This window comes from Rattus rattus, chromosome 9, assembly GCF_011064425.1.
Source record: "Rattus rattus isolate New Zealand chromosome 9, Rrattus_CSIRO_v1, whole genome shotgun sequence".
Lineage (NCBI taxonomy): Eukaryota > Metazoa > Chordata > Mammalia > Rodentia > Muridae > Rattus > Rattus rattus.
In genome coordinates, this window is record NC_046162.1 from 51,556,263 (window position 1) to 51,699,711 (window position 143,449).

Here is a 143,449-nt window from a genome sequence, read left to right on the forward strand (position 1 = left end):
GTTCTACATTTTGACCCTCACCCGGACCTGGGCTCATCAGTGTAAATGTATATTCTGAAACCAAGTATACCTTGCTCTTCAGTCAGCACTGCTTGCAAACCATCTTGGTTTGTCACGTGGACTACTATTTTAGTCTCAACTAATTTTTTTTTCTGCCACTGACAGAGTGTGATGGGACATCACAGGCTGGGCAGCCTCCTGAGGCACTCTCCTCAGGGACCTCTACTCAGATTTGGCTAGGATACTGCTTATGTTACTGGAAAGGTTTTCAAGCTGAAACACTGTGAAGAAAAGTTAGAGCCATTTGTTGTCCTGGTGACTAAACCCAGAGGCTTGCACATGCCAGAGTGCTCTGCTACAGAGCTTGCTTACATCCTGAGCTGTCTATGTGCTTTATATTTTGAAACAGTGTCTCACAGAATTCCTCCTGGCTGGCGTAAAGTCACTCTGTAACACTGGCGCCCTTGGATTTGTGATCCTTTTGTCTCAGCCTGCCAAGTTCCTGGGATTGAAGGGCTGTTGATTGAAGGGCTGTTCTGTCAGACCCACCTTTCTGTTTTGTTGCTGCTGTTTTGTGGTTGTTTTTGGGACAAAGCGGTGGTATAAGTGAGATCAGCCCTTCCCAGGTTATATATATACAGGTTTATATATTTGAATGCTTGGTTCCCAGTTGGAACTATTTGGGAAGGGTTAGGAGGTTAGGAGATGTAGTCTTCTTGGAGGAGTTGTGCTATTGGGTTTTGAGGTTTCACAAGCACATGCCATTCCCAGTTATCTCCCTCTCTCTTCCTTTTTCTTGCAGATCAGGATGTGAGCTCTCAGTGGCTGCTCCAGGTGCTCCAGGGTGCTGCTGCTCCCACCCTAACCTTCTGCAACAGTGATCCCCAAATTAAATATTTTCTTTTATAAGGCAACTAAGACAGACCGGGTATATTAATTTTAGCTACTGTTACTGTGATCAAATAGCCTTAAAAAGGCAACTTAAAGTCAGGCAGTGGTGGCACATGCCTATAATTCCAGAATTCAGGAGGCAGAAGCAGGTAGATCTCTGAGTTCAAGACCAGCCTGGTGCACATAGTGAGTTCCAGGCTAGCCAGGGATAAGGAGGAAATGCTGTAAATTGGAGGCCAGCTTGGACTACATAGTGAATGAAGTACTACATAGAACAAATACTTCCACACAACAACAAGGAAAACAAAAGTCCCGAGCTAAGTAAAACAAACACAAATCAGAAAATCATCATCCTTGTTACTCACATGAATTCAGCTCTTGTCAGTGTCCCCCCCCAACCCTGTGCTCATTTCAGTCATACATTTATGACTTCTCAGAGCTTTGTTACATGTGTACGTTTGAGCAATTGCCATCACACTCAAGATACAGAACTAGACCAGTAACATAGTACATTTGAGGCCAGCCTGATCTACAGGGAGGCCATTTCCGAACAAACCACAAGTAAACAAAGCCAACAATGAATTAGATAACTAGCTAATCAAACAAAAAGCAACAACTAATGTTTTCTGAAATGGGCTAGGCATGGTGACTCATACCGGAAGTTTTAGCCCCCAAGAGACTGAGTTAGCCTGGGCGCCATAGTCTCAATCCCCCAACCCAGAATCATTTATTCCAGGATTTCCTTATAGTACCTCTTTATGGAGACATATTTGTATCCTGTATCTACCCCTAACTCCTGATAACCACTCATTCACTCCCAATTTCTTGTTATTTAACGATGTTTTACACAGGCTGAAGATATATGCAGCTTAGTGGTAGCATAGATACTTAGTATTTGTGACACCCTAAATCTGATCCACCACACCAAAAGAATGTTATGTAAATGAATTTTTGCTACAATATAGGTCTTTTATTTTTCTCATTGTGTTTCCAAGGCTGGCCCTGAGCTAAAGTGATTCTTTTGTGTCAGCATCCAGAGGACCTGGGACTATGGGCATGTCCCATGTACAGATCAATTTTTTCCTTTTCAGTTTAAGATTGAGCTCGGGGTTCTTTCTGTATATGCTCTACTAATGTTCTGCATCCTCAACCAGCAAGCGAATTTTTTTTTTCAGTCAGAAAATTTAAATTCCAATTAAGAATCTAGATCCTGGGGGTTGGGGATTTAGCTCAGTGGTAGAGTGCTTGCCTAGCAAGCACAAGGCCCTGGGTTCGGTCCCCAGCTCTGAAAAAAAGAAAAAAAAAAAAGAATCTAGATCCTGGGCTGGAGAGATGGCTCAGTGGTTAAGAGCACTGACTGTTTTTCCAGAGGTCCTGAGTTCAAATCCCAGCAACCACATGGTGGCTCACAACCATTTGTAATGAAATCTGATGCCTTCTTCTGGTGTGTCTGAAGACAGCTACAGTGTACTTATATAGAATAAATAAATAAATCTTAAAAAAAAGAATCTGGATCCTATTTCACCTTGTCAATAATATTTAGTGTTCTCATGACTGACCCCTCCTTTTTGAGTGGGGAATTTACTTTTAAAGATAGGGTGTTATGTAACCCAAGCTGACTTCAAATTTGTTAAGTAGCCTAGGATGACTTCAAGCTCTTCCTGCCCTCATCACAGCCAGCTTTAAACCAAGTTTTTGCTGTTGTAGTTCAGGCTGCCCTTAAATTTTTAACCCTCTTGATTTAGCTTCCCAAATGCTGAAAATGTTTCCTATGTTCTACTTTACCTTCTTTATAATTGTACTGATATCTCATCATGGATTTAATTCATATTTCTCTAATGGCTAATGAAATTAAAAGTGTGTGTGTGTGTGTGTGTGTGTGTGTGTGTGTGTGTGTGTGTGTGTGTGTGTGCAGCGCCTGTGTTGGTCTGGAAACTCATTTATATAAGCAATACTGGCCTTGAATTCAAGGTGACCCTTTCTTCAGCCCTGAAGGTTCTGGGATTACAAGTATGAGCTACATGTCTGGTATTTTTTTTTCTTTTTTCTTCTTGAATCAGTCTCAAATAGTCTAGGCTGACCTCAAACTCACTGTGTGGCTAAGGATGATCTTGAACTTTTGATTTTGGATGTGTTGGATTACAGACCTGGTTAATATAGTAAATCTGTATCCAATCTAGGTAATGTTGGGGGTTGAACCCAAGGCTTTGTGCAAGCTAAGCAAGCATTCTACCCACTGAGCTATGATAATAGACTTCCTTTCCTCCTTTCCCCATTATCTGTACATATATTCTGCCTATGAAATGTCTATTCTTGTGTTTTGCCCATTTTGTGATTAGACTGTGTGTGTTTGACTGTTTGTTTTGTTTTTTTGTGATAAGCTTTTACTATGTTGTGCTGGCTAGCCTGGAATTCACTATGGAGACCAGGCTTGCCTTGAAATCACAGAGCCCTTCCGCTCTTGTGCTCACACAGGCTTGTTTTTTGAGAGACATACTCTCTCTATGTCATCCAGGTGGCCTCTAAATCTTGATGTTCTTGCTTCAGGCTTCCCAATGCTGAGAATCCATCCAGGCGAGGCCCTTCTCATTGACCAACACCCCAGTCCCTCCATTAAAACAAAAGCAAACAAACAAACAAAAAAATCATGTGGGCTGGAGAGGTAGCTCAGCAGTGATAGAGCACACACTGTTCTTGCAGAAGACCCAAGTTCCGTTCCTAGCACTCACATTAGGTCACTCGCAACTGTTTGTAACTCCCGCTCCAGGGAACCTGACCGCTTCATACATAGACATACACGTGTACGCCTAAATAAATAATAAGGGGTTGGAGAGATGGCTCAGTGGTTAAGAGCACTGACTGCTCTTCCAGAGGTCCTGAGTTCAATCCCCAGCAACCATCTGTAAACAGATCTGACATTTTCTTCTGGCGTGCAAGTGTACATGCAGATAGAGCACGCATACATAAAATAAACAAATCTTAACAAATAAACAAATACATAAATAATGCCGGATGTGGCTGCCCACTCTTTTAATCCTAGAGGGAATCTCTGCGAGGCCATGGCCAGCCTGGTCTACATAGTGAGTTCCAGGACAGTCAGGACTACATAATGAGACCCTACAATACAACAACAATAATAATAATGATAGAAAACCCTTCTTCTGCGTTTCCAAGCATCAGGTATTCACTATAATTCTTGGCTCTCAGGTAATAATAGGCTTCCTGCCTTCATGTAGGTCTATTTGATTATCACTTCTGCAGAGATTTCCCAACCTTATTTATTTTTCTCTGTTCTTCTTTCTTCACAGCACTTGCACTGTATATTCGCTCCCAATTTTCTTTTTATTGTTTGCCTCAATTCTCAACCCTTACCAGTAAGCCCCAAGTAAGCTCACTGCTTCCAACCTAGGTTCTAGAACAGTGCCTGTCAGGCACATAGTATTCAGTACATTTGTTGTTTGACAGGAGGAAGGAAGGTGGAATGACGCGGCTACTGAAGCTCTGGTTGTGACTTCATGCAGTGTGAGCGCCACCTCTCGGGAAACCAAATTTTCTCGGGAACGAAGGAAGTGAGTCACACGGCGGGAGGGGAGAAACAAAAGATGGCCGCCAGCCAGGGGGTGGGTGGGGGTGGGGACCCAAAACACCACACCCAGTGTCGGAAGTTAGACACCGGGAGAGTGCTCCCTAGAATGACATCCTACTCCCCAGAGGAAGCAGGGATCGGCGGTGTACCGCTAAAAGGGCTCCCCTGAATCAGAACTGTATGAAAGGTTCCGAGCTTGCAGCTGTAGGGAACCACGTGAGGCCAGGGCGCGTTTCCGGTGCGGGCAGTCGCCGCCAGAGTTAAAGACCCGGCGTCAGAAGGGGTGAGAGGGGCTCGGGTGCTGAGGGGGAAAGGAGACAGGTTGAGGGTCTAGGTGAGTGGAGAGGGCGGTGGGCGTTAAATAAAGGGTGCATTCTCTTAGAGGTGTTGCGGGAGATGGCAGGCTGTGGACAGGTACAGACCTGTCAGCTTGTCACGCCACGTGGGCTCGCCTTTGTCCGTGGCTGCAGTTCCTGTCAAGCTGCACCACAGGGCTGTGCCTTATTCTCTTTCCAGACCGGTGTTGGGCATAGAGCTGGTACTTCGGTGGTGCTTGCTGAATGAATGAATAAGTGTGTGTGTGTGTGTGTGTGTGTGTGTGTGTGTGTGTGTGTGTGTGTGTGTGTAGACAGAGGGGGGGGGATAAAGATAGATAAGTTGTTTCTGGCATGGCAGGCCATTTCTGAGTAATCAGTGCTTGCTTCACGTTCCTTCAGACATTCTCCAGTTAGCCTGTGGGTTCTGTCTTTTCTCTTTTTGGAAGTCGTGATCGCCACTTAAGGCATGCTCTTTGCTCCTATTGACTGCGAGGCCCTGTGACTTGGTATCAAAGCTGGGTGTATTGGCTTAGATCAACCATGCAGGTTACAGGTTACAGACTGGGGAGGCGGGAGGGGGAGGAAGACACCAACAAAATGATCATTAAAAGGTTATTTATTATTGTTTGTGTGCGCTTGTTCATGCATGCCTTGGCTCACATGTGAACACCAGAAGATAACTTTGTGGAGTGGGTTCGTGGGATCAAACTCATGCTTGTGGTACAACTCATGATCCCCTGAGCCATCTAGCTGGCTCAGGCCTCATTCTTAAGGTATACAATTAGAGGTTAACCCAAGTTTAGAAAGACAGAGCCAGGATCTGGGGTTGCTATCCTCTGAGGTATTGTCTTTCAGGGTGGAGTCTCCTTTCATCTTGTGAGACAGTGTTCCCTGGAAATGGAACATTCTAGAATGGATGTTCTCCAAGAGTCTTCCTTCCTGGATAATGTCCCATGTTAGGTATTGTGCTGTGGTTCTCTTACAATCCACAGTTCACCGGTTAGTCACAGTAATCATTGCCCTTTTCCCATAATACATAGTTTAATAAATGTTAATTGCTATTCTTAATGGACTTTCAAATTTTTATCTTTTTATTCTCTGACAATTATATGTATGTGATATATTTAGTCATTTTACCTCCCCTCATCTTGCCTGAATTCCTTCTAAGAAGTTTCATGTCTGCTATTTTTGTCGTGTGTGTGTGTGTGTGTGTGTGTGTGTGTGTGTGTGTGTGTGTGGTGTATGATTGAGTTTAATTGGAGTTGCTTGTTTGATGGATAGAGGAGTTATTTACTGTGGCATGAACAGTTTACCCATGGCTACACCAATGAAGAAAATGACCTCCCAACCATTCATTGCCAATAGCTCCCAAGGCCTTGGGTCTTCTGAGTCCCCCTCCCCAATCTATAATAGAACATAGTCATTGTTTGTTTGTTTTTTGAGTCAGGGTCTTACATTGCCCAGGCTGGCCTGGAATTTTTTACCTTTTTGCCTTAGCCTTCCTAGGGATGGAATTACTGCCATGATTCCTCAGGCTTGGTTTTTCTCATTACATCCTAAGATGTGTCCCAAATTGCATAGGGCTGGGAAATCCCATTCTTTGTAAAAAAACAAAGATGGTTGTCATGACCTATTCTCTAAAACGCTTGAACGTCGTAGGCCAGACTGTCTTGTTCCAGATGTAACTTTGACTGGGAAAGCCACACCAGTGCCGGTTCCCCTGATGGGTGTCACTGGAAAAAGGGCTATCTTTTTGGTGTGCTGGCCTTAGTTTTACATCTCCTTCCTAAGTTCCACCACACTGTTAAGAGCACAGTAGAAGGGCAATGGGACCTTACTAAACCAAATGGAATAGACATTACATTTTCTGTTTTTGAGCCCTTCCTCATTTCAGGATATTAATCCATGGCTGAATGAACTGGGCAGGGATTGGGGTTTTACTAGAGAGACTTAGGGTAAGCGTAAGAGACGAAAGCCAGTTTTATGGGGGTAATCCGCTCGAAAAGGATCACACTGAGCATCTTTTCAGCCCTGTTTCACTTCCCTGACTGCCTGTCCCCAGGACCATGGCCAACAGCGAGCGTACCTTCATCGCCATCAAGCCTGATGGGGTCCAGCGGGGGCTTGTGGGAGAGATCATCAAGCGATTCGAGCAGAAGGGATTCCGCCTGGTTGGTTTGAAATTTATTCAGGTGAGTGGACCTCGCTCTTCCTGTTTTGAATCTTTGGGGGGGGGGCATAGTGGAACACTGCAGAGTAACTTCCGTGGTTGCCTTGTCTCCTGTCTAGACGTCTCCATGGTAGGGCGTCTTGGAGCCTGGAAACCTCTCAGTGACTAAGCATGCAGGCTGAGTCTTGGAACAAACCAAGTCATTTAGGGCTTTCAAAAATAGTCTCTCTTCCTCCGTAACAGCATGAAGTCCCTCATATTACTGCAGAGCTGTAATTTCTGACTCAGCTCTGGGTGTTTTAGAGCTCTTGGTCTTTAGCCTTCTAAACAGATAATTTTAGAGACTATCCTTCTAACTCCTACACCTTACCCTTGAAGTAGGTTGTCGGGAAGAAGGTCTTTGCTTTACTAATTACTGACTGATAGTGCCTCGTGTAAATTAGGTAAGGTAAGTCGGGCTTTGGGGGAAAAATCTGCAGTTTTGCTTGTGGAGTGCTTCTGACAGAACAGAGGGGAGAGAAACAATTCTGATATACCTATGAAATCTATACATATGTGTTTGGCACAACTGGTCCTAATCATCCTACTTTCTGTGATTATGTGCATGCCACCCACTCAGATGACAGTATTCCAGTAAATGCCGAAGACTGAGCCCTTGTCAGACAAATCCATGAAGTGTGAATTCTAATTCTCAGTGCAAGTGTATTAGGGGGGATGATTTTTTTTTCCCCCATTAAAATACTATAATTTTGGTTCCTTGTACATTTTAAATGTGATTTGTTGTTGTTGTTATTATTTTGCTGTTGTTTTTATGTATAGCCCTGGCTAGCTTGGAACCTGCTTTGTAGACCAGGCTGGCCACAAACTCACAGAGTGTTGCTTCTGCCTCTTCCTCTGCCTCCAGAGTGCCGGGATTAAAGGGGTATACCACCATGCCCAGATGCACTCTTTGTTTTTTAAAAAATTATATTTAGGGGCAGCAGAGATGAGTCAGCGGTTAAGAGTATTAGGTGCTCTTCCAGAGGTCCTGAGTTCAATTCCCAGCACCCACATAGTGGTTTATGACCATCTATAAAGGGATCTGATGCCCTCTTCTGGCATGCAGCAGAACACTCATACATAAAACTTTAAAAAAAAATTAAAATTTATATTAATGTATATGTAGGTGCGCCTGTCTGTTGTAATGTGCACCATGTATGTATAGGTGCACGTGATCAGAAAATGGTATCAGAGCCCTAGGAACTGGGGTTGCAAGCTGTGAGACACCTGATGTGGGTGCTGGGACCCAAACTCGGGACCTCTGCAAGAGCAGCCCCCTGAGCCGTCTCTGCAGCCCCCGTTTTGCTGCATGAGTTTTAGTGTAAGGAGCAGACTATTGTTAATGCTAAGGGAGAACGTGATAGAATAGTGAGAGCCAGATGTGGGCTTGCGTGGGTCCTGGGGTGCAGCGAAGTGATCCAGTCGTTCATCAAGCACAGTAGGCTATGGCGGGTATGTGCCTTCTTCTCCATCTCTCACGACAGCTCTGAGAGGCACTTACTCCTGTCCTCACGGTTGCTAGGAGGAACCCGAGGCTTAAGGAGGTCAGATGGTGTGTCTGGTAACACAGACAGCGAAACGGCCGGCATCGTAACTTGAGTTTCTCTGGCCTAAGAACATTTTTCTCGCTTACCCTCATGTTTCTGGTGAGGATATAGGTTTGGTGAGGAAGGGGAGAAGAGGTGTCTGCCATGTTTGATGGGCTCTTCCATCAGCAGTGGGCTGGAGAAACAAAGGGAAGCCCGAGCTTTCCCCACCCCAACAAAGTGTGCTCAGTCTTGAAGGCTAAAGGTTGTTGGAGTCCATTAACAGAATTGGGTGTCATGGGAAGGGAAAGTCAAGTCTGTGTGTGTTACTGGTGCTTCTTCCTGCCCTGCAGTAGAATAGGCAGGGTCAGACTGCATCTGTTTTGTGTGTGTTTGCTTTGGCAAGTGATGACCAACCAGCGGCTGAAGGATAGGATAGCATGTGCTTTTGTTTGATTTTTTTTCTTTCAGGCAGGGTTTCTCTGTGTCTGTATCCCTGGCTGTTCTGGGATTCACTCTGTAGACCAAGCTAGCCTCAAACTCACAAGAGATCTACCTGTCTCTGCCTTCCAAGTATTGGGATTAAAGGCATACGCCACCACTGTCTGGCTAAATATGCTTTTTGGCAGCCAGTGTGTAATCCTAAAGTGGCAACATGCTTTGTCTGACGTAGTTGTGCAGGTGTGTAAGATCCAGGGGGAATTGCTACGCAGGCCCTTGCAAGACTGTGCAGATGTGACGGCAAAGAGAATGCCCAGCCAGCCAGGTTCAAACTATGACAATGTTTGCTCTGGATATGGGAGCTGACATACCACACCCCACATACCAGCCTTGCGATGTGAGGATCTAATGTCTCCTTCTCTTCTCTCTCCTGTTCCTCCTCCGTCTCCCCCAAACCTCCTCACTGAGATAGGGTCTTATGTCGCCAAGGCGAGCCTCAAATTCACCGTGTGGCTGAGATGGCTTTGAATCTCATGCTCTTCTTGCTCCTGACTCCAGAGTGCTGCAGTCACAGGCACCAAGTACCACATCCTGCTCTGATTCATTCTCTTTCAAGTAGTTTTAAAAAACATCTTATGTATATGAACATTTTAGACATTTTATGCATTTGCCTGCATGCATGTCTGTGCACCACTTTGTGCCTGGTGCCTGTGGAGGTCATTGGGCCCCTCAGAACCGGTTGCAGATGGTTGTAAGCTGCCGTGTGGATGCTAGGAATTGGACCTGGTTCCTCTTGATGGGCAGCTGATCTAATTCATTCTTTAGAAAACTATATGTTGCTAGATGTCATGTACTTTTAGGTAGTTCATAGGTAGGGACCTCTGGAAATTACACGGTCACTGTATTGGACCTTTAACCTTTGAATAAATGTCCTTGGAGATGGCCAGGTTCTGCTTGTCTAATACAGAGACTGTCTTCCTGTTTCCATCTAATGTTTTGATTGAGCTGCTTTCTGGGAACAAAAATTCACCCTACTATTTTCCTTTCCTTCCTTACAGTGGGTTGTTTTTAGAGACAGAGTATGGCTCTGTAGCCTAGGCTGGCCTCAACACTTGTGGACATCCGGTGTTTGCCTTCCAGTGCTGGGATCGCAGGTTCAGTGCTACGCTCAGCAGGCTGGGTTCAGCTCTAAGTTATTTTATCCTGCTGCATTAGAGATTCAGAATCGCTTTGTGGCTGTCACTGTTCCCCATGTGGAAGATGAATCTGGTTATATCTGATCAACTAGCTTCGAGCTCATGTTCCGAACAGCGGGAGGGATATGGGGAAGAAACCAGCCTTCTGGTTCTTAGGGGCCTGGGGCCAGCTCTCACTGTCTGTTCTGTAACAGGCTTCAGAGGATCTTCTCAAGGAGCACTACATTGACCTGAAGGACCGCCCCTTCTTTTCTGGCCTGGTGAAGTACATGCACTCAGGACCGGTGGTTGCTATGGTGAGTGAGACTGTGCAATGTCCATGGAGTGACTCATTCGGGAGTAGAGCAGAGTGAGTGTTGCATTTCCTGCTTGGGTGCCAGGTCCTCTTTATTGTAGAGGAAACAGGCTGATGGGATATCCAGTTAGGATGAGAATTGTCTGTCTGATCCACCAAAGAAAATGTGCGTTTGCCTGCCAAGCTGAGACCCAGGACTGGGAGAAATCAGGAGAGACTGGCTTGGCTGAATTCCCATGGAACACAGGGGATTTGGTTTATTTCAATATCATTTAATTGATTGATTCTTAACCTGTGGGTTAAGACCCCTTTGGGGTCGAATGACCCTTTTACAGGGGTCGCCTAAGATGATTAGAAAACATAGATATTTACATTATGATTCATAATAGTAGCAAAGTTATAGTTATGAAATAGCAACAAAAATAATCTTATTGTTGGGGTCACCATATGCAAACTATATTTTAAAGGGTTGCAGCATCAGGAAGGTTGAGAACCACTGACTTAAGCAAGAATGAGCTTGGTATATCTATGTCAAGCCCCTTCCTACATACTTTAGATACAGTTTTGAGACAAAATGGGTATCTGTTTTCATTCTTTCTTTCTAAAAATGATTTATTGAGACAGGGTCTTAATATGTAGGCTACCCTTGTGTCCTGAAATTTAGCATGTAGTTTAGGCTAGCCTCAGGTAGTCCACACTGGCCTGGAGCTTTTGATTCTTCCACTGAGAGTGTATTGGATCATCGCACCAGACACAACTTTGCTTTTTAAAGTACAGAAAGAAGGTTGGGTTGGATGGTAAGAGGAGGATGGGGTGAGAAGTGCTCAGGGACCACATGATGTCAGGGTTTGCTGTTATGTTACCAGGGTTGGGAAGGTATGGGAGGTACTAGACTTAGCTTTTTATTTATTTGTTCTGGTCTTTTGAGACAGGGTCAGTCTTAGTCACTGTCCTCTTGCTGTGAAAAGACACCATGGCCAAGGCAGCTCTTATAAAGGAAAGCATTTCATTAGAGCTGTCTACAGTTCCAGTGGGTTAGTCCATTATCATCATGGCAGGCAGGCCTGTCTGTGTGCAGGCAGACATGGTGCTGGAGAAATTGAGAGTTCTACATCCAGATCTGAAGGCCCCAGGAAAAGGGAGCCATTGGGTCTGGCTTGGGCTTTTAAAACTCAAAGCGCACCCCAAGTGACACACTTCTTCCAACAAGGCCATATCTACTAATCTTTCTCAAGAAGTGCCACTCCCTGGTGCTTAAGCATTCAAATCTGTATAAGCCTTTAGGGCCATTTTTATTTGAACTACCACATTTCACTTTCTGGCCTCATAGACCTGTAGCCCGATCTTAACGCAAAAATGCATTCAGTTCAACTTCAAAAGTCCCCACAGTCCATCAGTATCAGCAGTGTTTCAAAGTCCTAAGTTCAGAGTCTCTTCTGAGACTCAAGGCGGCCTCCTGTCACCCGTCAAATAAAAATGAAAAGGCAGGTCACATCCTTTCCACATACAATGACATAGAACATACATTGCCATTCCAAAAAGGAGGAAAGTGAGGCAATCCTGAACCAAAGCAAGACCTAAACGCAGCAGGACAAACTCCACACTCTGCATTGCCATGTCTGATGGCAATGTGTGCTTTGATCTCCTGCTCCTTTCCGTATTGACTGGGGCACACTTCTGTTTTGAGCTGGTTCTACACCCCATGTGCAGCGTTCCTTGGCAGGTATCCCACGACACTGGCATCTCTGATATCTTGGGGTTTCCAACATAGGGTCTTTCTACGAAGCCCTGGCTGTGTCTTGGAATACTCTATGTAGATCAGGCTGGCCTTACTGAGATCCACCTGCCTCTACCTCTGGGGTGGTGGGATAACCTCAGTGGCATTAAAAAGGTTGCTGGCTGCCACCTGGATAGATCTGAATTGATCTTGGGAGTAGGGACAGGTGACCAGCATCCTTAGTACTGGCATAAGTAGGCATTCTGTTTGTCTAGTTGAATGAGGGAGTCCTGGAGCCTTTTGTTTTGAATTACCAGCTACCAGGTTTTCTACTGAGAGAGTTTTTCTTCCTTGACTGTGTCTTCTGTTGTCCTTCGAGGTCTGGGAGGGACTGAATGTTGTGAAGACAGGCCGGGTGATGCTTGGAGAGACCAACCCTGCAGACTCTAAGCCTGGGACCATACGAGGAGACTTTTGCATTCAAGTTGGCAGGTAAGAATCGATGCCTTTCACCCCTTTCCCAAATCTAAGCTAGTTGCCACAAGAATTTGGGCTTCTGAGTCTAGAGATGAACATATCATCTGCGGGTCAATTCATTTTATTTTAGCCTTTAAAGTTTATGTTTATTTTTCACTTTTCTGTATGTGTATGGATAGTTTGCCTGCATGATGTGTACTTTCATGACTGGTGCCCAAGGAGAAGAGGGCACTGGGGTCCCCTGAACTGGAGTTACAGATAGTTGTGAGCCCCATGTGAATCCTGGGAACTAAACCCAGGTTCTCTAGAGGACCAGCCAGTGCTCTTAAAACTGAGCCGTCTCTTTAGCCTCTAGTTTAGTTGTTTCCTCGAGACAATGTCCCAAGTAGGCTAGCTGGCCTCCAAATTGCTATGTAGCTGAGGCTATCCTTGAATTCCCGATACCCCCAACTCCCACCCCTCTCTCAAATGCTGGGATTACAGGCACTGGCCACTGTACCAGGTTTCAGTCACTTTTAAACATGAATTTTGGGGCTGGAGAGATGGTTCAGTGGTTAAGAGCACTGACTGCTCTTCCAAAGGTCCTGAGTTCAAATCCCAGCAACCACATGGTGGCTCACAACCATCTGTAATGAGATCTGGGGTCATCTTCTGGCCTGCAGGCACACATGCAGACAAAAAGCTGTATGATGTATACATAATAAATAAATATTTAAAAAAAAAACATTAATTTTGTCTTCTTGCCTCTGAAGGTGGAAGCTGACTTGGAGGGAGGTCCCCCATATTTGCTTGGTCCCAGTGGCTATGCCTTTCTTGAACAGAGAGCCTGGCCAGCATCTTCCCTCAGGCGTCAGTCAGTGTCTGGCAGGGCTGCTCACAGGAAGTCCTTTCCATGTTGTTCTTGGGACGCTGGCCTTTCTGCTGCCATGGTCTTCGGCTATCAAAAGCCGAGTGCAAGGGGCTGTGGGCAAGTTCATTCTTCTGGTTTGGTAACACCATCCCCTCTCTCCACCCAGGAACATCATTCATGGCAGCGATTCTGTGGAGAGCGCAGAGAAGGAGATCAGTTTGTGGTTTCAGCCTGAGGAGCTGGTGGACTACAAGAGCTGTGCGCAGAACTGGATCTATGAGTGACAGCAGGGCCCCTGCTTTTTTTCTGTCTACTGACCCTTGATCTCACAGGCAGGGGAGCAGCAGCTCTAGATCTTTCTGGAACTTCTCTGAACTGGAAGAAGCCTCTGGGTGCTGTGACTCCCTGTGCAGTGTTAAGTGCCACTGGTAGATTAAAGTGTTTCGTCTGTACTTTTGTATTGCTGAATTGCTCTGCCCTGCTTACCTCCTCTTCAGGCTTCTGGATAACCCGAGCGGACAGAATGTAAATGCTATGCAAATTACTTATATTAGCCTCACATGCACACAGAGATCCCTTTCATTGTCCTGTGGTTTGAGCCAGCGCCCTGGGACACAGAGGCGTTTCTTTGCCTATTTCCCTTCCCATCCCCTGCATCCTGTTCTCTCCTGGCATCCAGTCAGACAGCAGTTTCTGTGAGGATGTGTGAGGATGTTAAAACTGTTCTAGGAACAGAGATTCATCAGAAATAAAGATGCCAACCGAAGCCTGTTGGCCCAGGTCTGTAATTCCAACACTCCGGAGACAGAGGCAGGAGGATTATGAGTTCCAGGCCAGCCTGGACTACGTAGTGAAACCTTGTCAAACGAAACAAATCAAAATAGCTGGGTGTAGTGCAGCATGCCTTTTAAACCCAGCACTCAGGAGGCAGAGGCACTCAAGTCTGTGAGTTCAAGGTCAACCTAGTCTAGTGAGACCCTGGCTCAAAAAAACAGGCAACAATCCCCCCACCCTCGCCCCCCACCCGGGTTGGGGATATAACTTAGTTGGAAGGGAGAGTCTTTCCCAACATACATGAAGCCTTGGGTTCTGTCCCCAGCACCACATAACAGTAGGGTACTACTGCAATCCAGCACACAGGAGGTAGGATCAGAAGTTCAAAGTTGTCCTCAGCTTTATAGTTTGAGGCCAGCCTGGGCTATACAAGAACATGTCCTAAAAAACCAAAAAGCTGGGTAGTGGCTCATGTCTTTAATCCCAGCACTCAGGAGGCAGGGGTAGGTAGTTCTCTGAGTTTGAGGCCAGCCTGGTCTACAGAGTGAGTTCCAGGACAACCAGGGAAAGACAGAGAAACCTTGTCTTAAAAAAACAAAACAACCAAAAAAAGGGATCATGAGAAGTTGTAGCTACCGTCAGATCAGAAAACCTGTGTCTTCTGTAGGCCTGGGACCCTCAGCTGCCATCCATGAAGGGTCCTACTATAGGGTAGGCAGGCATGTGACCTAACGAAGGGCTGAATGACTTCACTGGACAGGTAAGTTCGGTGAAATTTGCAGACTCTCAGGACATTTGACATTTGGTAACTCCAAAACAAAATGGAGAGTGTGGTGGCACATGCATGTATTCCTAGCATTTAGGAGGAAGACTCAGGATTGCAGCAAGCTTGAGGTCAGACTGGTACAGTGCAGCCAGGGCTATGCAGCGAGATCCTCTCGAAAGGCAACCAACCAGCTAGCTGGGCATATGAGAGCCAGTGCTTCAGACGGAGAATGAGGAAATGGCCCCAGAGTGAGGGCAAATGCCAGTCATTGCCAGGCTGATGCTGTTAGTTGAGGTTTAGGACAATGGTGAGGTATGATGGGCTGTTATCCACCCGAGGAGTTAGGTGACCAGTTGGGCTGGAGCCACAATGGTGATACCCTGAGTTTTGAGGTCAGTAGACCTCATCCCATCTCTGGTCATGAGTGGGAACTTAAAAAAGGAAAGAAAGAAATTCTAGGCCCAAGTGCCCACTGTAAAACCTGTAACCTGTATGAAGGAACTGGGCACTTGGGCCTAGAATTTCTTTCTTTTTTTTAAAATTCCCAACAAACACTGTGATTTCAAGTGACTCTAACCCTGGTTTCAAGAGGCTATACTCTGCTTTGACAGTTCCCTGTGTCTCTGTATGGACTGGCAAGCTCTCTCTGTGTTCTCTATGACACCAATCAAGAATCACTCGAACCGAGATGGGATGAGGTCTGTTGACCTCAAAACATAGATCAGAGAGCAGTGAGCTGTTCAGTCTGAGCAGGTCTTTAGCCGGGGCTGATGGAATGGAGCTGGAGGAGGTTTTAGGCATTCTGACCCACCTGGGCTAATTCTCAGTGCTTTGGGCAATGCTCTAAACCTCTTTACTGGGATGTTCGGGTCTCAAGCTCTAAGCCAGTCGGGAGCAGCAGCAGCAGCTGGTTCAGAGTGCTCAAGGCACTGTAAGATTTTTTGGGGGGGTCGGAGAGGGGACTGGACACGGAAATGAAGCAGATGTGGGTACTGGGGGGACCTCTAGGGTGCTGGTGGCTTGCCAAGAAGACAGGAGGTAAAGAATGTTTGCAAGTTGACAGGCTTAGCTCCTGAGAATATACAATCTGGAGTACTGGAGGTTGGACCAAGGCTACACAAGTGGACCTTACCGCAGAGCTCAATTTTCAATCCTCCCTACTCTCGTGTAGTTCAGGCTGGTCTTTAATTGTAGTGTAGCCAAGGATGTACCACCATACCCAGTTTATGGTCAAACTCACTCCAGCTCCTCTCTTTGTATATATTTCTTAAAGATTTGTTTTTATCATATGTGTAGGGGTGTGTGTGTGTGTGTGTGTGTGTGTGTGTGTGTGTGTGTGTTAGTGTTGCATGTGGGTATGGCACATAAGGGCTTGTCCTTGCAGATGAGAGGCATCAATCAGATCGGCTGGAACTGGAGTTACAGTTGTGAGCCACCTGAAGTGTGTGGGTGGGACTTGAACTCTGGTCTCTGGAAGAGCAGCAAGTGCTCTTAACTGCAAAGCTGGCTCTCAACACTTCGTTTTGTGTATTTTGAGATAGACCAGGCTGTCTTTCAACTGTGTAGTAGTGGTTGTCCTTTCCAGATCCTTCTGCCTCCACCACCCAAAGTACAGCATTACAGAGGTGTCATCTCTCACACCTGGCTTTACTTAGTTTGAGATAGTCTTGGGTACTAAATTGACCAGGCTGGCCTTGAATTTCCTCTGAAGCCTGGGCAGGCCGTCAACTTCTACAAAATTTAGACTCTCGCCAGTGGAGTCTCAGGTTGAAGTGTGTATAGCCTGACATCTGGTAGTGCTCTGTGGGCAAGAATCCGGTCTCTGGGTGGCAACCGAGAGCTTCTAGAGGCTGGAAAGGTAGGCGAGGGGACAGATAGAAGGGAGCGGCCCTAGTGTCAGAAGGCATGGGTTATCTTAGGAATTTGAAAGTCATTCCGAGACAGGAACAGACGGCCTTCTGAGTAGTGCGGCTGAAGACAGACTTGGCGCCTAGGGAAGTTGTCATTTGGATGAGGAAGACATAAGAGCTCAAGCTGAGAGGAAGGAACAGAGGGCTGCATTTCAGAGATAGGAAAGACTCGGGGTACCCCAGAGCAGAGAGTCCAGCTGGGCGCGGAAGTCCCAGGGAAAGGTGAATGCAGATGACTTCTGGAATAAAGAATTCAGGACCAGGTCTCCCACGTTGAAGCATGGAGCAGCAAAGAGCTGGCCGACTTGGGTGGGGGAGAAATCACTTCCTGCCTCACAGCCCTCCGTACAAAGCCCTGCAAGGCGAGGGCGTGCACCTCGGGCTTTTGGGCGGGGACAGAGACGACTGGCAAGATCAGGCAGGCTGAGCGTCCCGGGTTGGGCAGCGGGGTCCTCCGGGGTGTGGCGTCTCGCGTCCCGCCCCGCGCCCCTCCTCTCCGCGCGCCGGCTGGTGGTCGTTCTAGTCTCTGCTCTCTTCGCTCTCCGCTGGCACCAGGCGACCCACCAGCTTTCGGTAAGGCTTGGATGCACTCCCCGCCCCAACATCACCCCACCTCAGGCTCCCGCGGTCTCCTTTCTGGGCCTCCCGGGTGGGGCAGAAATATCTGGAAAGCCACGTGTCCTCCGCAGCGGCGGCGGTGGCAGGAACCCACGTGGCTTCCTGGGCCCGCTAGGGTCGTCCGGGCCTCATCGACTACACTTCTTGCTTCCGCAGGACCATGGCCAACCTCGAGCGTACATTCATTGCCATCAAGCCAGATGGCGTGCAGCGCGGCCTGGTGGGCGAGATCATCAAGCGATTCGAGCAGAAGGGGTTCCGCCTGGTGGCCATGAAGTTCCTTCGGGTAATAACGCCCTTCGCCCCCTACCCCTCTGCTGCTGGGTTGCGGGAGTTTCGTTTTCCCGCCAGTAGTTTGTCCACGTCGTCTTTTGGAGTCCTTGTCAGGCCTCCTAGCTGATTTCACTCCCACGAGAATCCTTTTGACCTCCGCCCCTCACCAGACGTTGGTGGCCCTCTGGCCCTTTCCCCGGCCAGGGAGGACTGACGCCCTTGGGAAGGTTAAGTGGAGGTAACGTGACTGGTGTCCGGTGCCCAGGTCTGGCTTTCCTCCCGCTGTGCCTCTTGGTCCTGCCCAGGTCCTGTCGGTCTTGAAAAGGGCCCCAGTCTCCATGTGTGTCTTGTGGGCCAGCAAGGATTGGAGAGAGCCTGGAACCCACCCTGTACAATTGTAATTCTTTTGTGCTTTAGCCTAAACTTCAGATCAGCGAGGCGGCATCTCTCCTTGGCATAGGATAGTAACTATTTTCCGAGTTATGTGGCCACCAGCTGTAGTTCACGGGGTCTAGAGTTGGATTCCCAGCCCCTCATAAACAGCAGGGTGTGGTGACACATGCTCAAATCTCAGTGTGAGGAAGGTGGAGATAAGAGAATCTGGGTCATCCTTGGCTACATCTGGAGTTTAAGGCCAAGCCTGGACCTAGTCTTAAAAAAAAAAAATCTACTGAAATAAAACAAAGGCCATCAGTTTTGTTTTTGGGGCTGGAGAGAAGGCTCCGTGGTGAAATGCACTTTGCTCTTCTAGAGGGTGGCCATGTTCAATTCCCATTACTCACAGGACTGCTCAGAACGGAAACTCGAGCCTTAGGGGATCCGTCACCCTCTTTGGCCTCAGAACACGAGAGATGCACAGGATGCCCAGATACGCATGCCAGGCAAACACGCAGACACAATTACTGTAAAATCAAACAAGGCCAAGAAAAAGCAGGGCGTAGTGGCGCACACCTTCGATCCCAGCGGAGGCAGAGGCAGGTGGATCTCTGAGTTTGAGGCCAGCCTGGTGTACGGAGTGAGTTCCAGGATAGCCAGGGCTGTATAGACTGTCACAAAAACGAAACAGAAAAAGATGTTCTGTTTCTGGGGCTGGAGAGGGGACTCAGCCGTTGAACACTGACTGCTGAAGTCAGGTGTTTGGTTCCCAGCACTGTACAGTGGCTCACCGACATCTCTAATTTCAGTTCTAGGCCTCTGGGCCAGGCACAGATGCAGGCAAAAATCACTCATACTCGTCTTAAAAGTTCGTTGTCTTGAAACGTTTAAATGATTCAGTTGACCAGGGGGACCTGAGGTCACTGGCACACTCAGCCAACATTTCGTTTTCCAGCTCTTGCCTCAAACCACTTCTTTTTTTTCCCGGAGCTGGGGACCGAACCCAGGGCCTTGCGCTTCCTAGGCAAGCGCTCTACCACTGAGCTAAATCCCCAACCCCGCCTCAAACCACTTCTATAGTGTTAAATCCTTAACATCACTGTGTAAGAGAGTCTTTATTTTGGATTTTCTAGACTGGGTTTCTCTATAGCCCTGGCTGTCTTGGAATTTGCTCTATAGACCAGGCTAGCCTTGAAATCAGATCCATCTGCCTCTGCCTCCCAAGTGCTGGGACCAAAGGCATGTGCCACCGTCCTATATTTTTAAGACAAGGTCTCTGTCCCAGGCTGGCCTTGAACTTCGGGCTCCCCCTGCCTGTGTCTCCCAAGTGTTGGGAATGTAGGCATGAGCTGTCACGCTCAGCTCATTTTGTAAATGCTGTGTTTATGTGTGAGCGTTGGTCTGACCATCTCGAGATAGTCTCTTGCTCACTACAGCATACACACTCCAGGGCAGCTGGCCAGTGAGTTTCCAGGGTCTTGTCTGTCTGTCTTACCGTTCACCTCTGGGTGGGACGCTCTGGGGATTCAGGTCTGCACGCTTGTACTCGGTCCTCATAGGCTTCCTGCACGGAGTCCTCCTTTTCAAAACTGGCGCTGGAGACCGAGCCCAAGGCTTTTTGCACGTTAGGCAAGCACTGAGCTATGGTCCCGGCTCATATTGCCTTTATGATCGCTATAGTTTGTTTTTCTGCCACAGTAGTGTCAGTTTCATGGTATGGATTCTTGTGAATTTACCGAAATACCAGACCTGGAATTGAGAACCCGCTTTGTTGGCAAGCCCACCCCTCCACCCCCAGGGTGGGCTACAGCCTTATCTAAGTCTGTTTGCTAATGGGATCCTGTCTGCCAGGCTTCTGAGGAACACCTGAAGCAGCACTATATTGACCTGAAAGACCGTCCTTTCTTCCCGGGGCTGGTGAAGTACATGAACTCAGGGCCTGTGGTGGCCATGGTGAGTGCTTGTGAAGGACTGAGGTGGGGGTGGGGTGGGATTACTCTTTCTCTTTTGGGACTGGCTTTTGTCTTGTGGCCCAGACTGGCTTGGGACTTGTCTGTTTACCTCTTTAGTACTGGGGTTGTACATCGGCTGGAGTTAGCTGTGTTTGGAAGGTGAAAGAAAAGGAAATCAGATTTCAGAACTTTGGGCTGGGAGTTAAGGTTCTTGGCACCCACCCAAGCTGACCCCCACCACTCCTGCTTCAGGAACCTGACACCTCTGGCCTCTGTAGGCACCAGTACTCCCATGTGCATACACACACAGAGTTAAGAAAAGAGCTTAAGGCTAATCTTGGTAGGGCTAGTCTGCTTTTGTGACTAGCTGTTTCCCACTGACTGTTTCCCACGAGAACTTTCTGACCATATTTGTTTCCTAGATTTTATGAGATGCCAGAGTTCTCTGGCCTTGCACTACCAGTGCAGTGCCTTCTGGGTGGCTTTGATGTCCCCATGGGAATGATGGCAGACTGCAAGGAGTCACTGAAATTGTCTTAGAGCACTTCCTGTTCCCAGACTGGTCCTTTAGTTTCTCTCTTTTTTTTTTTTTTTTTTTTTTTTTTGGTTCTTTTTTTTTCCGGAGTTGGGGACCGAACCCAGGGCCTTGCGCTTCCTAGGCAAGCGCTCTACCACTGAGCTAAATCCCCAACCCCCTTTAGTTTCTCTCTTATATTAACCCTTGCTATCTCTTGCCTTCCCAGGTAGGTCCTTAGGTCCTTGGCACTGATCCTAGATCTGTCCCCAGACTTTGTCCTCTCTTCCTTGTTTTTGTCAAGTAGTCTTCCTGTGTCCTCCTTATGAATTTAAAACATAGGCTCTTGCTCTCAGCAGGGGTCATCTGACCACAATGCCATACACTGCTATTACCATGGATGAGTAGGAGTGTGTGTTCCTAATGGTTCTGTCTCAGTAATTGTCTTTTGTCCGTTAAAGGTCTGGGAGGGGCTCAATGTGGTGAAAACAGGCCGAGTGATGCTGGGGGAGACCAATCCAGCTGATTCGAAGCCAGGCACCATTCGTGGGGATTTCTGCATTCAAGTTGGCAGGTAAGGTGTCTGTGTGTGTGTGTGTGTGTGTGTGTGTGTGTGTGTGTGTGTGCGCGCGCGCACGCAATGATCCTTTAACTCTAAGTGGAGTATATGATGCTTTGGACATATCCCAAGGTTTGGAAAACCTGAACTTAATATAAGAATGATTGCTTAAAAACCGCAATTGAGACACTGCAGAGCTGCATATGAGGGTTCCTGTGTGGGAAACAGGGTTTCAACCTCATCCGATTTGTTACTGTGTGTATGGATAGGACACCTAACCCTCTGATTCCCTTAGCTGTAGTTTCTACTCAAACTTTGTAGAATCAAATGGAATAAAGGCATTGTTCCTAATAAGCATGGATGGTATGCTTTGATTTGTAAATCACTTCTAAGAAAATGAAAGCCAGGCCTAGTGGCCTAAAACTTGATTCCCAGCTTTGGAGAGGCAGAGGGAGGTATATAGTGAGTTCTGGAACAGCCAGAGCTACATAGTAAGACTGACCTGACTTGAAAAACTATACAAAACTTCCTAAAAACTCTTAGTGTGGTTGTTGTACACCTGAATCCCATTACATTCCAGGCACCTCTGAATTGGCAGCAGGACTGGCTCCAAACTGGCATTGCCCACTTCTGGTTTTTGCTTTTTGTTTTTTTGGACCTTTTTGAGCAGTAGCAATCTTGGGTTATAAATACTAAGCTCTTTTTATTTGAGCACCTTTATAACTTTGTCCTTTTTTGGAATTTTTTTTTTTTTTTTCTTTTTTTCGGAGCTGGGGACCGAACCCAGGGCCTTGCGCTTCCTAGGCAAGTGCTCTACCACTGAGCTAAATCCCCAACCCCCTTTTTTGGAATTCTTAAAAGTTTTTTTTTTCCCTAGTGTTTTTCTTGCATGTATGATGTGTGCCCAGTCTGCAGAGGTCAGAAGAGGTTATCAGGTGTTCTGCCACTGAAGTTACACACACGGTTGTGAGCTACCAGGTGGACCCAAACCTGGGTCCTCTGCAAGAGCAACAAGTGCTCCTAACTGCTGAGCAGGCTCTAGACCCATCCTAATGGACTTTAGTTCAATGTTTTATTATTTGCCTTACTGAAGATTGAGCGTAAGGCCTTATGTAGTCCAGGCAAGCATTCTAGGATTGAGTTCTGCGACAGTCCTACAGTCGGTTTTGGGACACTTGGGGGAATGTAACTATTGTCAGTTGCAAAGGTCTGCAGTGTCTGCCCCATGCTGTCATCAAGTGAACACTCTGGCTTTCTTTCTTAGGAACATCATCCACGGCAGTGATTCAGTGGAGAGTGCCGAGAAAGAGATCGGTCTATGGTTCAAGCCCGAAGAACTGATTGACTATAAGTCTTGTGCCCATGACTGGGTGTATGAGTAGACGCGGAGAAACCAGAGTCCTTTTCAGCACTACTGATGGGGTTCCTGGACACAGCTCTTCATCCCACTGACTGGATGGACCATCTTTTCTAAAACAATAAAGACTTTGGAACTGGGTGTGCAGTGTTAGTGGTTTTGTTTCGAGGCTATGATGGCATTAAATGAAGTAGTTCTATTTATTGTCAAGAGTCGATCTGGATCTCCTCAGAAGTGACCTATGGAGGGGAGGTAGCAGGGGAGAGTTCAGAGTGTGGTACTGTTTGCTTAGAGAAATAAACCTCTCTACTAGCATAGCTAATAGAGAAATGTATATTTCTGCAAGATGTGTGTGTGTGAAAACTTAGTGAAGTAGGCCAGATTATGTCCTCGTTGATTCGGAGAAAGTCTAAAGACAGATGTAAAAGGACACTGTTGGAACGAAGGATTAAAGGAGCAGCTGACGTACTCCTGGCCTGAAACTTGTACTCATGTATCCCTGCAGCCTTGTTCCCTCCCTCAGGTTGCCTGTACTTGTTCTGCTTGCATGCACGAGTGGGCCTAGTATTCAGTAGTAACCAGTGCCTGATTACCTGGAACTGCATTAATGATGTCAGCTGCCACGAGTGCTGGGTACCAAACCTGGGTCTGTTGCAAAAGCAGCAAGCGTGCTCAGTCACCGACTGAGGTAGAATGTGCGCTAACAACACACTGGTGTGCTGGTCTCAAGCTGGAGACGCTGGAGACACTGGTGGTTGAGAGCAGCCCACTTTGGGTGCTGGGAGCCAAACTTTGGGGTCTTCTGGAAGAACAGTATGTGCTCTTAATGGATAGTCCACCTTTCTAGCCTGGGGTGAGATTGTTTTTCTAGGCTCATCACCAGTGTGGGCTATTTAGTAGACTATCCCTGTCCCCCTGTCTCCAACCTTTTGAGACAGGGTTTCTCTGAGTTTAGTTAGTCCTGGCTGTCCTGGAACTTGCTTTGTAGGCCAGGCTATCCTTAAACTCAGAAGAATCCACCTTCCTCTACCTCCCAAGCATCCCTGGAAAAGTAGCTTGCTTAGCCTCATCACTCACCAGCATGGATTATTTGGTATGCTTTCTTGGAAGGCTAAAAGCAGTCTGTAGTTCCACTTTTAGGGCTAATCTTCCTAGACTGACATAGCTGTGTCAGGTTTGTGTGGACTATTTAGAAATTGACGGAACCTAGGCTTGGTGGCTCACATCTGCAGTCTTGAACTCAGGAGGCTGTGCCAGGAGGGTTTTATGAGACCTACCTGAGACCTTAAAAGCTGATGAAAACGGTCATCCCAGCTAAGAAAATATTTAATGTATATAGGTGCTTTGTCTAAAGTCCAATTGCTTACTAGAGGGTTATCATCCTGGATCCTTTTACATTGTGAGCTGCACGTGGTGCTGGGATCTGAACCCTGGCCCTTAGCTGAACCATCTCTCCTGCCCTCCAATATTCTATACTGAAACACTGATGTAACCAACACAGGATCTTGTCACTTGCCTGTCAGTGCACAGTTCCTAAACACTACCAACTCCTTTGATGAAAAAAGTCTTTGTATGCTGAAAGGATGGGGAGGGGAGCCCCTGGACATCCTAAAAGGGGGAGAGGAACACGAACTAAAGGATGAATTGTCACCAGTGGCCAAAGATGTGACCAATCATATCTAGGTAATATTCTGAGAAAGCCCAAAGGACAGGCTTTGGTGGCCATCCATTTTTCTGCCTATGCTTTACCTTTATCTTCAATTCATTGACTCTTTATCTATAAGGCACACACACACCCCATCTTGAAGGTGGAGGAGCCATAGGGCAGCTTTCAGAACTGGTTCTCTCCTTTCACCATGTGGGTGGGTCCCAGGGACCAAAGTCAATTGTTAGGTTAGGTGGCAAGTGCCTTTACCTGCTAAGCCATCTCCCTGTGACCCCTCACCCTGACCCCGACCCGCTTTTCTATTTTAAGAGGCAGAGTCTTACTATGCCCATTCTAGAGTTCTTAGGTTTTGTTTGAGGTCTAATGCTGCTTTCCAGGTATCTAATTTTGAAGACACCTAGCTGATGTCTACTGAGTTCTACTTGGTGTGGGGAGAAAGTCCACACATCTGGTATTTAGTGTTCAAGTTGCCTCCTGTGTCGGAAGCCCTGGGTTGGATGCCCAGCACTTGACACAGTCACTCACTGAGCATGAACCCCAAAGCACAGTGTTCTAGACAAAGTGACTTTCTCCACAAATGGCACATACCTTGCTTCTGCTTTGTGTTGTGGTCCTATTCCTGCCTAGCCATAAACTCTAGGCTCAAATGCTGCTGCTTCTCATTCACCTGTACCCTCTTGTTCCCGGCCAGACAGTGCCAAGTCCCCCACACGTGCTCACTCTTGCTTTACTTTCTATTGTCTTTGAGCAGAGTAACTGTCAGCGTGGGGAGTTCAGTTGTGCCCCCTTGCAAAAGAATTTCTTCAGATCTAGTGTTGATTATTTATACTCCACCCCCAGGGGTGAGAAGGGTCCCCTGAGTACCCAGTCCTTTCTACCACCTGTGGCATAACTGCCTTCATTGCATGTGGCCTCTGGGAGAGGCCAGAGTACATAGGATAAGCTTGACTAGTTCAATCCTGATCCCACAGTGAAAGAAAAGTTGTACTTTGAACTACACACAGACACACAAACTCATACAATGACAACCTGAGTTCTACTCCAGGACCTGCCCATGGAATAAGAAAATTGACATCTGCCAGTCACCTCCACATGTATGCCATGGCATATCCACCCATGCTACCCAGTAAACAAAATAAATGTTGAAAATTGATAAAATAAAGCTTAACTTTAACATTTTATTTTGTGTAAAAAAAGGGCAAATTTAGTGAATTATTTTCATCTTGTACACAAAGTTATAATTTTAATGCTTTTCACATCCATGCTGAAAATTTGCATTTTGGTAAAAATGAAAGGAACATAAATTTCTCTGAATTTTTCACGACATTATATACATTCCATGAGAAAGCTTCAAACACTTCCTCAATGATCACAAGTTACCAGAAAATAAAAGATTAAATTTGTCCAGATATTGTTCTATATATCAAACGAACACAGAAACAATGTAAAAACCTTATGTACTTTACTTTGGCCTCTGTCCTTGAAAGGTTTGCCCAGGGACAGATGCTTTTTTTGTTTGTTTTTGTATAAATGACTGTGGCTTTATTTAAAATATGAAAATCAAAGGAAGATACCCAGTTTAATCACAGTATTTTTAAAATCCCTCCCCAATATTAAAGGATCATTACCAAATATATAGCACCATAATACAAATATTGACGGGCGAGGGTATTCACATCACACAAAATTAATTAATAATAAAAACAAACAAACACTGAAAACCCGTGTTAGTATCCGCAGAATAAGAAGCTGATAACGGCTTAGCTTTCCTCATACACAGCAAGGAAAAAGGTTAAAAAGGTTAGACTACTCAGAGTTCCCAGGCTTCTAACAGGAAAACAAACAAACCCAAGGTCAGCAGCACATGTTCAACTGTGAAAGAGAACGGGCTACTGAGTTGTAGGACGACAGGAAGTATGGCTACGATGGAAGCCTCCTCTGGTTAACGCTCTGTGTTAGCAGCAGGAGTGAGGGTCTTAACAAAGAAGAGGGCTTCGGATTCTGTTTGGACTCTAGCAAGTCCTTACCGATCTATTAGTGAACATAGACGCTTTATGAATGTAGGCGGGGAATTCTAAACATGCCAAGCCTGGTTTTGGTGTAGAATTGGAAGCTTGTAAAACCTGGCTACAAATGAGCATTTCACAGAACTAATTACCAGGACCGGCTGGCTTGAATCACATCCTTCCTGGCGTAGAGTGAGTTAGTTCCCTGGAGAGCTCCTACAGCAAGGCATGAGAGCACCCCATACATACTACAGGCTTCTTGCACTGGTGCCTCGGAAGCACAGTCCTGGGCGTAATCCGCTGAGCCTGAGAATAAAGACTGCTATGACCTTTGCTTTGGACCTCGTCTAGGCTTTAAGCTTCTGGGAAGATCCTTCAAAGTCAAAGACTGGGGAAGTGTGAGATGTCACATTTACAGTAGGTCCCTCTCAGCACTGTTGTTTAAGATAAATATCCAGTAATTTTACAGCTGAATTCACATATATTTGACACAAGAATCAACTTGCATTGATGTGATGATCTGCATTTAGCCCCCAGAGTCAGTATTAAAAAATGGTGACATGCGATTCCATACATTTTTACACTAAAAAGTAACACATTTTACTTCCAGTAGCTACTACAAAACCTTATGTTATTAACCCCTCTTGCATAGAATGAGGTAAACCTGTGCATATTACCAATGCTATTATTCCCAAAAGTAGAGCAATATTTTAGAAAATAAATTGCTGGTTTTTAATGTTCTATGCATTTAAAAGTCAAACAAAAATCTTACCTAAAATGTCTCCTGGGGTTTCCATTACCATTTTTTCCTTTTTTTTTTTTTTTTTTAAAGCATTCCATAGGCTAACGGGCGGCAGAGGTTAATCATTTTGATTAATTTCTCATTAGCCCTGCCTATTTTCCAGAGGAAATGGGCAGTATTACCACTCTGAAGAGGCCAGGCTCAGACCCAGAAGCACTTCTAGAACAGATGCAATGAATTCCTGAGAGTTTAGTTTATGAACCTCACTGGTAAATGCTAGAGCTCTCTGATTCAGTCACAATTCTGTAGGTTAGGAAGCGCAGAGAGCAAACTGTCACAAATTTACCCTTTCGTCCTACTTCTTAAAGGAAGCCGCATGAACTTTAGAACAGGGAATGTTTAAAATGGTCCAAATCAGTAATTGTTAGAAAAAATTCTGACTATAATTAAAGACAATTCATAGTGTGCGTGTGTGTGTGCGTGCGTGCGTGCGTGCGTGCGTGCGTGCGTGCGTGTATATGGAATTTTAAGAAAAATTTTCTTTCAGATCAGTTTCTAACAAATTCAGGACGTTAAGAGTGGAGCTGGAATGATTCTGAAATCCGTACTTAATTTTGGTTACCGACATTCCCGTCTGAGTCTTTCGTGACTTCAGAACAGTGTCTGCTTTAGGGTGGCTGCTCTCACAGATGGAGGACGTGGCAGAGGTCTGGTAAGAACATCCCTTCAGTGGGATGTTTTCTAGCAAGGAAAAGAGAATAAACTTAGGAAAATATTAATTTCCCCCAACCCTTTATGTAGACTGAGATCCTGTGTATTTTGTCAACCATTCCAGTTTAACACTTTAGTGTTAGAAAATTTTAATCATTTTTATGTGAAGGAGAGCATAAAAAAGTATCCAGAGTTCTCCTAGTTTCATATACAACTCCAAATAAATTTTTACCAGAATGAAAAAATTTCTGTACAAACAGTTAAACGGGCTGCAATAAAATGTCAGCGAGCACAATTAATGACCCCTTCCGTGATCTACATGGTGATGAGCCCTCTGTGAGGGGTTCAGTTGCATATTTTCGCAGCAAAGGAAGCTGGAGATGTGACTGGCCTAACTCTAAAATCCAAAAATCTCCCAACAGGTACCAAGAAGGTTCATTTGTAATGACAGTTCATTTGCATTTACAACTATATCCTTCTTAATCATTTCCTTCAATCCTGCTACCTAAACTTTTATCTTACCAAAAAAGTTATAATTTCAGTTCTTGTTAACAATGCACATAAATCCAAACTTGGAAAATATTACAAAATTCTTTCAAAAGCTTCAAATACAACACAAAAATTGTCCGTCTTTATAAATTGAAAAATTGCCCCCCCCACCAAAATAGTTTCCCCCCACCTGAAAAATCTGGAACTGAACTTTTCTGTGTTTAGCAAAATGTCCCAGTAGAATGGCCTGCCTTGCGGCGGGCCGACTACAGAGCAGTCCTGTAAACAGCCCCTCCACCCACAGCTGCTGAGTCGCCTATGGCTCCTGTTTGATGTAGACGGTGGCAGAGCCATTGCTCTCTTGGTCAGATGCTCCGTGAAGGAAGCTATACTCCTCTCCATCTAGCAGCTCCTCCTTCAGCTGTGACGCGGTCACTGTGAGACAGACAGAAATGCACGGGCGTTACCAAGTCTTCTGGAGTGCACCGGCTGTTCATCTTCATGCTCTATCAACTTTACAGCTAAGACACCGTCATCTCTTCAATACCTATGAAGACGAAACCATGGAAGGCTAGGTGGACCGCAAGGGTAGAGTGCTGGCCTAGCACATGAGGTGATGGACCCCAGCACTGTAAGACACACGACAATGGTAACAGAGTCCTGAAAAAGATTAACTTTTTTGGTGCGTATGGTTTTAGGGTCTTGCATATGTTAGGCACATACTCTACCACTGGCTACACCCCTCAATCCTAATTTCAATTTTTAAAGTATACTGTTCATTGAGGCATGCTTAGAAAAGGAACAAAGCTGCATATTGCACAGTGGATGATCTCCAATGAAATGTTCAAGTAACAGTGTTCACTAACGTAATTAGAATTTTTCTTGGGATTAAATATTCACTTTTGTGTCAATGTCTATAGAAATGAACTTATTTCTTGTATATTTTGAGATATAATACTCAACATGACAGAGTCTGCCTATTTATATTTAGCCCAATATGGTCTTGAATTTGTGATTTTCCTACTCCTATATCCAGAGGGCTGGGATCATAGCGTGTGTATACAGCTCCTCCACAGTGTATATGTATCTACATAAAGTGTAGTTTAGTACTTTCTGTGGTTTGAGGCATCCAAGGTAGGGCTTTGAAACATACATTTGGATGAATGTTTTGGGATATATATTTGCATGAAGGAGGACTGCATGTGAAATATAAAACTAACTGTACTCCGAAATTCTGAAATAATTACTTATTTCCCTCTTTTTCTCTGCCCCTTACTCCTTGCACTAAAATTGGGGCCTAGGCCTGGGCATACTAGGCAAGTGTCCCCCATGGCTATCAGCTCTCACTCCCAGTACCACGTTTAAAGTCTAAGTCAGGGTTCTTTGCTAGGCTCCCCAAACTGGCAAATTTTTGATCTTCCCATTTAGCCTCACAAGTGCTAGGATTATACGGTGTGAAGCCATCATGGCCATCATCATCATCATTATTATTTTAAAGGTGTTGGGGACTGAATTTAGTTTTGAATATATAGCACTCCGCTGCTGGGTTACACTTCCAGCCTCTGAACACTGATTTTTAGTTATGAAGGTTTCTTTAAAAATTAATGACTCCTCTCCCAGTCCAAGCCTGTTAGCTCACTCATGCCTATAGTCCCAGCATTCTAGAGGCTGAAGTAAGAGGATCTTGAGTTTGAGGCCAGCATAGACTGTATTCTATATAACAAGATTAACAAATACGCAGCAAACCCAGCCATAGGATATCTTTTTTAAATTTTTAACAATTTTTTGTATTTTTGAGACAGGGTATCACTGGAACTTGTTCTTTAGATAGACTACACTGGCCTTGACCTCACTAAGATCTGACGCCTGAATATTCAACTAGCACTTCTGATACCTTACTTACAAATTTTAATGAATAATCTTTTGAGAGATGGCAATTCATCTTACTTTGTTTCCTCTTGAGAATAACTCAATAGCCCAGAGACAGAAAAGTGAATATACTATGTATAGTAGCAGCAGAAGAAACAACATACTGTTGAAAGGCAAAGCACATGCAACTGTATACTTCTTCCTTTGCTTTAACAAACAGTGCAAATATGCATATAGCTATCATTTAGATCTAACCAATACGCAGTGAGTATTAGGGACATTTTAGCAAGGATAAACATGGAAACAAAACCCACATTTCATTAAAGGTGCAGTACCCACAATAAAAGGTTGAACGTTATCTTGTTCTGTGATGATTAGATGGCTAAATGAATGGAAGTACCATGCTTCAAGATAAAAGATGTTTCACTCAAACGCATGTGTTTTTATGTAAGAAAGATAACCCAAGGTTCTAAAGCACATCCTAAAGCTGTATCCATTTGTACTCAAAACAAGTATCTTGAGAAGAGTCATGTTAAAGTATGGAAATGATATACTTACAAATCACTCCAGACAAAGGTGAAGCATTCACTCAGGTATGGAATGTTTTAATGTAAACTTTCAGTTTTCATGGACGCTAAAATAAAGCCTGTCTGCTATCATCCCTCTTTTCTACCCTTTATTCTCAAATGATGGATGGATGCAATAGATCAAGTGGCTCAATGTCTACACCAATATACTTTCTAAGCGTTGCTTTTAAAATGAATCACGTAAGTGACACTAATCATGAAAATTTCACAAGAGAAGCAAAAGGAAGTAATATCTTTGCAGGTATAAAATCAACAATAATAAATTTACCCAACAACCAGTCTTAACAGTGGCTCTCAGGCATGAAGGCAACAGTGTAGTTCCCGCAGCGTTTCTCTAAGCAGATCATACCACAGCCCACAAGAACCACCCCAGAGCTCAGAAGACATGACAGGCACTAGAGGAATGAGGAAGTCAGAAGCCATGAGGTTTCCCACCTAGCATCTAACAAGTCTAGTTCAGTTTTACATGAATCAGAACCTCTAACAAAAATTCAAAAGGTAAGGATATTCATATTTAATCAGGCAAAATACTATTTCATAAACAGTATGTATGAAAAGAGAAAACTAAAGGATGACCTGGAATGCTCTTAGTCCTTAGAGGGTGATACATTAAAAGAGTAGCTAACATTGTTGGCTTCGTTGAGACAGTCTCTCTCTTAGGAGGATGCTTGAATTCCTTATCTTCCTGCTGGGGTGTACCGGTCTCACCACCATGCCTGACCACAGCAGATGAAATCTGGGATTTGTAATCCTACTCTGCCTTTCATAGAAAATGAAACATGGATGTTCTCCTTGATGTACAGCTATCAGAATGATCGTCGGAAGCAGGGTTGGAAAGCTCAAGACGACCGCACACATTACCAGAGCTCTGAGAAGTATGAAGCACATCTTAAATGAAAGTGGAAAAAAAAAAAAAAAAAAAAAGGGTTGACAATATTGGCACAAACATCCCGGTAAACAGAACAGAGAACAACAAAGTCCTAAATTCCACTTAAGTTTGTAAACTACAAAGCCACTGAGGAAATGCTGATCAGCTAGAGCAAGTCACTGGAAAAGCAATCCTTAAACCATGGCCTACCATACATGCTGATCAAACAGGCACTCTGGATTTGAAGCTACAAGAACAGGACTCTCATCTAAAATAAGCTTTGTTCGTAGCAATTACAGCGGACACACTCACCTAGCCAATTAAACACCAAGAAATGCCACTTAATCACCATGCACACTGAAACATGGAATTATGGAACTAAATTCAATCTAATTCAATACCATGATATATAAGTAATGTATTTTCAAATCTGTGATGAAGTTCAGCTTAGTTTATGGTAAATGTTGCTACTAAAATAAAAATTACTTAACTCGCACACGTTTTCCATGAATGGCCCACTATGGAATGTTATGAACCAATTCTTACGTTTAGGTCTGATGATCACGTGAGTTCTTCAGCATCTCTCTCTCCCTCAAGTCAAGTCCATAGACATCTACAATGTAGTATGTGCAACCATTCTAACCAAAGCATGAAATATTGGAAGTTGCCTCATAATTCCAAAACCTAAAGACTATAAAATGATGGCTTTCGCAGACGCTCCGTAACAACCAGTTCTTTCCTGATGACTCACTCATCTTAGTGAAATGGTGCCAAGAACCAGTGAAAATGGATATTTTTAGTTTAAAAAAAAAAAAAAGAAAAAGAATAAAAAGGGTTTGGATGAGTGGGCACCTGTCCCGCCAGCCCATGCTTTGTCTCCCGCCACCCTGCCCAGCACCTGACCCTCTATAGTACCTGTGGTGCTGCTGTGACTAGTTACCTGTTTTGAGGCTGGGCCTGAACTCTCGGCTAGTGCTGGGAGGTGGGAAGGCCTCCAGGGCTGTCTGTGCTGGCAGGGTTCGATATGGAGGAGGAGTCAACTCTTCGTCCCCAGAGAAGCTCCTCCGCACCCCGCCTGTCATGGGCAGGCTCGACAAACTGACAGGCTTCTTCCCAACTGGCATCTTCCTCTCTAAACATCAAGTCAGACTGAAGTAAGCTTTGACTTAAGTGTGTGGTAAGAAAGTGCATTGTATTCTAGGGAGGCTAGGTTGTATAGGAGACTGCAAAGAGCTGACTGTGCAAGCACAGCAATGAGCATGCTGGGCGCACGTGGAGGGGAGGCTGCTCTAGTCTCTCAGGCCTGATAATCTTGGTCTTGACTCTCAAGTTTAAAATGAATGAGGCAAAATAAACTAGAGAGTAATTAGGGCAGAGAGCTGCTGGATTGATGTCCTTTGAGAAAACTTAGCTTAAATATTGGGGGGGAAAACTATTTTTATTTTTATTTTTGTAGTAGTGGCAGGGACCAGCAGGCTCTCCTGCACACTACGCAAGAGCAACAGTGATCGGCACACCGATCCCGAGAGAGTATTTCTGAACATGACTTTAAGGCAGCATTTCCCTGGCTATAGAAACCTAACTATGGCCCTATAGCGTCAGTGTACTAACAGGCAGCACAGGTCACGGTCTTACGGTGAACTCCCAAGCTGTTGTCAGCAGTGCACTCAGACAGCATTTGTAATTCTGACCCAGAAATGCACTTCTAAAACTCAAACTTTGTATTGTTTACAAAGTTCTTCAGCTCACATATCAGAATAGGGTCTCAGGTAGCCCAGGCTGATTAATTTTTAAAAGACTAATTTATATATATATGAATACACTGTAGCTGTCTTCAGCCACACCAGAAGAGGGCATCAGATCCCATTACAGATGGTTGTGAGCCACCATGTGGTTGCTGGGAACTGAACTCAGGACCTCTGGAAGAGCAGTTGGGGCTCTTAACTGCTGAGCCGTCTCTCCAGCCCCTTGCCCAGGCTGGTTTTAATCTCACTACTTAGACAAGGTTGGACTCATCTCCCTAGTGCTGGAATCACACATGTGTGCCACTACACTCAGCTTTCTTAATGTGTTTTCTTTTTTTTTTTTTTGGTTCTTTTTTTCGGAGCTGGGGACCGAACCCAGGGCCTTGCGCTTCCTAGGCAAGCGCTCTACCACTGAGCTAAATCCCAACCCCTTAATGTGTTTTCAAGACGAGGCCTCACAGAGATTAGGCTGCTGCTGTCAAACTCACTAGGTAGCTGAGAATGATCTTGAGGCTCAGATTTTCCTGTGCCTACCTCCTATGTGCTAGAATTAAAGGTATATACCACTTTGTATAGTTTTATAAGCAAACATACTCTAGAACTTATAAAATGCTTTTTACTCAACTAAAATATGCCTGGAACTTTGTAACACTAAACCACCAAGCATAGTGCAAAAGTTAAGTGTGCAAAGTAAAATATATTCTTATCTCTTTATAGATGTGTACTTTGTTTTCCTCCTAACCCAATAACCAGATAAACGTCAGATAATCAGAATGAAATATGTAGATCTAAGCCAACAATATTCCCATTTAAGGAATCTGAAAGCTAAGTGGGTCCACACTCAGCTCGCAATTGCCAGGCCAATGTCATGTGCTGGGATTACTTGACTTAACACATTTACGAGTAAAATACCAGGCAAAACCACCAAGTCCTATATATAAGTAGTAGCTCCTCAAAGTGGTGAGATCTGAAACTGCTCCAGAATTCCCATGGTTTGAGAGACGCTCCTGGTCAAACAGTACTCTTATTTTCCAAGTGCGAGTTAACAACTCTCCTAGACAGCACAACTATGGCACAACTGGCTCACTGCTCACCATGCTCGATAGCACAGCCAATCACCTTCCATCCGGGGGAATAAGGACTACCTTAGCCACGTTAGTACAGAAGAAACAGCAGAGCTAGAACACAACAATCTATTGGCAAACTTAAAGACAAACACCAGGGTTTGAAACTCATCTGATATGGACAAAGCCTGCTGTAATGGAGAATTTAAGATTTTACTTTTCATTTATGTGTGTGCCTGTGTGTCAATATGCATGTAGGTGGCTTCAGAGGAAGAGGCTGTCGGATCTACTGGAGATGGAGTTATAGGCAGTTATGAACCACCCCATGTGATCTACTGGAGATGGAGTTATAGGCAGTTATGAACCATCCCATGTGCGTGTTGGGTTCCAACTTGGGTCTCTCTATCTCCCAGACAACTTAGTTTTTTTTCCCTTTAAATCCCAAGTTCTTTCAGGTTTTAGTAACGGGTTTTGTGGGAAGGATTTGTATCTTTGTCTGTGTATATGTGTTTATGAAGATGTATGTGTATGTGTGGCCAGAGGTCCATTTCAGGAGTCATATACTTCTGGAACTTGCTAATTAGGCTAGGCTAGTTAGCTGGAGAGCCATGGGATCCTATTTCTGCCTTCTAGCACTGAGATCATGAGAATGTATCACATTGGTTTTTTTTTTTTTTTTTTTTTTTTTTAAATTTAGGTTCTGGGAACCAATTTCAAGACTGTGACAAGTACTTTACTGAGGCTTTCCAGCACTACTCTGCAGCCCGCCCCCCTCCCCGCCCCCAGGGCTTTCACTCTGTAATTTAGGCTGGCCTAGAATTCACTATGCAGCTCAGGCCGGCCTTGAATTTGCAGTAATCTTTCTGTTCCCCAAAGACTGGAATTAAAAGCCTGATCCATCACATTTAGCCTTGTGGGAAAGATTTTCAATAAATGTTTAACAGGAAAAAACCAAGTCCTAAGCAGGAGGAAGTGGACAGTCCCTCAATAATGTAGAACTACCTACCGCTGGTTACATTTCTGCTCAATTCCAACATTCAAAGATCACTTTCCTAAAATGTTGGCAATAAAATCATACTCACTTGGTGACACATTTATTATCTTTACTTGGTCCACTTACTGTAAACATCTATATTTTGCTTCAGAAAAATATCCCAGAGTTTGCAGTCTACTACATAGTATATGCCATAACATGTCTCTTTCCTGAGTCGAAAAAAATTTTTCAATTCCAAAACAAAAACATATCTGGTCCCAGAAATTTTTAGTAAGAACTTATGGATTATGTTTTTCTTTTCTTTTTTTTCTTTCGTAGATTTATTTATTATATGTAAGTACATTGTAGCTGTCTTCAGACGCACCAGAAAAGGGCATCAGATCTTATTGTAATAAGATGGTTGTGAGCCACCCTGTGGGTACTGGGAATTGAACTCAGGACCTCTGGAAGAACAGTCAGTGCTCTTAACCTCTGAGCCATTTCTCCAGCCCTATGTTTTCTTTTCCATATCAAGTGATTTTAAGGTGCTAGAGACGATGGCACAGTATTAAGATCAAATGTCAAAGTTAAGGTACATGCTTTATCTACAGCAGAGTTTCTATCTGCTAATCCAGGCTTCTGGCAATGTTAACTAGCAGTGAAATTGGTTAACTATTATTATTATTTCATCAATTCATCTACTCATTCCCACATTCCTAGACCAGGAACAAACCCTGCAAGTGCTACAATGGAGGAGGCAAGCGAATTGTACACATAATGCTCATTAATCAGTCTAAAATTAAAACACGAAGATTCTCTGTGTACACACGTGCACCTGAGTGTATGTGCAGGTGACCCCTGAGCCAATAAAGGAACTTGGATCCCCTGGAAGCAGAGTTACAGGTCATGTGCACATTACGTGAGGTGGGTCTGGGGTCTGAGCCTGGTCATCTGCTAGGGCAGCAAAAGACCTTAATGGCTGAGACACCCCTCTAGCCCCTGCACTGCACCCCTCCTTCTGCTTTTGAACACAGCCTTATACCCCAGGTTGGCCTGAAACTTGTGGCCATCCTTCTGCTTTAAGCTTCCGAAGGTCTAGGATTACAAGTGAGCCACTATGACCAACCTAGTAAAAAAGATTCTTCATAAACTACTGGGAGGGACTATATATTACACACACACACACACACACACACATGCATATATGTGTGTCCATATTAATATCAATATTACGTTAATAGGCAGACAAACCCTACACACTTATGCGTGTGGAACCCCTCACTCTCCTTCCCAACCTTAAGGTTCTCATGTAGCCCAGGTGAGCCTTGAACTTGCTTTGGAATTGAGAATAACATTGAATTCCTAATCTTTCTCCTCTGCTTGTTGAACGCTGGGATTACAGCCATGTTGTCTCCATGCTTGGCTAAAACCACTGTTTGACTTCAATGTCTTAGACACTTATGAAACCTTACTCAAGCTCTTGTCCAACACAAAGTAAGACAGTTTAAGTAAGCCTGTTAAATTCTCTTTACAGAAAGTTGAGTAGGCACACCTGCCTTAGTTAATTTAGGGACATGAAATTCACATGTGAATTCTCCGGAATCATGTTTGAATCCGCAGACCACACTCTGATTGTGAATGGTCTAGCAGTACTCCCCAAGCACGTGTAGGTGAACAACTGTATTATCAAGCTCCTGATGGGCAAAGTAATCCTGGGTCTGTGGGAGGTTTTGCCCACAGAGGAAAGTGCTATGCATGCTTATGCAGGTCACCATGAGTTGAAGCTGATAGGCTTAAAAAAAAAAAAGATCTATATCTATATCTCTCTCTCTATATATCTGCCTGCACGTCAGAAGAGGCTATCAGACCCCATTTTAGACGGTTGTAAGCTACCATGTGGTTGCTGGGTCCTGAACTCAGGACCTCTGGAAAAGCAAGACAGTGCTATTAACTGCTGAGCCACCTCTCCAGCCACAGATCTTTTTCTCACTCTGCTGTGTCTGTGATATACCGTTGTATGTGGGAATGTGTTCATTTGGAGACTTATCATTCTTCACTTTACTGGGTTTATTTTTGAGACAGGTTTATTCTCTGTGTAGTTCTGGCTGTTCTGTAACTTGTTCTGTAGACCAGGCTGGTTTCTATAATCTGAATGCTGGGACCAAAGGAGTGTGCCACCACATTAAGCCTCCACTTTTTCATTTTACCTGAGCTATCTCAGCAGTCCTTCTTAATAAACGTGAATTTCTCAGGATTATCATTCCAGATAAGAGTTGATATGATAGCTACTGTAAGCAAACACTGTGTTTTTTTTGCTTCATTAAATAAAGTTTTAAAAAAGGAATTAACTTTAAGTAGGCTTATAATTATTTCAAGAATCACTATAAGGCTCTATTCTTTAGCTGTGCTTGAAACACAGCTAAAGAATACCTGATTGTTTCTCCTGTTAATTAAAACTGTTTCTTACATCAAGAAGGTTTGCCTTTTATGTCATACTGCACCTTTAAGCATAATACATAATGAACAAACATCAGCTCTCACAGGGATGTAATTTTCTGTGCAAGAGTACTGTGACCTTAATTGCTCAACAGTTAGACAATGTATGCAGACGCATGGTGACCCACTTTTCTTATGTCCTTTGTACTGCTGGGACTTAGCCTTTTTCTTCTGTTTTGAAGAAGCTGACTGGCTTTCTCTTGATGCTGAAAAACAAAAGGGAAAATTGGTAACAGAGAATGGCTAGACAATTCTTTACGAAGATCGTCATCCCTTAAGAAGTACACACTGCTTTTAAAGGGTGTATTTGGTCTTACAAAACCATGAATGAGCCTTGTCTGGTGGAGGCAGAGCATGCTTTTAATCCCAGCACTCCCAAGGCAGAGGCAGGCGGATCTCTGAGTTTGTGATCAGCCTGGTCTACAGAATGAGTTCCAGGACAGCCAGGGCTACACAGAGAAACCCTGACTCAAAAAACCAAAACCAAAACAACAACAACAACAACAAAAAAAACCAAAAAACAAAAAAACCTCATGTGCCTCACTATTTACGCAACAGCACTTATGAACAATGCATTTCCAGCCTACAGTATACAGTTCAACCACAGTGTAGTTTAATTTGGTGACTTGTGGTTTTCTCAATTTACTGCTATGTAACTGATACGGAGTTCACACTGCCGTGGCACACACAGTCTAATTCTGTGATAGTATTGGGTCTTAGTATTTTACCTGGCAACTCATCAGACATTGATATATTCTGTGCTGTGAGCTTACGAGGTGATTTACAAGGGACAGCCCTCTGGGGGATTAGCTGGTTTTTAGAAAAGAACATGTTCTCTGTACAGTAACTTACACTGTGATGCTGGAGGCTGTAGCTGATATCCAGTTAACTGGCACCACCCTACAGGATAGAGGTCAGGGGACTCACAGTCTACCCACTGGTCATATTCTTCTTCCCATCCATCAAAATGTATCCTCAAGAGACGATGAATAATTCGTGTAACTGTGGCCACACATATTAAACGTGGCTCCATGAGATCTACAGCTTCTAATTTCATTCCCACGCGGAATCCGTGATTTGGAACATCCTAACACAGAGAAATCCAGTATCAGCGCGGTGCTCAGAAGGACACAAACCAGACATCTCAAGTAATTTCCCAAAGCTCACAACAGTTCCGCAGCTGTGCCACCATACGGCACAAGCACCCTCCTTTACACTTAAAAAAGAAAGAAAGACTTGCTTCTCTAAAGAAAACACTTAGTTTCCTTTGTTGATTTTCATTAGGAAATTCTAATATAAGCCGGAGAAGTTCAACCCAAGAGTAACTGCACTCGTACGTCACAGTCAGGCCCCACTCAACCTTACCTTATTAAACAGTTTTACTGGCGCTGCAATGGAGCCGGTTTCCCTGAGGTAGTCAAACCATTTAAAAGGAAGTTTTGTGTAACCTAAAAAATACAACCGGTCTAGGTAACAGTACATTTAAAATTAGCATAACCTTAAAATGTCAGTAACTCAGTACACGAAATTTCAGATTTTAGGTGGTAATGGTAATTTCTTCTCATTCAATTTTTTTTTTTAAAATATATTATTTTTGAGATTGGGGTCTCAAATAGCACAGGCCAGTCTCAAACACGCTATGCAGTAGAAGGTAAACGGCTTCTCCCAAGTCCTTTTGTCTCCACCTCCAAGTATGGGATTGAGGACGTCCTACGTTACTTGGTGGTGTTCAGAGCTTCCGGTACCATATTACAAAGAAGCCCCTGTGCAGACACACGTATATGTCTCCTTATCTTAATGCAAAAGCAACTCTGTTTACTCCAAGAACAGACTTCAGCGCGAGCGTGTGCATGCGTGCGTGCGTGTGTGCACGTGTGAGACTGGGGATCTATCGATGGCCTCATGCTAGGCAAGCGCCCCTACCACCGAGAGCTACGACTTCTTGCAGCACTAGGTTTAGAACAGTCTAACACTTAATACTCTTTCTTTGTTCAGGAAACTAAAGTAGCTGAATTATACTTTCAACAAATCTTTGCTTTAATCCCATCTTAGAGAAAAACCCAAGGTAAAGGCACTGAAATTAAAGGTCACTGGTCAATCCATGAGAGTTGCAAGGACAAAGGATGGTTAGCTGGGTGTAGTTGTCACACCTTTAGTGGAACACTCTGGAGGCAGAGGCAGGAAGATAGCTACGGTCTATATAGTAAGTTCCAGACCAGCTAAAAATACAGAGATCATGTCTTAACAAAACATTTTAAAAGGTATATATGATAGTCTAAAAAGAGAGAGCCTTTTTTCCCTTGAAGACTAAGTATCCACTGAGTGGATACTCAGAATACTATTAAACACTTAATACTTAAAGTTTAAAAACGTTCCTGTGGGAGCTAGAGGGCTCAGTAGGGAAGATCAGTGGCTGCTCTTCCAGAAGATCAGGGCTCATTTCCCAGCTCCTCAGCTATTAACAGTCTATAACTACAGTTCCAAGTGATCTGAGGCCCTCTTCTTGGCTCCTCAGGTACCAGGCACACCAGTGGTACAGACATATGCACAGGCAAAACACCCATACTTAAAATAAATAAATATATAAAAAGCTTATGTGTACAGGAATGTACTGAGATCACTATATTAGAGGGTCTGTAAATATTGACCCTGTGACACAAACAGATTCAGGACAGACTTCCATTGTAACTTATTAAAATAAACTAGAATACAAAGGTTGTGGATTTTAAATTGTTTTTATTTTATGTGCATTGTGTTTTGCCTGTATTTGTTTTTGTGTGATAATGTCAGATCCTGGAGTTACTGACATATGTGATATGTTTTGCCTGTATTTGTTTTTGTGTGATAATGTCAGATCCTGGAGTTACTGACATATGTAAGCTGCCATGTGGGTGCTGGGATCTGAACCCAGGTCCTCTGGAAGAACAGTCAGTGCTCTTAACCCCTGAGCTATCTCTCTAGCTCCCAAAGATTGTATTTTTACTTTACTTGATGTATTAACATTGAGACAGGTTCTTGTTGTATAGTCCTGGCTGGCATGTACTCACTATATAGAACAGGCAGGTTTCCAACTTATGGGTGATCCTCCTGCCTTTGCTCCCAAGTGCTGGATTTCAGGCATGTACTACTAGGTTTGGCTTCAGAATATCTCATAGCTCTTATATGTTTTAGTCTATCTATACATACTCACCCATCATGTGTAAATATATACATACAACAATTAAGATTAGGGCTGTGTTAAATGTAAGCAGACAACATACAAAGCAAGGCTAACAACTGAGTGTTTGTACCTCTGGGTGGAGTCAGTTCTATCATGTTAATTTCACAGAAACCCACAGGGAAAATAGAAGGAGAGGTTGCATGATAACAGAACCAGTCAGATCCGTCTGCTGCTTCTGAGCCATCGATCCCAATCATCAGGAATCCATCAGCCAGCACCTTTGAAATCAAGAGAATCCCAAGTACTTGAACATGTATACCACTATTACAAAAAAGTGATATTTTAAACAACATTCTAAAAGGAAAATCTATTACATAAAGATGCTTTACAAGTAAAAAACAGTAATACAATGATGAGAAACCGATTAGATTATTAATGAATACCAGAAAGAAACAAACAAAATCATACAGAACTGATGTCAGAAAAACAAAGTTTACAAAGAGAGGACTTCAGATGCTTGGAAAAACAAATGTCCTTGGCCATTACTGACTGAAATACTTTTCTGATCAAGTCATCGAGTGCTCAGCGTGTGGAATGCTGGCCTCCAAGGTCTGGTGACCAGAGTTCAATCCACAGGCTCACACAGGGGAGAAATCCATCTACGTTAAGTTGCCCTCTGCTTTGTACACAAACACAAAAAATAAATGGGATAAAAATAACTTATTGACCCTGTTAGGTTAGGTTCTTAATCCTAACATGATAATGCTTTCCTTCTCTTCTGACTTTTTACATAGACAGAAACCTTTTGCTAAACTTCTACCTTCAAGCTTCAACTTGCTATCTTTTACCATATTCTTCTATGACAGGAAGACTGCTTGGACCCAACAGAGCCCTCTTAACTCTCTTACCATGCCTTAGACTCCAGTTAATAAGTAGCATTCCTGACCCCTATTACTAGACCTTGAACTTGAGATCCTCTTGCTCCAAATTCTCAAGCCTGGAATTGTAGTACCATGTCTAGTTTCCCCCACATATATTTTAAACACAATAGACTTCTATATCTTGCTCAATTATCACAAGACCTTGTCCAAACACATGTTTTACAGTCTTAGTATTTCCTAATTTCCATTACACTGAATTACACTGAAAGTATTTTATACCCATCCAACAACCAAGAAAGAAAAAAAAAAGGGGGGGGGCGAGGAGGAAGGGAAGAGAGGGGGAAGGGCTCAAAACACAAAAGGCTAAGGATATTATTGCAGTGAAGTCTATAGACTGCATTGAGACCTAGTTCAAGGTACATACTATACAATTTGTTGCTGTCCCTTTTCTATCCGTATTTAGCCTGCAAAATTCACTAACAACCTCGATTTCTCAATTCAGTGGTCTGTTTTCCATAACACTAACCTCCTCACATATAACCCTAATAGTGAGACAAGATCTCATTAGCCCTGGCTGGCAAGGAGAACACTATGAAGACCAGGCTGGCCTTAAACTCATAGATTTGCAGCCTCTGCCTCCTGAATGCCAAGATTAAAGCACTCACTACTATGCCTGCTCTTAAATCTTATTTTATATGACACTTGATTAATGACTTTTTGTCCTTCCACACCCCCTGTCACAGTCTAGTCTGCTGATTAATAGTCACTTTTCCATTATTCCTTCTACGATTCTTTTGGTAGTTAGCTTTTCACCTCTAGCCCTTAGATTTCTGATTTCAGCTCTTTGCTTTGTTTCAATGACCTCAGACACTATCAACTTCAGGACTAAGGGGCGTTCATCTCCCTTGCAGGGTCTCAGTACCCATTTGACCTCCAAGTGGAACATGCTCTCTGAAAGCTAGTCACTGTCAAGCCAACAGCTCCTCTTTAGTCCTTTAGAAAACACCATTTCGTTCACAACTCTTAGCCCATTTTGGATCTTGTTTTTGTAAAAAAAGGTACTCTAAATTTTTAAAGAAATTATGTATACGGGTATTTTGCCTGTATGTATGTCTGTGTAGCATGTGTTCCTGGTGCTCACGAATGCTTGAAAACGGCATCAGATTGCCTGGAACTAGAGCTACAGATGGTTGTGAGTCGCTATGTGGGTGGCAGGAACCAAACCAGATCCTCTTGCAAGAGTAGCAAGTGTTTTAACTGTGGAGCCAACTGTGAAGCCTGACTTTTGGGGGGGGGTGTTGCTCCCAGAACCTTGCACCTGCCCTGTCAGGCAAGCACTCTATCTCTGAGCTACAACCACAGCTCCAATGTTTTGAATGCATACTGTATGCATGTCAACCACTTGCCATTTCGTTAATGTGCTGATTAGTCTGTTAACTTGATTCAAACTAGAGTCACCAGGAGAAAGGAAAACCCAACTGAGGAACTGTCTCTGTCAAACTGGCCTGTGGGCATGTCAGTGGAGTATTTTCTTCATTGTTAATTGGTGTAGTAAGGCCCAGCCCCTTGTGAGTACGTAGGTCCCCTAGGCAGGTAGGTCCCAGATGGCTAGGCAGCATACACCTTTAATGCAGGCACTCATGAAGTAGAGGCAGTTGAATATGAGTTCTGGGCCAGCCAAGGTTAAATCCGAAGACCTTGGCTCAAAGGAAAAGAAGGTGGCTGAGGAAGTCAGTGACAGCACTGCTCTTACATTAATAAGTTCTTCACTGATGGGCTAGAGAGGTTAAGCTAAAACAGACTCTTCCCCACATTGTATTGTGGATGCTGTTATAATGGAAGCTTCCTGCAATCCTCAACATCTGTAAATACCTTTAGTTTCAATATCTGAACTTGAGACTATTTCTTCTTACCTTATTCTTGTGTAAGTACCAAACCAACCTGTATTTGGATTGCCTTCTTAGGCAACAAACTATCAATTTCGTTAGTATTAAATTTGATTTTTATCTTTAATAAAGGGTAAAATTACATGCCCCCCCCCTTTTTTTTAAAGACAGGGTTTCTCTGTGTAACAGAGCCCTGGCTGTCCTGGAACTTGCTTTGTAGACAATGCTGACCTTGAACTCACAGAGATCTGCCTCCCAAGTGCTGTGATTAAAGCCATGTACTAACCATGCCTGGCTCCAAACAATAGTTTTAAGTAAGTTTGTGATGTATCTGTGTTTGATTTGTACAAGTATTTCATAAAACTGTACGTCATAGGTTGCATTCAAGTTCTAAGTGAAAAGGGGTTGTGAAGTCTTTGACTATAACATATTAAAAAATAAAACAGATCTGACAACACAAAGTTTTAATACTATTCTTCCCAATGAAGATGCTTGAAGCCCCCCTCTGATCTTAATCCTAGTTCCTCTGGTAGAATTTCTCTACTTTAGAATACATTCTCTTACCTTTCTAATGGTTGCAACACATATTGTAGAAAGATTTAATGGGTCTATAGCTTCCAATTTCATTCCTTCTTTGAACCATTCTCCACTCTGGTCTACTTCTTTTACCTACAGAAAGTATATACATGATCACACACGTCCTTTAGAATTATTTATTTAATGTGTGTATGTATATATATGTATACATGCCACAAGCACGTGCTAGGTCAGAGGGTAACTTGAGAGTCACTTCTTCCTTCCCACCTTGCTGAGGTGTCCCCTGCGCTGTAGGCCGTTGAGCCCCGTGCCTTCAGGTGATCCAACCTCAGGCCCCCCCCGCTCTGCAGGAGTGCTGGGATCGCACATGCACTCCGGCACCTCAACCAGGCTTTGCACAGATGTGTAGAGTACTAGGACATGCAATAGTGCTCGAACCTGCTAAACTATCCACAGGCTGGGTTTGTGGTAATCCTCCTGCCTCAGTTTCCTACATGTTTTCACTTTCATGATGAAAATATCCCCAACTTGCAAACATCTACTAGATGCCTTTTCCTACCTAATGTTATAGCTCACAGTTTCCTTAGAACAGAAAGAATATACAAATACATACTTTAGGAATGAGTCTAAAAAATTTGTGATACCTGAAGACTATACAGATTTTAATTTTTAAGTGAGAATATGTGACATCCCTAATTTTAGAAAATGTCACAAGACCCTTTCAACCTGACTCACAAATGAGGGCCTGCAGAGACTTCTTACCTTAGCAAATAAGTGTGGCGGTGTATCGAAATGTCCGTCCTGTTTCTTTGTAATATCTACAAGGACAAGTTACAGAATAGTCGGTCAGCATTCTTGAGAAGCTCAAACACCACACTTCCTTGAAGGGTTCAAACTCACAAGGTATGTAATACTCTAAAACATGGCAAGAAATCCCATGTTTTCTGCATTTATGGTGGTGAAAATAACAATGGCCTTTTCTGTCTTCAGAGCACATGCACATATGCTATTACATATACGTTAATCACAATGTTGGTAATTTCCACAATAAGGGATTTACAGTATCAGAAGCCTTTTTCCATTTTGGTGTGGTACTGGAGATTGAAGAGAGGGCCCCACAAATGTCAAATACTCCAATACTGAACTATCTCCACAGCTCTCTTCACTGTTGTTATGAGAGAGGGGGCTCACTAAGATGCTGCGGCTGTCCTTGAACTTATGATGAATGATCACGGCTGACCTTCCTGTATAGCTGAGCCTACTAGGCCTCTCTAGAACAATGTTTCTGTGTGTTTCATACCATATCTAGTTAAATTCAATCTTGCCAGTTAGATTAAAATTAGGTGGAAAGGAGATCTTACAGTTTCAAATGGTCTGGATAAAAAAAAAAAAAAGAGTAAGAATACAATTGTATTGAGAATTGAAGAATACAATTGTTTGAGAAAAGGGGATTAAATTTTTTATTTTTTTGTGCTAGACATAAAATCCATGGTCTCATGCATGAATGTATATTATTTTAAATGGATAGGAAGTGGAAGGAACACACAGAATTAGTTCTCTATCGTAGAATAATCAGATTAGAATGCTATTTTGGATCTACAGTTTGCAGGAGAAATAACCAAGTGGTTATTCAACCTCATTAATACTATCCGAAGTTTGTATGACAGTTGCTTACCAGATCTCTTGAACCGATGGCCTATGCTTCGCGACCACCCGATATGGTGGATTAAGGGGCTGTGCATGTGGCACCAGAAGTCGTCCGTTCTGTCTTCACTCTCTTCATATACCAGTCTTAATCTTCCTCCAATCACACTTTCCACCACTGCCACTCTTGTTCGACATAAATGCCTCTTGTCAACTACTTCTACTCTCATGCAAGGTTTGAAAGGATATTGCATACTCTCTGAAACCTTAAAACAAAAAAGCAGAAAAACAGATCCCATTGGAGTCTCATGATAAAGGTCTAGATGCAGTTTTAATATTGCCCTGTCAGAATTTCTGTCTCTAAGACAGGGTAGGCCTGGCTGTTTTGGAACCTGCCATGTAGACAAGGCTGACCTTGAATTTACAGATATCTACCAGCCTCTGCCTCCCAAGTGCAGGCATTAAATGTATGAACCACCATATATACCTGGCTCTGGTTTTGTTTTGGGGAAACAGGTTTTCACTCTTTAGCCTAGAGGTTAACTTTAAACTTCTAGCTACACTTCTGCCTCAGTCTCCTCAGTACTGAGATTATGGGTATGAGTCGGCATCTCTGAAAATTTATTTGGTATTTAACAGTTCAGAAGTTACAGTTCTTTAAAAGCCCTTCTAAATCATTCTTTTAAAGAGCTCGTCAGCTCTCTTTCTTTTTTTCGGAGCTGGGGACCAAACCCAGGGCCTTGCACTTGACCGCTGAGCTAAATCCCCAACCCCAAGAGCTTGTCAGCTCTTTAAGGATCCTATTGTTACCTTTTGTGGGAAATCAGGAGGAAGTGTTTTGGCGCCAGTCAGTCTTTTCACTAGAAAAGCTTTCCAGTTTGTATATTTATGCTGGACAGCTAAAATAAAAGACATAGCTAGTTATCCTGTAGCACACAGAACTGTTTCATACATTGATAACAAACCCCCCAAAAACAAAGAAACAAGGTTAACAACAAGAAATTATGAGTATTAAGGTGCTAAAAGGAAGCAAGAATGGAGAAAATAAGATGTCTTGATAGCATAAGAATTATTTGACATAAAAATATCCATCTTAATTTCTGTATTACTTTAGAATATTAGGTATAAAAAACACTTAGATATGTCTTAAACAACTACCTAGAACTATAGCTTTGAGGGGCTCCAATGCCCTCCGTGGGGTCAGGCATGCATTTATTTATGTATACATTGATATACAGGCAAAATATTCATACCTATAAGATAAATGAATCTGAAGTTTAAAATAGAATTAAATGACCATGAGGTCACTCACTTCTAGGAGGAACGAGAGGTTTTCCACTGGCTGCACACCAACCAACTGGATGAATATCAGACCCACATATATTGCACCAGAAGTCCAGAGAAGAATCATTTTCAAATCCTTCATATCTCAAAAGGGCATTATAACCTAAAACCGACAAATTGATCATTACATGGTAAGAAACAAAATCAAAATGATACAGCTCTTAAAGTAATGGCTATCAAGTTTTCTGTCTTCCCCTTGTAGCAGAACCACCTGCCATTTATTAACAGAGGTCAGCCCCTTCCAAGGACTTTGCCCCATGCTAGGGAATGGGATGGTGTGGAAAATCTAAGTCAGTCCCTGGCCAATAAATACTGATCCTGTTGGACTATTGTTCAACTTTGAGAATCCCTAATTAATACATGGACAGTTCTTCAGAGCATGGCTTTTCCTTTGTATTTCAATTTTACCTATAATTTCTCAAATGCTTAGGATGGGAAAACCACGGTGGAAAAGTGGGAGGACAATTTCCTGAGAATGGGTAGGGATCCTTTCTTTAAGATAGGATCTCACGTAGATGAAGCAAACTGCCTACAGGGCTTAAGACTCTTCCTCCTCCTTCCAAGTGGTTCACACTTCTGAAATAGTTCTTAACAGTTTTGTGCGTGTGCATGTGCATGTGTGTGTGTACACTCGTGCACTTGCACGCAGGTCAGAGGGCAATCTCAGATACTGGTCCTTCCCTTTCACCCTACTTGAGACTTTGTTGCATGCCAGGGTATGAGGTTTTGGGGGATTTTCTTGTCTTTGTCTCTCAACTTGCTGTAGGAGTAGTAGGCTCTTCCTCTCTGAGGCTTACTACCAAAATAGTAGAATATACTTGGAAGACATAGGAGGCAAAAAGAAAAACCAGAAACATAAAATCAGAACCAGTAATTAGGAATAATTTTTGGATAGTAAATGATCTTTTGAACTACTTACAAGCAAGTGACTCAAACATCTGGGACATAAATGCTGTTTTTAATAGTACAACAAGTAAGAGAAGCATTTAAAGAATGCTTATATAGACAAATGTCTCAAGGAAAAGGCATGGATGGGTCTGAGTAGACAGAAGAAAATAGAGTCTAGGACTCTTGCCAGAGTGATCAAAGGCACGGATGTAGCTTACTAGGAAAGGCCTTGGCCAGCCTTGAATCCATTCCCTCAGTGCTCCAGGCCTGTCTTTCTGTTACATAGGCCAGGCTAATCTGGAACATGCTACATAGTTGGGGTTAGTCTTGAACTCAGAGATCCACCTGCCTCTGCCTTCTGAGCACTGGGATTAAAGGAGGGCCACCACACTTGGCATCAAAGCCACCTTTAGGTAACTCTATGGAAAGTGGACAGTAAAGCAGTATTTGGTGTTATTGGGAGACAAGTTGGATTTTAAGTCCACCTGGCTGGCTTGGAATTCTGTTTGATTTTTTTTTTTTGAAATGGGTAGAAAGACCTGAAGGAACAGCACTTCCTTCAGATAGAGCTGTGACAGTTATGAGACACACTCAAATCTTATGAATACAATTCTCCAGCTACACACGTTTGTTTATATGACGCTATGCTTGTTCCCAAGTTAAAATGACTAGAGATGGAAGTACAATAGACTGCAAACACCACAAATCCAAGAATACTTACTGTCTGGCTATTTATAGAAAATCTGCCCACTCCCACACATATATTCTTTATTTTATAATACTTGCAAAAAAATTTTTTTTCCTTTTTTTCGGAGCTGGGGACTGAACCCAGGGCCTTGCGCTTGCTAGGCAAGCGCTCTACCACTAAGCTAAATCCCCAACCCAAATACTTGCAAAATTTATATACATTTTTTAAAACAAAAGTTTGTGTCCTAATAAATCATCATGTATGCTTTTCACCTGCTAATTTTATAATTCCAGCAATCCAGAAGACTTTGGTAGGTAGACTGCAGTCTGTATTGGGAACTTCTATCCTTACATTTTCTGATATATCACCCCAGCAGGTCCCCATAGGTGCCTGTCACACAAAAATTATTAAATTATCATCTTAGTAACATATGCATGAAACATCATTCAAAATTAAGCAATGGAATATTCAAATACAGTATTTTAATCCACTCAATTCTTTTCTTAATTCACAGTTTCTATTCTTTGTTGTAAAGATTTTTATTTGGAGAAAGCCAGTGTCAGTATCAAATTCAAGATAGAAGACAGAATCTACAAATATTAGATACATGTTGACTTTGAAATTCAACAGACCAAATGTGACACTTAAGTAACAATTACTCTAAAACCTGAATTACAAACTGGGTTGACATCATAATATCAATCTGACTTGAGGAACTTAGTGTTTTTAATATACTAAATGAAAAATATTTTACCCCTTAATTTCTAAAAATCTTGCCCAAGAGTAGAGAAAAAAAAATTTCAATTAACAGGCTTTAAGCAACGTGATCCGGAGAACAGGTACCTATATTTGAAATGCAAGTTAAATCCACAGAATATAAATACAGTCTATTAAGACAGACAGGAAAGAGCAGTGGAAGGGTAATTAAAGAGGGAGTTGAAGAGATCTGGGAAATGAGGCCCACAGTCAAGTTAATTTTCTACCTCAAAATTTCTTATGCAACAATTACTCGAAGAGAAAACTTCCCAGTGTTAGAGCTGCTGAGCACGGGCCTCCAGCACTGGTTAGGATGGCAACTGAGATCAATACTTAAAGAGTGTTACAACTGCGTTTCCCGGAAGCTTACATGTGCCAAACCATTTCTATGAATCCCTAAACTGCAAGGCAATAAACAATTACTTGGACTTTATGCAATAGTAAATTAAATCAAGTTATGAGTTATAATTATTCATTAGTGCTGAAAATTCTAGTCTCTGTGGCCCTGGATAACCAATGTTTTCATGAAATGTAGAACACTAGACATAAACAAAAAAGGCGAGGTTCTTGAAGACCTGATAATAGGGATAAATTAGGTAAAAACAAAATAGCCTCAAAATTAAAAGATAAGCAAGCACAGACATCAACTAGCAAATATAGACATTGGGAAAGAAAATATATTCTGTCAAAGAATTCTCTGATGGTAACCCAGTCAGTCTAAAGCAGCATTTAATTCCTGCCCTCTAAACAGTTAATAAATCTCTGGAGGAAATAGAATGTCAAAAAATAGTGAATTAAGATAGATCTGAAGCCAAAGACATAACAGTTAATGGCTAACACTGAGTAGCAAGCAACGAATATACCCTACTTGGAGACATGTCCAATCTTAATGGTAATTATGGGGAGGGAACACACATATACTTCTCAAGAGAGGAGGTAAAAATAAAACTACTCCCGTCCCCTTTGACACAGGGTTTGCTATGTAGTTCAGGCTGGCCTGGAATCTGCCATGTACATCACACTGGCCTTAAATCTGAAATCCTCCTACCACAGCCTCCCCTCACCCCAAGTGGTAGCCTTACAGGTGTGTGTGCCATATACCTGCTTTTCTTTTTTAAACAGGAAGACTGGACCCTTCAGGTTCTGCTACCTCCCCCTACATCACTCTAGACTGTAGGGCCATCCCTAATGCCAGCAGATATGCTCAGAAAAGGAGAGGCTAGAAGGAGGACAGGTAGTATAAACTAAGCTAACATATATTAATATGAAGACCTTATATTTGTTTCTTGTGAGGATTAGCAACCAAAGAAGATAGGTACAGTTAAATGCAGCATAAAGCTGCATTAAACTGTAGTAGGGTAGCTACTCTTTGTTGGACTGCCAAATCTGTGAATTTGACTTTTATTGAGAAGAGGCATGGCTATGCTGACATGCTACAGATTAGGTGGGCACAATACTAAATGAAATTTGCATATAGGACTCCTTTCTGAGCTAGACTTGACAATTTATTGTATTGACTCTTTTTTTAAAGCTTCAGTATTATTTTTGGAGAAAATATCGTTTAGCGTTATTTATTAAAGAAAAGACGTGTGAATGTTTACTTAAAAACAAACAACAAAAAAAGGAATGTTCACTTGAGTGGGAGATCTTTGGTTTCGTCCCTATAGTCTGGATTGGTATAGGAGAAAGTAGCAGAAAGTGACATTTGTTCTTGCCTGTAAGGTTGTGGTTCTGCTAGGCCCTCTTAAACCAATCCATATAGTTCATTCTATGAAAAAAAAAATGAAGAAACAAACATCAACAAGATAGAGCACTACAGTTACAACATAGTATGTGCTCAATGTGTTGAAATAATGATTTCATAGATAAATCTGCCCTTTTGTTTTAAATGAATATTGTTTTAAGTGTGGAAGACTGAATGACCCAGGGCTTGACAGCCACCTTCATCCAAGTCATCTGTCTTCTCTTGCTGGCAGGAGGGACACCTTAAAAGTCTGGATTGGCATAGCATGAACTAGCAGAACCATTATTTACAGGTAACAACAAATTTACCTTCCAGACTCAGGATGCGAGGTCTACCTCAGGCTCCTCCCAAACAAGGAAGATCTGCTCCACCACTTCCTGTTCCAGGGCCACTCGTGAGAGCTATCTGGGAGCGACTCTCCTTCCCTGCAAAGTAAGCTGTCATCAGGTCCTGTAGAGATGGCCAAATCCAAATGCTGAGGGGTCCCCAATACAAGGGTATGATAACCTCCATCTATCTATCTGAAAGAAAATAATCTGGCAGGAAGCCTTATTTTCTTTACTCTAAGAGCATTCCCAGATAGTCCAAATAGCCCAGATGACTGGCATTCACATTCTCCGAGGGCACACATGATGCTAACAGAGACAAAGACTTCCTTTACAACACTGCTAACCTGTAACTTTTGGTAAGTGTACCCGACCTTCACACAGTATAAATGGGCAGAGGCTAGACTTGAAATTGCAGGTAGGAAACCAAGAAAGAATTTATCCCCATGATAAAGCAAAATCCATCATTATGATTCCTCTGAACAAGAAAAGGTATATGATTACTCAAGTATATGTATTAGAGGAAGATTAAATAACATTTGATCACAAAACACAAGACAAGAAGCTGGGCACAGTGCTGCACATCTGTAGAGCAGCAGCACTTGGGAGGCTGATGCAGGACCGCTGTGGTTTTGAAGCTAGCTTGGGATACATAGCAAGGCCCTTTTCCTCAATTTCCACCCTGATCCGAACAAGACAGACAGACAGAACAGAACTCTACTATCATCTCCTTCTCTCCAGAAAGTATACTCACCTTTTCATCTAACACCAGAATCTATGGGGGTGGGAGGGAAGGGATGGGGGTGATGTTTGCACAGAGATGTAGAGTGTGAGGAAAATGGAATGCTTGAAAATGTCTTAGAAAAAATGCTATAGATACGTAAAAAAGGAAGCAGAAGTCACTAATTTAAAACTTTCTGTCCCCCTTTTGAGACAAGGTCTTACTCTGTAGCCCAGGTTGGCCTAAACTCACTATGTAGACTAAGTTAGCTTTCTTTATACTTGCTGTGGTCCTCCTGCCTCAGCTTCCCAAACAAGGAAGCCTTTTTTTTTTTTTTTTAAAGATTTTATTTATTTACTTTATGTATGTAAGTACACTGTAGCTGTCTTCAGACACACCCAAAGAGGGCATCAGATCCCATTACAGATGGTTGTGAGCCACCATGTGGTTGCTGGGATTTGAACTCAGGACCTCTGGAACAGCAGTCAGTGCTCTTAACCGCTGAGCCATCCCTCCAGCCCACAAGGAAGCCTTCTGAGTGCTAAGATTACAGTTATGCACTACTACATTTGGGTTTAAAACTCCTTAATTAAAATAAAACAAATATAGCTTAATCACTAGGAGACCCCCACCAAAAAAACAACCAAACAAACAAAAAACAAACTCCATTCTAGGAAAGAGTACAAAGTTAAGACAATAACATAGGTTTATTTAGGTCTCCTTTCAATTTAGGTTTTCCTGTGAACCCATGGCAGGTAACTTTTCAGTGTGGGCCTTGCTACCTTTGCAGAGAATACACTTCATGCCCGTTCGTGTGGGTGGAACACTAAGTGCCAGAAACTAACTCAAATTTTATTTTCTTTAGAAGACATTTTCTAATCTAAGACGCACAGAGGTCTTATCTTTAGTTATAACTAAGGTAAAGTTAAATTATGTATTTTCTGGAGTTCTCTCTGAGTGGGTCAAGGATAGAAGGCGATATACCCTTACAGGTAACTTCAGTAGGGAAGTATTTCTCATAAGCATGTGTCTAAGAGATTATGTCATGACTTTTACTACGAAGCTAAACCATTGCTGTTGCTTAGATACAGAAGAGGCTTCTGTTTTTCTATCATTAAAGCAAGATAACTATGTATAATACACACATAAATACATACATACATACATACATACATACATACTTATTTTTTTCAAGAGAGTCACACCCAGGTCTGAGACAAAAACAACAAAGAGACTATACTATGTAAATGACACCAGGTATACTCATGGAGGCAGAATGAAAAGTCAAATAAACTCTGCTTTCAAGTTGTGATATATCATGCCTCCAATCCTAACACATAAGCTGAGGCAGGAGGACTGTTATGAGTTCCAGAGTAGTCTGGTCTACAGCGATCCTGTTTTGAAAAGCAACCAGTCAACAAATGATCCCTCTACCCACATCAGAAACTCAGCACTGTTGCCCCAATCCCAGGTCACAGGGCAGCTACATATGAAGGCAGACCGTCATGATCCCTCTTAGGAGGCTGAGGCAAGAGGATTTGAATTTCAAGTCAGCCTGGGCTATTTAGTGAGAGACTATTTCAGTTCTCTGCAAACATTTTACACGCACGCACACACGCACGCACGCACGATAAATAAACAGCTGTGAATCTGATGAATTTATACAACATATCTAATTTTTTTTTTTTTTTGCCTTGTATGGATACTAACCAAGAACGAGAAGAGGGCTGAAGAAATGGCTCAGCACACACTGCTCTTGTAGAGGACTTTAGTTTGTTTCCTGACATCCATGTCAGGGAATTCACAACCACTTGAATTCCTGCTTCAGGGGATCTGCCATCTTTGGCCATCATGGGCATCTGTACTATGTATATGTATATATGTATATGTATATATATGTATATGTATGCCCACATGTAGGCATACACATGATTAAAATAAAAGTAATCTGAAAAAGAACTGAAAACTTTAAATTGTAAAAATTAAGTTTAAAATTACAATCCATTTTCTCAAAAAAAAAAAAAAAAAAAGTAAAAGCTTTGTTGAAGAATGTCTAGGTGACTAGAAGCTTTGAAGAAATTGCCAGCTTTGTGACTATATACTACTGTATAGTAGGCCATCTTTTTCTTCTTCCTTGTTTTAAGGCTTTTTGATAAAGGTCTCGCTTCTGCAGCCAGGTGGCCTGGGACTCACAATGCTCTTACCTCAGCCTCCTGACTGCTGAGATAACAAGTATTTGTCAACACATCTGGTTGATTTAGGATTAAGTAAAAATATACCCATTTCAGTGATTTCCAACTTGAGATGGTCAAGGAAAGGGTGGCTAAGGGTTGGATACCAAAGCTCTGACAGAGTTTATTTACTCTCTCAAACCACTAATGTAGTTTCTTGCTGTGACTGAGGTCTAAGCCACATTTAATTTGGTAAGAAATAATATATGAAAAGACAAAAGGGACTCAATTTTCACTGCAGACCTATCCTTTTGGTGGTTCTGCAGTCTCATCCATTTTATAGCTGAGACTGGCTACAGCAGCAGGATTGGTTCCAAAGACTGTTTGTTTATTTATTTACTAACAAAACCACACATTATCACTTGTTGGCCTGGCACTCGGGGTATCTTAGGCTGGCTGTAAACACAATGGCAGTGCACATGGCTCAGCCTCCTGAGTGCGGGGAACACAGTTATAGACCACCATGTTTGCCTCTAAGGTAGATACCTTTATTTTTCTAAATTTTATTTTTATTTTAAATTGTTTTTGTATGTGTGTTTTTATGCATGTGAACTGATGGTCACAGAGGCCATAGGCATCAGATCTCTAAAGAGCTCAAGTTATAGGCAGTTCTGAACCACTTAACATGGGTGCTGGGAATAGGACTTAGAGGCCATGCAAGAGCAGTAGACGCACTTTATTTGCTGAGGCACATCTCATCTCTAGCCAAACAACGCACTGTGTAGAAGCTTTGTTTCTAGAAATTTAAAGAATTTCACACTTGAAAGCCTGACTGTTAAGTGCTGAGCTGTCTGGACCCCTACTGGAGAGGTTGCTAAGCAGAGAATCCAGGCTCAGAATTTGGACAGCACACTCACACCAATTTTTGTTCCAATCAGACAGCCTTGGTTTTGTATCACACATCAGAGATGTGTATTTGTAATTAGGTTTGAGAATTAATTCCTATCAATGTGAAGATTCCTATCTGGTACTAAGTGGGCAAGAGGAAGGATGTCGAATCTCTAGGAAGAGACCCTATTAGAGAATGTATCAAGTCTTAGAAGGATGATGTATGAGACAGGCCTCTGCTTCCAGCAATTCCTGATAACAGCCTTCCTATAGCTCAAACCAGGAAATTTTCTTAGATATCAAATGATCAAATGGGGGTGGGGAATACTGGAGAATCAACTAAAGATTATAAAACTGAGTTTGGCATAAGGAATGTCCACCTCTTAAATCAAATGGCTTCAATGGGAAATGGTGATTAAAGCACCAAAGCGAATTCACTGTAGTGAGACAAAGTGCTTCCTCTCTAATAAGAAAGGAGTAAAGAAGGGAGTGCAATAGGAACTGGTTTTGAGCGAGAAAGTGAAGGTGCCACATTATCAGTATGAATAAGTTAGCTGCTCCAGTCTACATCACAGAACATCCTTTATGGCTAGTCTTCAACTCACTTGGTAGCTGAGACTAGCCTTGAACTCTTGATCCTCCCGCTTCTACCTTCCAGGTGCTGGGACTATAGGTATATGCTACCAGACCCAGACCATGAAACTGAATTTTAAATTATAGAAATTCCTGTTTAAAAAGAAAAAACACGAATTCTTACAAGTCTAAAAGTCCTTTCTTACCATCTTTATCCCCATCCAAACAGCTTCCCTTCACATAACCACAACTCTCAAGTCAGTGTACATCCTTCCAGTCCTTTCTGGGATATTTATTTCCAGGGTACAATTACCTGCCCTTTAACCATGTCAGTCTCAAAATAGCAAAGCTTTAAGCAAAACCAGACAACTTAATTACTATAAGAGATGTACTCACAAAGAACATTATTTCATGTAACTGTTCAAAGATATGGACAGGAAATGAAATACAGTTACAGGACCTTGAAATGCTATTTTTAAAATACCTGGCTACTTATATAAAAAGGCTTGACATCATTCATGACATAAAACATTAAAAAGAAGATCTGAAGAAAGATGAAAGCCATTTAAAGAGACAAGAGACGGACATTGCGCCAGGTGTGTTGGATGAAGACTTACTAGGGAATTCCACAGAGCAGCACTATGAGGACTGAGCTTGTGGCTTACGCTCTGCACTGGCAGCTGTGGAATCTTCCAGCGTGGCTGTGCATGCCCTGCCAGTGAGTGATAACCAGCCCTGCACTTCTCTCTCTAGTTGTACATGACAGCCTCACATATCGCCCATTATTAACCAAAAGCACAGCATGAACCACCCACTTGACGCAGAGAAGTAAGTACCTAGGTTCTCTTGGATGGCATGTCACAGACAAGGGCTTAACATTTGTACATTAAAGGAAGAAAACTAACAAATCCATGCACTGGGACTTAATACACATTTGCACTAGTGTATTAATATGCTTGAGTCTAAAAAAAATCTGTCTTCACTGGCAGAATAAGTAAGAAAGCATGTGCAGTTTTGTCTGCATGCTATTTAATAAAGCCCTAGCAGAGTGTTATATGTGAACAAAACTTCATTAATTTCTAACTTTTTCCTGTTCATGTATACGTAGAAACAGTCAGTTTTTAAATATAACTATGTCAGGTTAAGAAATATTAGACAAATTATCAAAGATAAATAAAGTGAAATGACATCGGACACATTTAAAAAACCAAACATTAAATGTTCTGAAAAGAATGTCTTTCAAAGACACAGATCACTTACTCCAGCTTACAAGAAAACATCCCTGCTGCTTCCTTGAGGTGTGATGTTTTTATATTTGAAGGCAAAAACAGGACCGGAGGAAAGTCATCTCTTTTAGAAATTACTTGATCAAATCCCAAAGTTCTTGAGATAAAGGTCTCAGGCTGACCACGTGACATGCTAGCAGTAAGCCAAGTGTGTTACAGAGGCCTCCATTTTCATGTCTCCAATGGCTCAAAATCGAAACCGGATGAGATAGTATTTCTTACTTTTCAAAATCATTACATATTGTAAGTAAAAGTCTTTATGTTGGAGGCAAAAAAGACACAGGGCTTGTATGTTCTAGGCAATCACCTTGTTTCTGAGCTATAATTAATGCTTCAAAAGTCCTCAAAAGGGGCTTTCTTGTTTTGGTTGAAGATTTTACTCGCAAAACACGAAAAGTTGTTTTTAGCTATTAAGTATAATAATTAAAGGAGAAACACTTTTCTCTTTTGGTATAAGCAAACACTTTCTAGGGATAAGATGATGATGTGTTATTGTACAATCAGATTTACAGATCAAGTATTTCATGGTATGGAAGAATTCCATACTCACATGCTTAAAACAGGCAACCGGAGCTGCTATGAAGCTATTGCTGTTGATGTAGTTACCCCAGCTGAAGCCTTCCACGGAGATTGCTGGAATAATAAAATAATAAATAGAATAATAATAAGTTCAGATTTAATCCTCTAACATATTTACAAAAATGTATGTATTGTTAAGGCCTATGTATAATGTTAAGGCCTAGGTAACAATTATATGGCTAGACACTTTCTCTTATGTTTCTGCTGTTCCTAGGAAACTTTCTAATGCCAAGATTGATTACACAGTCTGTTATGTTCTGTGCCCCTCGAAACCTACCACAGTAGAAGCCAGCAGAACTGTTGTGTGTAGTCACCCACAATAAGCTTGGGCTGGAACCAACCACCCAGCAGCACTTCCTACACCTGTGTGTAAGCTTTTATAGTATAAACTGCCGCTAGGATAGACTCCCAACATAAGAGAAATACCTGCAATAACTTAATAAACTGTTTGATATAAGACTCCCATTTTGAGTAATGGTCCAGTACAGTTTTAAGTTCCTGAGACCTCCCTGGAAACTGGCATCCTGCTTAGGCAAAGGAGACATGTATGTGGGTAACTGACATCCTAGTAGACAAGTTAGGACAGGAACACTTGACAAGTTAAGTTCCCTGCCAGAGTTGAATACCCCAACCAATGGGAGCAAGATAAATGTACAATAAAGGCATGCTCCTAAGGAAATTCCCTATCCCTAAATCCTGATTGGTGAAATAATTTGGCACAGATGTTTGTGTATTTTGGGCTTAAAAACCCTGTAGGATCTTAACTCAGGGGTCATGGTTCAGTTCCCGAATCTGGACCATGGGCCTGGTCCATCAGTCCTGGAGTGTATGCTAAATAAACTAGCCTTGTCCAACTGAGACCAGTGTTTGTGTGGTTTGTGAGGCAAAATTCCTGAATCCCAACATTTACGTATTTACTGTTTGCTGGGGAGCCTGTGTGTGTGGGGTCACAGGACAGCTTCTTGGAGTTGGTTCTCTCCTACAGCAGGTGGGTTCCAGGCTTGCTCTCGAGTACTCTCACCTGGTGAGCCATCTCTAGCCTGAAAGTTGTTACTGTTCACTACTATTGTTGTTATGTTTTAGTTTTTCAGACAGGGTTTCTCTGTTCTAGCCCTGGTGGTCCTAAAACTCATGGAACTCACTTTGTAGACCATGTTGGGCTCAGAGATCCATCTGCTTCTGCCTCCCAAGTGCTGGGATTAAAGAGGTGTACCACCACAGCCTGGCTTTGAAAGTTACCTTTTTTATTTTTTAAACTTGAAAGGAAATAAAATTAATTATTTTAAAAGGAAAAAATTCAGTGAAATGTGATGACACATGCCTGTACTCAAAGCACTTAACAGATGATGGTGTGGGGTGGGAGTGGGGTGTCGTCATAGTAAACCCTCTTCCAAAAATCCACTCACCAGAGGAATCGATAAAGTGGCTGAACAACACAAGCTTTTATTGGTTAAACCCATGTTTTAAGTACTTGCTACCAAAAGTATATCAGAATTCAGAGGTTCATGGATCTTCAGGCATCTACATGCACTTTATTTAGTGCTTAAATGACACATATGTCAAAACATTTGGATTTCAGATTTTCCTTCTGGTTGTGCTAATGAGGACCTTATGTACTAGGTGAACACTATCACTAAACAAGTGCCTTTCCAGATCAGAATTTGTATTTTCTGTTAGGAATGTCCCACTTGTATTTAAAAACACAATACCAGACTTTGAGGGCCTAGAGAGATGGCTCAGCGGTTAAGAGCACTGACTGTTCTTCCAGAGGTCCTGAGTTCAATTCCCAGGACCCACATGGTGGCTCACAACCATCTGTAATGGGATCTGATGCCCTCTTCTGGTGTGTCTGAAGACAGCTGCAGTGTACTGATGTAAATAAACACACCCCCAAGGTTAAAATGCTGTTACTCGAAACTAGCTGAATAAATATTTCACTTTTATTACTTACCAGAATTACCTGCTTTTGTCTTTGCTTGATTTTGCAAGGTAGCTTGATACTGAGCATAGGCAGCTAATTTAGCAACTAAAGGTTGTTTTTGAAGGACTTTTGCTTTCTTTGTTGGAGGCTTACCCTGAAACAAGAAAAGTTAAGTAAATAGGATTCTTCTTCATCCCTCCACAACCAAAATCTAACATGACTGCATACTAATCATTCTGCTTAAATATTGAGGGTTTAGAAAATTATTAAAGCAGAGGAAACATACAAGGGATTTTAACATTAGAGTTTTTTCTTTTTGAGTTCTGCTACAATGTAGTTATCTAATATGGGCAGTAGAGCTGGCACAGACTAAAACAGCAATATGCAAATTAATATGTTAATGAAAATTATACCCCATAAAAATGTTAAAATATAGGCTGTGGTGGATATTCAACTTCTCCTTAGAGTAGACAGACTCAGGGTTATTCACTCATGCAGCTGCAAAGCAATGCTACTGACACGGTAAGAGAAGTCAACTGAATGTTCAAAGAGCAAGTGACTGAGTTTATACCTTTAGTGCTAATGCAAAAGGTCAATGACATAATGGTCATGGCCAAATTCAGTGTGACAAACTGCATCCATTTGGGTACAGACCACTGCTCAGGATCTTTGGGAACTGTCTATCTGAAATATAGAAATACATCTAAGTGATGTATTTCCTTCATCTAGGGGGTTAAATAACTCTTTCAGTGCTATGTAATGATCACAATACATTAAATGAGAGGGAAACTGTGATCACACAAAAGACAATTACAAAAATCAGTACTATAATGCCTTAAGAAATTTTTAGATGGTATGTTAATAACTGAGTCAAGTAAGTCAGGATACTAGTACTTTGTCAGCACTAATATATATTTAAAAGAGGATGATTTTCTTTTGGTTTCATAGATGTTTTAAAAAAGGTGAGTTATATCAACCAAACATACTTGGTTAGGGCATCGAACTGGATGTACTCAAAAGTACAAAGCTAACAAAGAACAAAATCCAAAGTCCATAGCAAAGTAAAGAAAAGAAAACAGAGCCCCCCCCAACCCCCCGCCCAAATGAATCGTTCTCTGCTTTGATAGGAACTGAGAGACAAAACGGGGGGCACACCAGGAGATTAGCTTTATGTTCTACACAAACAAGTTATTTAATTGTACTTATGTGAAGAAAGGTCCTACTCATTTATACAGATAATTTCAGCTTATCTCGGATAGCATGTTCTCACTATGTAAGATGCTCCTGTTTACACCACTCGTGGCTCATACATTCCTAAGAGCGTGGGCTGTAAACGCCTGGCCCGTTAGGCAGAGGTGGAATGCAGTGAATCACAGTCAGATAACCGGGGAGTGAAAGCCATGAGAAACAGGAAGAATAAGAAGGTTTCTGTACCGTTACCTGAAGTCTGGCCAGAATGCTTGCCTTCTTAGAGTTTGATGAATAACTTCTTGAACAAGAAACACTGCAGAAACGTTTTGTTTTAGAATAAAAAGCATCTCGTACGCCGACCATCCCACACATCTCGCAGGTAGCTAATAAATCAATACAATAAAAACATTGATATGAACATCATAATAAAGTCAAATGTCTCCTGTCTAGTGGTACTTATCTAAAAATATGCAATGAATCTTTTTGCTATCTCTTACACAAATGATAGAGAAAAGTTACAGACAGGACCTGATGCCATGGTTGCCAAAGTCTAACAATTTCCTGAAATTGTGTGTGTGTACACAGAGACAGACCCTGTTTTCAACTAACGTTTTTCCTAATGCTTATCATGTGCTAGTAGGCATTTTCATATATATTGATACATATATTTGTTACATGTTATGAATTTTAGCTCTTAAATGGGTATAAGCAAAAGACTAAGAGGACTGCAACATAGTTGAGGATTAACGAAATGACAGCAAAAGTCTTTAAAATACTGCAAAGGTTGAAACCAAAAAAGAACAAGTATTTAGAAAAATTAAAATTATGTCCAGGGGACATAGAAGGATGGGGCAAGCTTCAATTCCGAGGTGAGGTCTCCTAGCAACTAGTCAGGGCAAGAGACAGCCAAGTTTCTGGTAGGTATTACATAATGACCAATAGTTTGAAAGAATTACATAAACAAATGTCACAAGAACTGAAATTCAAGAATGACAGACAGAGCTGGGTCTGTCTGTGCAGGCAGGCTGAAGCAGAAGGGCTGAGAGGTTGAAGGTCTACCTAGGCTGCAGAGAGAATTCAAGTCCAGTGTGGAGAACTCTGTAAAACCCCACCTCACTAAACAGTGGGCTGGGATACAGTTTAGTGGTAGAACACGCAGTGATAGTGCATGCGTGACGCTCTAGGTTTAATCCTTAGTGTGACCTAAGGGGAGTTTGGGGGAGAAACCCAATAGGTTAATTTCCCACTCAAATGGCCAGGCTAAAAACACCTGCAGCATAACCAGTACTTACAAATACATGAGAAATGGAAACAAGACAGAATACCAAAATCCAAGGCATTGTGTCCAGTAGAGAAAAAAAAGAATAGTTCCTTGTACAAATTCTAGATCATTTTTAAAAAAGGCTACCATAGTGGTATACAGTTTTAATCCTAGCACTTGGGAGACTAAAGCAGGCCTGGTCTCCGCAGTGAGATGTGTCTCCAACAAAACAAAATGAATCAATGTTGATTAGAATTATACACTCTCTCAATCTGCACTGCTCTTTTGTGATAAGATTTTCCATACTGGTGTGACATCACCAAACCAGAGCAAGAACATGCAACATTAGAAACTAATTTTGTGTTGTTCTGAGACAGGGTCTTGATTTGTCTGAAATTCTTGAATTAACTGTGTAGTCTAGGCTGGCCTTGAACTCACAGAGCTCTGCCTGCCTCTTTTTCAAGCACTGGGATTAAAGTGTCCACCATTATGCTAAGTTCAATAATTTTGATGTAAGTTTTCAAATAGTTTTGTCAACCATGACTGAGAAATATCAGTTGAAGTAGAATACATCTAGGAAATTCTTCTTTTCTGGTTTGTGGCGCTCGATAACACAATATCTTTCCATGCAAGAAAGAGCTCTACTTCTGAGCTACACATCTATCTTCCCTTACGTACATTTTTTTTTGGAGACATAGTCTCTCTATGAAGTCTTGCCTCTCACAGAATTTGTTATATGGACCAAGGTGGCCTTAGACTCAGACAGATCCTCTTGCTTCTGTCTCCAGTGTGCTGGGAATCAAAGGAGTGCACCATACCTGGTCTTATGAACATTTTAATTAGTTGGATTATCTTTTTGTTTTGTTTTGTCCCCCACACAATTCTTTGGATTATTGGATGCAATAGCACATATGACTCTAGTGGGCTATGATAATGAAGCTCTCTGACAGCACACACAGCGGCATCTTTCTGGTTTTCTTGAGACAGTCTGGTTCAAAGCTCTAGTGGGCTGTGATAATGAAGCTCTCTGACAGCACACACAGCGGCATCTTTCTGGTTTTCTTGAGACAGTCTGGTTCAAAGCTCTAGTGGGCTGTGATAATGAAGCTCTCTGACAGCACACACAGAGCGGACTACAGTCTGGCTCAAAGCTTGCCAAGCAGGTTAGGTTTCCTGTGAGCTCCATGGACTCCCGTCCCCACCACCCTAGTGCTAGTTGGAATTATGAGTAGACACTATCGTACTTGGCTTTCTATGTGTTATCTGGGTATCAAACACAGGTCCTCATGCCTGCTTAGCAAGCACTCTACTAATAAGTGATTACCTCAAACACTTAAGTTGATTTTTATAGAAAAAAATTGTTTCTGGGATGGCTTCCCTGTGTACATATTCATTTATTTGTGGTCCCAGTGACAGAACTCAGGGCCCTGTGCATGCTAGGGAAGTACTACCTCTAGGCCCCTTGTTTAGTCCTAAGTGAGGCCACTTTCTGTGTTACTAGAGGTGACAACTTATATGCCAGGTGGGGCAAGCTGAGGCAGGAGTACTGTCTGTTTCAGGCCAGCCTGGGATTTATAGTGCAACTTATTCTGAAAAAAAAAACCAACCAACCGATCCCCAAACCGCAAACACAACAATATCTGCCAACCTCTGCCCCAAATCTTAGAATACATTACCATAGAGTAAGTCCTATCTGATTGTTTCTAAGAGCTGTATGAGTCTTCCCACTTTTAGCGCTATAGAGATAGTCATTACCTGACTTTATTGTGGACTAATATGTTGTCTATGATGTTGCTCTACCAGCTTCCCTCTGGAAGGTCGGATGGCAAAGATAGAGAAGTGAAACCGCAAACTCTGACCTTATCTGACTCCTGCGCTCAGCTCAGTCTCTTCAAACAGTCCTTCAAAAATTCTAAAGGAGAGGCACGGCGTGCTACCACTGCTTATAATCCCAACACTTCGGAGGCAAAGACAGGAGGAGTGTGAGTTCTAGGCCAGTCTGAGCTAAGTAGCAACACACCATCTCAAAATAAAATAAAACACAACTAACCTAGCAAAAAGGTCCAATGAAGACATGAGCTCAGACATCACGTCACACAATAGGTCAGAGCGTGGACACTCACCCATGCCAGATTTGCCATCAGGGTATGTGTAGACTTGCCCATTGTTTTTGATAATTGGTAGGTTGGCAGGTAAAGGAGCGGCTTCTTCTTCACTCTCTTCAGAGCTCGAGCTGCTACTTGTGTCCTCACTGCAGCTATCATAGCCGTCAAACATCCCGAACCAGTCTGCTTTTTCTTTTGGATTGTGAAGAATGTTCTGTCTTCGTAGAAGAAACCAGTGACATATGACACAGTGCGTACACACACCCCCCTTTACAATCCCTCAACACAAATGCCACCAAGTGAGACTTGACAAGTGGCGATCTAGTACTGAGAACTGATTGTTTTATTTGTTTTTGGGACAGAGTCTGTTACAGCTTGGGCTGACCTCCCACTCAGGGGATCCTCCCACTCAGTCTCCCAAGCCGCAGGGATCATAGGTGCAAGCTTAGCAGACAACATTGTATCCTTTTCAAATAGTCTAAGTTTCTTAAAAAAAAAAAAAAACCACAGTGGGTGTTTTGCCTGCACGCATGTCTGCGCACCACTTATGTGCCTGGTACCCATAAAGGTCAGAAGTCATCACTGGATCATCTGGAACTGGAGTTCTAGATAGTTGTGAGCTGCCATGTGGGTGATGGATACTGAACCTGTGTCCTCTGGAAGAGCATCAACCACTGAGCCACCTTTCCATCCCTCTTTCCTATTTTGAGACAGGTTAGCCTAGGCTGGCCTTAATTCTTCTGACAGCTGGTGGCTGAGAACACAGTGTGTCCTACTGTGCCCAACTTGGCTCCTCAGGTCACACAATGGGAATGTTATTTATACTCTAAAGAACACTGACCTAGGAGCTTCCCTTGCAAGACTTTTGCATATACCAGTAATGTTGCCACCACTCCTCACCCCGAAGAACACTCCTGTTGCACTGAATGACTTTTGGGTAGTTTTATAATTACACTATTTTCAAAGAGTCAGGATATGACACTATTGGAATATTTAAAAAGAAATGATTCTAAAGGCAATTCCAAAAGAAAAGTTTTTCTATTTTATACTTGCAGGGTAGGTGGTAGGGAATGGGTTAATCTTCTTTGATAGTGTAGCGACATGAACACATAATTTTGATCAACCTGACACTATTACCTGAGAACTTAAGTTTTTTCTTTTAGTCACCTAGTAACTACTTATCAAACAACTGTGCACCTCAATCCTAACTGAGGACACAGCTAGAGCAGTGTACATAGCAGACACAGCTCTTAATGGTGTCACAAACTGAGAGATAAAGCAGTTATGTGGCAACAGAATAAGATGGGGCTAGCAGCATACTCAATGATGACACCATCCTCAGTGAAGTATTGCATAGCATTTTATTCTGGAGACAAAGCATCCATTCCTCACTCCTCTTGGAATCAAGTTTGTTAAGACACAGGATGTTGTTTTAAAGTCGAGGTGAAATGTCATCTTTCAGGGAAACTTCTTAAGTTTAAGAAGTAAGCGACTCAAGGCCTGCAGGTCCCTGAAACTGACCAGATACATTAGACGCCTCCTCTCCAAGCTAAGGACTCTGAGAGACACTGTCTGGGAGAAGTAGAAACCATGGGAACAGTGACCACACTGAAGCAGTGTGCTTCAAGCTTTCAACTTTTGAGAGCCGTCACAAAATGCTAGGGTGGGCTTCAGAGACAGCGCTGCCATTCTGCTCCCTCTAAGTAACCGCTCACCACAGCCCTGCAAGTAACCCCAGTCAAACTTACTGACTCACCAAGTTGGAATTTGGTAGTATCTTTACTGTGGCTAAGTGAGGTAAGGAGACTTTTGTTCATGTCTCCCCAGGAATAGTGCCACACATATGAGGTAAGACCCTGAGAACACAAAGGGTGACCCTTGAATATCTACTGTTGGAACAGGCAGAGGAAGGATCAAGATAAAGGATTTTGAGTTGGCTCATGCTTTAATCCCAGCACCGGGAGTAGGGTAGGGTAGAGTAGTAAGGTGTGATGTGGCGTGGCGTGGCGTGGCGTATGTGTGTGTGTGTGTGTGTGTATGAAGATACAGATGAATCTCTGTGACAGTTTAAAGTCAGCCTCATCTACACAGTGAATTCCAGGATAGGCAGGGTTACATGATAGAAAACTTTCAAAAACCAAAACCAAAAGGAAAAGATACAGGATTTGGAGATGGCTTGATACACTGACTGCATGCATGACTGACTTATGCATGACTTGAGTGGACTAGAGATGATATACAGGAGGATTTGTAATTGGATCGTAAGAAATCCTTTGGGCTTAGAAAGGACATTCCCCACCTCATAGGACCAAGAGAAGACAGTGTATAAATGATTTACCACAGTATTTGGTTTACAGAATTAACCAACACCAGCCAGAATAGGCTCTGAATCTCTAATAAACTCATCCAGCCCACTTTCATGCAGAAATATCCATGAAGACTCCACTTGAGGCCAGTGAGATGGCTCGGTGCTGGCAGTACAAGCCTGATTTAATGGACTTCAGTCCCTAAACACTATGGTGGAAGGAAAGAACCAACTACTGGAAAATTATTTTGTGATCTCCATGTGTGCCATGAGATGTGCACATTGATACATGTATATACATACACATATACACTCATACACACAATACTAAAAGGATAATACAACAATACTAAACGGAGTCCACATAGCCTTTAAACCCAGCACTAGCAGATCCGTGAGTTCAAGGTCAGCCTGAGTTTCAGGGTAGCTAGGGTTACAGAGAGACCCTGTCTCAAACAAACAAAAACAAAATAATCCTCCCAAACAAAAATCAACCCCACACCAAAAAAGTACAGTCTCCAAAACAAAAAATTACTTCCCCCAAACAAAGTCTTCCAAGGTTTCATCTATGCTTGCCTACTATACAGCTAGTTCACTTAGCAAGTAATATATGTTACCTCAAAAGAGCTTATTCTAACTTTATGTTCAGAAAGTATCAACTTGACACTTCAGAAGATTAATGATTACAGATGGCATACTACAGGCTGTTGATATTTTTTAAAAGAGTTAATGTCAGGCATGGTAGCACATATCTTGTTTCAGTTTGCTTTCTGTTGCTGTGATAAATACAATGACTAAAAGCAACATGGAACGGGTTTACTTTATCTTACATTTCAGGTAACAGCCCGTCACTGAGAGAAGTGAGGGTAGGAACTCAAGGTGGAAACTGAAACAGAGGCCAAGGAGGGATACTCACCCCTCCCTGGCTTGCTCTTTGGCTTATTCTATTAGCTTTCTTACAAAGCTCACACACACCTGCCTATGGATGGTCCCCACTACGCCCAGCGGGCTTGGCACCTCTGTATATCAATCACAAATTAAGAAATGTTCCACAGACGCACCCACAGGCCAATCTGACCAGGGCAATTGTTCAATTGAGGTTCCTTCTCCCAAGGTGACAATAAAAGCTAAGCAGGACACACCTGCAATCCCAACACTGCAGGCTGAGGTGGGAGGATCACACGTTCAAGGTTAGTACCTGCTTTGTAAAGCTAACACTGAGTATTTTAGTTATTAGCTGTATTGTGTGAGGGTAGATGCCCAAGGAGGCCAGATGTCAGATCCCCTAAAGCTGGAATTACAGGTGGTTGTGACCTTGTGGTCTTTTTTCTTTTTATGTATACAGCATTCCACCTGCATGTACACATGTAGGCCAGAAGGGGGCACCAGATTTCATTATAGATGGCTGTGAGCCACCATGTGGTTGCTGGGAATTGAACTCATGACCTCTGGAAGAGCAGACAGTGCTCTTAACCTCTGAGCCATCTCTCCAGCCCTGAACTTGGTCTTTTCTAAGCACAGCAAGTGTTCTTAATTGTTGAGCCATCTCTTTAACCCAACATCGTCATAATTTATGACACTTTTTGGGAAGCTGAATTCTTTGGAAGAACTGTTTTCTAAGTATCTTTTCTTCCATAAACTAGTCTACTCGTAACAAACAAAAACAAACAAACATGCCAGGCTGTGGTGGGGCAAGCCTTTAATGCTAGCACTTGGGAGTTAGTCCAGAAGACAGCACTGGATCTCCTGTACCTGGAGTTAGAGGGCTGGGTGCTGGGACAATCCTCTTGACCTAGCCTCCTGAGTGCTGGGACTCCAGGGTAAGCCCCCATATCTTGCACTAAAATGTCAGTTCCTTCAAAACTGATTTACAGATTTAACACACTTTCACCATTGTCTTATCAGAGTGACAGAACTGACAGCCTGGTTATATCATAATGCTACATTAATGGAGAAAGTGGGATTTTGCCTTGAACAGGCTGAGAGATCAGTGCATAAATTATGTAAGGACCTAGAAATAAACATGTAGTCAATAAAAATCAGATACTTTTATCCACATTCCAAATCAATCCAAAATGGTCATATTCCAAATTAATTCAAATGGTCAGGCATAAAGGGGAAGACCTTAAACTGTAAACTTCAAAGAGAAAAATAGCACTTCTAGTTAAGGTTTAAGGTGAATACTAAAAATATCCATAGAAGAAAAAATACAATAAAACTGGGTTTGATAAAAAATCTTAATTTCTTCTCCTGAAGATACAACGGAGGCTTGCAAAATGGTCCAACCAGATAAAGGTGCTTGTTGCCAAGCCTGATAACCTGAATTTAATTCCTGGAATCCACACGCTACAAAAGCAGCAAACCAACTCCTGAAAGCTGTTCTTTGACCTCCAAGGGTCATGCTCATTCAACATTAAAAAGATACTGTTAAGAGAGCAAGCTACTTACAAGACTGGGAGGAAATACTGGCAAATCATGTACTTAGATAACAACAACGATAACAACAACAACAACAACAACAACAACAACAACAACAACAACAGCGTGGAAACGCAGAGAGGGCTGAGCCAGTTGGTAGAGTGCTTAGAGCATGCACAAGCCATAGGTTTAGACACTTGTTTCACTGAAGTCAGGAAGATAAGGAGTTCAAGGTCATCTTGGGTTACAATGAACTCTGAGGCTGTCCTGGACTAAATGAGACCCTATATCAAAAATAAAACAAAACACCCCACCCCCCAAATTCTCTCAATTCTCTTATATCACTTGCCACTTGGTGTGGTGATATAAATTTATAATCCCAAATTACTTGAGAGGTCAAGTCTGAAGCCAGCTTGGGCAATTTACCAAGACCTTGCTTCAGATAAAAGAATACAAAAGGACTGAGAGAGCTGGGTGGTGGGGCACTTGGCCTAGCATGCTCTAGGCCTTAGCACTGAAAAACCAAACAAAACCAGGCCAATTTGGTGCCACTTTCAGTATTTAGGTTAGAGGCATCAAGAATTCAAAGTTACCCTCTGGTAAATAATGAGCTTCAGATCAGCATAGACCTTATCTCAAAAAAGAAAAAGAAAAACCCTACAAAATAAATCAAGCATACTCCCAAAACAGTGAAAAAGCAAAATCACTTCAGAGAATGAAACAATACAGTTTTAAAAGTGAGGTAAAATATTTAAAAAGACATTTCAAATATACTCAGATGGCAGATAAAGACATGGAAACGCTTAATATTTTTAGCTATTATAAAATGTAAATAAAAGCCATGAGACTGACTGTTTAGATAGTGTAAGCTTGTAATCGCAGCATTTATATTTTTAAACCCAACACTTAAAAGGCAGAGAAAGAACAGTGTTTAAAGCTAATCTGGACTATATATATAGCAAGATTTTTGTGTCGAAGTGACAGAGATGGTCTCTATGGTTAAGAGCACTGACTATTCTTGAATATGGATCTGGGTTCAATTCTTAGCACCCATGTGGTGGTTCATAGCCACTTGATAACTCTAGTTTCAGAGGACTCAGTGCTGTCCTCTGACCTCTGTAGGCACCAAGCATGCATACATACAGGTAAAAACTTACATAAAATGAACTAGATCCAATTTAGGCAGGTGTGGTGGCATATACTTTTAATGCCTGCAGAGGCAGGCAGATCCCTGAGTTCCAGGTCAATGTTGCCTACAGAGTGAATTTCAAGACAGCCATGACTACAAGATAGAAAAACCCTGTCTTGAAAAACCAAAAACTCCCACAAAAAAAAAAAAAAAAAAAAAAAAAAAAAAGGAAGGCAGGGAGTCACAGCTCATTGGTAGAATATTTGCTTAGAAGACTGAAGCCCTGGGTTTGAATGATCCTCAGCAAAGCATAAACTGAGTGTTGTGTCACATGTCTGTAATCTCAGCATTTGGGAGACAAAAAATAGGGCATCATAAGTTTATCATTGACAGGGACTGCAGAGCAGCTTGGGCAGGATCCTCCTTCCTGTCTCCATCTGTGCCCAGAATTAAGGCTGTCCTACATCCCTCCATACCCAAATAACACCTGGAGAGAGCTGGTCTCCCAGGAGCGCTCTCACTACTGAGATCACAGGCTCACAGGCACAAAGGAGGGACAAGCTCCAGTCAGACAGCAAGACCAACTAACACTGGAGATAGGCAGATGGCGAGAGGCAAACGCAAGAACCTAAGCAACAGAAACCAAGGCTACCAGGTATCATAATAATAATAATCAAACTCAGGGCTGAAATCAACCACAAAACAAAAAGAAGTATACAAAGAATCAACAAAACAAGGAATTGTTCTTTCAGAAAAAAAAAAAAAAAACAAGATAGAAAAACCCTTAGCTAGACTAACCAGAGGGCACAGAGACAGTATCTGAAATCAGAAATGAAGGAGGCATAACAACAGAATCTGAGGAAATTCAAAAAATTATCAGATCCTATTACAAAAGCCTATATTCAACAAAACTGAAAAATCAGAAGGAAACGGACAATTTTCAAGACAATACCAGGTACCAAAGTTAAATCAGGAATAAACCATCTAAACAGTCCCAAAACCCCTAAAGAAATAAAAGCAGTCATTAAAAGTCTCCCACACAAAAAAAGCCCAGGACCAGCTGGGTTTAGGAGAATTCTATAACACCTTCAAAGAAGACCTAATATCAATACTCTTCAAACTAGCAAAACAGAAACAGAAGGAACACTACCCAATTTGTTCTTTGAAGCCACAATTACGCTTATACTTAAAGCACACAAAGACCCTACAAAGAAAGAGGACTTTAGACTAATTTCCCTTATAAATATAGATGCAAAAATACAAAATAAACCAAATCCAAGAACATACCAAAATGATCATTCACCATGATCAGATAGGCTTCATCCCAGGGATGCAGGGATGGCTCAATATACGGAAATCCAGCAACATAATACACTATATAAACAAACTCAAAGGATAAAAAGACCTCACAAAATCATCTCATTAGATGCTGAGAAAGCATTTGACAAAATTCAACATCCCTTTATGATAAAAGTCTTGGAAAGATTAGGAATTCAATGCCCATATCTAAACATAGAAAAAGCAATATATAGCAAACCAGTAGCCAACATCAAGCTAAATGGAGAGAAACATGAAGCAATTCCATTAAAATCAGGGACAAGGCTGCCTACTCTCTTTGTACCTATTCAATATACTATTTGAAGTCCTAGCCAAAAAGTGACCCCAAAGTTCCACCAGAGAACTCCTAAACCTGATAAACTTCAGCAAAGTGCTAGATTTAAAATTAACTCAAACAAATCAGTAGCCTTCCTCTACCTAAAGGATAAACAGGCTGAGAAAGAAATTAGGGAAATGACATCCTTTATAATAGTCACAAATAATATAAAATACCTTCGTGTGACTCTAAACAAGCAAGTGAAAGATCTGTATGACAAGAACTTCAAGTCTCTGAAGAAAGAAATGAAGAAGATCTCAGAAGATGGAAAAATCTCCCATGCTCCTAGATTGGCAGGATTAATATAGTAAAAATGGCCATCTTGCTGAAAGCAATCTACAGATTTAATGCAATCCCCATCTAAATTCCAACTCAATTCTTCATAGAGATAGAAAGAGCAATTTGCAAATTCATTTAGAATAACAAAAACCCAGGATAGCGAAAACTATACTCAACAATAAAAGGACTTCTGGGGGAATCACCATCCCCAACCTCAAGCAGTATTACAGAGCAATAGTGATAAAAACTGTATGGTATTAGAACAGAGACAGGCAGGTAGATCAGTGGAATAGAATTGAAGACCCAGAAATGAACCCACAAACCTATGGTCGCTTGATTTTTGACAAAGAAGCTAAAACCATCCAGTGGAAAGAAGACAGCATGCAAATCGATCCACTCTTATCACCTTGTACAAAGCTCAAGTCTAAGTGGATCAAAGACCTCCACACAAAACCTGATACACTGAAACTAATTGAAGAGAAAGCGGCTAAGAGCCTTAGACACATAGGCACAGGGGAAATTTTTCTGAACACAACACCAATGGCTTATGCTCTAACAATTGACAAAAGGGACTTCATAAAATTACAGAGCTTCTGTAAGGCAAAGGACACTGTCAATAGGACAAAATGGCAACCAACAGATTGGGAAAAGATCTTTACCAGTCCTATATTCAATAGAGGGCTAATATGTATATACAAAGAACTCAAGAAGTTAGACTCCAGAGAACCACATAACCCTAATAAAATTGGGGTACAGAGTCAAACAAATAATTCTGAACTGAGGAATAATGAATGATTGAGAAGCACCTAAGTCATCAGGGAAATGCAAATCAAAACCCTGAGATTCCACCTCACACCAGTCAGAATGGCTAAGATCAAGAACTCAGGTGACAGCAGATGCTGGTGAGGATGTGGAGAAAGAGGAACACTCCTCCATTGTTGGTGGTATGCAAGCTGGTACAACCATTGTAGAAATCAGTCTGGCAGTTCCTTAGAAAATTGGACATAGCACTACCTGAGGACCTTGCTACACCACTCACTCTTGGGCATATACCCAAATGATGCTGTAACATATAACAAAGACACATGTTCCACTATGTTCATAGCAGCCTTATTTATAATAGCCAGAAGCTGGAAAGAAACCAGATGTCCTGCAACAGAGGAATGGATATAGAAAATGTGGTATATTTACACAATGGAGTATTACGCAGCTATTAAAAACGACTTCATAAAATTTTTAGGCAAATGAATGGAACTAGAAAATATCATCCTGAGTGAGGTAACCCAGTCGCAAAAGGACCCACATGGTATGCACTCACTGATAAGAGGATATTAGCCCACACGCTCAGAATACCCAAGATACAATTCACAAACCATATGAAGCTCAAGAAGAAGGAAGGCCAAAGTGCAGATGCTTCTCAGAAGGGAGAACAGAATATCCACAAAAGGAAATACAGGGACAAAAAGTGGAGCAGAGATTGAATGAAAAGGCTATCCAGAGACTGACCCACCTGGAGATTTCATATCCACTAAACCCAGTCACTATTGCTGATGCCAAGAAGTCCGTGCAGACAAGAGCCTTATATGAATGTCTCCTAAGAGGCTCTGTCAGAGCCTTACTGATACAGATGAGGATGCTTCCAGTTAACCCTTGGACTGAGCATGGGAACCCCAATGGAGGATTTAGAAAAAGGACTGAAGGAGCTGAAGGGGTTTGTGACCCAAAGGAAGAACAACAGTATCAACCAACCAGACTCCCCAGAGCTCCCAGAAACTAAACCACCAACCAAAGAGTACATATACCTAGAGGGACCCATGGTTCCAGCCGCATGTGTAGTACAGGATGGCATTGTCTGGTATCAATAGTAGGAGAAGCCCTTGGTCCTGTGACGGCTTGTTTCCCCAGTGTAGGGGAATGCCAGGGTGTTGAGGTGGGAGTGGGAGCATGCTTATAGAAGTAGGGGGAGGGAGGATGGGAGAGGGAGATGGAGAAAGGGGATAACATTTGAAATGTTAATATATAAAATATTCAATAAAAAAAGATGTTCATCATTATTCTTAAAAATGAATTACAGACCCTGATTCAGACATGACCAACTTTACTTCTGAGACCCTTTTAGAGAAACAAAACTCTCTCTCACACACACTCTCACTCTCTCTCTCCCCCTCTCCCTCCCTCCCTCCCAGAAGTCATGAATCCATACTTTTACTTCTAGTCCTAATCTATTCCCCAAGAGCTTTTTCCTTCTCACTTCAGTCTGTATTTTTCTTCCCAAGTGAGATTGTTCCTAGACAAAACCCAACTTACCTATTCAAGACTTTTATATTTGTTTTTTGATATGTATATGGTATACATATATGCTCATTTGTGTGTATACACGTGAACATGCATGTATCAGTGGTCAATTTCAGGTATCTTCCTCAATGTCTTTCCACCTTATTTGTTGAGATGGGATTCACTGAGTCTGGAGCTCACTGGTTCAGTGGCTATCCAGAGAGTTCCAGCAATCTGCTGGTCTTTGTCTTCCCCCGTGCTGGAATTACAGGTGGCACTGCCATGTTTAGCTTTTTATCTAGATGTGGAGATCCAAACTCTGGTCCTCATGCTTGCAATGCACATACTTTACAACAGGGGCATCTCTCCAGTCCCTCCTTTCTATCTTAAAACAAAGTTCTTAAATCACATAGAACATACCACTTCTTTCTCTGTAAAAATATCTAGTTTTCAATATTTTGTATGCTCTAATAAACTTTGGTGTATGTATTTTATATTATGGTAGGTAAATGTCCAGTGTATAAAACAGTTTCAGAAGATAGAAGCTTAGGTAGAAGGGCATTTGACATGCAATTTTGTTACATACAAAGTCCTTACAGCTATGTTTCTGTCCCAGAAGTATTAGACCTATCTAGGGAAATATACTCTCATTTTTGACTTTTTGTTAAAAAAACAGATGTAACAATCAGTCAGTATAGCCAGCCCTTCTTCTCACTTCTTTGGAAAGAAATGTCAACCTTCCAGGAAGGCTGGAAAATTGCACAAGTGCCCATGCACTCACACTTAGCCCTGAGTAACAGTTTGCCCCATTTGTCTTCTCTCTTAAATACACGGTTTACCTAAAACATATGTACCAAGCCTAACAATAAAAACTGTCTTCCACATGTATACCAGTTATCAGTTTCAGGAAATTATTTTTTTTTTTTTTTTTTTTTTTTTGTTTTTTTTTTTGGAGCTGGGGACCGAACCCAGGGCCTTGGGCTTCTTTGGCAAGGGCCCTACCCCTGACCTAAATCCCCAACCCCAGGAAATTATTTTTAAAGATTTATTTTATGTGAATACATTGTCACTCTCTTCAAACACACCAGAAGAGGGCATCAAATTCCATTACAGATGGTTGTAAGCCACCATCTTGTTGCTGGGAACTGAACTCAGGACCTCTGGAAGAGCACCCAGTGCTCTTAACCACTGAGCCATCTCTCCAGCCCAATCCTATCATTCTTTACTTATTATTTTTCATTCTCAGTCTGAATTAACTTCTGCTGCCCCCCTTCACCATCCTTACTCATTTTGGGGTCCACAATCTTGAATTTGGCTAAGGACTTCTTGAACTAGTTCACACATCCATTTGACATGTTACTGTAATTTCTGGATAATTTCTTACTTTCCAGCATATTAGTATCTCCCAGGCTCACTTTATACTGACACTGCACTTTAGCCCTGAAATTAATCCCTTTAGGGAGCTCTAATCCTCTTTAGTGGTATTAAAGCCCAGTATCTCAGCAGAGGATAGCTTTACACTATTCATCCCCTCTTCTCTCTCTCTCTCTCTCTCTCTCTCTCTCTCTCTCTCTCTCTCTCTCTCTCTCTCTCTCTCTCTCTCTCTTTTGGCAAACAGGTTCTTTCTATGTAGCCCTGGTAACTCATGCAGACCCAGGGTGGCCCTGAACTCATGAAGATCGGCCTGCCTACCGAGAGCTGGGATTAAAGGCATGTACCATCTTGCCAGAACTTTTGGTTATGCTTCTTTTGAACTTTTAATCCAAAACTTTTTCCCCGTAGTTGTTCGTACTTGTTCTGTCTGCATTATTTTGTTTTTGCCTATGGACTTTTTAGCATGCAATTAGAAAAATATGATTAACTCCAGCACTCAGGAAGCAGAAGCAGGTATATTTCTAGAAGTTCAAGGCCAACCTGGTCTACATAGTAAGTTCTAGACCAGTAGAACTTGACAGTTGAGACCCTCTTTTGGTGGATGGTATGATAAAATGTATCAAGTTAATTTATTTTTTTAATGCTGGAGATCAAACTTAGGCCCTTGGGCATGCTAAGCACACATTCCAGTAGTGTGTGCACTAAGGACCAGCATTTCCATTTACCTTTATGAGTCAACATTAGAAAAATTTTCCTAAATTGTGCCACAGAAACCAAAATATACACCTACATTTTCTTCTAGTGTTTTTACAGTTTGTTTCTATCTTTAACTGTCTGAACTGCTTACACTTTATTCTCATGAGTAGTGAGAGGGGGCTAATGTCTGTGTAAATGGCTCCCTAGCTGCTGTACTGTCCTTTTTAACTCTCCCCTCTGATTTAAAGTGCTACTTTAAGTACCATGCCTCTATCATGTACTCCTATGTACTTCTGAATTTACTCTGCAGTCATTTACCACTTATGACACGGATATACAATAGAAATTCCAACAGAGGTAATTTTGTTTATTTATACAACTAACCTACTGTGTACCTCAGCTGTACCATAGACCATTGGGTGCTACAGCAGTTTCCCTGAAGTCTTCCCCTGTGTTCCATCAGTCCTCAGACTCAGCACTTACTTCCTCACAGCTAACCACTAGTTCAACTCTGGTCAAGTCTAGTCTTTTCAACATTAAAAAACGTTTTTATTCAGCTTTCCTCATCATGGTGCCCAAGAATATGGGTGTCTGTCTCATCTTCCACTGTGGCTGGCCATTGTTTCTCCATTCCTGAGACCAGGCTTTCTTGAATGTGGTCTTACTGTGGTCAACACAGGGGACTCTTGAGCATCTTTGTTCTTGCTCTTCAAGCTTGTAATTACAGAGCAGGACATTCCTGACTGCTCATTAACACCTGCTGCTCGTTTTTCTCTTTCAAATTCCTCACTCACGTCTAATTGTGTTCCTCGATCTACCATTCTTTTTAAAAAAACAAAACAAATTTGAGACGGGGTCTTAGTATGTATGTCACCTTGGCTGGCCTGAAACTTGCTATATAGATCAGGCTAGCCTCTAACTCATACAGACCTGTTTGCCTCTCAAGTGTTGGGATTAAAGGTGTGCACCACTATACTGGGCCCAGATCCATCATTCCTACTGGGAATATGGCAGTGGATTCTAAATGCTTAGTGGTCATGAGAGGCAGAAAAACACATCAAGGTCCATAGACCATTACATAGTCCAAAGCTGGAGCACACTGAGCCTGAGAACTGAGGCAATGTGCCTCACAGTTATGGCACATATGTGACTGTGCCTCATCTGTTTCTCATGTGGCAAGGTTCTGCCTTTATACATTTTAGAGGCTTTCTAGGGTATCTGATGTCTGTTAAGTCTAGATCTACCTTTGAGATTTTCAGTTTTTTGACAATTATTTTTCTTCCATCCTCCCTTGTCCCAGTGATTTTTAAATATTAATTATGTCTCAGACTTATGTCAAAATATTAGTGATATTTTAATTGAGAATTCATTAAATATATTAACTAAGAGCTGAGGATGTAATTCAGCTTAAAATGTGCAAAACCTAGGTTCTATTCCCAACACCTCACAAACTGAGCATGTCCACAAAAGCCAGTAGTATCAGCTTTCCAGAGTGTCAGGAGGTTAAAAAGTTCAAGGCCATTTCTGGTAACCTAGCTAGTCTGAGGACAACAACTTGAGTTACACAAGACTCCGTCTCAGAAGCAACAATAGAGATTTTATTAACTTAGGAAGGACAGCTTCATGTTGAGATGATGTCTTAACTCTGTAATGTTTTATAGCTTGCTTCACATAGATTTTTATCTCATTTTTCCCCCTTTAAGGTCCCCATTATTTAGACTAGGTTAAACTCAAAGACCTGCTTGTCTCTGACTCCCCAGTACTGAGTGCCACCATACTCAGGAATGATTATTTTTTTTAAACGATGTTTTATTATTTTAGGTATGCGCACGTGAGTGTGGGTGCCAGTGGAAGCTGAGAAGTCACATTCCCTGGGGACTGGAGTTACAGGCAACAGTGAGCCATCTGCTGTGGGTGTTGAGAACCGAAAGTGGGTCCTTTGCTAGAGCAACGTGTGCTCAGCCGTCTTTCTATCCTCAACAAATATTAAAACAAATTTGGGATGGAATGGGCACACGTGTGCCACAATACACATGCACAGGCTGACTCCTCCTCTTGTAGAGGTCTATCAGTTTTTATAAATATCTTACAACTAGGGGTGGAGTATCTTTTATCTTTCTCTCTTTTTGTTTTGTTTTTCGTTTTTCAAGACAGGGTTTCTCTGTGTAGCCCTGACTGTCCTGGAACTTGCTCTGTAGACCAGGCTGGCTTTGAACTGTTCTGCTTCCTAAATACTGTGATTAAAGGCAAGGCATGAATTGCTTAATTAAATGGGAAGTGTTTCAATTCCTAAAAGGGAATATATCATATAGTACAGGTTAAATATCTTTATATAAAATGCTTGTGCGTATAAAATTTTCAGATATAAAAATCAGTTTTCTTAGGGAGATCCAAGTCTAAGCACATAAAAATTAATATTTCATATGCATAATAAGTATTATATTTTTAAAAAATCATTTGCCTTTTGAGATACAGTTCCATTCTGAGACTACCATGGTCATTTCAATTTTATGGCAGTCTTCTTGTCTCCGAGCTCCTAAGGTGGGACTACAGGTACGAGTCACCACTCTGGCTTCTATTATTATTATAACACAGGGTCTCACTAAGTTGTCTAAACAGGTCTTAAACTTATTTTGTAGGTCAGACAGGCATTGAGATTATTTGAACTACTATAGTTTCTAGAATAGCTGGGATTACAGGCCCGTTCTATTATCCCTGCTTTTTCATATTTGCTTTAGATATGTTTTCATGTTACAGTTTAGCCTGGCCTTGAACTTGTGGTCATCTTTCTAGCATTTGGGTGTCAATACCTAGGTTAAATGTTTTCATTTTTAAAACAATGTCTCATTAAGTATTAGGGTTGGACCTGAACGTGAGATCCCCTGCCTTAGTCTCTGAAGTGTTGGTTACAGCCCTATATCACCATGCACCTGGTTTTACATGGAAGTAATTTTATTTTTACTGCACCAATGTCTTTCTTTTGAGATAGGGTCTCACTATGTAGCCTTGGGATTTGCTTATGTAGACCGGGCTAGTCTTGAACTCAGAGAACCTCCTGACTCTGACTTCTAAGAAGGGATTCTGTCTCATCTCACCATCAGGATCAAATACAGTCTGATGAGTTGACTGGGTCCAAATTTCTATGCTTTTGAATCCTATTTCTGGTTCTGTCAGTGTTACAATTTGGATGCCACAATTATTTGGGTCTCACTTTCCTTCTTTCCTAGACAATATAACTCACTCCAAAGGCAGGCTATGATAAGACATCTTACAAGTCATTAGGAAACACACAGTGGCCTAGTGGGTCTTAAAGATTATTATTGAGAGAGAGAGACAGAGAGAGAGAGAGAGAGAGAGAGAGAGAGAGAGAGAGTGTGTGTGTGTATGTATGTATGTTGGGGTTTCAACCCAGAACCCTGCAAATGTTAGGCAAGCAGTATCATTGAGCTACATCTCTGGTGTATTCATCTTGTCACAAAGCCTGATGACCTGAGTTCGACCCCTGGAATCTGGATGTTGGGAAGGCTGCAAGCTGTCTTCTGACCTTCCTCCATTCTGTGGCATGCACCAGCCCACACATGTACAGACACAGAATGAACACAGGTGGAACAAAGTCATGTAATTCCTGAATAGAAGCTAGCCAGTACTAAATTAGATACATGCATACAAGGGGTACTTCTCTCATGTGTAACGTAATTGGACATTAAAAATTTAAAGTCAAAAGCAAGTAATAGATATTAGCCTATAAGTTACAATGCCAAGCACCAGAAATATAAAAATCTACTAGACTTAGTATGCCTGCTCTATGATTAGGCTACAAAGTAAGGACAAATAATTGGGCTACAATGCTTTAAATAAACTATTATATACAAGTAGCTTTATAATGGGGTGGCAATATACAGTGAAAAGGACATCTGGGAAGACATTGACAGTACTACTCAGTTTTTAATCGCAGTGATCATCACATCTCTGAGTGGAGGCTTACAGACCCTATGAAAAGAGTAAGACTTGATTCTCACCTCACACTTCAGATGAAGAAATCAAAGCTCTGAGACAGCAGGCGACATGCCTTAAGGATAAAGTGTTCAGACCAAATTCTAAATCAACACTCAGCTCAGTGTGAAAAGGAGAAAGGAGCTCAAAACCAGTGTTTCCCTAACTGATTCGGTAAGAAAAACTTTCTGGACACACATTAAACACCCTCTTGGCAGGCCTTGGTGCACACACCTAAAACTCCAGCAATGTGGAAGTGGAAGCATACACAAGTTCAAAGCCAGACTGGGCTATGAAATGAGCACTTGGGTCTTAAAAAAAACCAAACTAGATTGGGAAAATGGTAGATTACTTGCTCCCCAAATTCTAGGACCCAAGTTCAGATTCTCCTGCATCACATAAAGGGCACAACAGTAGGTGTCTGTAATCCCACAGCTGCTGAAGGGGAGACAGGCAGATCCCTGGGGCCTTTAGTTAGAAAGCCTGTCTTACGAAATAGAGAATAACACCCAATGCCAACCTTTGGCTTCTACATACACGCATCCCTGTATGTGAGACTCATTGCCGAGCGCAAAAGAGGGAGAGGGAGGGAGAGGGAGGGAGGGACAGAGAGACAGAGATAAGAGACAGAGGAACCAAACTAGACCGACAGGTTATTAGACCTTACTGTAGGCTTACTGAATAACCACCTCCAGGAAAGGCTTTTAAACTATAGTCTTTAAGAGATGAACCTAGTGATTACATTGTACCAATACCTGCATGCCCAATTTGGAAGAGATACAACTGTTTAAACTGACATCAAATAAAAACAATATGATAAAATATTGAATGCTTTCGTCCATTAGCTACATTTTAAGTGTTCAATAGCCACTGTGGCTGGTGTCTACCATACAGATAACAGTCACTTCCAGTACAGTAGAAAATTTTATTGGACAACTGATTCTATACAATCCTTCAACTATGAGGAGAAAACCAAGGTATTTGATGCCATCCAATAAGGCCACAGAGCTCAACAACAGCAGAAGGGCAGCTCAAGCCTCTTCTGACAGTGTTCCCCAACTATCACTGCAGCCCTTCCATTCAGAGTTTATTCAAGTGGACTTTCACCCTTCATTATGCTTTCTAGAAAAGCCAGAAGAGAAACTATAGTTTTGCAGGGGGAAGGATGGTTCTTAATAAAAAAGATTAATAGTAAGCTCTTGTCTGGGGATGCAGTGTCAGTTAATAAGAATCCCTAGCACCCACAAAGCCCCAGACTCAATCCCCATCACTGTATGAGTTGAATATGGTGGTACATGCCTACGAACCACCATGAGTTCAAGACCAGTAAAACATGCATGTTTTAATAAAAATAAAAGTTATCTGGAACCTTTTTTTTTTTTCTTTTCTTTTTTTCAGAGCTGGGGACTGAACCCAGGGCCTTGCGCTCGATAGGCAAGCGCTCTACCGCTGAGCTAAATCCCCAACCCTTATCTGGAACCTTTAAAAATACTCTATTAGGACCTATTAGAAGATAAATGTAAGCCTGGAACTACTTAAAACCTTTCTTGGTCATGTATTTGAAACCCAAAGACGAAAGACAACTTGTTGTCTTTGAATTTTATTGGATGGTTAATCTCCTGCTGTTTCTGTGAAATAGGGGCTTTACTACACAGTCCAAACAAAGCTGTACTTTCTTCTGTTTGTGTGGTGGGATTAGAGGCATGCACCACTATGTCTGGCCTAGACAGACATGGAAACAATTGTGAGAGACACGGAAACAATTGCGAGAGTGAAAAGCTGAGAAGTAATGAGCAAGTCAAACAGCTGACTTCTCCTTGTTTAGGATGTGATTATTCAGATTACCTGAGCAGTCCTGGCTTTCACTCAGTACTTTAATTGCTAGGACATTAACATGCTGTTTTTACTCATAAACTGCATTTTTGCCTGAGTTTGAATGCTGTATTTAAACACAATTTAAAATAAAATAATTTGTTTTGTTTTTATTTATAAAGTAACTAAGAGATGAGAGAGAGGAACACCCGAATATCTGGGAAGACTGACATAATAAAGACCCATGTATAGTTAACCATAAAAAACAGTCATGCTCTTTAAAAAAAAAAAACAAAAAACAAAAAAACCAGTTGTTCCTGTCTAGTATGTTTAGCATGCAAATGCTTTTAAAGTCAGTCAAATTATGTCATGACAGTTCATGTTTAAAGTTAGCAGAAAAGAACTTTGGAAGGCCATACTGACTGACACTGTAAAGCCGTGAGTAAAGAGCTCTGTAAGGTTCCACAGCTAGGATTCAATCCAGGTGAAAACACTAGTGTATAGCCCTGAGAGAAAATGGATGCTTTCGTTCACATAAAGTTACAAAACTGGTTAGAGACCCTGGCCCATCCGAGGACACTATGAACAGTCACTTATTTGGGACAGCTTCTGCTCTAATGTGCATGGCATTTGCAATACTTGAGTGTGGGGCTCCATATAAATAGAAGCTGTTTGATATGCAGAGGAGGTGGTGCAAAACCAGCGATCTTCTTTCTAAACACTTGGTGTTGAGGCAAACAGTCTGAAACACACAAGAGCAAACCAACAGCCTCGACCAGAGTGGGGTACAGGAAGAAGCTTGCTTTACTAGTTTCAGGTGGCTACTGGGAGTTAAGCACATCAGTGAGTGCCAACGTATATTTGCGAGTTAACCACTAAGTGCTAAGTTCTGGTGTATATCAACGTAAGGGGGATAAAAGATATTAGGAAGTCAAAAGTAAATATTAAACTGTAATAAACATTTCACGTCTGATTTAAGATAGAATTCTTTTACACACACACACACACACACACACACACACACACACGGGGGGGTGGGGGTGGGACACAGGCAGTTTTGATCACGTGTCTTGCAGGTACTGTATTGATCGGTTTCAATACCATTCTTCCCCCAGGCCCAATTTTAGGCATTCTTAGGAAAGTGATTTAGGCAAAGGCAAAGAATGTACACTGACAGTACCAAGACTGCGGTGTTAAACTGTCCTAATCTCTCTCAAAGAGGAGTACTTGTGAAACAGCTATGAAACCCCACAAAGCAACGCCCTGGCTTCCGAGGGAATAGTTTCAACCATCTTTAGTCCTAGAAGCAGCATACTTGATACTGTCCCAGCAAAGTTTTCAGTTGGCCTTCACCATCTCTTTACTCTCCCCATCCCCCTTCCTCCACTTCCCTGATGTTCTTTCCTGGCACACAAAATATAGGCCAATGAGCAGTGGGTGGGTGAGAAGGATGTGAGAACAAATTTGAGAAGTAAAAAAGGGAGCAACTTAACCAGGACATGACATGAATGAGACTGAAGGGTCTAATAAGGGCAGGCAAGTTGAGTATCAGAGAGACTGAAAGAAACCGAAGGTGCTTTCCTAGGCTGTAGAGCCTGTTTTATGGATGTAGGGTTAAGTAGAGGTCAGACTACCTACCACTCGTCAGAAGCTGGACAGGGGCGGCTGCTTTGGGTGACTTCTAGTGTCTCTTCCGACTCTGAAATGTTAGGATTTCTTTTTCACAAAGGAGAACGTAAGGAAGATGGAAGCCCACTGACTTGGAACCCGCTGAAGTAGCAGCCTTGGCGGCTGACTCCCCGACACCACTCCTACGACTCCCTCCCACACGTGCCCACCCCGCCCCCTTTCAGTATCAGCACCTCCACGTGCAAAATGCCTCTCGGCATTGGCTCTACAAAAGTGGGCTCCTTCCCCTGCAAAGCCCTGAAACTCTGTATGCGCCTGCCCCCACACCTCGGAGAAGAGAGGGCACCACTCTCCCACCCTTGGCATCTAAAAAAGGAAGTCTCCTATCTAGTCTTTCCCTTCAAGCAGAGCGAGGTTGGGGGGAGCAGAGGAAAAACTTTCTTCTCATGTTTTCTCTCCCTAAGAGTAGAAAGAGAGAACCCTAAGTCAGGGGTTGAGGGGGGGAGGGGAACCCCTGAACGTTTAACGGCCAGTAGGGGGAGGGGAGCTCCGGAGATGGAGGGGGCGTGGGATGAAGAAGCAGGCCCGCGAGCGGGGTCCCGGAGTTGCCGCGTTCCGGGGGCCGGGCAGCTGCAGGCGTCCCCCCCACCTGGCACACAAAGCGGCTGCTGCGCTCGGCTCTCACCAGATCCTTTGTGTTTTCCATCAGGGCCTCATGGGTAGGGGCCGTCCGTGCTCCCCGAGCCCGCGGCGCCCCCTCCCCCCCCGAGCAGGGGGCGGGCGCCTCTCCCCGGGACTGCAGCGACAACAGGGGGGGACCCCCGGCTGGGCCAGGGCCAGTGGCAGCAGTGGCAGCCCCCGGATTTCCCCCCTTTAACTCGGGTGGCCCCAGGATATCAACAACATTAGCATAGCCCTCCCTCCCCAGCGCGCCTGCGCCGTGACCCGCGCCCCGATTGGCCCACTTCCCCACGTACCCTCCTCTCTCCCCTCCAGCGTGGGACCCTCTGCAGGCTCCGTACTCTAAGGACCGTACCAAGACCAGGAGTCGATGAGGTAATGAGGGCTCGCGGGAAGACGCGGGGCTCAGAGTCAGCAGGAAGAGAAGTTTCTTTCAGCCACTTTCATTTGTACTCTGGCCTTCCTGAGTCCCTTCCAATATGTTGCCTCCGAGAAGTTGTGTTGGGAAAAATTTCCACTCCAGTCACGCCGCTTCCCCCTACACCCGGAAGATTGGCCTTCCCAGAGGAACTCCCACACGGGGAGGGGCTGCCGAACTGAGTGGGAGTGACGTAGCGCGTGAGTGTCGGTCACGTGGCTCGAGGCGGCGCAGGCTCCTTCCGGCTCCCCGGGGCCGAGCCGCGGCGACGAGCGAGCCGCCCTGGCACATGCGCAGTGGGGCTCCACGTGAACGTCTGCGTTTCTCCTCAGACCTGAGGATGCCGCCCGAACGCAGGAGCCGGACCAAAGGAGACCGGAGAGCCGGCGCAATGCCGAGGAGGAAAGCCAGACCCGGGAGCGGCAGCACGCCCGGAAAGGCCGCCCGTTCATCCCAACGGACACTGCCGGCCGGGCCGAAGGCGGCCCCTAGCGCGATATCTGCGGCGGAGGCGGAGGAGGAGAGCCGGCTTCGGCAGCGGAACCGCCTGATGCTCGAGAACGACAAGCCGGCTGCTGAGCGCTGCCTGGAGCAGCTTGTCTTCGGCGACGTCGAGGATGACGAGGACGCGCTGCTGCGGCGGCTGCGGAGCTCGCGGGTGAGGAAGGCCTGCTAGCGGAGCGGGCACACGCTCCGGCGGGGCGCGCGGCGGGAGGCGAGGCCCCGGGGGCGGAGCCTGGGGGACCTGTGGCGGCGAGTGCTCAGGTGGGAGGGACCGGCGACCGCGGGCGCCGAGGGGCGCCGTAGCGCTCTCTGCCTCTGGTTCTGGGCTGCGAGCTGGCGAGGGCGTGGACGCGCTGCCTTTCTCCGCCCCAAAGGGGCTGCCGCACTTCGCATCCAGCAGGCGCTCAACTGCTGGCTTGGTTTGCTGAAGGTTGTCTGCAAAGTAGAGTCGCTCATCTTCGTGCTCTTACACCCTCTGCTGGAACCACTGGGGTGGCCGTTTGATCACCTGTCGCGACTCCGTGTAGTGGATGGAACCAATACGTGGACAGACGGCGTAAAGCTGCATTTTAATAACATCTCCCGGTGAAACCCATGCCCAACTTTTGAGGATGATCGGTGTATTCGCCTCTTAACATACATCTTTGGATGCTTACTCTTTGTAACTATTGCAAACCCCTCGTGATTGATAATTATTCCACTCTTACTTTTGTTATACACTGATCCCTGGACAAAGGGTAGAAATGTTTAGAGACACAGCAATGGAGAAATCCAACAAGAACCCCTCTCATGGAGCTTGTGTTAGTAGTGGTAGAAAAACAAGATAAAGGGTAGACAAGACTAGTAAAGTTAAAGAGTGTTGGTAGAGAGGAAAATTAAAACATCTGAGAGAGGGATTTAAAGGTATGTGAAGACATCGTTTAGATAGGGTAAACGGGCCACCTCAATGGGAATATCAGCATTTCCTTAATTAACCCTCTGTGTGGGTGCTTTGATGGGAAGCTACAGCAGCCTCCTTTGGGAGATGGAGAACAGTTTATGTTAGGAGCTGTGGGACAGTTCTGTGTCCAAAGGAACGCTTTGATGGGCTTTGAGAGATCTTAAATCAGTAGCACAGGTAGATGCTGCCTTTGGTTCCTGGGAGAAAGCTCAGATCATTCAAAGGGGATTTTTTGGTTTTGTTTTTGTGTTTTTGAGGGCTAGGTTTAGGTTTTGAGTGTGGTATAGAGTTTGGAGAAGGTGGAGACAGAGTGCATAGAACAAAGATCCTTTCAATGAGGATATGAGACACATTATGTTGTGTGGGATTCTAGCAGGCCCTGAGTTCTGTAATTGTTGAGCTTTGGTTTTCTTCACCTGTCCACTTACCTTACCCTTGTCTACTTTAGCATTCGGTGTGCTTTTTTCCCCGTCCTTGGCTGTTCCTCCCTGCCTCTCCTGTCCTGGTGGTTCTGAACCCCTTTCCTGCTTTCTCCTGTGCTGTGGTTGCATTCCATCACACTATTTCATCAGCAGACCAGGAGAGCAGAAGCGTTCTCCGGGCTATTTAAGTATGCGGGGTGGGTATGTGCTAGCACCACTAGGAAAACGCAGTAGCTTGACCATGGTGTGTCTCTAGGGTCAGCTGCATGGAAGCTCAGATGACTCGGAGGTGGAGGAGGAAGCAGTAGATAATCTTTCTCAGAAGAAGCCAGTTTGGGTGGATGAAGACGATGAAGATGAGGAAATGTAAGTTACCCATTCTGTTCAGAATCCCCGTGGACATTTTAAAAGTTAACTTGTAGATTTTTACAAATCACTGCCTTGGAAAGTATGATTAGATGAAGAAGCAAGCCGTTTGTCAGCGCAGGAAGCGATGTTTCATAATTCTGTATCTAGAAAAAGCACTCACTGTTACAGTGCACAGCCATTCCCTGCCTCCTGTGCAGGACAGACCTGAAGTAGTCATTGCAGTTTCATCTTAGCGTCCTTCCTCACTGGAGGGCGAGTGGGATCTACCTCTGTAAAGTGAGGGTCAGAAGAGCAGCTGACGCAGGCCGTGGACTAAATGATGCATATAGCATTTCTAGCATGGTACCTGGACTTCAGATAGAGCGAGCACTGTGTGTAATGTGAGTGTGTACTGCGTGTCCACTCTAACAGTTTGACCTTTTCTATGCAATGTTATATTGGAAACAAGGGTTGTTCCTTGTATGAATCAAATAGGAATTTACTGAACAGATGATTTTTCTATTTTTCTGCTTTAAGAATGTAGACAAACATTTTTATGAATAAGCTTTTTTGTATTTATAATTCCTTAAAGGTACTTTGGGTGTAGTATTATTTGGTCAGAGACTAAGGACTTATTTTTCCCATGTAAAGTGTGAATTTCAGTCTTAGGATCAGTGAGGGGTTTTTTGTTGTTGTTGTTTTTTTTTTTTTTTTTTTTTTTTTTGGTTTTTTGCAGACTTTCTTAACTTGACAGTAAGAAAACAACCCTTAAATTGTGTTGAGGAAAATTGATGGTGATTACATGTGTGTATTATATATGCTCTTTATTATCTCTGTTTATCTTAGCATGTCAGATATCTTACATATTAAGAATTTCAGACTTCTGTTTGCTATAGGTTGAACCCAGATATGTACATGCTAAGGAGAAAGTTGCTATTGAACTTTATTCCTTCTTGAAGCTCGTGTTTACTGCATGTTTTCTATACCTTTACAGGGTCTCACTGTGTAGCCCTGGCTGGCCTGGAACTCCTGTAGACCAGGCTGCCTCTGCCTCATAAGCGTTGCGATTAAAGGCACACACCACCATGCTTGCTTCTCTCACCTTTCTCGTGCACAGAGATTTTTCAAGTTTTAGATAGTCAGGTCTTTAAATCTCTTGATTTACTGTTTTTTAACTGTAAAATGCCATTTATTAGAAAGACTGTCCCTTGCTAATAAAACACAGGCAGTATTTGATTATTTGTTTTTTGTGTATTTGACTTACCCAGGATATTTTGGAGAGAGACTTGAATGGTGTCTAGGAATTGAGGATGAATTTTCTCAGGTATCTCCAGAATGTATGAGAGACTTTTGAGGAAGAATGGGAGAGATATAAATAAAACATTCCACATCTTACACTATTTAACTTTAGTTTTAGTTCAGTTCTTTTCAGAATACTAAAGGCAGCTTTTTGCAGATCATTTGGAATATGTTTCTTTTTGACTTCATAGAGTTGACATGATGAACAATCGGTTTCGGAAAGATATGATGAAAAATGCCAGCGAAAGTAAACTTTCAAAAGATAAACTTCAAAAGAGACTTAAAGAAGAGTAAGTATCCTTTCTCCTGTGATTTACCAGGAGGCGTATAAACTGCCATTTGTTTTTCTTTGCTTTGCTTTTGGCTGTAATGGCTTTTTGGATAGTCATATTCCATGAAAAGTAGGCGTTGCTTGTCTGGTGACTTCATGTAAGTATTTTGGGCAGCGATTACAACAAATTAAGATAATTTGAAGAAAAAACTTGTAAAACTTGAAATACTATTCACTTATATATAGTCAATAATACTGGTACTAGGTCATTCATTTGTATGTAGTTAGTCCTCTCTATTTGAACCCTTTTCCCCCAGACAGGGTCTTCCTGTGTAACTCAGTCTAACCTTGAAATTCTAGAATCTCCTGCCTTAGCCTCCTGAGTATTGGAGTTATTGGTAAGTACCGCCGTGCTTGCTTTTCACCAGGATGTGAAAAATTACAAAAGTAAGTACCCATTGTATATGGGTTCAATTTAAAAACAAAACAGAACTTTTAACCTGTTAGCTTTATTTATCTGAGTATTTGTATTTTCACAGTCTGTGAGAGTAAGATGTGAATAATGTGATCCTTAATGCCTGAATTCCTCAGTGTGAATGAGTAACCGTGAGATCAGGAGATCTTTCTCCATGTTGAGTATCACATCTAAGGAACCTAGTAGCTGACCAGTCAGTATCACCAACACGCTTGCCTTCATTACTTCGTTTTAACTTGATAATGATTTCACTATTTTTGTTTGTCTTTAAGAACGTTCACTCTTTACTGTGTATGAGAGGCCAACAGACAACTTTCTGGAGTCGGAAAGTTCTCTCTCTCCACCATGTGGGTTCCAGGGATTGAATTTAGGTCACTAGGCTTGCTGACAATGCTGTTATTACCTGCGGGTAGACCAAAGGAGTCCTACCACTCCTTCTCTCAGTCTCTTACCACCTGGGCTGGTCTCAAACTCCCTATCGAGCTGAAGCCTTGAACTTTGACCATCCTGCTCTCATTTTTCTAAGAGTTGGGGTTACAGGTGTATGGTGCCACGCCTGTGTTTGTGGTGCTGGGGATTGAGCTCAAACCCTGTGCATATTGGGACTTTAATAATGTTTTAAATACAGTGTTTTTACCTTTTTTTGACTTTTGCTGTTTGAGACAGAGTTTCTCTGTATAGTCCTAGCTATCTTAGAGCTTGCTATGTAGACCAGGCTGCCCTCAAACTCCTGCCTCTGCCTTTCTGGTGCTGGGATTAATGTGTGACATCATGCCTGGCCTAATGTTCTATAAAAATCCTTATGGGGATTGAAATTTAGGACATGTTTTTTTTTTTTTTTTTTTTTTTTAAGATTTATTTTATTTTATGTATATAAGTACGCTGTAGCCCTCTTCAGACACGCCAGAAGAGGGCATCAGATCTCATTACAGATGGTTATGAGCCACCATGTGGTTGCTGGGATTTGAACTCAGGACCTCTGGAAGAGCAGTCAGTGCTCTTAACCTCTGAGCCATCTCTCCAGCCCAATTTAGGACATGTTAAGTAAGCATCATACTGCTGAATTATATTTCTGCCCCCACTCCTCCATTTTGAAAGATACTTCCTAAGTTGACAATATGGCACCTTGAATTCCCTTGGTAGTTCTGGCAGGTCTCAAACTTAATATCCTCTTCCCCTAGCCTCCCAAGCAGTTGGCCTGTGTCACTGGGCCTGAATGAGACTGGTGAAGTTTTGTATATCTAGTCATTTGTTTTTAGACATTTTCCTGTCAGACATGTTCTTTGTGTATCTCTGTCTTCTGGCATTGGTTTATAACTACAAAGAGACAACATAGTTCCCAATATCTAGGATGAGCTGATACGAGCAAATAGGACAGCCATGTAGTTGAACATAAGTTTAACAACAAATATGGATTTAAGTGTACTGTATCTATGGTTTCTATGGTTCCTGGGTTTCCAGTACAGAGAGCTTGGGGCCATTTTGTAATTTTTTGTTTTTAAAGGTATTGATTTCGGAAGAGATCTTCTATGTGCTCTAAAGGGCGCCAAAGATTCGGTGGAGTTACTGCAACACTTGCTTTTCTCCTTAGATTCCAGCATGCCATGGGAGGAGTACCAGACTGGGCAGAGCCTGGGAGCAAGCGGAAGACATCTTCAGATGGTGGGTGTTGATGTTTCTAAGCAGTAGGCCCCTTTCCATGTATTGGTTTATTGGAGTTTTCCCAAACTTTTAAAACTGAAGTGTTTTAGGTGAGCCTCCCTCATTCATGTTGGTTTTAAAGTCTGACATTTCTCTGAGTAAAGTCCGTGTTTTTGATAGCATGATCTTATTTAATACAGGTTGAGCATACTTAGTCTGATACTTGAAATGTTCTAGAATCTGAAACTTGTAGAGCTGTCAAATCTGAAACATCTGGAACACACTGGCTTTTTGAAGCTAATAGTGGGAAATCATACACCATGGAACTCTTTCACGCGCAGAATTATTAGAAGTATCATTAAGACCACTTTTAGGCAACATGTACAAGGTGTATATGAAATGGATGGATTTCATGTTTAACTTTGAGCCATTCCTCAGCTACTTTATTATGTGTGTGCAGGTACTTGGAATCTGTGCTCCAGAACAATTCTGGTCCTAATCATTTCAGACAAGGGATAGTCAAGCTGTAGCATCTTACTTACTGTAAGGAAAACAGAGGATAAATGAATTTTGTTTCTATTTTGATAGGATCGTGTTGTTATATGGCTTGATATTAAGGAAAAATAAGTGCTGCTTGATTCAGAGCTCCTTCTGAAGACACCTCTAACTGTTGTAGCTGTCTACCCAGAAATGGGATGTCTGTCAGCAGAGCAGATTTCAGACCAAGCCCAGATGATAACATAAAAACTGCAGGCTTTAAGATTAGCTTGTGTTATTAAATATTTTTTACTTTAAACTCTCTTGAGTTTAAACACTATAAATACAGATGGCTTAGTCAAGATCTGATTTATGTTTAGAGTTATTAAGCTTAGAATTAACATTTAAATTTGTCATATATCCTCAGACTTACATAGGAAGCGCGTAATATCTTTTTATTGGCCTCACCAGGAAGTGATATATGATATTCATGCATGCTTCAGATAGGATTTGCCAGGAAACTCTTGAGTGAGCTATGTAGACCAGACTGGCCTTGAGTTTAAAGAGATCTGCCTACCTCTGCCTCTGGAGTGCTGGGATTAAAGGCTCAGACAACTGTCGTTTTCCTGTACTATATTTTGGATGTTTTTTGGATCTGTCACAACATCCAGTGGAGGCTAAATTTTAAGTACTGTGTTCTAGAATTTCCATTGATTATTTTTTGGTTTTTTTGGAACAGGGTTTCATGTAGTTTATTCTGGCCCTGAACTCAGATGGCTTGTGGCAGCCCATTCTCTCCTTCCACAGTGTGGGTCCTGGGCATCAAATTGGTGGTTAGGCTTGGTGGCAAGTTCCTTTACCCACTTAGCCATCTTGTTATCCTTCACTGAAGTGCTTATACACAGTTGGCTGGCTTTGCTCTTTTTCCATGTGCGCTGTTAAGGTATATGTCTGTCTATTCCGTTGCTAATGTCATGATTATGAGTTGCTCTTTTTAAATGAAATGCTGGCTTTATTTAAACTTGATTTCCTTTTATCATAGTAACCATTTGTATGTCTTTCTTCCCAGTCAAGCTGTAATTGTGGTGTGTGCACAAATAAAAGTGCAGAGTCATCTTTTATCTTTTTTTTTAAATTGTGTTTTCTTTTACCATTTTCAGTTCAAAAAGTAGTTGAGGTTGTGAAGCTGGAGTGGAAGTTGCATTTGGAAATAGAGAAGTTTGGGGTAGTAAAGGGCCTTCTGATTGATTCTAAAGATTAGCCTTGTGGGTTTGTCTGACTCAGATGAAAGTGAAGAGGATGAAGATGATTTGTTGCAAAGGACTGGGAATTTCATATCCACATCCACTTCTCTTCCAAGAGGAATCTTGAAGGTGAGAGTTGTTGAAATTGGGACCTATCCAGTTACCTGTGATATCTAATCTCCTTCTATAAAAAGTATGGGTACTCCTTGTATGTGGGGTTAGTGTTTTTCTTGTCATTTTGCTTTAATAAATATTTCTTCGTCTTTTCCTTTCTTTTGAAGAAGTGATTGAGAGCTACTTAGGTATCCCCTACTTAAGTCCATATGAGGGCCCTGTGTGTTTCTTTTCCTTTCTTCTCTTTCTGCTTCCATCCCAGCCTGCTGTAGTGACTGGGCTCTTCATGTCCACTGTACATTATTCTGTGAACTGTTCTTGACATAGTTCACATACATAGTTCTTGACATACTAGAGGGAGCTTTCATTTAATTATCTGTGTATGTCAGGAGTATGAGCGCAGATACCTTCAGCCAAAAGGGGGCATAGATCACAGGAGCTGGAGTTTCAGGCAGCTGTGTACTATTTGATGCGGGCACTGGGGACTGAACTTGGTCCCTCTGTGAGAGCACTGTGTACTCTTAACCACTGAGCCTTTCTCCAGGCCCTAGACGGAGCTTTAAAAATAGTTTCAGGTTTTGTCACTTTTATTTTTTGAAATCTTCTGTATTTCTATCATAGTCTGCAGTGTCCTTCATGGTCTTTCTCATGCCCACATCCTCAGCTTCATGTCAGACCTCTTTTATCCTAGTTGTTCTTCAGGTCCACACAAGCCTTTGTGTTTCTTAAACAAACTGGGTCCTTTCTTGCCTTTGAGCCTGTACCTTGCTTTCTTCTGTCTGTGCCTTCCTTAGGCACTCTGGGAAGACATGACCCCAGTGCTTCCATTACTCGCACCAAACCTTGTTTGCATTCATTAATTGTAGTAACCTGTGCTTCTCTAGCTCAGGGCTTCAGCTAACTATCTGTCAACTGAACAGACCCATGTAATACACATTTTCCTTTCCGTAAAATGTGCTTATGGAGATGGGACAGTGGCAGTAGTACTATGGTAAGTTAATTAGACAAGAATGATGCTGTCCCCGTTCCCGCCCCATTGTACTCCTCTACTGTAAAGGCTCTTACTGTGCCTCTGTACCACACTTGTACTATGGCACACATGCCCTTGCTCACACACCATTCACGTACACAATAATAAGTAAAAATGAGAAATAATGAAGTCACATTTTAAGAAAAAGTAACAAAATTTAGTTTCAGTAATTCTGAACTCAGACAATGTATACTTTGTTCCTAAATGAAAATTTAATGTGTGTGTGTACCTCTAAAAACAAGAGGCAGCCGAGAAAGTCCAAGTGATATAAGAGGTCGCCATCCTTTTACACTAACCACACATGTCCTTGAGTGGTATATAGTAACTGGACTGTAGAACTGTGTGGCTAGTGACATAGAGCCTCTTCTGCTTGTGTCAAAGTAGGCGTTTCTCCTACTAACATTTCTAACATTAGCTCCATTTCTGGAGAAATGTAGCTAACATTTCTCCACAAGTGCAAGTCTCTTAAATGTCTTTGGGGCAGTACTGTGTACTGTACTAGTACTTAAAAATGCTTGGTACCTTTAGACGTCACTGTAGAAAGGTGTATCAGACTGTTGATTTACGAACCAGAAAGAGGGAACATTTACTTCAGTTGCCTTTCAGACTTTTTTTTTTTTTTTTTTTTTTTTGAGACAGGGTATTCCTGTGTAGACCAGACTGTCCTGGAGTTACCTCTAGAGGCTGTATAGAGGCTGGCTTCGAGCTCAGATACATCTGCCTCTGTCTGTGCTTGGGTTAAATGTGTGGATCACCACACCCAGCTCCAATTTCAGACTTTGAGTCCATAGTCTATTGGTATGTTTGTTTCTGGGCTGTGGTAAGGCAGAACATCATGTTGAGGGCATAGAGGAGTTCAGGTGGTTGCCTCCTAGTGGCAGGAAGCAGAGAATACAAGAAGAGCCCAGGAAAAAAAAATATAGTTTCAGGTATTCAGAGACCTTTTCTGCAGTTAGGCCTCTCCTCAAAGGTTTCCAGCCCCTTCCGTTATCTTCACACATATGTCTGTGGAGGGCATTTCTTGTTCAGAGCTTAAAAAAATGGACTTAACCCTTCACTTCGTAGATAGTGCAGATGGATTCTGGGTAGTAGTGACTTAACTGGTGCCAGAACCACGGTCCTCTGATTACTGTTGAGTTATGCATTGTAAGCGACATTTTTTTTTTTCTTCTTTAAGCCAGTGGTTCTCAACCTTCCTAATGCTGTGGCCCTTTGATAAGGGTCCTACTTTTACTGCTACTTCATAACTAATTTTGCTATTGTTATGAATTGTAATGTAAATATTTGATACATGACTGTTGTGAAAGGGTTGTTCACCCCCAAAGTCAGGACCCACAGGTAGAGAATACTGCTTTAAGAGATGCTAACCCACTTGATTGGATAACAATTCCAGCTTTTTGTTTGTACAGATGAAGAACTGCAGGCCTGCCAATGCTGAACGTCCTACCACTGCTCGGATCTCATCAGTACAGTTCCATCCTGGTGCGCAGGTGGTGATGGTCTCTGGGGTAGATCATGCTATCTCACTGTTTCAGGTATGGGGTTCTAAATGAAGTCTTGTAGTGAAGACTGCCAGAATACAGGGTCTGTGGAAATAAAAGAAACACTTGTACTTTCTTACAGGTTGATGGCAAAACAAACCCTAAAATCCAGAGCATCTATTTGGAAAAGTTTCCAATCTTTAAGGCTTGTTTCAGTGCTAATGGAGAAGAGGTTTTAGCCACAAGTATGCACAGCAAGGTTATTTATGTCTATGATATGATAGCTGGGAAGTTAATTCCTGTACATCAAGTGAGAGGTAAGACTTCTGTTGAACACACAGTCATCTTCAACCTGAATTTGTCAGTATTTATAAGTATGTTTGATCCCGGGTGTGTATATGTGAGTGTCAGACAGGCAGATAGAGTCTCACTGTGTCTCCCTCATTGCTCTCAGATTCACAGATTCACCTGCCTCTGCCTCCCAAGCCAGTGCCATCATACCCAGCTAGCTCTACATGGGGTTCTTAAAAGGAAGCATTTGTTTAGTTAATAGCATTTTACAATTGTCTTCTGTTGAGGAACTATGCTTGAATGAGGCCAGTGAACTGATTAATTAAACCCTTAGGGTAAGTTCATAATTTACATGTATACATTTTTTCTAGACTACTTAGCTTTATTTGTACTTGTTAATTAATTGATTTTTCTTTCTTTGCTTATTATCTTTATTTTGTGTTGGGGACCAAACCTAGGCTTTTATGCTTGTAGGCTAGGATTCTACTTTAAGCCTTTGTCCTGATACCCTGATACTGTATTAAAACATTTTTTTAGAGACTGGGTGTGGTGGTGCACACCTTTAATCTCAGCACTTTGGAGGCAGAAGCAGAGGCAGAGGCAGAGGCAGAGGCAGAGGCAGAGAGGCAGAGGCAGAGGCAGAGGCAGAGGCAGAGGCAGAGGCAGAGGCAGAGAGGCAGAGAGGGCAGAGGCAGAGGCAGGTGGATCTATGTCAGTTCAAGGTTAGCTTGGTCTACAAAGCAAGTCCAGGATAGCCAAGGATACACAGAAACCCTGTCTTGAAAATTTTTTCTATTTTTTGTTTTATGTATATGAGTGTTTTGCTTCCCTGTATGTATGTGCTCCGTGTACACCTCTGGGTTTTGGATCCCCTGGAGCTGGAGTGATGCCAATGGTTGTGATCCTTCATGTAGGTGCTGTGAACTGAACTTGGGTCTTCTGTAAGAACAAGTGCTCTTCATTACTGAACCTTCTCTAGCACCTCCCCATTTATTTATTTATTTATTTATTTATTTATTTATTTATCTATTTATCTATTTATTTATTTTCTTTTTTCTTTTTTCTTTTTTTCGGAGCTGGGGACCGAACCCAGGGCCTTGCACTTGCTAGGCAAGCGCTCTACCACTGAGCTAAGTCCCCAACCCTCCCCTTTTATTTAGAATTCTTTTCCTACCTCCCTTCCTCCCTCTCTCTTTATCTCCCTCTCTTTGTTCCCCTCTTTCCCTCCCTCCCATCCATCCTTCCATCTCTTCTGGTTTTCCTCTGTATGTATCTTTTTCCTTCTGACTACCACTCATATTGCCTGTTTGCTTTGGATGCTAGAAGAGGATGTCTGATTCCCTGGGACTGAAGTTACACATTTTTGTGAGTCACCATGTGGGTGCTGGGAACTGAACCTGGCTCCTTTGGAAGATGAGCCAGTGCTCTTAACTGCTAGGCCATCATCTCTTCAGCCCCCTGATAATTTGGTTTTAATTTTAGCAGTTGATGTGGTAGAACGAACATTTGTGGCTCCTCTTGGCTACTTTGTGGGTTCTTTTTTCCACCCTTTCTCACCCTTTCAATTCCCTAACACTAGGAGAGAAGAAAAGGATAGAAAGGAAAAGGGGCGAACTTACCATTAAACTATTTCATGTTAGTAGGAACATCAAGTTCCTGGGGGGCAAGTTTGATCTTCACCAGCAGGATATCTAATTATTATTTCTCTTTCTTCCCCTCCTCCTCCTCCTCCTCTTCTTCCTCTTCTTCTTCCTCCTCTTCCTCACCCCCCCCGTGTGTGTGTGTTGTGTGTGTGTTGTGTGTGTACACACAACTACTTAACAAATTGCAACCCATAGCAACCAACACTCAAACTCTTAGTGCCCTAGCATTTATTTATTTATTTATAGACCCCGTGAAAATTCCCCAGAATTCCAGATATTGCACAATGGCAGAAACTATCTGCTTCTGGCAAAATCATGCACCTGCATCATCCATGGGTACTGCCCTTGCCTTTAATGGTCTTAATAACTTCTTATATTTGATATTTGCATACTGAAATGCCAAGGTTTCTATCAACATCTGCCTTGCATTAGGGTCTGATATGCCTTTGTTTCACAGTTGAGAGTAATCTTTGTAAAAAAAAAATCAATGAAGGCTTCTCCAGAGCTTTGTATAACCTTTGTAAATGACGTAAATTTTTCCTCAACTTTGTCCCAAGCTCTTGAAACAGCTAAGCAACATTGTTCTATGCCTGTGTCATCGAATAGAATCTGTTTTTTTTTTTTTTTAAAGATTTATTTATTATGTATACAGCATTCTTTGTGCCTGTAGACCAGAGGAGGGCACCAGATCTCACTATAGATGATTGTGAGCCACTATGTGGTTGCTGGGAATTTAACTCAGGACCTCTAGAAAAACAGCCAGTGCACTTAACCACTGAGCCATCTCTCTAGCCTTGAATCTGTTCTTGTGTATCAGAGTACTGCCTTTCACCCAACAACTGGTCTTTACTGTATTTATTCTCCTCACCTATTTCACTGTTAAGTATTCTTTGCTTCTTCCCTTCGTGGGCTGGCTTCAAGTACAGCTGTCCCCAATCCTTTCCAACCACGGGGAATAATTTTATTTTGAGTAGCCCAGTTACTTAGGATTTTTTTTCCATAAGGCAAGTGCATCCCATATGAAATCATGGCCTCTTTAAACACCTTAGATATTTCTTTTCTGTAGGATGCCATCCTATCTCATCATAACCTTGATCCATACCATCAGCAGGCATATGCTATATGACTACTGGGAAAGCTGATGGTGGTCATCTCATTACCCTGAGCTGCCCCTCCTCCCACTCTGGAGGCATAGTTGGTTCTAGATTAACCCTCTCAAAATGGGCTATCTCATCCAACTGTCCTCTGGCCTTTTTAGCATTTCTCTGACCTGACCACCCTCTGCTATAGATTCTTTCCCCCTTTTCCTCCTGTGGAAACTCCTGTGCTTTTGCTCAGTCACCTGGATGGAACCTTTTTGTTCTTTTTGGTGCCTCTCACCTCCCAAGGCTTCCACTTCGACCTGCAGTTTTACCAGTTGCACAAAACTTTTACCAGTTACCAACTCTGCAACCCTCTCAGAGACGAGAGTGGAGTGAACTGTTTTGTTTTCCTATTTCAACCATTTTTTGTTTCTCAGGTCCCTCCGTTTTCACCTGCACTTTCCAGTGCTCGGTGATTGTCCCAATCTCTTTTGAAACAGTGTAGGGAAAAGAAAAAAAAAAAAAAAAAAAAAAAAAAACAGAAAATGCCCTCAGGGAGCCAAGCAGGGGATATTCCAGCAGTAGCAGCCATGATAAATCTTTTGCTGGTGTCTTGAAAAGAAAAATCCATCCCTTTGTTCTCTTCTGTTTTCTGTATGCTATTTGAAATCAAATGTCCCATTCTGCCTAGCCCCATGTTTAGGTGCCACTTGTAGCTGGAATCAGGTACTTTGTGGGTTCTTCTTTCTTCTACACTTCTCCACCCTTTCAGCCCCCTAACACTAGATAGAGAAAAGGAAAGGGCATGACCTATTGTTAACTACTTCCTGCTGATTAGGAGCAAAGAGTTCTTTGGGGTGAATTTGATCTTCATGTTCAGGATATCTAATTTCTTTTTGTTTCTTCCTTGTGCATAATGACTTAACAAACAGCAGCCAGCATTACACACCCTCTGAAATTCCTCAGAATTCCTCATATCACAATCACAGAAACTTTTTGTCACTGGCAAAATCACACACCTGCTAGAGAGCACCAGGTAAATCATAGTCCGTTTCTGTGAACAATCTGAAGCAGCCCCATATTCCACACCTGGGATTAAAATGACAACATAGTCTTATGACATTTCTATGTTTCTTAAACCCAAATTCCAAAATTGTCACTCACTGTACATATTAGCTAGGGATATAGAAGACCTGGCTTCTACTTCCTCGGGCAGATTGTTCTCTGATACACAGGGCTTTATATGTTTTAATTTTAATGTTTATTTTAAATGTTGATTTATACTTGGAATAAAGCACTTTTTGAGAAGTAAATTTTAAAGAAGGACCCCCCCATCATCTGTTTTCTTTAGACGATTTATTTACCCTCATCCATTTTTTTTTTCTCTGTATTGTCCTGCTTATGCTACCTGAAATATAGGTGACACCTTCATGGTTTTTTTGGAAACCAAAGCTGGCCTAACAGTGTTGGCTGGCTTAACATACATCTTATGCCAAAGAGTTGAGACAGCCATAGGTTACTGCGGTCTTCCTATTGCACTAGTGTGGCTATATTTGTGTTAATGGACAGTGAATAAGATGAAACTAAATAGACATTTATGCTTATCTTCAGTGTTTCTAGTCTGTTCTTTTCTGTTTCCTGTTTTCTTATCTTTTCCAAGTTGGTTCTTTGTGAAATCCCAGCAGTTGTAGTTTGGATTTTGTAGGTTTGAATCTGCATTTCCCACTGCATTAGGTACATTTCCTGGTCAGTGGATGTTCTTTGTTGAAAAGCCTAAACCAACTTATATTAAAGCATTATATTATATTACAGCTACTATATTTGCAGTTCTCAGTATCCATGGCTCAAAACCATCTCTAAGCCCAGTTCTAAGGGATCCAACTCCCTTTTCTGGCCTCCAAGGGCACTGCATACACATACATGTAGGCAAAACACTCATACACTTAATAACCACCACAAAAACCAAAGCAGGGCCTGGGGGATTACTTAGCAGAGAAAAGTGCTGCTTGCAGGGTTGGGAATTTAGTTCAGTGGCAGAGTGCTTGCCCTGGGTTTGGTCTCAACTCCAGGAAAAAAAAAATAACCAAAGTGCTTCTTGCTGCCCAAGTCTGATGAGCAGGTTCTGTCTTCATAACTCATGATAGAAGGAGAAAGAAAAGGAAACAAAAGTATTCCATACTTAAGGATTTTTTTTTTTTTTTTTTTTTGCTGTGCTGAGGTTTTAAACCAGGCCTTGATCCTGCCAGGCAGGTGCTTTACCACTGAGGACTATCATCAGCTCTGTGGAACTACTAACTCGGTCCACTCAGGAAGTTTAGAATATTTCATTAAGGGGGGAAATTGTTGACTAGGATATTAAAACTTTGTGAGCTCTTGGCATAAATGCTTGTTTGAACAGTGAAAACAGAATTGATTCAGATTTTATGTTCCATTAACCTGTCAAGGCTTATTATAATTTGAGCAGTTAGAGGAGGTCTGAAGGGTCCTCAGCCGCCTTTCTAGAAGGCCCATCAGTAGTTGTACGTTAGCAGCTTGAATTAAAAATTTGTAGTTTTGACTGGGCAGCATGTTTGCATGGCTTCCAGCATTTAGTTGGTGCCCACCTAAAATCCCTGCACTTGAGGCAGGAAGAGCAGTCATCTGTGGCTACCAACTGACTTAAAGGCTCCCGTGGTCTTAAAGAATCACCCCCATTGTGTACAAATGAGTGATACTGGGAAGTCTGGTCTGCCTCTTCTCTCTGACTTTCCCCTTCCCTTCCCTTGTTGAGTAAGCCATTTGTACCCATGTTTCCGTGTCCTTTCTGTTAGACTATTTTATCGTGAGTACCTTGGCTCTTACTCTGGCAGGGGCAGACATTTCTCTTTAAGTGGGTGAGCAGACTTTCAGCTCTGTATGCCATTTCAGGAAGCTAATCAATTCCTAAGTGCACTTTAAAGTTAGGAGTTTGTGCTTTTAAGGTACAAAACTAAAGATTATTTTCCCATTCATTATGGGTAACTAAACCAGATATTTTGACTTTCTCTAATGGCAATGGATTTCCTTTCTGTTAATGAGCTGTGTACAACAAACTATCCCAGTCCTTTTAGTTAAAGTATCATTGCTTTTGTTTGGCAAGTGAGCTGATTTGTTTGCTGTTTGGAGAACTAATTCTCTGCCCTGCAGCTGAACTGTTGAATGATAACCAAGATGAAGTTTGCCAGCTATTTTGAAATGAACTTCTTTCTCTTTGGGGTTTTTTTGATGTTAACATGCAATCAGATTTATTCAGAGCTTGGGTTTTGCTTACTTTGTTTCTTGTAGACATTTTAAAAGGTAAGGGAACTTAATTGTTATTAGAAGGTAGATGGAGTTCTTAAAAGTCACTAAATCTTGATTGTTTCATCTCATTTCTTAGGTTTGAAAGAGAAAATAGTGAAACGATTTGAAGTCTCCCCAGATGGATCCTTCTTGCTCATAAGTGGCATTGCTGGGTTTTCTCATTTGCTATCAATGAAGGTGAAACATGTAGTCTCTTCTTGTTTTCCAGTCAGTATTAAGGCTAGGGTTAAGGACAGTCTTGAACTTTTAACTCAGTGTAAGGTGATTTTGTTTTGTTTTGTTTGTTTGTTTGAGACAGGGTTTTGCTATATAGCCCTGGCTGGCCTCCAACTTGTAGAGATCCACTTATCTGTACCTCCAGACTAATAGGATTGAAGGCTTGCACTAGGACAGCTGGCACTCTGTGTGCTCTTAAATCTTCTCAAGTAGAGAACTTTGGAAGAAGTTATGGGCAGTTGGGGGAAAACTTTCAACTAAGAAAAATAGACTCAGGGCTGGAGAGATGGCTAGTGGTTAAGAGCACTGGCCACTCATGCAGAGTACCTGACTGAGTTCAGTTCTCAGAACCCTCATGCTGGTTTTCAATCATCTGTAACTCTAATTCTAGAGGATTTGTTTCCTCTTCTGGCTTGTACAACAGGTACAAGCATGCACAGACATTGCAGATAATACAACTATACATAGAAGATTTATAAAATTAGAGACAAATATTTTTGGAAGATAGATATCAGCCTTCTAATATCTGGTAAATAATTACTCTTTTAGACCAAAGAGCTGATAGGTAGCATGAAGATTAATGGAAGAATTTCAGCATCCACATTCTCCTCAGATAGTAAGAGGATATATACCTCTTCTGGTAAGTTTGAATATATTTATGATTCAAGTTTTATTTAAAAATGCTGCATAGTTTTCTATTTTTTGTTGTAGTAAGAAAATCAGATATATTTAGTATTCATTTTCTATCCTTGCCAGGTTAGTTAAGGAGTAATAATGGTGACGGGTAACCATTTGATAAGTAGTGTTTACGTGCTTGCTGCATATATCCTTACTTCAATGTGGGAAACGTTTCGAGGAGAAAGTTAAAACAAGAGTTTCACTGAATTCTCACTGGGAAAGTGAGGTTCTATGTAGGAAGGCAAACCTTGGAACAATGTCTACAGAAACGGAACGGATGAGAGGGAGTGGGGAGCCATCTTTAAGGTGAATGAGGTATTTTATGCCTAATAGGATGAGAAAGTGTTGTAGGAACAAGGAAAAAAGATTGATTGGTTTTGGGAATTAGATGGACTTTTCATCGTGGAAATATTTGTGGTCTCTGTATTTAATATCCTTTTTTCTTAAATCTTGCTGTCTAAGTTAGGATTTCTATTGCTGTGATGAAACACCCAAGACCAGAAAGCAAGTTGGAAAGGAAAAGGTTTATTTGGCATATACTTCGAGATCATAGTCCATCACTGGAGGGAGTCAGAACAGGAACCCGAGTAGGGCTGGAACCTGGGGGCAGGAGCTGATGCAGAGGCCGTGGAGGAGTGCTGCTTACTGGCTTGCTCCCCCTGGCTTGCTCAGCCTGTAGACACCAGCCTAGGGATGGCACTATCCACAATGGGCTCGGTGAGAAAATATCCTACTGTTGGATTTCATGGAGGTCTTTCTTCCACTGAGGCTTCTTTTTGACTCTAGCTTGTGTCAAATTGACACACAAAAACCAGCCAGTACCCTTGTTGACATAATTAGTTCTCCCAACTAATATGTGCTCTTTGCTCACCTTTAATATTCTTGTCAGTGACTTGAAACAAACTGTAGTTAAATCACAAACTCTTGTGGTCTGGATCAGTTCATTTCCATTTACTTTTATTGTCATTGAAAGTGTACTTATTTACAGTGTGTACAGCCTTCCATGACAGTCACACTCGTGCTTGTTAGTATTGCTTTCCTTTTCATGCTTTTGCTCCAGTTAAACTTTAATGTTTTTAGTTTTCTGGAAATAGGGTTTAGAACCTAGTGCTATTAAAGAGTAACTAAAAGTGTAAGTTCACTTGCGATTTAAATTTAAGCAAGATTAGCTAAACCCTTCTTTGGCTTTTACTTTCAGGGAATGGAGAAGTTTATGTGTGGGATGTGAATTCAAGGAAGTGCATTAACCGATTTCTTGATGAAGGCAGTTTATGTGGATTAAGCATTGCCGCATCAAAGAATGGACAGTATGTGGCTTGTGGGTGAGTAAGAGAGTCACACTGTGGGCTGGAGAGATGGCTCAGCGGTTAAGAGCACCCGACTGCTCTTCCAGAGGTCCTGAGTTCAATTCCCAGCAACCACATGGTGGCTCACAACCATCTGTAAAGAGATCCGATGCCCTCTTCTGGTGTATCTGAAGACAGCTACAGTGTACTTGTATATAATAAATAAATAAATCTTTAAAAAAAAAAAAAAGAGAGTCACACTAATGAGAAGAGGTTTAGCAGTTAAATACACTAGATAGTACATGACTTCACTGCCAGCTTAGAAATAGGAAATCAGTAATTGTAGCTGAGCCTTTTGTTTTGTAAAATTATCTTGATATATCATTAATATTGGCAGGTTGTCAGCTTTTTAGCAAAGAAGACGCTAGACTACCTTAAATCCTAATCTATTTTCATAAATTTAGAATACTCCTTTTATCCCAGCAAGGTTTCTGTCAGTCTGTTTAGCTTCTTGCCATTGAGGAGGTAATACAACTTGGGTTAATTTTCTAGTCCTTTAGCTGTGTAGTATAATGTATCATCTTTGGAAATAGCATTTGTTAGTATGGTAGGTGTCTTAGTCGTTGTTCTTTTGCTGTGAAGAGACATCATGACTTTGGCAACTCTTACAGAAGCAAGCATTGAATTGGGACTTGCTTGTAGTTTTAGGAATTGATTTAGTTCATTATCATATGGCAGGGAGCAGTGGTAGCATGCAGGCAGCTGTGATGCTGGAGAATTAGCTGAGAGTCTACATCTGCGTCCACAGACAGCAGCAGGAAGGGGGAACCATTGGGCCCCGCTTGGGTTTTTGAAACTTTAAAGCCCACACACAGTGACATAGTTCCTCCAACAAGGCCATACCTTCTAAGCCTTCGCAAGTAGTACCACTCCCTGATGGTGAGGCACTGAAACACGTGAGCCTGTGGGGCCATTCCTATTTAGACCACCACAGCAGGTGCTTCACAATGTTCCTAAGACACGTTGTCGGGTGTTAGTGGGAGAAAAGTGGTTTATACTTCGGAAATGACCTTATTTTCCTACCTGATTTCTGCATATGCAGGTGGAAGGAGGAGCAATTGCATTAGTGGTAGTTTCAAAGTAACTTACAAGATCATGTCAGCTTGTCTAATTTTGTTAGTAAAGGATGATATGTATTTGACCTTAGTTTAAACAATAATTGAGCTGTAAATAAATTACAGTTAGAAGAGCACCAGTGGAAGGGGAAGCCCTGGGTCCTGCTAAGACTGAACCCCAGTGAACTAGACTGTCGGGGGGGAGGGCGGCAATGGGGGGGGTGGGGGGGAACACCCATAAGGAAGGGGGAGGAAGGATGTTTGCCCGGAAACCGGGAAAGGGGAATAACACTCGAAATGTATATAAGAAATACTCAAGTTAATAAAAAAAAAAAAAAAAAATTACAGTTAGGTATTTCCTGCCCTGGAGTGGGATGTTAGTTGGGGATAGGAGGATGGGTCTAGCTGATCAGAAATTTAGCTTATTTTTTCAACATTAAAAATTGGGGGGGTTGGGGATTTAGCTCAGTGGTATAGCAAGCACAAGTCCCTGGGTTCGGTCCCCAGCTCCGAAAAAAAGAAAAAAAAAATTGGGGAAGCTTCTTGTAAATATCTCCAGCAAGTTTGGGGCCTGGGAAATAAGTAGAACTGAGCTGGAAAACCCGGAGACAACTGCAACATGGGTTGGACAGGCAGCTCTCAGTGTTTAAGTGCCTGATAATCTTTTAAGTGTTAGGCAATGCCCAGGCTTGCTGCTGCTGGCTTTTAGTCACAGAAATTGAGAATGCTGAGGCTGGAGAGTCCAAAGTTCCAAGGCCAGGCTGGCAACAGTGAGACCCTATACCAAGAACAAAAAATAGAAGAAAGAAAAGGAAAAGGGCTGCAGGTACACTTTTAGCATTTATGTGGATGTATGTGAGAATGGCCTTAGGTTCAATCCCCAGTGCTGCAAAACGACAGAAACCAAGCAGTAGGAATACTGGAAGTCAGGCAGTAGGTGCTGTGGGAGAGCGCTTGCCTTAGTTTTCCAGTTTACCTTGTTCATCAAGTAGTCCATGGCAGAGTGGGCGTTTGATCCGTTCTTGATTTGTGACAGTAAAGTGGAGATTCTGTGCTTTCCGCGCAGCGTGTTCTTTCCACAGTCACCAGTGTGCTCATCTGTCTTACAGAGGGTGTTTGTTTGTTTGTTTGTTTGTTTGTTTGAAATCTGTTTTATTTCCTTTCATGTTTGCAGTTCTAAGAGTGGAGTGGTAAACATATACAATCAAGATTCCTGCCTCCAACAAACAAACCCAAAGCCAATAAAAGCAATAATGAACCTGGTTACGGGTGTCACTTCCTTGGCCTTCAACCCTACCACAGAAATCTTGGCAGTGGCGTCAAGAAAAATGAAAGAAGCTGTCAGATTGGTAATGACTCCTTTTACCCTTTTCTCCTAGTAATTTAAAATTTCATGTTGAAACAATGAGTGATAACAGAAATGTAGTGTTGGCTTATTTTAAGAAGTGACTTCTGGGGGTTGGGGATTTAGCTCAGTGGTAGAGCGCTTGCCTAGCAAGCGCAAGGCCCTGGGTTTGGTCCCCAGCTCCGAAAAATAGAAAAAAGAAAAAAAAAAAAAAGAAGTGACTTCTGGCCTGGAAATAGGGTTTATTTGGTAGAGTGCTTGCCTGGAATACTTAAGGCCAATTCCCAGAACCAAAACAAATTGGGAATGGTGACACATGCTCATAGTCAGGGCTCTCCGAGGCTATGTGGTAAGTTGAAAGCTGGTCTAGTGTACATAAAAAACCTAAAAAGCCCAGACCAACAGCAACAAAATGCTAAGAAGTCCGTAGCGATATTTGTTGGGAGATTTTGGGTTCGACTACTCATTGCGTCAGCATACATGGCCACCAGATTTTGCAGGGTCTTATTCTATTGGAAATTCTGAGGAATTCTCTTGTTAGAATTTCTAAAGTTATAGTCCTCATTTTCAGAGGCTTCTTCTTCTTTTTTTTTTTTTTTTTTTTGTTTCTTTTTTTTCGGAGCTGGGGACTGAACCCAGGGCCTTGCGCTTCCTAGGTAAGCGCTCTACCGCTGAGCTAAATCCCCAACCCCTCAGAGGCTTCTTCTAACATATAAATTAGAGAACATGTTTAAGGCAAGCATTTAATTGGCAGCTTCTTTACTTATTTTCTAAAGACCACAACGGAGTGGAGGCAACTCTTCACGTTTGAAAGTAAGTTGTTGCCATAGTAAAAGTGCTGCAGTTCACACGGCGAGCTAGATGGGGTTTGAGGGCCTTGGGCCTCAGGTCACCCCAGTTCTGATGATTTAGTGGGAAGACACAGGACCCAGTATTTGGCTGTTTATGGCTAAGATTTATTACACACATAGGATACTAAGCAGCATCACCAAAGGGAAGAGCTACACAGGTAAAGGATGGGGCAACCCGAGAGTCTCCATGGCTGCACACTGAGTGTTTCTCACCTATGCAGCTCTTTAGAGACCCAGTGCCCAGAGTTTTGGTTGGGTACGCATGTGTGCCTGGCATTTGCTGAATTCTAGGTGCCCAGGAGTTAAACCAGGTATTAGGCATAAATCATTTCATTTACACAACTGATTTGGGGTACTGGGCCCAAGCGTACTATTCATTTGTAGCAGGTATGAATGTTTACCATCCAAGGGCCATTCACACAAGAAGGTGAAAACACTGCCTCAGGACCACGCTGTCTTTGGTTCAGCCTTAGAGTTCAGTTTAAATGGCACCCTCATAGCTGGAAGTTCGCTGCCCCTCAGAAGCAGTTTCTTCACTTAACAGTCGTTTGCTCGGGCATACGGACTCTGTCTAACTTTGAGTAGCAGTTATGCTAGTGCTATGTAGCACTGGCAGTTTGTTTTAGAAAGACTTGTTTTTTCACTTCATTTTGAGTATGAACTTAAATGATAGTGTATATCTTATGAAGATTTACAAAGAACTCTTCAAAACAATTCTATGTTGGTAACAGCCCTTCATAGGATTTATTTATCCAGAGTCAACAGTTAGGAAAGGGCAGAATTATGATTTCAGACTTTATCCTCTTCCTGATTTGTTGATAAAAGGTTGCAGGTAGCATAAGTTAACCTTGAGTTCCTGACCCTCTTGCTTCCATGTCTCAAGTGCAGCGGTTAGAGGTGTGCACCACCATTGCCTCGTTTAGATACTACACTCCTTATAACACAGTTGTATCAGGCAGTATGACTGGGGAAGAGACGGCTAAGCTCCTGCCTCTGTTATGCACATATCAACCTAGAGCTCAGGGGCCATGTGTCCAATGATAGCTGCTAGTGAGGCCCAGCACGTTTGTAGGTGACAGTGGTGTATTGCAGTGTTAAAGGTTGGACACTCCTAGTTGTGTGCATTGTCGCTATGGCCTGTGGGGTATAACAGAATTTGGTTGTGAGTTTGTCTTGTTAAATGTCTCTCAAGAGTTACTAATTCTTGTGTCTTTTTACTCTACTGGGGTTGTTCTTTGTTCTTCGTTCTTTTTCCTCATTAGTGTCACTGATTTGCTGGCTTCCTGTGTTGGATGTGATGGACTGATTTCTTCTCAGGTTGCTTTTGTTCACTGTTATTCTCAAATATATTCTTTGCTGGGCTTTCATGTTTCAGACCTTTTTCTTCGTCTGTGTAGTGTTTTTTCAGATCACAATTCCCTACGTTTCTATTTTTGACCCTGGTCACCCCCTCCTTACCTCTTTGATCTTGCTTCCTTCCCTACAGGGGATCCCTTCCTCTCAGCTAGTTCTCTTCCCACCTCATGTCTATTGGAGAGATTCCGTGTGCTAACTTACCCTTGATTCTTTCTCCTTCCTTGGGGTTTTAGGTTTGCGTCTTTCCTTTCCCTTTTTGTTTTGTTTTTGTTTTTTTCCGGACAAGATTTCTCTATGTAGCCCAGACTGTCCTGTAACTTGCTCTGTAGAACAGCCTGGCCTCAAACTCTGAGAGATCTGCTTGCCTTTACCTGAGTGCTGGGATTAAAGGCATGCACCATCATGCCTGGCTTACATTGGCCCTCTTGATCATATCTTAATGCTTTTAAAAATTATGTATGTGGGTGTTTTGCCTGCATATATGCTCCATCTGCATGCCTGGTGCCCATGGGGGTCAGCAGAGAGTGTCAGGTTCCCTGGAGTGGAATGAGCCACACCCTCATGCTGGGAGCCAAGCCACAGTCTCTGAAGAGCAGCCAGCACTTTTCACCTTGAACCGCTCTCTACCCCTGTGTCTGAGTTCTTGAGTATTATTGTACTTATTTTTCTTTATTGATGTTTGAACATAGTGTTTTGTCAGCCTTGTTCTCTAGTCTTGATATTTTTTCCTTCTCTTGGTGAAACTTTTCCACTTTATTTTTCTTTCTCTTTCTTTGAGACCAGATCTTACCATATACCCCTGGCTGTCCTCAAACTCTGCCTCTGCCTTCAAACTCAAGGAGCTCTGCCTGCCTCTGCCACCTTCAGTTAAAGGTGTGCTCTACTGTGCCTGGCTGGCTCTCTGATCAGTTTTGCCTAGTAAACTTCTGAACTCTCTTTAGACTTCAGACGCCGTCCCTGTTTTGGTATCTTGAGTTGAAGAAGTCTGGAGCAGCAGCCAGGCTTTGTCTTTCACCACTAAGAGAGGAGCAGCTAGCTGCTAAAATAGTTATACTCAACTGAGAAATATAGAAGTATATTTAAAATGGATTGAAGACTACTGACAAATCCCCAATAAAAATAAATAAAACAGATAAATAAATTTTAAAAAACAAAACAAGCAAAAAACAGAAAATGTAGAGTGCTGTCAAGTTTTAACAAATCAAAATAAAAACAAAAAAATCAGAAATTTCACAGTGATGAAAAATTTAAGAAACAAAGTTAGAGATGACATGGTAATTAAAGTCTTTGCCATTCAAGTGTGAAGCCCTGAATTCAAGTCCTCAGAGCCCTTTCCAGACTCAGTGTCAGATGGGAAGTGGATGCAGGGGAATCTGTGGTGTAAGCTCTGTTTCAAACAAGGTAGAAGGCAAGGACACTGTCCTCCATGCAAACTGCTCACCCACATGAACATGGCACATAGGCGCGCGCACGCACACACACACGCGCGCACACACACACACACACACACACACACACATATACATACATACATATCTAGTTATTTGGCCATATTTGTGGAGCAGTGCTTTCATGATTTATATCAAGATAGAAAGAAAAAAAGAAGGATGAGTTGCTAGTGTTTTACTTTAAGGCACTTTATGATCTTCTGCAGGTTCATCTTCCTTCCTGTACAGTATTTTCTAACTTTCCAGTTTATAAGAAGAGTTCTCTTTCTCGTGTTCAGACCATGGATTTTTCTCCCAGAGGTGGATACTTTGCCTTAGGGAATGAGCAAGGCAGGGCCCTGCTGTATAGGTGAGTATTACTTCTATGTAAGAGTCCGGTGTCTTAACAAACTGCTTTTGAGTGTGAAGAGTGTGCATTCTCCATTTTACAGTTATGTAAGGAATTTTTTCTTTTAGTTATTGCATGTTCAAGCCTGACCCTCATTATCTAGCTGCATTATCCTCCTATAAATGTGTCACTGGCAGAAAAATTGACAGTAGGAGTAAAAACTGTGTGTGTATGTTGTATAATAATTATTGTTTTCCCCAGTAAACTTTGATTTTTTTTAGAATGCCAATCAAAGAAAACACGTTAGCAATACTGTTTGGTAGTTTGAGAGATTGACTTCTGCTGAGTTGACAGCCACTTTTAATCTACTGGATTTAAGTGAATTGAAGAAAAGAAAAGAAAAAGATTTTCTGTCCTTGGAGCTGTAAGCTATAAATAAGGGTGTTAGTCACAAAGAGATCCAAAAATTAGGTCATCTATCTGTGTTTCTCTTCTTTACCCATTGCTAAAATAGACAGCCTGACAGGTGGATCTCCAAGAACTGAAACTTTGAGTGGGAGCCTGTCCTGACGTGACAGCCCCTTTCCTTGAGTCAGGTGCGAGTGCTCCAGGGGGTGCTGCAGGCCGCAGGGAAAGAGGAATGGAGATTGGTTTTACAGATGGTTATGAAATGAAGATACAGCAGACTATGGGTTCTATTATGAAATGAGAATGAATTATATACCAGGGTAATTATGTCAGTCTCACTTCAGATAGTTTGGGATTGAATGCAGATTTTACTAAAAAGAGGAGGAGCTCTGAGAAAGCTTGTTTGTTGTTTTAGAACTGAACTGATCTTTAAGCCCCAGAAGCATTTCGTTTTTCAAATTGTGCTCTAGAGTGAAACTGTCCTCGCTGTGCTAGGGATTTGCATTGACAGCACTTGGAGTTAGTGTGGCCGATGAGGGGTATTTTGTCAGTCCCAGTTTGATCCTTTGGAGCCGACATAGAGTTTATGACATAGGATCTAAACACATCTGCTTGTTGAAAATGACTGGACTGGAAAATGACATCCCCACCTCTCTGCCATCTTTCTAAGTGCTGGCTCCTTCTGGGCTCAGGTTTAACTACTCTGTGGGTAATTAAACAGTTATCTTTTCCTTTTTCAGGTTGCATCATTACTCAGACTTCTGAAGATTTTTTTTATGAAGTAAGAAAATTTTCTTTTAGAATAATTATGTGGGTTTTAGGGTGTATCATTCGGCTTAGAGGCACCTTGTTGACTTTGCTCTGTCTCTGCTCCTAGCTTGTTTAGGGAAGTGGGGTGCAAATGACAGGAACTGTCCGACTGACCTGAACCTGCCTTGGGAATCTCTAATCCCCAGTCACAATGGTCTGCCTCCTTCTGAAGTTACATGTTAATACTGCATTCAGTAATTGTCACCAAAACTGCAGTTCTGAATGTGTAACCCACAAAGAGAGATGAATTGACAGCGCTACAGCTGTGCGAACTCACGCTCTGTAATTGGTAGAGCTCAAGAATGAAATGGACTTTTGCTGGTCATTGTTTAAAACAGGGTGTTTCCTATATGGCTACATCTTAGACCTGACACGGGTGTCCTGACACTGAACTTGGCAATTAATCTTACCACAGCTGACTGTTTCACCTTAGATTTGTGAATGTTGAAGGAGAGTACTGATAAGATTTCATCAGAGAAAAAGATTTTTAAAGATAGAAAGATCTTGGGCAAAGTGAAGAAAGCATTCTAGCTATCTTGCCTCTCAAAATGCAGTGGTGGTCCATGTTGCTTGTGACAACTAGCAGTTATAGGTGAGTTTATATGACTTTTTCTATTCTTTTTCAGATTCAGTCAAAACATCCCATCTCTACATCCCAGACATTTCCAAGTGTGTGTGATAATATATGGATAATGACTTATGGAATCTGCTTAAATTAGCAGCAGTGTCTTAATAAATGTATGATAGCTTTGTTTGACAATAAGTGTACATGATTCTTTTTAATCTCTACACACAGTCAAGAATGTGATTTGGATGCATTTTCTTTAAAACTAAATGTGAGAAAGGGAAATGGAAACCTGTCTGTAATAAAAAATAATATAGGTGGATATTTTCATTAATATTCCTCCTGTGCACAGATCTGGCCAGGCTTCAGAGCAGGGCTTTTAAACTATCCAGTGACCATTTTTTTTTTTTTTTTTTTTTTTTTTTTTTTTTTGGTTTGTCTCTTTAACTTTGGCTTTCTTGGACTTTTCTTTGCAGACCAGGCTGACTTCACAGAGATCTGCTTCAGCTCCAAAGTGCTAATACTAAATAATAAACATATTAAATTATAAATACCACTCCACCTGGCTCTAGCACCAATTCTTTACTCAAGAATTTTTATCTATGTATATAGGTATATAAAATTGGTATATAAGCATTTATTTATATAATTTTACCACCTAGGGTAAAAAGCAAGTTTGTATACTAAAGAGATAGATGTAAATGTTTATTACAAAAAAGAATTGTTTCTTGGCTGAATTTGATACTGGAAGACACAGTTTTTGATTTTGTAATCACAGATGAGAATGTTGTACCTTAATACATTATAGAAAATGGAAGAAGTATATTTAGGATTGTTTCAGAAATTAGAAATTCTGTTCTAATCCTTATTAAACTTTAATTACTAAAACATTTTATTGTAAAGGAATTTATACATACTTTGATCAAACTCACTCCCTCTTAACTTACCCAGATCCATCTCTCTTCCTTACCCATTTAGTGTCAGCTTTTCTTTTTTTTTCTTCAAAAACACCCATGAAGGCAGTTGATGCTGCCCATGTAGTCTTGACTGTGTGGCTTTTCACTTAGGTGTGGTTGACTTACCAAGAGCTACACTTCTTTTTTTTTTTTTTTTTTCGGAGCTGGGGATCGAACCCAGGGCCTTGCGCTTCCTAGGCAAGCGCTCTCCCACTGAGCTAAATCCCCAACCCCAAGAGCTACACTTCTGATAAGATGTCCTTTCCCTCCCGCAGTAGCTTTCAGTTGCAAACAGTTCCACTAGGCGTGGGACTTGATGTCTACCTTCTCGCTCCATGAAGGGATTTGATCTGTCTTGAACTTTTGTGGTATGCATGCTCTTTAACTGCTATGAGTTCATAATATGCAGTTGCCCTTCTGTGTTCAAAAGATAGGATTTTATAAGGCTCAAAGTGAGTCTTAACTAGCGGGAAGACACCCCCACCCCACCCCCAAGTGAGACATGAGGCCGGAGTTCAATGCAAATACAAGAGGTTTATTTTCCTGGCTCGTGGGGTCGACCTTCAATCAGCCCCTCGTGGCAAGTGACTACAAGGCGGCCCCGAATGGCTGTAAGCAATTTTTATACTTTTTAGGGGTACAGGTTACATCAGCAAGGTTACAGTTTAAATTTACTTGCTAAGCATATTGACCTTTGAATCTATTGGCTAGCAAGCATATGACAAGCATTCGAACTCTTATCTGGGACCAGAGGGTCAGGTGACTGTCAGTTCATTCTGTGTTTTTTCAAGAACGTCCCTTCTCCCGAGAACTGTGGGTGGAGAATGGAACTTGGCCTAGCCTTGACCCAATTCAGGAAGCTGGTACTTGGCCTAATCTTGACCTGAGGTGGTGGGTGTAAAGCTGGCAGAAGCCTTTAGGGTCCTTCACAGGAACTCCATAACCTACCTACTTTGTACCAGGCCAATAGCTCTTATAGTCCTGTGAGAACTAGGATCCTTCAATTTCTCTGTAATTGTTCACTGCCTCTACTGACCAGGCCAGCTCAGTCAACAGTGTCTCAATGGAGGGAGTGAGGATGGAAAAGACAATTAGACAACACTTTAACATGACTCTAGCCACTGAGGATGAAGCAAGTTTATTTTTCTCCAGTCTGCTTTCTCCAGTCTAAGTGCATGCAAAGAATAAAGTCACTTCTAGGTCAAGGAACAAACAAAGCAATAAACAAAAATAGTCAAGGAACAAACAAGGCAATAAACAAAATCCCACGGTTATCAGGGACTTACCAAGATGATCAAGATCTTGAGCCTACTTCCTTGTCCTGGCCCAATGTCAAATTCCTGTCAAATTTCTAGCACTGGCCACGAAAGCTCTGCACACTACACTTTTGCCCCCTGCCCCCTGCAGTAGTCCTCAAGCCTTGGGAGGAACAGTCTGCATTCCCTTGCTCTCTGTACCTTGACTAGTTATGAGTTTTTATTAATTGCCATCTACAATAAAGAGAAGCTTCTCCAATGTGGGTTGAAGCTTAAGCTGTGGGTATAATGTTGAGTTGTTAGGAGTCCGTGTAATCAAAGTTCACTTAGCATGCAATGCACTTAGAATATAGTAAACATTTGAGAGCTTCTTCACAGTTAAGGTCAAACACAGAAGAACCACATGATCTTTCATCCTGCATAAAATTCAACTCCAAATGAATCAAGATCTAAGGCCATTAAGGAATGGTTCTCAGCTTGTGAATTGTAACCCTTTTTGTGCATATCAGATATTTTACATTATGATTCTAGCAAAATTACAGTTCGGAAGTAATAACGAAAATGATTTTATGCTTGGGGGGGTCACCACAACACAAGGAACTGTATGAAAGATTTACAGCATTAGGAAGGTTGAGAACCACTTCTAGAGAATCCATTGGAATTTAACGGCATAAGAAAGGGCTTTCTGAACAGGATTCCCTGACAAGCATAGGCATGAAGACCAACAAGTGCACAAAACTCAACTCTAGATAATACTCTAGGGAATACATTTGGACTCATGTGTCAAGGAAAGGATTTTGAGCAGTACCCCAATAATGTAGGTATTAAGACCAATAATAAAATGGACCTCTTCAGTACAAACCTTCAGCAAGGGACAGCTACAGAATGGGAATAATATATACCAGCTATCCATCTGATAGGGTTAGTTTCTAGAATATACAAAGAACTCAAGAAATTAAATGTTAAGAAAACCCAATTAAAAAACATGGAACTAAATGAGTTTTCAAAAGGTGACACTCAAATCTCTGAGAAACATTCTAGAGATGTTCAACATCCAGAGGGAAAGCGCAAATTGTTGAGTGGTTTCTTTATGAAATGAGCAATTCAAACAGTTATTAAAACACTCATTTTAAATAGTACATTCCAAAGGCAAAATAAACAAACTCATACTGAAAAATAATAGTAGGAAAATAGGTTTTTGGTTTCCCTAATTAAGTCATTACATTTCTGTAAGAGCAGAAAAAATTGTATATTACAGGAAAAACAGCAAACGGACTGATTGAGCCAGCACTTGGGCAACATTGCCTGGGATGGCATGGTGACACTTGGCCAAGTGCACGTGCGTTTGGGACTAAAGCTGCAGCAAAGTCGTGTAATCCAGTAGAGATGAGCACTGCCAGAAACACTGCCCGATCTGCTGTACCATGAATTAAAAGTTGTTTTGGTTGTTATACATTCAGAAACCTTTCACTCTTGCCAAATATGTTGCTACCTTCCTATAATCAGTCACATGACCCCGTATGGGGTTCAATTTAAGCATCTTTCCCAAACTACATGTTCTGTGAAGGTGAGTTCCTTTCTGGCTGTGGCAAGCTTTCTCCCTACTCCCCTTTTAGTAAGGAACGTCATAGTATGCTAGTACTTCAAGTTCTTGAAACCAGTGGCTTGTGTTATTTTTTCAGCCGCTAGAGGGCAGCAGTGGATTCTGTGAGCAGCCTTGGCCGTCACCTTGTTCCTAGCTTCAGTTAAATTGCGGCTTGTCTTAGAAATGAACACCAAGCTATGGATGTGCTTACTTTGTGTGTGGTTTTTCCGATACTGGGGTTTTAAGATATTTGGGGATTTGTTTTTATAGAGAAGAGGATGGAAGCAGAGTTTACATTTTAATTGTACTTCATAAAAGCCTCTAGATCGATTTTATACAATACTAAGAGAGTTCAACAGCAACAACACTGTTTTAATCTCCAAGGCAGAGTTATTCTACAGACATTACTGAACCTGTTTCTTGTCTTGTTTTGTTTCCTTCAGTGGACATTAGGGATTTTGAGTCAGGCTCTCATTGCTTTTTTTCTTACCACTACAGCCACGCTAGTTGTTCAAGGAGATTGCAGATGCACGTAAGAATTCCTTCACACTAGTCTCTATTTGAAGTTGCTCTGCCAGCATAACTGCAAGTCAGTCCCTGCTTGGGGGGCAACCATCTTTAACTGTGAAGTGATGATTTGCCATGTAGAATTACTTATTTTTTTAAAAGACACACCCTGTCCTTAAATTACAGGTGAAAGTTGCATGCCTTACTAGAAATAAGTGTGAGTGTTGAAAGTGATTTTTGTGTGAGGGCATGTAACCCCTTCAAAGCTACATAGAATAATGGATGAGCTGCAGGTGCTGTGACTTGCGTTTCTGTCCCCTGGTGGACAGAGGCAAGCTTGGGGCAGAGGTAAGTGTAAATGCTCGCACACACCTCTAAAGAACTCTGAGGTTATTTGCAAATCGACTCAAATGCATCTCCGTGTCTTCATCACACGAACAGAACACTGCTACTCTGAACTGGAGGAAATGGAGGCCGAACAGAGGTAGGGAAGAGGTAGATGTGGGGTGAAAAGTCCCTGGTACGGTGCTGACGGACATCGTTCCGTGTATTGGAGTTCATGTAGTGCTGTCAGAGAAGGAGTGCTCTGATTTTACGGGGCAGTTAAGGGGAGGTTTCCAGCAGTTGTACACCATCGTCCACACAGACTAGCGAGTAGTCCTCATAGCAGGGACTGCACACCCTGAGTGAGCTGTTGAAGCAGTACAGCTTATGTGCTCTGCTATAGAGTTTTGGTTCATAATGTGTTTGCACTGTAAACGGCATAGGTAGTTTATAAGCATATATGTTTGCAATGAGGTTGCATTTAATGTGCCTTACTTAAAAAGCAACTCCTGAGACTGTCTAGCCCCACCAGACATTCCTGTGCGTGCCCTCCTCTCAAATTCTCTATACCCTATAATGCTAACAGCTTCACTGCCCCAGTCACTTGAGCTAGGTAGATTTTAAACTCGAGATTTTTCTCTTTCTGTCACACCTATTTAACTGAGCTTTTTTTCACCCCCTCTTAAATATTCTCTCCAATCGGTGGGCGCCTTCTCAGTTCTCGTCTGCTCTCAAGTTGAACAGTTCCCTACTGTATCTTTTCTGGTTTTACACTCTCCATCAGCTCTCCACATTGCAGTCAGAGATCTAAGAAAACGTATATGTTAGAAAAGCTGAAACAGACCCAAAAAGATAAGGGACATGTGTCTTCGTCGCAGCTTCAGTAGTTAACAGCTCATATAGATCGAACTGGTTTTTTTTTTTTTTTTTTTCGGAGCTGGGGACTGAACCCAGGGCCTTGCGCTTGTTAGGCAAGCGCCCTCCCCCTGAGCTAAATCCCAACCCCTGAACTGGTTATTTTGAAGCAAAGGGAAAATTATTTCATCAGCAAATACTCCTCAGTCTGTGAAGAAATGTGTTTTTAAAAATATAAATCTCAAGCTGGGTGTGGTGGCGCATGCCTGTAATCTCACATTCGGGAGGCTGAGGTAGGAGGATCGCCAGTTTAGGGCCAATTTGGGTTACATAGGGAGGCTTTTTTTTTTTTTTTTTTCCTTCGGAGCTGGGGACCGAACCCAGGGCCTTGTGCTTGCTAGGCAAGCGCTCTACCACTGAGCTAAATCCCCAGCCCCTAGGGAGGCTTTCTGGAAAGTAATATTTATACATCAATTCACAGTACTCGCTCGAAATCCTTTGACAGCTCATCTCTTCCACACAGCCTTTAGTTTCCCCCTAGAGAGAACATAAAGACACACAGTTCACAAGTCCTGCAGTGACTCAGTGCTGTGTAAGCATTAGACCAGTACCTGGACCAGAGCAAGCTTTTTTTTTTTTTTTTTTTTTTTTTTGTTCTTTTTTTTCGGAGCTGGGGACCGAACCCAGGGCCTTGCGCTTCCTAGGCAAGCGCTCTACCACTGAGCTAAATCCCCAACCCCCAGAGCAAGCTCTTAGTGAGTGTTAGCTACCATCCCTATAGTCATGTCGATGTGAGATGCTAGTCTGCTCCTCAGCTTGGTGGAAAGCCATGGGACTCAGGCCTTTTCCTATCCAGCTTCCTCTCCGTGTGCTCTGTGAGTCTTGGGCTACTTCATAATCTCCCTGACGAGCCTAATGGGTTTCCCCCTGTGCCTTTGTTGTGGTTCAACAATTCGGGCATTTCTTTACCTGCTTTTTAAATACCCATACAGAAAGACTCAGTGGGAGCTCCTCACCTAAATCATTTTGTCCAAAAGATAGCCCAGGGGGGCATCTACTGTCTAGTACCCCAACCTTTGATTGTACTTACTGGTTACCACTGGATATTACTGTTCAGAACTGAATGAGTGGGGAAAATGCCATCTAGTGCTCTACTCCGAGCTGTGATTTTGATGCTTTCTACTGAAAAAAGGACAACAGATGTGATTCGTGTTGTCTCTGTGAAGTTTATACCTAGGGCTGAAGAAGTGGTTCAGTGATTAAGAGCATCTACTGCTCTTAGAGAAGACCCATGTTCAGTTCCAACCACCCATGGCTAGCCCCTCATAACAACAGCTCCATGGATCTAGCACCTCTGGCCTTCAAGGGCACCTGCTTCCAACCCCCTACCACATAATTAAAATGAAGACAAAGACATATATATTAGTTCCTTAGGGAAAGCAAGAACCTATCTCCCATGTTCATGTTGTGGTTTTAACATGTTTCACTTTTGCTAGAATTTAGTTCAACTTGGCTTCTCAAGAATCTAACTCCACACTTGGTCCACGTGTAAAATATTTATTTTTATGAGCTTGGAAATTGATTTTATTATACACAGAATGAAAGACAGGTACAGGGGCACAGATGGCTAAGGGCACATTTTCTGAATCTAGAATCAAGACTCTTGGCTGACACCGGAGTTTTGTTTTACTTCCAGATGTGAGTGCCCTCGTGGAGCTGTGTGTGCCGAAGCAAGGAAGCCTCTGAGGTATTTTGATCGTATATGCAGACAGCAGGATGGAGTGCTTGGAACTGGGACTATTTTAAGGGCTAAGTTGTAGAAAAGAGCTTAAGAAGGAATGGTGAGGCATGGGAAGGGATGGACTGTATTGTAGGTAGCCGGAGGCAAAACTGAAGTCAGTTTCAAAAATAGATAAGTTGGAAATAAACTATGAAACTCTGAGTCAGCCAGCAGCTGGTAAATGCCTTTTCTTCTTGACATGCAGGCAGCAATAAAATTCCTTCATTGTTGGACCTGTCTCCTTTTCAGCAGGCTTATGTGGGTTTGGCATATAAAACCAAATTCCCAGAAGTTCTGCCGAGGTTGTTTGCTGTTATTTTTGTACATGTCTGTGTTTTCATTAATACACTACCCTCTGTTTTGTGCTCTCATTTGGATTTTTAGACCATCCATCTAACCACTCACCCATCCATCCATCATCCATCCATCCATCCATCCATCATCCATCATCCATCCATCCATCCATTCACCTACCCATCCAGTGAGCATCTATTGAGCACCTGTCTGTGTCAGGCACTGTTTTCCTTGCCTGACCCCAAGCACTTGTGGGAGGAAGGAATACTGTTAGTATATAAGTTAGATGAATATAGGAAATGGTGACGGGCAGAACCCTCTGAGAACATGGAGTGAAAGAGCTTGGTGAGCCTGGGTTGGGGGTGGGGGTGGGTCTGATAGATTCCTCAAGCAAATGTTTAAGCCTGACCCTTAAAAATGCCCATTTCTTTCCAAAAGCACATTTTTAGATGTTCAATTATAACACCTCTCATCATTATCAATTAGAAAAACAAATAACAAAACCACAACAGCAGCAGCAACAACAACAAACCTGGGCTGGAGAGACGGCTCAGTGGTTAAGAGCACTGATTGTTCTTTCAAAGGTCCTGAGTTCAATTCCCAGCAACCACATAGTGACTCACAACCATCTGTAATGGGATCCGATGCCCTCTTCTGGTGTGTCTGAAGACAGCTACAGTGTGCTCATATACATAAAATAAATGAATAAATCTTTAAAAAAGAAAAAACCCAAACAAAAACACCACCACCAACAACTACAAAACCCAACCAAGTGCAACACCATCTCGTCTGTAGCCTATAATGACCTACCTCATAAACAGAGATGCATGCACACATTTGTCCCTGTCTCATCTGTAGCCTCTAATGACTTACCTCATAAACAGAGAGATGCATGCACATATTTGTCCCTCCCTCAGGGTCATGCCCTAGAAGAGGCTGTGGTAGTCTACAGTCTTGACTCAACAGTCAATACATGTTTTTATGAATGAGAACAGAGAGCCTCAAACATATCAAAGTGAACTCCCCCACCCCTGCATTTCCTTACATTATGGGACAAGTTTGGAAGCATGAGTAGCATTGGCTTGGGGGAGTGTTTAACCCCGACCCTGTCACTTCTGCTCAGTGTGCTCTCTGGACTCCCCGTTGCACAATGTGAGACTTCCACACGTTTTATTTTTTATTTTTGCTCCTCATTTGGAGCCCAGGGTCTGCCCTGTATCTTCAAGGGATCTGTTTGATCTTTCATAGCTTCTCCACCCCACTCCAGCTTGGCGAGAGAATTCTACCTTCACTGGTTTACTTGGTTCTTGGAGATTAAACAGAGAGAGAGTTGCCCACAGCAGACGCCCTTCCACTGAGCTGCACTCTCTGCGCTTTCACACAGAACTGTAATAAGGCTTTGACAGGGCAGGGAATAAATGATTGCTTTCTTTCCAAGCCTGGGATAACTGTTCTCATTATCATGTTGCCCTTTAAGGTATTTAGCTCTGGGTCCAGCACCTGGTGACATCTTTGTGTTTGTTTCTATTGGCGATGATTCGGAAAAGACTCTGGCAGCGTATCGTATATAGTAAGTGCTGTATAAATGCTAGATCCCTTCCTCTGTGCCCGTCGCTCAGGCAAGGCTAGAGCAATGCTGCTAAGGACCTTGGAGGTCCTCGGGCCTGACCATAGGGATGCATTCTTCAAGGTTACATGGCTTTTGAACAACAGAGCTGCACTTGGGATCCAGGGCTGGGTATTCAAAGTTAAGTGTCTTAAGTTGCATGTAGATCCTTTATCATAGTATCCAGTACTCTCTCCATTCTCTGTGAATCTGTGGGGACCCTCTGTGAGGCTCACTGGTTTTCATCACTAGTAGGCAACAAATGCCTTGGGTCTGAGCTCTAAAACAGTTCTTATTTTCCCTGCAAAAGTACCACTGTCTCCCTCAATCTTAGGAGGTTCCAGCACTCTATTGTAAAGCCCTACTGCTGGTTGTCTGTTAGTGATGGGGCTGGGCAGAACACCGTGCTTCTGGTCTTTCCCAGAGTCTGTCCTGTCCTAAGGGTTTGGACTATGTGAGGGCTAATCTTGGTTGTCAAGTTGTTTATATCTAGAGTTAACTAAAACACAAGCCACTGGGCACTCCTGTGAAGAATTTTATATATTATATATACATATACATGTATATATACACACATGACAGACACTTTCTGAAATTGTTCCATCACTCTGTAAGGATATAGGGACTAAAACCAAAGTTTCCCCAATATAGTAATCAGACTATGCTTGGGTCTTTCTACCTCTCTCAGTCTTGGGAGGTGTTCTAGAAGCATCATCCCATTTGCTCTGCGATCTTCAGGGGAATTAAACCATATATGTCAAATTAATTTTTACTTCCTCCCAAGTAAAATTCCCATCGTGATGTATTATAGCTCTCTTCAGTCAGTAAAGAAAGAAGCAAAAAGTAAACTCACTAAAAATATTTACCTAATGTATAACACACAAGATTAAAGACAGGAAAAGTTTCAAAATGCTTACAAAGTATACAGACCTATATAGATTTTTTGTAACCTTATTTCCCTCAGCAGAAAGTGCTTATAATGTGCATGAAGTCACACTTAGTATTTAATTATTACATTAGCAATTATATCTTTTGGTTAGGAGAGTTGGACACTAATGGAGGACCACATTGTTGGTAAATGCTTTTCTCCATTTTTTCTTAAGTTTTTATTGATTCCTTATGAATTCCATATCATGCATTTCCATCCCGTTCATCTCCTGTCCCCCATATCTGCTGGATGCCCTTGCAACCTCCTCCCCCCCAAAAAAACGAACAAAACCAAAGCGACAGAAACCCAACAACCCCCCACCCCTTGCAAAGAAACAAACGAACATCTTGTTATGGAAGCTGAAGCATGTCACAGTGTGTCACATGTCACGGTGTGTCACATGTCACAGTGTGTCACACAGTGTACCTTTTGCCCAAACAACTTTACTTGCAAATGTTCACTGCATTGAGTCATAGGTGTGGTTTGAGGCCTCTGGCTTCTGCTATACTATCAATACTGGATCCTCACCATGACTGCTCTTGATATCCTGTTGTTGCCCTGTGTCACGGAGACCCGACAGCTTTGGTTCTGCAGGACTGGCCCCTTCATGAGCTCCAACAGTTCATAGATATATGTTGGGATGGGCCAACTCAAAGCCCTGGATCTAGGCCTGGGTGGTAGCTAAGTTGGTCAGCCCACGAGCTCTCCTGGGACAGTGGCAGTGCCAGTTCTCCCACTCTCACAGCCCGTCACTCTCCCATGCTGCCCAGGTTAGGGGTGGGGCCAACTCTGCACAGCCTTTGGACAACAACATGGCTCCAGGTGGCAGCTCAGACTAGGGATATCTGCTTGGTGGCTGCTGCAGGGCCATGGACCCAGACATGGCTGTTGGTGGGACCACGGCTTCAGGTGGTAGCACAGGCTACTCACGTCAGGCTGCTCCTCACTACCCTCGTGTCTCTAGTTCTGCCTCTCTTCATTGTGCACACATCGTTCTGATTCTCTTTCTCTACCATCTCCTCACCACTTATTTGCTCATCTGAGTGGCAGCCAGATTTCTGGCTGTCTTCTGCCCTACCCATACCTGCCACAGGTAGGGATCATCTTGGACATTGAGGGATTTACTCTATTGGGTTATTTGAAGTAGGAAGTCCCACCCAAAATGTGGGTGGCCTCTTCTGTTGGCAGCCTAGATAAAAGGACATGGGAGAAACTGCTTTTGCATGCTGGCCTTAACTCTTGCCAACAAGGTCATTTATCGTATTCTTTCACTGATATTAGAAGCGGCTTCTCATGGAGACAAAGTGTGGGGCAGAGATTGAAAGGTCATCCAGAGACTGCCCTGCATGAGGATGCATCCCATATACAGCCACCAAACCCAGACAATATTGTGGCTGCCAAGGAGTGCATGCTGACAGGAACTTGATATAGCTGTCTGCTGAGAGGCTCTGCCAGAGCCTGACAAATACAGAGGCAGATGCTCACAGTCAATCATTGAACTGAGAACAGGGTCCCCAATGGAGGAGTTAGAGAAAGGACTGATGTAGCTGAAGGGGTTTGCAACATCATAGGAAGAACAACAATATCAACCAACCAGAGCTCCTAGAGTTCCCAAGAGAACACAAGAATGGACCTATGTATGGCTCCATCCATATCTGTAGCAGGGGATGGCATTGTTGGGCATCAGTGGGGGAAGAGACCCTTGGTCCTGTCAAGGCTTGATGTCCCAGTGTAGGGGAATGTCAGGGCGGGGAGGTGGGAGGGAGTGGGTGGGTGGGTGGGTGGCTGAGGGAGCATCCTCATAGAAGCAGGGTGGGTATGGAGGGGGTGGGATGGTGGGTTTCTGGAGGGGAAACCAGGAAATGAGATAACATTTAAAATGTAATAAAAATGCAATTAAAAATGAATAAAAAGGCAGAAAAGAAGTTAAATAAGAAAGAAGAAAAAATAATAATAAGAAGAAGAAGAAGAAGGGGAGGAGGAGGAGGAGGAAGAAGAAGAGGAAGGGGAAGAGGAAGAAGCAGCAGCTTCTCCAGGCTTCCAACATCAACTGAGGACCAGCAGCCTCCAGGAATCTTCCAGGCCTTCAGCCCCAGAGTGGGATCATTGAGACATCCAGCCTTGCAGACCGAGCAACTACGAGATTGCCTTCTCTAGAATAAGATATCCATTGTTAGACTATGAGGCACACATACACTTTTCTATAAACACACACTCACACACACACACACACACACACACGCATGCACGCACGCACGCACGCACGCACGCACGCACGCGCGCACGCACGCACGCATGCGCGCACACCCCCCCCCCTGGTCTTTTAGGGAACCCTGGTAATAGAAGCCTATATTCGTGGGTCTCCCTACGTCTCTCAGTCCTTGGAGTTGTTCTTGAAGCATTTTATAGCTTTGCATATGAGAGGATTGTCTTCTAGGTATCGGTTGGTGCCCATTGCACGTGTAATTTTCAGTTACACATAGATAGGGTGCTGCTACAGATGAGCCACGGGCAGACACCAGAGCCGAGGACGTGAAATCTGGAGGCGGCTGACTTGGGTTTCATATCGGCCTTAACTTGGGAAAATCATTTAATCTCTGCGAGCCCAGCTTCTCCCCCTGAGAATGAGAGACTAACGGGCTCTGCGTAAAGCACGCGGCCCACTGAGTGGCACCTTGCGAGCCTTTGGTGGCTGTCAACTATTATTATTTGCTCCTCCAATATGAATTGCAGCCTTGGGAGTGGGAGGGAGTGGACGCTATTAACCCTTTTATACCCCTGGGAGGTACGGATTTCAGAAATGTTAAATGACTTGATCTGAGGTCACAAAGCCAGCAAATGGCAGTCAGGACCCCAGGTAGCCTCTGAGTCCAGTGATTCTCCCTCCCCACCGCCCCCCTGCGGTCTCTGAAATGATATTTCCCTTGGGAACCTGCCTGCCTGCCTTTCATGTTTGTGAGTTTGTTCTCCTTTTTGCTGCAGCTCCTTTTGTGAGAATTCTGCCTGTTCTTAGTCTATAGGAACCCTCTACCTGTTGCTGTGAGGCCAGGCCCTTGAACAGGCCTGCCAGCAAGGCTCAGGAGGGCCGCTCCGCCATTGTTAACTGGGTGGGTTCCATTCATGCTGTGCGGAGAGCCCGCCAATTGGGAGTTAACTTAGTTGTCTGTTGAGCAGAATTTACTTTGAGTCCCTTCAACTTGAACTAAAACCAGTTACATGTTTATGCATTTGAAAACAGAAGGATGATTTAACTTTCTAAAAGGTGTTAGAATGTATACAACACTATTGAAGAGATATTAATGACGTTTTGCACTACTGAACCCAATACAAAAGGTAACTTCTCATGCACGGCCCCTGGGTTCCTTGCTTTTATATGTTACCAAGATCAGTCCATTCTGTTCAACAAAAACACCAAGATTCATTGTCTTTGCTGTCTGACGGATGGCAGGTAGCTGCTGGTTTCTTATTATCTCTTCTCTGGAATATTAATTTCGCAAGTGAAGGGATCTTTTGTCTGTTTGGCTGGGTGACTCTGGGTCTCTCCATCACTACATCTGATATGGTGATAATTATCTCATACGTATAAGGAGCTCACTGAGATGTGAAGGGCCTTGCATAATACGGTCCCCCGACCTTTGGTAAGTGTTTTGCCAACCTGATTTTAAGTGCTGGGGATTGAAGCTTGGGCCTTGCGTATGAAAAAAAAAATGTTTTTAAATGCCATGTTTCTATCCAACCATCGTCATACTTATCTATTCTTATTTTATCTGTTCTTTAATCTGTGTGACTTATGGACCTGGTATAACTTGAACTGTAGACAGATATGGCTAAATCGACTGACAAAGTCTTTATCAGTTTCTGTTCTCATCTACTCTATGGGAGGTGCTCCAAAGTGTCATAGCACACTTTACCACTTTTAAATTGAGAGAAAACAATGAATCAGATATAAACCCCACACATGGCACGTATATAAGTTCCTGGATTGTCCTAAGATGGGAACTCAAACTGAGGGACTGACTTTGTTGCTTACCCTTGAAACTGGCCACGCACTCTGTCGTCTCAGCCCAGTGCCTTTTAAGAAAGAGTTTGATTGGATGTGTTTATTGTACATGGCCCCATGCTACATAAGGACAGTTTCAAAAAAGAATACATGGCACACTGAGTGTAGTGCAATGCCTTTTCTTTCCCTGTAAGTGATCGCTCTCCTGACTTACTGTGTTCTCTGTTTAATCTTCAGAGTTTCTAAAAGCATGTGTGGTGGCTCATGCTTATAACTCCAGTGACTGAGAGGGTGAGGCAGGAGAATTGTTGTAAGCTCAAGGCCAACCTGGGCTATATGTGAGATTTTCTAAAACAAACAAACAAACAAACAAACAAACAAACAAACAAAAACAACTAAACCAAACCAAACAAACAGAAACCACCCAGCCAACTAATCGACTAAACAAAAATCAAGTTTTTAAAAATCCAAACCAGTGTCCCAAGCTGCTATAGTTAATCTTATCCATTTGAAAAGAAAGACGTATCTTTGCTTTTTCAGACCAGGTCTCATGCAGCACAGGCTAGCCTCAAACTTACTATATACTGATTGGTGACCTCGAACTTCTGATTCTTTTTTTTTTTTTTTTTAAAGATTTATTTATCACTTTACTCAGACACACCAGAAGAAGGTATCAGATCCCATTACAGATGGTTGTGAGCCACCATGTGGTTGCTGGGAACTGAACTCAGGACCTCTGGAAGAGCAGTCAGTGCTCTTAACCGCTGAGCCATCTCTCCAGCCGGAACTTCTGATTCTTTTGCTTCCACCTCCCAAGTGCTGGGACTGCAGGAATATGTCAGCATATTCCTAGATATTCAGTAGTCTTAGATATACATCTCTTTTTTCAGTATGGAAGTTTCAAATCATTCTTCTCTTTTTAGTTTCAGGGATTTTTATCTTTTTTCTTTTAACGTTTCATCATAAATGTACAGAATGTGTTGTGATCTTGCTCACCTCTGCTATGCTCTCATAATCAATCCTACTTGACTGACTCCCTTCCTCCCATAAATTTCTCATTCTGTCTTACCTCCATTCTTCTCTCTCTCTCTCTTTCTTTCTTTCTTTCTTTCTTTCTTTCTTTCTTTCTTTCTTCCTTCCTTCCTTCCTTTCTTTCTTCTTCCTTCTCCTTCTCCTCCTTCTCCTTCTCCTCCACCTCCTCCTCCTCCTCCTCCTCCTTCTTCTTCTTCCTTCTTCTTCTTCTTCTTTTTCCTTCTTCCTTCTTCTTCTTCTTCCTCCTCCTTCTCCTTTTTTTTTTTTTCTTAAAGCAGAGGAATTTTCTGAATTACTACGATTCTGCTTCATTGTTTTGGTTTCTCTTTGTAGTGCTAAAGCTGGCACCAAGGTCCTCGCCTGGGCCAGGCAAACACTCCCACTGAGCCCCAGCCCCAGCCCTGGCTTTCTTGAGGGATTCCATTCGCATGATACACTTCTTTAACTTCACTATTCATCAGTTTTTATCAAATCTTTTGATCTCTCAATACATTTCTTTTTTCTTGTTTCTTTTCTTGTTTCTTATCTTTACCTTTTATTTTTCCTAAGAAAGGTATCTAAATGTTTTACTAGCTTAGTTCTCATTTTTTGAAATATTTTCCTCTTTTTAGTTCTTTCCAGGTTCTGTCTCCTCAGTTCAGAGTTTTCCTAATTTTGATTTATATTTTTTTTATGTTTTGTGGTAATAAAAATGCATATCAGACACTGAACCTAATAGAAGAAAAAGTGGGAAAGAGCCTTGATCTCATTGGCACATTTGCGTGCGTGCGTGTGTGGTGTGTGTGTGTGTGTGTGTTTGATTTCATAAACAGAACTCCAATGGCTCAGGCTCTAAGATCAAAAATTGATAAATGAGACCTCATAAAGCTGAAAAGCTCTGTAAGGCAAAGGACATGGCCAATAGGACAAGTCAGCAACCTACGGATTGGGAAAAAGTCTTCACTAACCCCACATCCGATGGAGGGCTAATATCCAAAATATATAAAGAACTCAAGAAGCTAACCTCCAAAAAACCAAACAACCCAATCAAAAAATGGGGTGTAGAGCTAAACAGAGAATTCCCAACTGAGGAATCTTGAATGGCCGAGAAGCACTTAAAGAAATGTTCAAAGTCCTTAGTGATCAGGGAAATACAAATCAAAACGACCCTGAGATTCCACCTTACACCAATTAGAATGGCTAAGATCAAAACTTCAGGGGACAGCACATGTTGGTGAGGATATGGAGAAAGGAACTCTCCTCCATTGCTGGTGGGATTGCACTCTGGTACAACCACTCTGGAAATCAATTTAGAGTTTCCTTAGAAGATGGAAATAGATCTACCTGAAGACCCAGCTATACCGCTCTTGGGCATATACCCAAAAGATGCTCCATCATACCACAGGGGCACATGCTCCACTATGACCATAGTGGCCTTATCTGTGATAGAAGCTTGAAGCAACCCAGATGTCCCAAAACGGAAGAATAGATACAGAAAATGCGATTCATTTACACAATGGAATTCTACTCAGCTATTAAGAATGAGGACATCATGAGTTTTGCAGGCAAATGGATGGAGCTAGAAAATATCATCCTGAGTGAGGTAACTCAGATCCAAAAGGACACGCATGGTATGTACTCATGGTAAGTGGGTATTAGCCAAAAAGTACAGACTACCTAGGATACAATCCACAGAACTCAAGGACGTTAAGAAGCCGAAGGGCCCAAGTGAGGGTGCTTCAATCCCACTTGGGAGGGAGAAGGAAACAGTCACGGGAGGCAGAAGAAGGGAGGGACCTGGGTGGGAGAGGAAAGGGGGAGGGGAAAAGGGAAACATGTTCAGGTATTGGGGGGTGGTGGGAACAGAAGAGAAGCCCTGAGGGTCAGCAGAATGAATGGAAACAGGCAACCTGGGAGGTGGAACAGGAGGTGGGGAGACCCTATAGAAAGTGCCAGAGACCTGGGAGCTGAGAGACTCTCAGGACTAAAAGGGAGAGACCTCAGTGAAATGCCCAACAGTGGGGAGAGGGAACTTCCAGAAGAAAGACAGGGGCATCAAGTTGAGGGATGGGATTACCATCCCACAGTCAAAAACTCTGACCCAGAATTGTTCCTGTCTAAAAGAACTGCAGGGACAAAAATGGAGAAAAGACTGGAAGAAATTTGGTCTAGCAACCAGCCCAAATCGGCATCCATCTCATGGGGAGGTCCAAGTCTTGACACTGTTACTGACGCTATGGTGTGCTTACAGACAGGAGCCTAGCATGACTGTGCTCTGAGAGGCCCAACAAGCAGCTGACTGAGATAGAAGCAGATACTTACACCCAACCAATGGACTGAAGTTGGGGACCCCTGTGGTTGGATTAGGGAAAGACTGGAAGAAGCAAAGGAGGAGGGTGACCCCATGGGAAGATCAGCAGTCTCAGATTCTGAGCTACCAACCTGGCAGCATACAGAAGCTGGTCCAAGGCCCCCAGACACATATACAGAGAGGATTGCCGGGTCTGGCCTTAGTGGGAAGAACCCTGGAACGTGAATGGGTTTGGACATCAGGTCTTTAAAAAATAATTAAATGAGATCATGTGTGTGGGTGCTAATGACTGGTACTGTATAAGAAGAGATCTGGACACACACACACACACACACACACACACACACACACACACACACACCACCACCACCACCACCACCACCACCACCACCACACACACACCAGTAACTACTTCTCAGTTCCCAGGAAGCCCAGATCTCACTTTCTTCCTGGTCCCATCGCTCACTTCTTTTCCCATGATGGGGAGGTATTCTGCCTGTCCCCAGGCAGACACTGGGACAGCCGAGCCTGTTGGAGGCGCTATGATCCAGGAAGTTTGTGGCTGATGAACCCTGGGGTGCTCATGGGAAGAGAAGAGTAGGTGGCAGTTCTACTCCAAGAGATGCAATGAATGTAATTGCCACGGACATTTGCTGTCACTCTAAATCCCCCCAAGAGATCCCTGTCTCAAGAGGGGACACCTTCCCAGAGAGATGGCAGCCCGATTGAGGCTTCATTTATCCCTCCTTGATATTAATAATTTCTGACTCCCAAGGCCTCCAGAAGCTACTTAGGCTGGATGCACTGGGAAGGGTCAGCCTGGGAGGGTTCACGCCACAAGGGAATGTTGAGGGGAGCTGTTTTCCCTTCTGTCTGAAACAGGTCCCTTCTCATGCTTCATTATCAGTTGCAACATGGAAAGAGTAACTAAAAGAGAAAGAGAAATAAGCATAAAACTCTAAGAGGAAAAGGCAACTGGAAAGGAAGGGAAAGAAAGATGGTGTTGATGGAGTACTTGAATGTTTCCGAAATTCAGTCAGTCTGGATTCTTGCAGTGTCTTAGCCTAGACTTTGTAATTACCTCATTTTTGAGGTGGGGAGGGAAGAGAGAGAGACCTGCTGAGGTTAGGGATCTTGCCTGGCTGCAGGGATTAAGGGTTGTGAGAAGGCAAACTTTGCGTTCTACCAGACACATCCCTCAAAATCAGGGCTCAGTGAATTATGACCTACAGGCTAAGTACACCGCCCCCTTCCTGGCTTGCAACCTAGATTTGTTTTCTTTACTGATTCAGTGGTTTAAAGAATTATGGCAACAATTAGGTTTCATGATGATATGAAACTCAAACTTCGTTGTCTATTAGTAGAGTTTGATCGGGACACACAGACCTGCTCATTCATTCACAGACTATCTACTCATTCATTCATAGACTATCTACTCATTCATTCACAGGCTATCTACTCATTCATTCACAGACTATCTACTCATTCATTCATAGACTCTCTACTCATTCATTCACAGGCACTGTACTCATTCATTCACAGACTCTCTACTCATTCATTCACAGGCTATCTATTCATTCATTCACAGGCTATCTAGGGTTGGTTTTTGCCCCATTATGATGGAGCAGAACAGTTGCAGCAGAGACATTGTCACTACGAAACCTTTACGTTTACCTGCACGCTTTTAGAGAAAAGTTTGCCAGGTTTATTCAAGCTAACGCTGGTTATCCTGAATGACGGGAAAAGCTGGCTGAGTACAGACAGGGACACACATTTTATTGATAAACAAGTTTGCTAGGTATAATTAAGTATACACAACTTTAGAAACATCAACTACTGTTCCACCACCACTCAAGAATGGTCCCACAGGGTTCTGGTATTTATAAGCATTTGCTCTGTGCTGAGGGAGAGATTGCTCAGCCACATCAATGACTTTCCTCACAGGTACTTAATATTTTCAAGAAAACACCAAGGATGGCATTTGGGATATTCTTGAATAGCTTGCTAATTTCTTTGTCTCTTGATTATCATGCGCATAATTACCATAAAAAAAGAGAACAAAACATTGACTATCCCCAGGTTTGCTCAGTTTGGAATTTGTGGACGTTTGATTTATTGGTGGTGGAATTGATTGTGTTTGTTCATTTCAGGTAAATGGAGGCAAAGGAAGTTACATGTGTGTGACTAGGCCACTGGTTTTTATTGAAATGTACTTTCGATGAAATACACACACACACACACACACACACATACACACACACAGAGCTGCATTAAAATTTCAATTTGAGAATATTTGATTTTCTGTGGTGAAAGTTCTCTTACCTGACAGGAAACTACTCAGAGAATGGAAGAAGGGAAAGATTCTATTTCTCAGTGTTCTTTTTGGTCCATGAAAAAGTTCATTGTCTGTTTATGTAGCCACTTCCTTCTGTCCACGAGTCCTCTCTCCATTTTTAATGCCTGTACCCCAGCATTGCCCTGCCTCACCTTTCCAGTGCTGGCGTTATGGGCAGGTGACATTCCCACTCATGGTTTATATGACACTGAAGATCAAATCCAGAACCTCATGTTTGCTAGGTAGTCCCCGGCCCCAAGGGCTTCTGTCTTGCTTTTCATTCCTATATCCTCAGTATTCAAAGCTGTGCCTACCCCCAAACCGATTCTATTTAAATAGTTATTGAATGATGGATGGTGATGGATAGAACCATGAGGCTATGGGATTCTGTCAAGGAAAACACTCTTCATCCTGAGCTGAGGGTACCACTCCTTTCTCTTGTGGATGAGTTAGAGGAGAGACAGTATCTTGGTGGCTCTTGGGGAAGTAGGCACAGTGAAATACTATAGACAGAGAAACGTGCCAGGAGAAAGTAAATGTGAGGATTGGAGATATTTATGCATTTTAAATATTTTTATTTTTTGTTTATTGCTGTTTTGCCTGCAAGTATGTCACTACAGCACATGTGTGCAGTGCTGGCAGAGGCCAGAGGAGGTAGTTGATCTCCTGGAACTGGAGTTACAGATGGTTGTGAGCCACCATGTGGGTGCTAAGACTTGAACCCAGGTCCTTTTAAATGCTAAGCCACCTTAAGTGCTATGCCATCTCTCCAGCCCCTACTATTATATTTGTGAGACAAGCCTTTCTGCAGCCCAGGGTGGTCTCAGACTTGCAATGTAGCCAAGGATGGTCTTGAACTCATGACCCTCCTGCCTCACCTTCCAAATGCTAAGATTAGAAGAATGTGACTTTATGGTTCATATGGTGCTGAAGATCAAACCAGTGCCTTATGCATGGTAATTGGCCACTCTACCAACTGGGCTACAGCCCCAGGGACTTGAGGCCCCTTCCTAGGAGAGCCTGTGCCTGGTGTAAACCGGTCAAAATCTAATGGGTGGGAAGGTCATACAGACCTTAGAAGGAGGTCTATTTGTATCCTTTTTTTGCTAAACGGATGTTATAAATATTCCTGTTGATACTCCCAGATTGGTGCTATTATCCTCCTTTGTCAGAGAAGCTTCTGGTAGCTGTGGTGGTAATTAACGTGGGGCCTCTTCAGTGGTCAGGGTGGCGGCAGTAGGTGGTCATCGAGTGCAAGGACCTAAATGGGATGCCTATCCAACCCTTTCCGAGGTTCAGGGTGACATGGGAAAGGGGGTAGAAGGATGGAAGGGCTGGAGTTATGATGAGGAGGTGTGCTGAAGGACGGCACCGTGTGGACATGAAATGACCTTTGAACCTGGGAGCTCACGGCTCTGTGTTCACCTGTACAAGATCTGCACAAGATCGGACCTGTCAACAACTCATCAGGGACATCAGACGGATTCGCGTGGCCCCAACTCTCCCCTTGAGACTATCAGCGGCTGGGAAGATGGTACCATTTTCTTCAACGCTATAGCATTGCTCTAGTAAATGACTACCTAAGTAGGCTTATACAGGAAACTAAGACAAGCCAGTGTGCCACATGCATAAAGAGGCCTGAAAGTAGGAGAAGGAGATCTTGGGAAGAAAGGTAACAGTGGAAGAGGGAGAAGGAGGCAATGAGAGTAAAAGTGACTAAAATTCACTACATACATGTGTGAAAATGTCAAAAAACTTAAAATGGGCCAGCCTGGGCTATACGAGACCCTTTCTCAAAACATAAAATAAGATGCAGGCATACATTTTCGCAACCTACTTTTAGTAAGAGTTAAACCTCTGCTCTAGCCCACCATCCAGCGGAGATAGTGGCAGAGAAGAGTTATCAGGATGTGGGGGAAGTAGACCTGTTCAGCAATAGATCCGTGGGGTGAGCTCCATCTTCTTTCTCAGCATTTTAGTCCTGCAGCAAACACCAAATACGACTCAGCAGCTACAGACCAGTCCTCTAGGCAGGCAGACACCAGGCATAATCCAGCAAATGTGGTTCAATCTTGAAGAAACCACCAGGCTCGCCGACCAACCAGAGGCAAGGCTGTGGAAGGGGCGAGCTGCCTCAGGAATCTTGGTGAGTTCCTCTCAAAGGCAGTGTTACCACAAGTTGAGTTCAACAATGCTATAAGGCAAACCAAACGTTCGTGTCTTTACTGAAGAATAGTGAGACAGAGCGAACCAAACCAACGCTCAGTGCCCATTTCCCACTGTCTATGGGGTCATACTTATGCTCCCTCATCACTGGTCCGTTCATGTGTTTGCTATATCAAAGCAGCCGTTCACCCGCGTCTGCTTCAGGAAAACAGTCTTTCACCTGTGTGCCCCAGCAAACCATCATCTGACATAACTGACTTCCCAAAGAACCTAGAAGTTCTGTTTCAATAAGAGCAGACACATCTCTGCTGGTCGTGACAAGAACTATCTATGTATGTGGGGTCACGGCAGAGTGGCATGTGAGGAAGATGCCACTTCTGTTTATAGGGATAATAAAATGCATGCGAGCTAACCTTAGGATTCCTTTGAATCTACAGCAGAGTAGGGCTACAAACCTGGCCCTTTCTCTACCACCTTGTAAGTATTCTTCCAGGAGAAAAAAAATCTATCTATATTTCTTTCTTTCTTTCTTTCTTTCTTTCTTTCTTTCTTTCTTTCTTTCTTTCTTTCTCTCTCTCTCTCTCTCTCTCTCTCTCTCTCTCTTTCTTTCTTTCTTTCTTTCTTTCTTTCTCTCTTTCTTTCCTTCCTTCCTTTCTGGTGGTAACCTCACAGAAATTCAGATACTTTTCATTCCTGCATTCACACTGTCTAGGAAATTATAATATTCTCACAAGCTTGCCATCCCTCTCAGTAAAACCAGAAGCAGCATACTCACGCTTTCTGCTATAGGGCTTTCATTGATTTCTTATTCTTATTCTTATTCTTATTCTTATTCTTATTCTTATTCTTATTCTTATTCTTATTATGATGATTATGGTGGTGATGGTGGTGGTGGTGATGATGATGTGTATGTACATGTATGAGAGGGAGGGAGAGAGAGAGAGAGAGAGAGAGAGAGAGAGAGAGAGAGAGAGCATGAATAAGAGCACTAGTGTATGAGTGACTGTATAATGTGTATGTGGAAATCCAAGTCAGCATTGAGGCGATGGTTTTTGCCTTTATGTCTATTCTTAGGATTGAACTCAAAGCCATCAGACTGGCATCTTTGGGCACCAAGTGCTTTTACCTGAGGAGCCATCACACTGGCCCTCTTCTCTTATTTTAAAGTCTTTGTGGTACAGGAAGTTGAACCCAGGGCCCTGCAAATACTTGAGGTACATGGAACTTTAATCTCAGCCCCCACAGGCCCACCATGCAGGATAGAAGAAACGGAGTACTGACCTTAGAGTATGCAAGGATTAAAACTGGAAGGGCCTAATTAGTTCCCCAGGTCCAGACTCAAGGTGTGGCTGAGATGGAGCCAAGTGTAATACATGAGAAGCTTCTGGAAATTGGGAGAGAATGAATACCAAGAAAATTCCAAGACACCGGGGAAAGTGCATCTGTGGATCTGGGTGGATCTTAGTTTGTGTAGGAGAGAAAGTCGGCCCCTGTACAACTGAATTTAGAGTGGGGTGTAGCTATTTCTGGGTGTGGCACTCACTCTACTTAGTGTTTGGTGCACACCCAGGGGAGCAGCCATGACATCTGCATGACCTGAAGGATTGAGTGGGGTTTGTATGAGACTGTAGAAGGAAGGAGTGGAACCAGTGTTCCCTCCCTCTGTGGCCTGTCACTCACAGGATGAAACACTGCCCTGTGCTGAGCACACAAGTGTCAAGTTTACTGAAAGGCACCACCAGCGATCCTCAGCCCCAAAGGCAAGAGTCAGTGTTGGCACAGGCTTCTGCTCTCCACGGGACACCCAAGCTGTCAGTGATGCAACTGGACCAGCTCTGGGTTTGGTTCATTCTCCATAACCCCTACCCTGGACTAGTGCCTCTCCTTTTCCTGGCATCCTGAAGCAGCCTCTGGTCTGCTCTCCTAGAACCCCCTGCCTAGCCTACTCTCCACACTGTACCCAGATACCTTTTCAAATGCAGATCCAGTATGTCCCCAAGCTCCAACTTCTGCCCCAGTCTCTAGATTTCACCCTAAACATTTTACCCCCAGTCAGGTCAGGCCCTTCTGCTGTGTACTATCAAAGTATCATGTAGTCTTCCTTCCAAGCAATTCTCATAGCTTAAATTATGCAATTCTTGCATGTGATTAATAGATTAAGTTCCTTCTGCTCACCAGGCTCGAAATTCCCCGAGGGAAAGGACAGTGTCTATTTTTTGCTCACCCATGACCATGTTTCCTAAGCAACCAAGACAGCTTCTAACTTGGTACCCGGCAGATGAGTAAATAAACCGATCAATCCATTTTAGTGAATGAAGGACTGGGCAAGTAAATGGCAGGGAATGACAAGTTACTGCTGGGTATGGAAGGACGGCAATGCAGAGCGAGAGAGAACGCCAGGCTGAGACCTCTTGCCTCCTGTAAGAGCATAGAGACTCAGTTTAGAAACATTTAACTTAGAAATACCTGCTAATGGCTAGGGAGTCAGCTCAGTGGGTGCTGGCTAGGGCTTTTTCTTTGCCGACTTGACACAGATTAGAGTCATCTGGGAAGAGGGAACCTCAGCCAAGAAAATGCCTCCATCTGGTTATCTGTGGACACGTCTATGGGAGACATTTTATTAATTAATGATCGTTGTGGGAGGGCCCAGGCCACGGTGGGTGATGCTACCCCTGGGAAGATGGTCCTGAGTTGTATAAGAAAGCAGGACGAGCGAGCCATGAGGAGCAAGCCCGTTAGAATCCTTCCTCTATGGCTTCTGCTGTAGTCCTTACACCTAGGTTCTGCCTCGAGCTCCCGATTTCACTCCACCATTGATGAACTGTGATCAGGATGGGAAAGAAACCCTTTCTTTTCCAAGTTGCCTCTGAAATGGGTAAGAGCATTTGTTCTGCAAGCACAAGGACTTGGCTTTGAATTTCCAGTTTACACACACAAAAGGAAATGACCGCATGTACCTGTAACCCCAGCATCGGTCAGCGGGGAGAGACAGAGACAGGTGGATCCCCAAAGCTAGCTGGTAGCCGTCTTAGCTGAAACGGTAAGACTGTGGCTCATCCAGAGACCTCCTCTCAAGGAAATAAGGTGAAGACTAAGAGAAGACGTCCTCCTCAGGCCTTCACACATGTGCAGAGCTGTGAGAACTCTTACACTAAGGTGCATGCCCCCACTCCTCACTTCCCCATGCTCTGTTATTCCAAAATGTTTCCTCAAGGGTAGGGTGGACAAAACTGGGATTCATGAGAGAGAGAGAGAGAGAGAGAGAGAGAGAGAGAGAGAGAGAGAGAGAGAGAGAGAGAGAGAGCGCCCAGGCATTTGGGGGAAGGCAGGTAGATCTTAGTGACATGGCCTGCTTGGTCCACTGTGAAAAACAGTCTTTTACTCACCTGATGTAATTGTTATCTCACTGCCTCCATCTGCTAATATAGACCTAGTTCTGGAAGCTTCTAGCCTCCTTACGATCTAATCTAGACCTAGAATGTTTTCAGCTTCTGAGATTCACTGCTGAATAAGCCCACCCTTTCTAGCTCTTTCTGAACTCTGGATGCCTGGTCGGCTCAGCTGTTCTGCCTCAAACTCCTCTCTGAGCTGACTGATTCAAATTGACTTCTCTCTCAGCCTCTGACTGGATTTTTCTATTTGGCCTCAAACTAACTCTAGGACTCTGTTCTGATCTTCTGGCTTCTTCTCATTCTATCTTTGCCTGTGTCTAGCTTTCTCTCTCTGAGACCTCTGTACAACTGTCCCAGTAAAACTGACCTCTCCTTTTCTCTCTCTTCGATGCTCTCTTTGGATCTTTTTTTTTTTTTTTTTTTTTTTTTCGGAGCTGGGGACCGAACCCAGGGCCTTGCGCTTGGTAGGCAAGCGCTCTACCACTGAGCTAAATCCCCAACCCTCTTCGATGCTCTCTTTAGTAGCCTCTTTTAATTTCCATTCTCGCGAGAGTTGGGCATGTTCTATTCTGTCTATTCTGTCTTTCTCTGATTCGTCACTTTGTCTGCCACTCAATTAGACATCAGTTTCAAACATGGGTGCTTTCTTCTACAAACTCACTTTTCCTTCATTGTTTGGGATTAAAGGTATGCACTAAGGGGGTGTCTGTATTCCAGTCAGAGGGATTTAAAGGCATGTTTTAAGGCCAAGCCGCACTACAAGTAGAAACAGGTTTTTCCAGTAAACAGCACAATCTCCGGGGTCACGGTGTGATCGAATATCCTGCAACTGTCAGTGCAGGAAGTTCTAGGCCAGCAATGGCTACACGGTGAGATGCTTCTCCCCAACCCCCTTCCAATCCTCATGCCAAGCAAAAGCCAACGAGGGCAAAACCAAAAGCAAATTGGCTCCTTTCCAGGCAAAAGAAGAACGAACTAGGCATTGCAACATTGGGGGAACTTCCAAAACAGAGGAAGGAGAGTCACCCCAGGAACTGCAAGCTCGTTGGAGGGGTCTGCACCATGGAATGGGAGCTTCTCTGGTCCACATTTGTGAGTTTGAATCCAAGGTACCTGCCTCCGGGTGCTTTCTCTGGAAACTTCTCCCTGTTCCTGTGCATCTGTAGGGTGTGGTGTCTTCCGGGGCAATAGAATGGACCCCACCTTATGGATGGGGCCAGTGAGCTAAGCACAGTCAGGAGGGAGGGATGACACATGTCTTAGCACAGTGCACCATGTGCTTCCGCCCAGCGCACACACGTGCTCTGCACTCTGCTTTAATTAGCTGCTGTTTAAATGAATACCCCTCGCCTCCCTATCTGCCACAGCAGGATGAGACTGACATTTGGCCTCCACAGCCGCTGGTGTGCTCCCATTCCTGCTCTTACGGCCCTGTCATTGATTCCAGAGCCGACTTGGGCAGAAGTGAGGGGGAGAGCTGCGTGTTGGCACAGACGGCGCGGTGGAAGGACGCCAGGCTCTGAAGTCAAGCATACTTGGGTTCTGACCACAGCTGATTGTGGTGATAGCCTCCAGCCTCTCAGCCATCATGGTCTCTCCCTGGAAGAAGTGCTAGAAAGATTGAACATGTGAGGTAGCCAGGACAGACACTGGACGTCTGTGAGGACCCATTAGGATTCGCTTCTTTTTCTCTCCTGTCTCTCCTTCAGGAAGTAGCATGGTACGGAAGATAGGCACATAATTTCCAGCCAGACTGACCTGCGTCAGATTCCCCCCTCAGCCGTGGACCAGTGTGGAGTCTATGACAGGTACCTTAACCTCTCAGACCTTCTCTTTTGCCAACCATAAACCGGGGTTAGTGGCGGAGAATGGCCCAGCTCGAAAGTTGGTAATCACACAGGAGAATGTTTGCACAGTACCCAGCAGAGTGAGGGTGAATTCACATAGGCAGGTTTCCTATGCGGTCTCTGTTTGTGGCTTGATGGAGCTGTTCAGTCATTCGGGCCCCAACAAAGGATTGAGTTTTACAAAGCATAGCCTCCCCCTCAACCCCCCCTTCAGAAGAAAATGTAAGCCCAGGAGTAGCCCTGAAGAATATTAACTAAGACATCTGCTTTCACAGCCTGTCTGTACAGAGGGCTGCTTGGGCTCACGCCTGAGTTGGTATGCCAGTGGCGTGCCAAACTGCAGCTTTGTACAGGGCACGGAACCTTTCTTGCCAAAAGACTCTCTGGCTTTGTCTGAGCCACGCAGATCCCCAGACATCCTGCATGACAAAACACTCCCTCTGTTATGTCAGGCAGGTGTAGCTCCATTAAAAGCCTAAGCCTCACATCCCAGGCTTCCCCGGAGGGTGTTTCTTATATTTATCTATACACGAAGTAACGTGTTCCTGTTTAGCATTGTCCTTAGCACATGGAGGACCGGACGCTCCATGCGTGAACAGATGGAGTCCTCTCCGCACATTGCCTGTAGTCCAGAAGTGCCCAACGGACTCAATTTTCATCACCTCTGTGTGAAACGTAGAGAGTAGGAAGGCTCCTACCACACTCCCGACTCCTCCAAATTGAATTCAAATGAATCCTGGGCATTGCAGTCAGATGCACATGCGGCTTTGACATTTACTCACCTGGAAGGGACACTCTGGTCTTTTGAAAGCTCTGTCTTAGTCATCTTCAGAGCAGGAGGAAAGTCGCTGCCTCCGAAGGTTGCTAGAATGAGACGCCGTAGTGTGGGCTCAGCATCTGGCCTGGAACGGCGTAGCCACTTGGCAGCGTCCTTCCCTCCTTCCTGCTATTTTCTCGGAGGTCTGTTTAAAGGGTGAGTTAATTAGGCATGATAATGCCAAGCTGTCTTAAACAGAGTCATTGTAGATGGTCATCTGGAGTGACCACAGCAAGTCTCTAGGTCACTTGAAGGCAGCATGTTAAAGGCTTGGCAACGTAAGCCTTGTCTGCATAAGCAAAGGAAGGCATAAAGAAGGGGTCCTGCAAATGTCCTGGTCCCAGGTCTTGGGTCGGCTTTCACTAGATCACCGGGCTACACTTTGTGCCTCTCTTCTTGGCTGGCATTTTTTTGCAGTTGGTGGCTGCTTTCTGTCCCAGTGTACACACGACGTCCTCGGGCCACTGAGAGCCTCCAGGTGTGGGGTTGGCTTCCTTCTGAGTGGCTGAGGGCAGAGCAGTGTTGGGTGAATTTTTGACCTTACTTTCCAGGTCACTTGTCTGCCCTTAGCCTGGGAGTGGATAAATGGGAGAAGCGTGGAGTATGAGTCGCCCAGATGGGCCACAGCGTCAGGCTCAACATCTCCGTGTGAGACTTCTCTATTTTTCAGTGCTGGAGCTTGAACGCAGGGCCTGTGCATTCTAGGCTAGAGTTCTACCAGTAAGCTGCATGCTCAGAACTTCAGAGGCTATGGCTTTGCTTCTTCTGGAAGTACTGGACGTTGAGCGTAGGGCCTCCTGTGTGCGCGTTAGACATTTGCACTGTAGAGCAAGGAGTTATACCGATCTTTGCTTCCCAACCTGTCTTCTGTGGAGTCCTGGATTATGGGAAGATTCATGGACACTTATGTGATGATCGGATAAGGGTGGGTAGCTATGGGTCAGGCAAGGAGAAAGATACTTATTTTAATTTTTGCTTAAAAAAGGATGCTTCCTACCAACGTGTTCTATCTTTGTGTGTGTGCACGTGAGTGTGTGTGTGTGTGTGTGTGTGTGTGTGTGTGTGTGTGTGCCTGTCTGTCTCTGTGTCCCTGTGTACATGTGTAGGTTAGAGAACACTTGGCAAGAGTCTGTTTTCTCTTTCCACGTGTGAGTCCTGAACTTAGGACTCGGGTTGTCAGGCTTGGCAATGGGTGTTTTTACACTGAGCCATCTCAGGTGTCTTTTTACTACAGGGCTTCCCCTCTCACAACATGAGTGTTTATCATTTCCGAACTGACGATACCACATTTTTCTCCCCACACAGAGCATCCACTGAGATATGGAAGATGACGTCATCTAGTGGTTAAGGATACGGCTAGATTTGGGAGCAGACGCCTTACGTATGAGCCCTGCTTTGCTACTTCGTATTGTGTTACTTAGAAATTGTTATCTCCACTCTCACTCAGAACACCAGGAAGCATGTTGCATAGTAAATGTAACAATGACTTGGTTTGAATATGCTTGGCCCAGAGAGTGGCACTATTAGGAGGTGTGGCCTTGTTGGAGGAAGTGTGTCACTGTGGGGGTGGGCTTGGAGACCCTCCTCCTAGTTGCCTGGAAGCCAGTCTTCTCCCGGCTGCCTTCTGATTAAGATGTAGAGCTCTCGGGGCTGGAGAGATGGCTCAGTGGTTAAGAGCACTGACTGCTCTTCCTGAGGTCCTGAGTTCAAATCCCAGCAACCACATGGTGGCTCACAACCATCTGTAATGAGATCTGATGCCCTCTTCTGGTGTGTCTGAAGACAGCTACAGTGTACTTAGATATAAATAAATCAATCAATAAATAAATAAGAAAAATAAATAAATAAAAAAAGAGACTCAGTCATATATTAGAAAGACTACGGATCCTGGAGTCAGACATATTTAAAAAAAAAAAAAATGTGGAGCTCTCAGTTCCTTCTCCAGCACCATGCCTGTCTGCCCACTGCCATGCTTCCTGCTATGAAGACAATGGACCGAACCTCTGAACCTGTAAACCAGCCCCAATTAACGTTGTCCTTTATAAGAGTCGCCTTAGTCATGGTGTCTCTTCACGGCAATGGAAAGCTCAAGGGAGACAGTCATGTTTGAGAAACAAGAACTGTTCCTTATCTGGAAGCTCCTGGAACTGGGAGAGCTGGTCATCCTTGGAGTGTCCCTCAGAAAGCCTTAGTGACTGCATGGCCAGGATTTGGTCTCATCTATGAAGTTGGGGTCTGCTCGTGAGCCTACTAGAGCGTCAGTATAAAGTAGTTCCCTGTGGGCTGTTGGTAGAACAGCCTTTGTTTCTTGCTTTCCATGGGCCCTGCAGTTACCCTCCATTAAAGCTGCTAGAACAGAGAATCTGCTAGCAAGATGAAAGACACTCTCTTATTTGTACTTTTAATTAAAAAATATAAGCATGTTTACTATTATTAGTTTCTTGTTTCTGATGTGCTGTGTGTTCCTGAGCACTTCCTGGATGTTCTCTTCGCACTTCCTATCCTGTTGTAGGAATTCTGGTATTACAGATGTGCACCACTGCATCTTGCCTTTCGTGTGGGTGCTGGGACTTGAACTTGGGCTGTCCGGCTTGCTTGACAAGTACTTTTCCCCACTGAGCTCTTCCAAAAGCCAGCTCTTAAGCAGCTTAGTCACCGTGACACAGTGACAGTGTGGCAACCTGCCACTTACTCTCCTGGTTGGAAGTGGTCACCAGGCCAGCTCACACCCAAAGGGAAGAGACTAGGGTGTCACCACCAGGGTACAGGGATCCACTGTGATGTGTGTGCATCACTTCACTTTTCTCATCTCTAACGTTGTGATAGCATCTTCTTATACAGTTGTCATGGGCACAGTATAAACATCTGCTCCTATTAATACCTGGGCCAGTGGCTGGCGCATAGAGACAGCATGGCAAGTATTGGCTGAGGAAATGCCTCAGGGAGAGCCTGCCATACTTTGGAATGTTGCAATGACTCAATGCAGTCACTGGTGTGGCACACTAACATGGCCCCCAGCCCATGCCGAGTCCCTGGTCAAGGACAGCATTCTCCCAATTCCAGATTCAGGAATATGGGCTGAGATGCAAAGCCTTAGAGCAGTAGGGGTGAGGGTTGGGGTGGGGATGGGGCAGGGTTCTTTCTCTTCTCCATTCAGTTTCTATCTCCATGTGTGTTCTTCTCCTCCCACCTTCCTTTCCTCCCCACAAACAGTCATTTTCTCAGTACAATACCTGGGGTGGTGCCAGGAGCAGTTAAATGCTTCATAGTTGATGCTAGATCAGGCTGACGATGACAATTAAGCGCACTTCAGAGGGCAGAGTGACCAAGGAAATGAGCTAAATGGGTTGGGGGATAAAGGTCTTGAAAGTGAAAACTAGGACTCTGGAAAGACCACTTTGAAAAACAATGATGCTCTGCTTTTTGGGGGGGGGTCTAAGAGATTTGAGGGTGTTTTAA

The 143,449-nt window shown here is 42.8% G+C and overlaps 4 protein-coding genes and 1 long non-coding RNA gene across 16 annotated transcripts; 4 read left to right on the forward strand and 1 right to left on the reverse strand.

The window, feature by feature from the left end:
* The first annotated feature begins 4,629 nt into the window (after positions 1 to 4,629).
* Nme1 (NME/NM23 nucleoside diphosphate kinase 1) lies at positions 4,630 to 13,957 on the forward strand. Of its 3 annotated transcripts, none has more exons than XM_032912241.1 (5): positions 4,630 to 4,760; positions 6,857 to 6,986; positions 10,361 to 10,462; positions 12,558 to 12,670; positions 13,672 to 13,957. In XM_032912241.1, the coding sequence occupies exons 2-5, from the start codon at positions 6,861 to 6,863 to the stop codon at positions 13,787 to 13,789; spliced, it is 459 nt and encodes a 152-aa protein (XP_032768132.1). In that variant the 5' UTR covers positions 4,630 to 4,760; positions 6,857 to 6,860; the 3' UTR covers positions 13,790 to 13,957. The 3 variants fall into 3 exon arrangements, with proteins under 3 accessions (XP_032768132.1, XP_032768134.1, XP_032768135.1); XM_032912243.1 differs by having other exon boundaries at positions 4,725 to 4,811; XM_032912244.1 differs by lacking the exon at positions 4,630 to 4,760 and adding an exon at positions 4,996 to 5,015.
* Positions 13,958 to 17,361: 3,404 nt separating this feature from the next.
* Positions 17,362 to 22,802, forward strand: Nme2 (NME/NM23 nucleoside diphosphate kinase 2). Its single transcript, XM_032912240.1, has 5 exons — positions 17,362 to 17,528; positions 17,730 to 17,859; positions 20,073 to 20,174; positions 21,149 to 21,261; positions 22,511 to 22,802. Exons 2-5 carry the CDS (start codon positions 17,734 to 17,736, stop codon positions 22,626 to 22,628), a joined length of 459 nt encoding a protein of 152 aa, XP_032768131.1. The 5' UTR covers positions 17,362 to 17,528; positions 17,730 to 17,733; the 3' UTR covers positions 22,629 to 22,802.
* A 2,620-nt stretch (positions 22,803 to 25,422) lies between these two features.
* Mbtd1 (mbt domain containing 1) lies at positions 25,423 to 85,013 on the reverse strand. 10 transcript variants are annotated; one of them, XM_032913979.1, is made up of 18 exons: positions 84,910 to 85,013; positions 83,942 to 84,002; positions 80,441 to 80,488; positions 64,388 to 64,587; positions 61,253 to 61,386; positions 59,843 to 59,966; positions 57,863 to 57,945; positions 49,120 to 49,237; positions 47,240 to 47,374; positions 46,738 to 46,826; positions 45,959 to 46,193; positions 45,046 to 45,101; positions 44,311 to 44,415; positions 41,110 to 41,257; positions 39,185 to 39,267; positions 38,672 to 38,906; positions 37,948 to 38,025; positions 25,423 to 28,652 (listed from the first exon to the last, which is right to left on the reverse strand). In XM_032913979.1, the coding sequence occupies exons 3-18, from the start codon at positions 80,458 to 80,460 to the stop codon at positions 28,534 to 28,536; spliced, it is 1,962 nt and encodes a 653-aa protein (XP_032769870.1). In that variant the 5' UTR covers positions 80,461 to 80,488; positions 83,942 to 84,002; positions 84,910 to 85,013; the 3' UTR covers positions 25,423 to 28,533. The 10 variants fall into 10 exon arrangements, with proteins under 10 accessions (XP_032769870.1, XP_032769867.1, XP_032769868.1 ...); XM_032913976.1 differs by having other exon boundaries at positions 61,247 to 61,386; XM_032913977.1 differs by lacking the exon at positions 84,910 to 85,013 and adding an exon at positions 84,618 to 84,868 and having other exon boundaries at positions 61,247 to 61,386.
* A 79-nt stretch (positions 85,014 to 85,092) lies between these two features.
* On the forward strand, positions 85,093 to 111,298 carry Utp18 (UTP18 small subunit processome component). The gene is made up of 12 exons (XM_032913986.1): positions 85,093 to 85,689; positions 87,154 to 87,263; positions 88,736 to 88,834; positions 90,882 to 90,952; positions 92,693 to 92,781; positions 95,206 to 95,331; positions 95,420 to 95,594; positions 101,691 to 101,791; positions 102,380 to 102,470; positions 103,707 to 103,830; positions 106,084 to 106,258; positions 110,116 to 111,298. The coding sequence occupies exons 1-12, from the start codon at positions 85,093 to 85,095 to the stop codon at positions 110,260 to 110,262; spliced, it is 1,905 nt and encodes a 634-aa protein (XP_032769877.1). The 3' UTR covers positions 110,263 to 111,298.
* A 25-nt stretch (positions 111,299 to 111,323) lies between these two features.
* Positions 111,324 to 112,910, forward strand: LOC116910141. The gene is made up of 2 exons (XR_004389137.1): positions 111,324 to 111,426; positions 112,082 to 112,910. It is a non-coding gene; the product is annotated as an uncharacterized LOC116910141 (long non-coding RNA).
* Positions 112,911 to 143,449: the final 30,539 nt, after the last annotated feature.

Excerpts from the sequence above, each read along its gene's own strand:
- Nme1 (XM_032912241.1), top strand. The coding sequence starts at position 6,861 with ATGGCCAACAGCGAGCGTACCTTCATCGCCATCAAGCCTGATGGGGTC. Across the intron at positions 6,987-10,360 it reads TTGGTTTGAAATTTATTCAG|GCTTCAGAGGATCTTCTCAA; the intron begins GTGAGTGGACCT and ends GTTCTGTAACAG. Across the intron at positions 12,671-13,671 it reads TTTTGCATTCAAGTTGGCAG|GAACATCATTCATGGCAGCG; the intron begins GTAAGAATCGAT and ends CTCTCCACCCAG.
- Nme2 (XM_032912240.1), top strand. The coding sequence starts at position 17,734 with ATGGCCAACCTCGAGCGTACATTCATTGCCATCAAGCCAGATGGCGTG. Across the intron at positions 17,860-20,072 it reads TGGCCATGAAGTTCCTTCGG|GCTTCTGAGGAACACCTGAA; the intron begins GTAATAACGCCC and ends CCTGTCTGCCAG. Across the intron at positions 21,262-22,510 it reads TTCTGCATTCAAGTTGGCAG|GAACATCATCCACGGCAGTG; the intron begins GTAAGGTGTCTG and ends TTTCTTTCTTAG.
- Mbtd1 (XM_032913976.1), bottom strand. The coding sequence starts at position 80,460 with ATGATCACTGCGATTAAAAA. Across the intron at positions 61,387-64,387 it reads TGATGGCAAATCTGGCATGG|CTACCTGCGAGATGTGTGGG; the intron begins GTGAGTGTCCAC and ends TTGATTTATTAG. Across the intron at positions 38,026-38,671 it reads ACAGCCTCCAGCATCACAGT|CATCAAGAGAAAGCCAGTCA; the intron begins GTAAGTTACTGT and ends TTTGTTTTTCAG.
- Utp18 (XM_032913986.1), top strand. The coding sequence starts at position 85,093 with ATGTTGCCTCCGAGAAGTTGTGTTGGGAAAAATTTCCACTCCAGTCAC. Across the intron at positions 95,595-101,690 it reads TCCTGTACATCAAGTGAGAG|GTTTGAAAGAGAAAATAGTG; the intron begins GTAAGACTTCTG and ends CTCATTTCTTAG. Across the intron at positions 103,831-106,083 it reads GGACAGTATGTGGCTTGTGG|TTCTAAGAGTGGAGTGGTAA; the intron begins GTGAGTAAGAGA and ends TCATGTTTGCAG.